General features: G+C 42.7%; 3 protein-coding genes across 6 annotated transcripts; 2 read left to right on the top strand and 1 right to left on the bottom strand.

The window, feature by feature from the left end:
* Positions 1–25,685: 25,685 nt before the first annotated feature.
* On the top strand, positions 25,686–30,426 carry LOC121613355. Its single transcript, XM_041946719.1, has 2 exons — positions 25,686–26,169; positions 27,325–30,426. The coding sequence occupies exons 1-2, from the start codon at positions 26,151–26,153 to the stop codon at positions 28,698–28,700; spliced, it is 1,395 nt and encodes a 464-aa protein (XP_041802653.1). The 5' UTR covers positions 25,686–26,150; the 3' UTR covers positions 28,701–30,426.
* Positions 30,427–36,475: 6,049 nt separating this feature from the next.
* On the top strand, positions 36,476–52,581 carry LOC121612481 (twist-related protein 2-like). Of its 3 annotated transcripts, none has more exons than XR_006007151.1 (2): positions 36,476–38,592; positions 39,779–40,329. XR_006007151.1 is itself a non-coding variant. In XM_041945383.1 (2 exons), the coding sequence occupies exon 1, from the start codon at positions 36,750–36,752 to the stop codon at positions 37,449–37,451; it is 702 nt and encodes a 233-aa protein (XP_041801317.1). In that variant the 5' UTR covers positions 36,476–36,749; the 3' UTR covers positions 37,452–37,468; positions 52,523–52,581. The 3 variants fall into 3 exon arrangements, 2 of the variants coding, with proteins under 2 accessions (XP_041801317.1, XP_041801316.1); XM_041945383.1 differs by lacking the exon at positions 39,779–40,329 and adding an exon at positions 52,523–52,581 and having other exon boundaries at positions 36,476–37,468; XM_041945382.1 differs by having other exon boundaries at positions 36,476–37,468.
* hdac7a (histone deacetylase 7a) lies at positions 42,262–101,165 on the bottom strand. 2 transcript variants are annotated; one of them, XM_041945380.1, is made up of 26 exons: positions 101,012–101,165; positions 85,269–85,337; positions 64,557–64,747; positions 64,294–64,384; positions 63,577–63,697; positions 63,245–63,345; positions 62,672–62,794; positions 62,391–62,500; positions 61,544–61,645; positions 61,045–61,216; positions 60,331–60,536; positions 58,674–58,877; positions 57,561–57,786; positions 56,935–57,068; positions 56,440–56,560; positions 55,898–55,947; positions 55,138–55,245; positions 53,708–53,763; positions 53,098–53,185; positions 52,787–52,906; positions 52,552–52,649; positions 47,262–47,380; positions 46,735–46,868; positions 46,132–46,213; positions 45,824–45,962; positions 42,262–45,684 (listed from the first exon to the last, which is right to left on the bottom strand). In XM_041945380.1, exons 1-26 carry the CDS (start codon positions 101,028–101,030, stop codon positions 45,642–45,644), a joined length of 3,027 nt encoding a protein of 1,008 aa, XP_041801314.1. In that variant the 5' UTR covers positions 101,031–101,165; the 3' UTR covers positions 42,262–45,641. The 2 variants fall into 2 exon arrangements, with proteins under 2 accessions (XP_041801314.1, XP_041801315.1); XM_041945381.1 differs by lacking the exons at positions 85,269–85,337; positions 101,012–101,165 and adding an exon at positions 73,078–73,142.
* Positions 101,166–134,666: the final 33,501 nt, after the last annotated feature.

The raw sequence follows: 134,666 nt of genomic DNA, 5'->3' as shown, positions 1-134,666 counted from the left end.
TTGACTCCAAATTAATCCCTAACATTGTTAGCTCAGCTTACCATGGCATTCTAATTTCGGACCACGCCCCTCTCTTAATGAAAATTAATTTCAATCTTTATGCACCCCATTACAACTGGAAACTTAACCCTTCTTTATATACTGACAAATCTTTTTATGACTATATATCAGCCAAAATTTCAGAGTTTTTGCTTATAAATGATAATGGTGCAGTCTCCGATTCAGTTCTTTGGGAGTCCTTTAAGGTTGTAATAAGAGGCCACGTCATCTCATATCAGTCATCAATTAAAAAAAACAGGCTCAGATCCATGTCTGATATCGAGACCAAGTTGGCTGCATTGGAAGATAGCTATCGAAACTCAAAATATGATGATACCTTGAATGCCATATTGAAATTAAAGTGTGAATACAACCACAGCCTTGATGAACAAGTTTTAAATTATATTTGCAAGCTCAAACAAAAACATTTTGAATTAGGCGATAAGGCTGATAAATTGCTTGCTAGACAGTTAAAGGGTGTGCAAGCTGATAGGGCAATATACAAGATTTCCTCCCCTTCTGGACAGTTGCTAACTGATCCCAAGATGATTAATGATAGATTTTTCGATCACTATACTCAGTTATACGCTTCTAAATGCACAGCTACTGATGAAGATATAGCTGATTTTTTAGATGCTTTGGATATACCAACTCTCAGTGAAACTGCCAGGCAGGACTTGGATATAGATTTCACCCTGGAAGAAATTAAATTTGCTATTTGTTCTTTTCCCAGTGGCAAGGCACGTGGCCATGACGGGTTCGGTGTAGAATTTTATAAATCCCACATAGATACGATCGCGCCTCTTATACTCCGTATGGTAAATTGCTCTGTGAAAGATGGAATATTCCCTAGCACTCTCTATGATGCACATATTTGCCTTCTTCTGAAAAAAAATAGGGACGACACTAATGTTGCATCATATCGTCCTTTAAGTTTATTAAACAGTGATCAAAAGATCATTGCAAAAGTCCTGACAAACCGTTTGAAGGAACATATTAGCACCTTAATCCACCCCGACCAAACTGGTTTCATTCCAGAAAGATTTTCCTTTTCTAACACTCGGCGTTTGTTAAATATAATGTATTCTACCAGGCCACCCAATTCTGCGGTTATTTCTTTGGATGCACAACAAGCTTTTGACCAAATTGAATGGAGATTCATGTTTGCTACTCTTATGAAATTTGGCTTTGGCGTAAAATTTATGTCCATGTTACGCATGCTCTATGCATCTCCGAAATGCTCTGTTTTGACCAATCAAATTAGCTCTCCCTCTATCACACTGTATCGTGGTACCAGACAAGGTTGCTGTCTTTCCCCGATGCTTTTCGCTTTGGCCCTTGAGCTGCTGGCTATTGCCATTCGGGTTAGCCCTCAAATTATTGGGATTAAGTGTGGCACAGCTGAGTGTACCATTGGCCTGTATGCTGATGACGTGGTCATGACACTGTCAGATTTAAGGACATCTCTTTCTCCCTTACTTGGTCTGATAAACAATTTCGGGCAGCTTTCTGGGTTTACTATTAATTGGGATAAAAGTTTGCTTATGCCCTTATCAGATGGTCTTGATTCCAGTTTTCTTAATAATTTACCATTCAAAATTTCTACTGATCATTTTACATATTTAGGGATCAATATAGCCAGAAACCCAAAACATCTTTTCAAGCTCAACTATTTGGAGTTGATAGGAAATCTCAAAATTCTGATAGATAAATGGAAACTTCTCCCTCTCTCCTTAATTGGGCGTGTTAATGTTATTTGGATGGTTGTACTCCCTAAATTCATCTATCTCTTTCAAAATCTGCCCATTTTTCTTAAGACTTCTTTTTTAAATTAATAGACTCTATTATTATTCCTTTCATTTGGGCCAACAAACCTTCGCGTATTTCCAAGTCACACTTACAGAAGTCTGCAGCCGATGGTGGCCTTGGGCTTCCTGTATTTCAACACTATTACTGGGCCTGTAATGCCAGAACATGGGTTTTTTGGACTCAAGTTTTATCGCCCACAGAACAGTATACTGCCCTCAGTTCAAGCTGCCCTGAAATTGAGTTGTGTCGAGCACTGTCACTTACAGGGGCCTCCTTGACGGCCATGTTATTCTCGAAATTAAATTTCACAGCTAAACAATGGAAAGGCAACTTTATGTTATATAATACCTTTCAAATACTACGACAAATTAAGAAGGTACTGGGTGTCTCGGAGATGTCCATCTATGCTCCCATCTGTCAGAACCCATCTTTTAAACCAGCTTTGATGGACTCTGTTTTCTCAATTTGGTCCAAGAAAGGATTGTCCACCATTAAGCATCTTTATATTAATAACTGCTTTGCCTCCTTTGCAGGCGAAGTACAATCTTCCTCCAAGTCACTTCTTCCGTTACCTTCAAATCAGGAATTTTGTCAGGCAGTCTCTGTCTCAATTTGACACTCTCCCAGATCAACACAACTTTTATGATTTACTCACCTGTACCGCTACTTCAAAACATTTAATAACTCGGTTTGTTGGTCTTTTTCATTTGGCAACTTCCTCTCTGCACATTAAGGAGGCTTGGATTAAAGATATTGGTGAGGAGATTTCTGATGGACTCTGGATGAAAGGGCTGGCTGGGATCAGGACATGCTCTATAAATGCTCGGCTGCAGCTTATTCAGTTTAAAGTGGTTCATCGGTTACACTTTTCTAAAACCAAACTGAATAGAATTTTTCCCACTGTTTCTGCTACTTGTGATAAATGTAAGATGGCTGATGGACTCTAGAACATCTTTTTTGGTCTTGTCCATCTTCTGGGATAACATCTCACTTGTACAGTGACATATACAACAGACAATTACTTCCTGACAGCCTGCTTGTGATACTAGGTCACTCCAATCACTCTATAACTCTTCCTCGAGCCTTGCAACAAGCCCTCATGTTTGGTATTGTCATAGCGAAAAGGGTTATTTTGAGAGAGTGAAAATCGGCGTCCCCTCCATGCTTTAAAATATGGTTAAATGACATGGTCTCCTGTTAATACCTTGAGGAGCTCAGATACACTCTCTCTGATATGCACTTTAAGTTCCTCAAGATCTGGAGACCATTTATTGAACACATCAAGAAGGAAAAATGTCTTCCGTCTAATTGATTGTAATAAATTGTAATTTGCCCTGCTGTTTCCCTATTTTCCTCTGTTTTTTTATTTTAATCCTGTTGTCTTTCTTTGCCCGGTCTTATGACCTTTGGCTGGTGTTGTGGACCTTATAGTTTGCTCTACTGTGTTACATGGACTTTCCGGCATTCTGTTTGGTTATATTAATATGCTTTACCCTGCCCTGGCATATGGACTATCTCTGGCCTTCAATCTATCCACGGACAGTTTTTCTTTCGTTATGGACTGACATGAGCACATATTCTTTCTCTGTTTGGCAGTATGTTTTGTTACACCTACAGGTGTCTTGTTGTTTTTGTTGTTGTTGTGTTCTGTATGTTTTTTTGGTCATTTAAATTGAAAATCATAAATAAAATTCTTTAAAAAAAAAAGAAGGAGAAGCACTTGGTAAAGTGTAAATTCAGCAACACCTGGGGTACATCCCATTTCTCAAAATTGCATCCTCTTTTCCTCACTTGCGTCTTTTCCTTGTGTCTTAGTCCCTCCCACCCTGGATCCATGAGAGGAAACCACGCAAGGAGAGAAGAAACGAGGAAACATGTTTTATGAGAATTGAGACCTTCTTTCATCTGAAGCGTCACGTGAAGCGACGTCTGTTTCTGATGATGCGACACAGCTGGATCTGCTGCGTTTACTGTTATATTCACAAGGTAGGACGCACTGATGTATCCGTCGATGTCGCCGCTCAGCGACTCAGTGAGTGGGTGGTGGAGTCTCAGTGAGCTGACTACAACAAGCACTACGACATGAACCAAAATTAAATCATGTCAGAAGATCAACCACCTGAGAATTACAAGTTGCCCGAACTGAGAGTAGACACGACGGAAAAGAGACTAAAAGTCTTTTTCCTGAAGTTTCCTGGCCCTGACGGGTTACTGTCCTGCAAAACTAGACCAAACCTTTGTCTCTGATGGACTCATGCAGTGAAAGCCATTAAGGTTGCTTCCAAAAAAGAAAAAGAAAACCAGTGGTTTACTCATCAAGCTAGTTGTGCCCCAGGAAATAGTTTATAGTATTCTGAGGCCGGACATTGTCTTATGGTCCATGAGTAAAAAGACTGTGTATTTTATTGAGTTAACAGTCCCTTGGGAAAATTCAGTGGAGGCAGCTTATGAAAGGAAGAAGACTAAGTATGCAGACTTAAAGACAGAATCTGAGCAGAGGGGATGGAAAACCAGGGTTTGTCCGGTTGAAGTGGTGTGTAGAGGTTTTGTTGCAGGGTCAGCTGTTTTGCTGTTGAGGGAGCTGGGAGTGCATGGGCAAAATTTAAGGAAGACAGTGAGAGAGATGTTTTATTGGTGCAGTTGGTGAGAGGCAGGGGTAGATGATGGTAGTGTGGCAATCGGCAGTTACATGTGGCATCTAGGCCTGTGGCCTGTGGTAGCATTGTAGCAGCTAACAATAGCTAAAGCGGTGGTAGTATGATAGTATCTTAGCAGTAAGTTAGCAGTTAACATTAACAGTATAGGTGAATCTAGCTTTATTGTCGTCTTCTGTTCCTCTTAGCAGGTAGTGGTTAGCACTTAACTTTAGCTAAATGGTAGCATCGGAACTGTATTGTCTTCTGCTGTTCTTCACATGGGGGCGGTTAGCATTAGCATTAGCAATAGTTAAATGGTAGCATCGGTACTGGCCACTACCTGGAGCGTCTCTGGGTCAGTTGAACGTGGCAGTGCTGTTTGGATTGTGTAGGAGCAGTGTGAACTGGCACTTGGGGGGGTGACTCTGGGACACGGCATGTATAGGGGAATATTAGGGCTTCAAGGTTCTTCACTGAGAATGAATCCTCTTTTTGAGCACAAATATCTTGTGTTTAAATTAACTAATCTGTCACTCCCACTTTCCTGGCTGCTGAGCAGAAATGAACAAAGACTCTGCCATCACGATGCACTCATATGCACGCAAAGCCTTAGAAAGCCAACTCGAGGTTTTGGATGACTTACTCACCTGCGACAACCCATACCTGATGAAGACACTGTAGATAGACGGCCCGGAAAGAAATCCAAAAAATCGTCCAGTGAAAGAGAGGACGAACAACCTGTCACAAACTCTGCATTAATGACAGTGATGGATAGAATCGAAAGAATGCAGGAGGAATCCCTTGAAACCACTGTCAAAGACAACACACAAACAATTAAAAGTGTTACCGACTCTCTGGAGTATCTGGGGAAGCAGGTGGAAGATGTGACTCTACACGTGGACTCCCTGCAGAGCCAAGTTGAAACACTTGAGAAAGAAAACGCGGAGCTCCGCGACAAATGCAGTAACCTGGAGGCTTACCAAAGAAGATGGAACCTCCGAGTGGCCGGGAACCCCAGGCGAACTGGAATGGATATCAAGACAATCATCATCGACATCCTCGGCCTGGTCTCCCCTGACATCGCTGAGCAGCTGCACTTTTCTGTGGACATCATCCACAGGCTCGGACCCCGCTCTGTGGACCGTCACTCCAGCCGCCGCATCATAGTGCAGTTCCTGTCGCACACCCACCGGGACAAAATCTGGAGAGATGCGCGAACCTCTCAGCTGCTGAAGGAGAGGAAAATCCAAATCTTCGAGGACCTGACCCAAGAGACTAAAGATGCCAGGAACAAGTTATGGCCGCTGGTGGAGCAGGCGAGGAAGGAGGGAAAGAAGGCCGGTTTCAGAGGTGCTCACGCCCTCATTGACGGTAAAAGGGTCACTGTGAATGACGTGAAAAATGACACACTCAGACAGTAGAAGACCCCCGTCTCCCTGTTTGCCTTATTCATTCTTATAATGAACATGTGTCACAATTTAATTTCTGAATTGAATTATCGCCTTAATTTGGTAATTAAGTGATTTAGTTTCTCCTTCAAATCTACCCTAACTCTCACAGTCCAGGTGACCTGGCTCTGGATCAAGAATGACTCTTTTTACAGGCAGAATATGTGGTAGAGGCCTGGTGCTCTTTTTGTTTTGCACTCATCCTGAGAGAGGTGTGTGAGTGCCCTGTTTTTAACTTTAAGATGAGAGGGTTCATGGGTTATTGCATTGTTTTTTTTGTATTTTATATTTGACGACTGCAGGAGACATAGAAATAAAGGCCCTAATTATCAAGATGAGAAACATGAAGGCTAATTTGAGATTTCTGATTTAACTGCTTAATTCTCTTATGTCTTTATCAGTGGTTTCACTTAACACCAGAGGCTTACGTGATAATCTAAAACGCAAAGCACTGTTCTTGTTTATCAAATAGCAAAAGTCAGATTTCTGTTTCCTACAAGAATCACACTCAACCATAGATGATACCAAATTTTGGAAAAATCAGTGGGGAAATGACTTATGGTTTTCACATGGCTCAGAAAGATCAGCAGAGGTCCGTTTCACAAAGCAGGTTTACTGAAAACTCCGAGTATGTTAACCCTGAAATGAGGGAAACTCTGAGTTTTCCGTTTCACATAGGAAGGTAAGTCAAACCAGAGAAAGAGGGGTAACTCAAGCCTGTTTCACAGACAGAGGTAAGTTAAACTCCGAGTCAGTTACCGCAGTAACAGACTCTATGAACCTAACCTGGTCGGGACCAGGTTTTACTCAAGGAACCTCGAGTTTCTCTGTGTCTCCGCCCTCTTTCAACCGCACACCGCATTCATTTCCTCATTCATTCATTCAGTCGGCAGACGAGTTTTTGCATAGTTCTGCCGTCTGTTATTAAAAAAAATAAAAAATATCAGTCAGTGAGAAGTCCATTAGGCACAGTAGGTGGTGACTTGTTTCGTTAACATGGCATGTTAACGTCTTTTGATCATGATCCCGTGGATGAAGGTGCAGCGATACTGCGCAGAGAATTAAATATTCGTCGGGAGGTAGAGGCCACCACCCGTTCTTCGTGCATCTGCCTCTTTCTGTTGGCTGAGTAAAAGTCTGTGTTAGTTTAAATATAGGCTTAATTATTTAACATAACATGATATAGATGAGAACACTTTTTTCATTTTTAAATTTTATTTCATTCGTTAGCAAAAAACAAAACATTATATGAACACAATATAACCAATTTTGCAATGAAAGGGAGCCACTTAATATTTACTTTACAATGTAAAACATGATCAAAATGAGGTAGCTACCTCCATGAGATCATGCAGAGGTCTTACCTGTTTGAACCATGTTTTTATATTTGAATTTAAGCTGCTGCCAAGTGCGCGTCTCCCCCGATTGCACCTAAATGAAATAAATTAATAGGCAACCATTCAAGCAGTTTTGCCCTGTAATATTATTGTGATTTCAAAGGACTACATTTATACTCCCGCATTGACCCGAGCAGCAATGTTCTCCCACGCCGTCTCCCTCTCCTTCGCAGCTGCAGCGGTGTTGGACTTCCGTCTAAAAACGTGTTCATATTCGCTGTATGAGCGCATTAAAATGTCTAATTCCAGTGGCGTGAAGTACGCAGCCTTCCGCTTCCCCGTTGCCATGGTGACTCCTTAAATCGGGGTTCCATTGATGCTGTCTTTTTAAAGTTGCGGTGCACGCGCTTAACTCGAGGTGAACCTACTCTGAGTTAATCAAACTAACTCAAATCTGCTGTTGTGGAATCGAAAACTCAGAGTTTCCTATCTCAGAGTAGATCAACTCAGAGTTCAGGGTTACACTCAGAGTTTGTTGAACCTGCTTTGTGAAACGAACCCCAGGAGTAACCACCCTGAAAAATACATTTGAAGGAGCTGTATTACATTCTGAGAATGACGCAAATGGTAGATTTCTTATACTAATCATTACATTTGATGACATTATAGTCCTTCTGGCCAATGTATATGGTTATAATACAAAAACTGATAATGACTTCCTGTTTGACACTCTGGGTTCACGGTTTACGTTCTGGTTATCTAAATATCCAAACTTGTTGTTTGTCGTTGGTGATGATTTTAATGTTATGGTAGACGACTCTGTAGATAGGTGGCCCCCCAAAAATAGAACAAATTCTCTTTCCAATGTCATCTTATTTATGCAAAAATTTCAACTTGTAGATATCTGGAGAAAAAAGAATCCAAATCCTATACGTGGGCCAATAAAACCGGTACCTGCAGATCACAAATCGACTACTGGTTAATCTCAAGCAGTCTGGATGAAAATAATATCCATGTCAACATTCTGACTACCCCGCTCAACTATTAATCTTCAAATTAACTTTTAACCTAATGCCAGTACCTGTAGGAATTCATACTGGAAACTCAACAACTCGGTCTTAAAACATAAAATAGTTACAGAAAAAATTCACTTTTTAATAAAATGTTGCTGGCAGAGGACACTGAATGAGAAATGTTTCCAAAAAAACTGGGAATTACTGAAGTTCGAGATAGCGAAATACTTAAGACAGTATGGATCCTCCCGAGCCAAACTAAGAAAGGAAGAAGAAACAAAAGTAGTTACCACTCAATGTATGCCTGACAGTCTAACTGAAAAACAAGAACTAATTGAGCAGCAGCTCAAGCTAGACAAAACAGAGTTAAAGCAGAAGGAGCTTATGTGAGATCCAGAAAGCAATGGCTGGAAGAAGGGGAGCAAAACACAGCATATTTTTTAAGGTTAGAAAAGTCACGCGGCAGAGCGAACTGCATTCAGAAACTTAGTATAGATGGAGCTGTCACAGATGATCCACAAAAGATATCCAACCACTGCTCAATGTTTTATAGGAACTTGTATGAATCACAATATGATGAAAATGCAACAAAATACTTCTTTGGACATCTCTCTCAGCTCAAATCTATTAACTTCGACCAAAGGGACCTCTGTGACAAACATGTAACCGTAGAAGAAGTCAGAGTGGCCATTCAGCAACTTAAATAAATCTCCTGGAACTGACGGTTTGACATCTGAATTTTACATAACATTTTATGACAAACTTACCCCCTTCCTCCATGCTGTATTCACCGAAAGTATCCATAACCAGACTCTTCCTCCGACCTTATATCAAGGGCTTTTAACACTTATTCCTAAACCTAATAAGGACTCACTCTGCATTGAAAACTGGAGACCAATCTGTCTCCTTAACAATGATTATAAGATCTTAGCTGGAATCTTTGCCAAAAGACTTAAAGTAGTACTGGATGACATTATTGATGAAACACAAACAGGATTCATGAAGGGCAGACACATATCAAACAACATAAGACTTGTTCTGGATCTTACTGATTATGCTGAATACTGCCCTGATGACAGTTTTATGTTATTTCTAGACTTTCACAAAGCGTTTGACACGATTGAACATAAATTCATGTTCCAGGCTCTACAGAGATTTGGCTTTGGTAAATACTTTTGTTCAGCAGTAGAAACCATGTATAAGAAAGCAAACTGCTCAATTAAAATGCACACAGGTACTTCTCCACGTTTTGATTTAGGTTGTGGAATCAGGCAGGGTTGTCCTGTGTCACCATATTTATTTCTGATATGTGCTCAGTTGCTCTCTGACTTTATTAAACAGAGCCCCATCAAAGGGATAACTATAGCAGACAGGGAAATCATCAACCAGCTGGCAGATGACACCTCCTTATTTTTAAAAAATGCCTCACCAATTTCAGTTGCTATTAACCGAATTTCAGTTTTTTCCAGAGCATCCGGACTTCACCTAAATCTCAGTAAGTGTGAACTGCTCCCACTTAAAAACTGCAAAGGTACATCTATCTGACAGGGCCCAGAGGCGCGAGGTTTCAGGACTCAAATGCAAGACTCAGACACAATCAGCGAAGTTACAAAATAAAGAAGTTATTTATTAACAAAAGGCGCTCAGGATAAATAACAACAGCACATACAACGTATGGCAACAAAGTACAAACAAAAGACGCTAAGGATAATTTAGAAGGTCAATTTCAAAACTCAAAAAGGGCTCAAATGGCAAGGATACAAAGTAACAAATTAATCAAATCTAGACTAGAAAAATACTTGTTCAACAATGATTTACTTACGAAAAAACACAAGGCAATAACAAGAAGACAAGGATCAAGGAATGCTGGATAAATCACGGCTTGGTACAAAGACTTGGCACGAGACAATCTGGCACAGGACAAAGGGTGTATATGCAAAGATATTAAAAAAAAACATCAGCGAACTCTGCTCCTTCTGTAAACAGGCTCCAGAGGATCTTCACCACCTCTTCTGGTCATGTCCCCACCTGCAGGTTTTTTGGTCAAATCTCACTACCTTCATCCGTCAGCATATTGACAAAAACTTTGCTATGGACTATCAAAATGTATTGTTTGGTTTCTTTTCAGTCCCACCCTCCCAAATAGACCGATATTACATAATTAATTTGATCTTATTTTTAGCTAAAGCTCATATTCACACCCGGAAATTCACCAACCAAATACCATGTACTTACCGTCTTGAAAGGGAAATCAAACAATACATTAATACAATTACTCAATCTGAAAACAAGAAAGCCATAAGGACTCTAGAATTACTTTCTTTGTTTCCGTGTTTCTAAACTGATTTTCTATTGGCCTGTAAAAGATATACTGTATATTCTGTTTTCTTTTCCTGCACTTGTTGACTTCATGTAACATTTATTTGAGACCACCTTATTTGTGCATGTAACCCTCTCACTCCCTAGTTTTTCTCTATTGTCAATGTGAACAACAAAAAACAAAAAACAAGTGTTATATTCACACCCCCACCGCCCCCCGCCCTCGATATATTTATATTTTTTACTTATATTTACATTATTAAAAAAGTCTCCAGCACTAGCAAATAAGTATGAAACACTTTTATTAACGCATTAATGAGTTCATTCTTGGCTGGACGCCTCTTCCAGGTGAACAGGTGGTCATTTTCTGACCTGAACTTCATCAGTCTCGCTGTGTCTTCTGTCCTGTTCAATGAGACAGACTTCAGAGCTGCCAGTGAAGAGAAACCTACGAGCCATGAAACACATTATTTCACTCAGATAACTCGCAGAACAAGTGACGAGAGGCCGATGTGTTAGTGTTAGAACAGGTTGTAGATAAAAGACTGCTGAGTGGAGACGAAACTGGAGACAGATGTTTTAATGTCTGACGCTGAACGCAGAAATCAGCTGCTGCGGGACTTTTATCCATCAGTAGAAATAACAGCGGTAAACCAAACTCTGTCTCCAGCTACGTCTCTCTCAGGTCTGGGAGGTCCCGTCACTTCTCCACATTTGACATGATTTCTCTGAATATCTGTAAAGAAATACGTTTTCCTGCCTGCCGGCCTGCGCACAGTGAGAGGCTGTTGCTACGCAACGTGCGTGTTTACTTTCAGAGCCGCTGCGCAGTGAGAGCGGTGACATGAGAGTAGGATCATTTTAGATCAGGAAAATATGTTTTAATCACTATTTTGTGTCACTTTATATTGAATGCTTTAGTAGTGAGCAGAGTTCTAAGCAGGTTCCTATCGTCCCTGTTTTTGTCCGTTTTTTTATTATTATTATTATTATTTATTTTATTGTCACACATGACACTCTACACAACACAACTCAGTTGACAGACTTCCGGGTAGGATGCACTGATGTATCCTCGCTCATAGCTCCTCCGAGGGCCCTCCTCGCTCCTCGACCCTCGCTCCTCAGAGACGCAATTTTCGCTTTGGGACGGCCGGCAATATGGCGGACCAGAAGTACTTCCGGTTCGAGCGAGGATCGAGGAGCGAGGAAAAGACAATTTTGAGAAATGAGATCCACCCTGTCAACTGAACGGTATGAAGACTCCGCCCCCACAGCTGTCACGTTTGAACGGGGTGGAGGAGAAAGTGCGCCAGTGTAAATATCCTGCAGTGAATGGCTGTAATTCAGACGACCCTAACTGAACGCTACGTTCTCCAAAGAGTGATAATACAAGAACATGAGGATCCCGCAGGTTTCAATCACGTTAGAGATGATGTTTAGTGAGCAGGAACGATAGGAACCTGCTCACTATTATCCCGCTTTGAACTCTGCTCACTACTAAAGCATTCAATATAAAGTGACACAAAATAGTGATTAAAACATATTTATTGATTTAAAATGAGCCTACTCGCGTCTGTCACCGCTCTCACTGCGCAGCGGCTCTGAAAGTAAAACACGTACGTTGCGTAGCAACCGCCTCTGGCTTTGCGCAGGCCGGCAGGCAGGAAAACGTATTTCTTTACAGATATTCAGAGAAATCATGTCAAATGTGGAGAAGTGACGGGACCTCCCAGGCACGAGAGAGACGTAGCTGGAGACAGAGTTTGGTTTACCGCTGTTATTTCTACTGATGGATAAAAGTCCGCAACAGCTGATTTCTGCGTTCAGCGTCAGACATTAAAAATCTGTCTCCAGTTTTGTCTCCACTCAGCAGTCTTTTATCTACAACCTGTTCTAACACTAACACATCAGCCTGTCGTCACTCGTTCTGCGTGTTATCTGAGTGAAATAATGTGTTTCGTGGCCTTCACTGACAGGTCTGAAATGTGTCTCATTGAACAGGACAGAAGACACAGCGAGGCTGATAAAGTTCAGGTCAGAAAATGACACCTGTTCACCTGGAAGAGACGTCCAGCCAAGAATGAACTCATTAATTCTCATGTGTGTTAATAAAAGTGTTTCATATTTATTTGCTAGTGCTGGAGACATTTTAACAATGTAAATATAAGTATAAAATGTAAATATATCGAGGGTGGGGGGCGGTGGGGGTGTGAATATAACGTTTTTTTTTCGTTTTTTTTCTTTATTAATGTTGTTCACATTGACAATAGAGAAAAACTAGGGAGTGAGAGGGTTACATGCACAAATAAGGTAGTCTCAAATAAATGTTGCATGAAGTCAACAAGTGCAGGAAAAGAAAACAGAATATACAGTATATCTTTTACAGGCCAATAGAAAATCAGTTTAGAAACACGGAAACAAAGAAAGTAATTCTAGAGTCCTTATGGCTTTCTTGTTTTCAGATTGAGTAATTGTATTAATGTAGTATTGAAAAGCTAGTGAATAATAAACATCACCTCCAGTACCAGACTGATTGGTCAGGCACAGGTAAGGGTCTCAATTTAATGGACAGGAGGCTGGCAACTTCAATTTAATGAACCACTTTATTTACACATTCAATAATACATCAAATAACCACAGGGCAATTTATCGAGCTGGACAGCACCGTCATATACCGTCACTCATAGCATGGGATGCAGGGCAATACACTACACTAGGCAGGACAAGATGCTTGTGGTTGCCAAGCAATTACTTGGCCACAACCTCCGAGACAGACAATCAGTGGCCCAACCAAAAAAAATCAAAATAACAAACTCACAGCAAACAATAATAATCATATGATCACACAAAAAGAATGAATGCCACTACAAACTCACACAAGGGACCTTTAAACAGGCTGTCTCTTTGTTGAGGAACAGGATTGCACATGCCCATAAATGTATTGCACTTCACCCGTAAAGCTTATTGCACATTGCCCATGACAGCATCACTCAGCTCAGATCAATAACCAAAATATAATATGAACTCCAGGAAGAATAAAAGAAAACCACTATAAAAAATGGCCCGTTGATAAAAAAAAACTCTTAAGGTGGGAAAAGAAAACAGTGACAGACAGTGTTGCACAGGACGACAGTTCTATAAAATAGACACAGAATTAGCCAATTGTATGGCAAATTATAAATTAAAAACATTTGTTTAAACAACGTAAAGCCAATATGCCGTACCTTTAAGAACGCATACTAGCAGCCAGACCAGCGGTGTGCGTGATGCTGCAGTGGCCACGAGTAAAATCACTCCAGGTTCACTCTGAGTTCTCCCTGAGCTGCTAGAATGTAACGGAAACTATAGGAAGACACAACTAAAATGAATTACATGAGCTTGAATTGCACTTAATAACTTCATTTATACAGCACAAGGGGAAAGTTAACCTACCAATCAAATTTTTGCGTGCTTACACGGCATCAACTGTGCTCTACAGCGCAGCGTCCGATCTCATCAGCTGAGCTGCGCTCTACAGCGCAGCATACAGCCTCTCCTCAAGCTTAGCTGTACAGAGATAGGATGCATTTATTATGTGGTTCTTTTACTTTAGTTGCCAAAGTACGTTATTCCTGTGATTATGTCGCCTACCGAAAGAAATGTTTGATCTTCCTCGCAGCACGTGTAACCACCGCGCTTCCTCCTACAGCAGCCAGGTCACAATGACAGAAAGGGGGAGCGCTCACTTCCGTTGCTCTATAAATAGCCTCCTCCCAATCATGCCATTTTCCCCATTACATCTTAACCCCCCATTTTGGAACGTCACCGTCCCGGTGACAAATTACAACCAAGGTCTAAATACATTTTGTGCTACTTGGTTGTTAATGGTGTTTGACAACTGCAAGTTTGACGCTGCAGTAGAGAGCATATGGCCTGCTGATCTTGGCAAGCGAAAGGGATTAGGATGTTGCCCTGCTGTACTTCTTTTAGGCCGAGTTGGTACTAGATTGGTTTCTACAACTTTCTCTGTGTCTAGGTTTCCATTAACGTTATTCTGTTCAATGTTTGCACCTTTTGATGTAGTGGCACCAATCAGTGTAGTAGCATTTGGGGGTGCACTAGCAGGAACAAGGTATGTTTGGGCGGGGGCCTGAACGTGCCGCTGCTCTGGGCTCATGGTGATTACGACCCCCTCTGAGTCGCTATCACTGTCATCTGTATTCAAACGTGGGTGCAAAACTGGGTCAGGTGTCAAGCCAGGGTCAGGTATTGGTTGATTTTGGGTCGCAGACATGTTAGTTGGAGCCGTTATCACTCTGAGCTCCGACCGGTTAAGTGTTTTTTCTGGGCCCGCGCCATCTCTGGGGCATATCCTGTAGACCCGGCCTTCTTCATCCATATTTTTCACAATCGTATACACGACAGAGTCCCAGGTGTCCTGGATTTTGTGACGTCCAGTGGGGTGACTTTTTCTGTACACAAGCGTTCCAGGTGCCAGGAGGGTCGCAGTTGGTTGGTGGTGTCTGTTCCTCCGCTCTGCTGCTTCCTGCAACTGCTTTTTGACACGTAGATAGACCGAGCTCAAGCGCTGTTGGTGTTCCTCCACCCAGTCTTGGGCTGACCTAGGCATAGGATCCCCAGGGGGCACTCCTAACAAGAAATCCACAGGCAACTGGGCTTTCTGACCAAACATGAGCTCATATGGCGAATAACCTGTGGACTGGTGTTCAGTGGTGTTATAGGCATACAGCACTTGGGGCAAGTAGTGTGGCCATTTTCTTTTTTTTTCTTGAGGAAGGGTGCGCAGCAAGTCATGCAATGTCCGGTTAAATCTTTCACATTGTCCATTGCCCTCTGGGTGGTATGGTGTAGTTCTACTTTTTTCAATGCCATACAGATGGCAAAGCCTTTGCAAGAGGTCCCCTTCAAAACTTTTCCCTTGATCGCTGTGAATGCGTTTGGGTACACCATAGATGTAGAACCACTTGTCTGTCAGCACTCGGGCCACAGTACTGGCTCGCTGATCTAATGTTGGGTACGCCTGGGAAAATTTGGAAAACACATCTGTGACCACAAGCACATTCTCTCTTCCATCACTAGCTTTGTCCAATGTGGTGAAATCAATGGCAAGGACTTCCAGTGGTTTGGAGGCTGTTAAAGTGCCTCTGAAGGTGCGGACTTTGGGTTGTACTGCTTTGGCCAGTGTGCAACGGCCACACTCTCGACAATATTTTTCAATGTCATTTCCCATAAATGGCCAGAAACACCTTTGCCTCACGAGACTGGTCGTGCGTTCAATGCCTTGATGGCCATGGTCATCATGAAGGTTTTTAAGGACCTCTGTCTGCAAGCACTGGGGCAACAACAGTTGAAACACAACATGTCCCTCTCCTGGTGTTTTTACTTGCCGATATAAGACACCATCCCTCGATTCTATCCTAGCCCACTGCTGTACCAGCTTCCTCACTCCTCTGCAATCATTCACCCTTTCCTGTTTGGTTGGCGGTTTTCCCCTTTGCCAATACTGCACAAATGCACCAATAACTGGGTCTGCGGCTTGTAAGATTTGTAGATCAGCAGTCGAACGTGCTGGGAGAGACGCCATTGCTTGGCAGGTGGCGACGACAGCTGGGGCGCCCTGGGACATGTATTTTGTTTGTTCCTGAACTTCAAGTGGCACCTTCAATCCAGGAAACGAGGAAGATGTGCTATGGGGGTGATCTTGTCGTGACAATGCATCTGCATTACGATTCATTGGCCCTGGGCGGTATTTGATTTCAAAATCAAAAACTGCCAACTCTGATACCCATCTCTGCTCCACTGCCCCCAATTTTGCAGATTGCAGGTAGCTGAGGGGGTTGTTATCAGTGAACACAAGGAATTTGTTTCCCAATAGGTACTCCCGAAATTTCTGGGTTACCGCCCACTTCAGTGCTAGAAATTCCAACTTTCTAGAGCTGTAGTTGGACATATTTCTTTCGGCGGGTCTGAGGCCCCTGCTTGCAAATGCAATGGGCCGGCGCTTTCCATCCTGATCCTGGGATAATACTGCTCCTAGCCCAGCATGACTAGCATCTATTTCTAGAACAAAAGGTTTAGTGAAATCTGCATAACCTAGAACTGGTGCACTCACAAGTAACTTTTTGAGTGTTTGAAATGCCTTCTCACACTCCTCACTCCAGCCGTCACCTATGACATTTTTCCCTTGGGTTTTACGTTTCTTTTTTGTGCCCCCCATTTCAGCCACCAGCTGGTGAAGCGGGGCTGCATGCTTTGCAAATCCCTCAACAAAGCGGCGATAGTAGGAGGCAAACCCCAGGAAAGATTGTAGCTGAGTGCAAGTTGTAGGTCGTGCCCATTCAGCCACAGCACTGATCTTTGAAGGGTCAGTGGCAACACCAGATGCTGAGATTACATGACCCAGATAGCTGACCTCAGACTGAAAGAAGTGGCATTTTTGTAGCTTCAATTTCAAGTTATGTTGTTTAAGGCGATTCAGTACCAAGTCAAGACGTTGAAGGTGCTGGTCGAAAGATGATGAAAAAACGACAATATCATCCAAATACAACAATAAGGATTGAAAGCTTTGATCTCCAAAGATCCGCTCCATCAGCCTTTGGAAAGTGCTGGGTGCATTATATAGCCCAAAGGGCATTCGGTTGAACTCAAAGAGTCCAAAAGGGGTACAAAAAGCAGTTTTTGCTTTGTCGTTTTCTGCCACAGGTACTTGATTGTAGCCACTTGCAAGATCCAATGTGGAAAACCACTGGGCACCTGTGAGAGCATCCAGGGACTCTTCGATCCGAGGCAGTGGATAAGCATCTTTCCTTGTTTTGGCATTGAGCAATCTGTAATCCACGCACAATCTGATCTCCCCAGTTTTTTTAAAAACAACCACAATTGGGGAGGAGTACGGGCTACAGCTTGGACGCACGACACCCCTGTCCAAAAGTTCTTGAATGTGAGCTTTAACCTGCTCATACTGTGATGGCGGGAGCCTGCGATAACGTTGCCGCACTGGGACGGTATCCGTTAAAGGAATTTCATGCTCCACTAGGGTGGTACACCCTAGGTCACCTTCTCCCTGACTGAAAACTGCAGTATGCTTTTGCAAAAGTTCCATTCCCTTCTGATGTTGCTCAGGAGAGAGATTAGGCCATGACAAGTTCGAAAAGTCAACAGACAGGGGGCTCTCTGCGGTCACTGTGCGGACGACTGCTACAGTGTTATGATCTTCCATTTCCTCAGTAAAAACTGGGTCTCCTGTTTGCAAGGGGTCGACCACATGCAATTCTCCCAGCTGCGTGTGAGGTTGTAGCCAGGCATCCTCAGTGCCCACATTTACAACCGGGATTTCCACACTGCCCTGGTGGACCGAAAGGAGGGCTGAAGACACCAGAACACCAGGTGGGAGAGGGTTTCCTGTGGACAGAGGCTCAAGAAGCACTGAAGGAAGTGTAGTGTTGGCAGCAGAGGGACAGGTGGTGTGAATCCACTTCAAGGAACCGGCGGGAACACGGACAGCTCGGCCATGAATCTTGGCTTTACCCAAGTACCCCTGAGTATTCAAGGCCTCAATGCGTTGACACAAGAAAAGGGTCTTCCTCCACTCCTTGCCAGCTGCTTGGAGAACAGGTAAGTCGAAAAGGTCAGCGCCAAACTGTTCAAAAAGTGAGTGATAACAACGACCAATGATGTTCATCCTTACAAGACCAGGGACTGGCAGCTGCTGTTGGTGCATGGGCTCAACTGGAGGGTCCTCCACAACCAACACACCCATTCTGGTGAGGGTTATACCCAAAACAGTCACATCGAGCTCCATATACCCTTTGTAGGGAATTTTTAGTCCATTAGCAGCTTTAAGACACAGCCAGTTGCATTTTTTTAGTAACCCGGCACCCTGGGACTTGAAATGTTTCTCAAAGAAACTTTCGCGGATTGTGGTGACCATTGACCCAGTATCCAAAAGACAAGGTACTATCACGCCCCCCATGCTGATTTCTGCAACCGGGCACTTTCCAACAAGTCGGGAAGCATCCTCCATTTGGTCTTCTGATGAGCCTGCTGAACCCTTTTCTGGCGCCTGGCTCTCTGCACCAGAGGGGCCTAGTTTTCCGACGGCTGATAATCGAGGCCCCCTCCCATCACCTGGCTGTGCACCCCCGCTTCAGAGATAGTCCCTACAGGAGTCCTGGAAGTGGTTAAGTGTACCCTACAAAACCTGGCAATGTGACCTGCCCTGTTGCAGCGATGGCAAATTGGTTTGCCGTCTGGTTGGAAGCGAAAATGCTTAGCTGAGTTAAACGATGCATTACTTCGGCTTGGCTGTGGTGGCTGATTAGTGACATGTTTCATAATCGCATCTAGTTGGGCTTGTTGTTTTCGAAGGCACTCTTTTATCTCTGAAATCTCGTCATTGGACCTTGCAGTGACTGCGTTTGTGTTAGCCTCAACGCTATCAGCTACCTGGGAGTATGAATCACAAGAGTAGGCCCGAGGCTTACTTCGACCACCCTGTCTAACCGCATCTGTCCACCTAATAGCGATAGCCCGCAGATCAACAAAAGACATATCTGTTGTTTCAGTTACACGTTGTTTTAACTCTCTACGCAACATGTCATCACGTACATGCTCGATGAATTGATCACGCAATAGCACATCAGAGTTGGGAATACCACTTGGAGTTTTACGAATTGCAATGTCCATTAGGGACTTAAGAGCGTGGGAGTACTCACGTAAAGACTCTCCATCATGCTGAGTACGCTGAAAGAACTGTAACTGTGCAGCAACATAGGACTGTGAGCAGCTGTAATTTTCTAGCAAGATAGCAAAAATCTTTTCTGGGGTGTCTCTGTTAATGCTTGGATGAAAATTGACCTCAGACTTAGCAGCTGCATCTAAGTGATCGGTGACAAACAACAATTGTTCAGCTAAGGGCATTTGTCGAACCCCCAAACATCTGCGTACTTCCTCCACCCACTGTTCAACTGTTAACAGATCAACTGACATTTTACCAGTGAACTTTGGACATTTACGTTCTTTAGGTACATAGATGTAACGAGTATTGATGGCTTCATCTACTGGACTATTGACCGAGGTCACATTAGAAGTGGCCGTGGAAGGCCCTGACACTGAGTTCAGTGTTTGGGATTGTTCTCGCAGCTGCTCTCTCAACTGTTCATTGCTTGCCTTTAGCTGCTGCAGCTGCTCCATTAGGGCCTGTAGATCCTCCATGATCCTGATGCGAAGTCTCTGGTCCAAAAGAGGTAGTGATCTGGATCTCGTCGGTTCCCTCGTTGCTGGAGACCTGTCACTGTTTCTTTTCCCACTCTACTACTCAACAGGGCCACCAAAAAAAAAAAAAATTATATATATATATAAATAATTTAAAAATGAAGTTCCAGCCACCGACCCTGCTCACAGCGCCAAATATGTAGTATTGAAAAGCTAGTGAATAATAAACATCACCTCCAGTACCAGACTGATTGGTCAGGCACAGGTAAGGGTCTCAATTTAATGGACAGGAGGCTGGCAACTTCAATTTAATGAACCACTTTATTTACACATTCAATAATACATCAAATAACCACAGGGCAATTTATCGAGCTGGACAGCACCGTCATATACCGTCACTCATAGCATGGGATGCAGGGCAATACACTACACTAGGCAGGACAAGATGCTTGTGGTTGCCAAGCAATTACTTGGCCACAACCTCCGAGACAGACAATCAGTGGCCCAACCAAAAAAAATCAAAATAACAAACTCACAGCAAACAATAATAATCATATGATCACACAAAAAGAATGAATGCCACTACAAACTCACACAAGGGACCTTTAAACAGGCTGTCTCTTTGTTGAGGAACAGGATTGCACATGCCCATAAATGTATTGCACTTCACCCGTAAAGCTTATTGCACATTGCCCATGACAGCATCACTCAGCTCAGATCAATTACCAAAATATAATATGAACTCCAGGAAGAATAAAAGAAAACCACTATAAAAAATGGCCCGTTGATAAAAAAAAAAACTCTTAAGGTGGGAAAAGAAAACAGTGACAGACAGTGTTGCACAGGACGACAGTTCTATAAAATAGACACAGAATTAGCCAATTGTATGGCAAATTATAAATTAAAAACATTTGTTTAAACAACGTAAAGCCAATATGCCGTACCTTTAAGAACGCATACTAGCAGCCAGACCAGCGGTGTGCGTGATGCTGCAGTGGCCACGAGTAAAATCACTCCAGGTTCACTCTGAGTTCTCCCTGAGCTGCTAGAATGTAACGGAAACTATAGGAAGACACAACTAAAATGAATTACATGAGCTTGAATTGCACTTAATAACTTCATTGATACAGCACAAGGGGAAAGTTAACCTACCAATCAACTTTTTGCGTGCTTACACGGCATCAACTGTGCTCTACAGCGCAGCGTCCGATCTCATCAGCTGAGCTGCGCTCTACAGCGCAGCATACAGCCTCTCCTCAAGCTTAGCTGTACAGAGATAGGATGCATTTATTATGTGGTTCTTTTACTTTAGTTGCCAAAGTACGTTATTCCTGTGATTATGTCGCCTACCGAAAGAAATGTTTGATCTTCCTCGCAGCACGTGTAACCACCGCGCTTCCTCCTACAGCAGCCAGGTCACAATGACAGAAAGGGGGAGCGCTCACTTCCGTTGCTCTATAAATAGCCTCCTCCCAATCATGCCATTTTCCCCATTACATTAATGTATTGTTTGATTTCCCTTTCAAGACGGTAAGTACATGGTATTTGGTTGGTGAATTTCCGATTGTGAATATGAGCTTTAGCTAAAAATAAGATCAAATTAATTATGTAATATCGGTCTGTTTGGGAGGGTGGGACTGAAAAGAAACCAAACAATACATTTTGATAGTCCATAGCAAAGTTTTTGTCAATATGCTGACGGATGAAGGTAGTGAGATTTGACCAAAAAATCTGCAGGTGGGGACATGACCAGAAGAGGTGGTGAAGATCCTCTGGAGCCTGTTTACAGAAGGAGCAGAGTTCGCTGATGTTTTTTTTTTTTATATATCTTTGCATATATAAATTGGAAGGGTAGATTCGGTGAATGAGTTTGAGGGATACTTCTTTGGTTTTATTTGTGATTAAATATTTGCAAGGGAGAGACCATATGTTTTTCCAAATCAGATTTGTGAATGTATTGTCCCAGTATGATACGGCATTGGGAATACTGACAATGCCTTTTTGGAACAGTGCCCGTATGGTTCGATTGTTGTTCTTTTTCACTAAAAAGCAGATTCGACCGACTTCTGTCTGCACAGGCTCCAGAGGTAGTGGGTCAGTTTCAGGCAGCGCAACACTTTTGAACAGCATAATTGCACCAGAGGGTACTGCATCAAATACTATTGCGTATTCTTTCGGAGGGATGGGAAATGTATATTTATTTAAGAATTCTGGGTATGATAACAATGTGCCATCTGGTCTGAGGAGCTGACTGACTAAAATTATGCCATGGGTGAACCAGTTTTCTATGAAAAGTGATCTGTGTTTGTATAGTATGTCCCTATTGTTCCAAATGTAGTATCTATGGGGGGAGAAGTTATGTTTATAAATCAGAGACCAAGAAAGAAGTATCTGTTTATGAAAGTTGGCTAATCTTATGGGAAGTTTGTCAATATTGTAAGAGCAGAGTAACAAAAAATTAAGCCCGCCCACTTTGGAAAATAATGAAGTTCCAGATTGCCGTTGGGTTTCTAATGAATTGTCTGATCCAGTTGATTTTGAACGTGTTATTTAAGGTGGAGATTCAAGAAAGTTAAATCCTCCCTTTTTATGAGAATTTATTAAGGCTGATTTTTTGATATAATGGATTTTGTTTTTCCACACAAAGTTATAAAGAATTTTGTCTACAGCTGCAATGGTCTGTTTGTTTACATCTAAAGACATTGCTGTGTATGTTAGCCGAGATAAGCCCTCTGCTTTAGCTAAGAGAATTCTGCCCTGGAGGGACAGATCTCTCTGGAGCCAGGAGTTGAATTTTTTCTGTGTCTTTTCTATGATATGGTTAAAGTTCATCAGGCACCTGGTGCTTGCGTTTTTGTTGATGGTGATTCCCAGATAAATGACAGACTCTTTTACAGGTATGTCAGATAGATGTACCTTTGCAGTTTTTGAGTGGGAGCAGTTCACACTTACTGAGATTTAGGTGAAGTCCGGATGCTCTGGAAAAAACTGAAATTCGGTTAATAGCAACTGAAATTGGTGAGGCATTTTTTAAAAATAAGGAGGTGTCATCTGCCAGTTGGCTGATGATGATTTCCCTGTCTGCTATAGTTATCCCTTTGATGGGGCTCTGTTTAATAAAGTCAGAGAGCAACTGAGCACATATCAGAAATAAATATGGTGACACAGGACAACCCTGCCTGATTCCACAACCTAAATCAAAACATGGAGAAGTACCTGTGTGCATTTTAATTGAGCAGTTTGCTTTCTTATACATGGTTTCTACTGCTGAACAAACGTATTTACCAAAGCCAAATCTCTGTAGAGCCTGGAACATGAATTTATGTTCAATCGTGTCAAACGCTTTGTGAAAGTCTAGAAATAACATAAAGCTGTCATCAGGGCAGTATTCAGCATAATCAGTAAGATCCAGAACAAGTCTTATGTTGTTTGATATGTGTCTGCCCTTCATGAATCCTGTTTGTGTTTCATCAATAATGTCATCCAGTACTACTTTAAGTCTTTTGGCAAAGATTCCAGCTAAGATCTAATAATCATTGTTAAGGAGACAGATTGGTCTCCAGTTGTCAATGCAGAGTGAGTCCTTATTAGGTTTAGGAATAAGTGTTAAAAGCCCTTGATATAAGGTCGGAGGAAGAGTCTGGTTATGGATACTTTCGGTGAATACAGCATGGAGGAAGGGGGTGTGAATATAACGGTAACTGCAGCAGCTCCAGCTGTGTCACGTCATCAGAAAACAGACGTCGCTTCACGTGACGCTTCAGAGGAAAGGACGTCTCAATTCTCATAAAACATGTTTCCTCGTTTCTTCTCTCCTTGCGTGGTTTCCTTGCATCCTCTCATGCATCCCTGGTGGGAGGGACTAAGACGCAAGGAAAGGACGCAAGTGAGGAAAACGAGGATGCAATTTTGAGAAATGGGATCCACCCACAGACTTCGGGTAGGATGCACTCATGGGGTGGATCTCATTTCTCAAAATCGTCGTTTCCTCGCTCCTCGCTCCTCAGAGCCGCAATTTGTGCTTTGGGATGGCCGGCAAGATGGCGAACCAGAAGTACTTCCGGTTCGAGCGAGGATCGAGGAGCGAGGAAACAACAATTTTGAGAAATGAGATCCACCCTGTGGGTAGTAGGCAACCAGGAAGTTGTAGTAGTAACCAGGAAGTAGTAGTAGGTAACCAGGAAGTGGATCTGGTGTTAGAAACCTGTTCAAAGTGAACCTAATGGACTTATCTAAAGTCTGTGTGGCTGAGCCTCAACTCCACACTGTGACTCTACTGCTGAACTATTGTTTGAAAAATACAGCATGGTGGACATTTCCAGAGCTTCTGGCCAGTCGAAACATTAGGAGGACACTGGTAGTTGACAGTGAAGTTACTCCGTTTACTGCAGGTGTTTTACATGCAGACCTGGTATGAATTTTTTCAGGTTATATCTTCTCTTCAGTCATCTAGAATAATAATACAGCATCCGACCTCAGGAATTCTTTGGTCAGCCAAAGCTGTCAGGACATTTTTTGTTTAAAGTCCCCACCCACTTAACAATGTGTTTAGCTCATAGTTTCTTCACTTGGTCATTTGACCTTCACAGTGCAGAGTCTGACAGTCAAAGGCTGTTTTCACATTCATCTGCTGAAGGGACAAAGTTCTTCTGTTCGTGCGAATGTTTAGTGTGAATTTGTGGCATCACAACTAGTTTGAAATATTAGAATATTAAATATAGATGATAATCGTAATGAAATAATAAGGCAAGTGACAGTGATAATGACAATACATCTGTTACTTCTTGTACTAAATATAACTGTAGTTATCACCTCATTGAGCAGCTGGCTCTCTTTATTCAGGAACAGATACACTGTTTGTAGAAAAAAAAAGCAATTTAACTGTTAATGTACATATACTACACCCAGCCAAGACTTCGAGAATCATCTTAAACTCACAACTTCTTATGTTGAATTGTGCATTAGTCAACTTCACTGATTGTTGTGGTAATGAGTAACTAACACCTGTGCTGAAGCTTCCTTTAGATCACAGAGGTTTATTTTTTTCAGTGATACATAAATGTTAGAATTAATATTGTGAAACAAAAGCAAAAATCACCTTTTTCAAATTTCAATAATTCAATGCTGAACATTTCATACATTTTGAATGTGCCCACAGAGAGGCCATCCACACATCCAAGATCCAAGAACAACTCAGTCAACACATAAAATATCAAACAAAAGTAATGACAGCTCTCTACTAGAGTAATACAGACTTTTATGGATCAACTTGTATAACTGAGCCATAAACCCATGAACACAGCCCACGGTGGGAACAGGAAGCTAGAAACCTCCTCACAGCTGCCCTTACTGCTACCCTCCTGTTAATTGGGAAACGCTGGAAGATACTGGGAAATGTTTAGAAAGACTGGGCCTCTTCACAAACAAGGTAAAGGGATGAGCTGGCACTGGCTGAAGGAAAACACTGGTTTAAATACTCTGGGGTAGGCTGAGCAATGGGAAAACAGGGGAAACAAATGAGGGACAGGTGAAACAAATCAACAATTACAAATAGCACAGGAAGTAAAGAAAAAGATGACACATGAGGAAAATATAAAACAGGAAATAACAAAACTAACACCCAAATCTGTGACACCATAATTCATGGCGTTGTGTGTTCATCTACAAAGTTTTTTTTGTTTGTTTTTGTTTTTGCTTCTGTAGTGATCCCAAATCCCTGTTATGGTTTTACTGTAAAGTTCAGCTGCTGGATGCTGCTTACTGGAAGTTATGTGTTCTGGGACAGCCCAGTACCTGATCAACAGACTCAGAACTTGATCGTCAACATTCCTCACATGGGCCAGCAGACATTTACTGTAAGTATCGCAAGTGCAAAGCTGCCTGGCACCGTCAGCCCCAACATGCTTTATCTTTCTGCCTCTTTCGAGTCCCAGTTTAGGAATTTTAGTAGATCCTGGCAGTTTCTTATGAATAGGTTAAAATGACTTATTTCCTGATACTAAGTACTTTCCTAAGTGAACTGTTTTAGTACAATGAGTTAGCTGGTTCTTCCTCTTTGCGGACAGTTGAAACCTATGAAACTGCAAAGTTACAGCAGTGTTTCATGACTGACTGACTGTTGCCTTTGCTGATCAGAGCTGAGGAATGTTCCTGTTACACAAGGCTGAAGTTCCAGTTTTGCATCGGAAAACATCGTGGAAAACAGCGTCGAGTGAGGGCATTTCTTTGGATTTGACCACACTTGAATAGTATCGCAGAATTTCAAAGAGCTGCAGGCGGAACATCTCAGAGGAAAAGGAGCTGAAGACGAACTTTTGCTGAGCTGCTTCACAAACAATGGAGCGATGTGACGCTGGTGAGCTTCTTTTACGTCTCAACACGCTGCTGGAATTTGGGTCTCTGGAAAATTTGTGAATCTATGCTTTAAACTGCTTCTAAGAACAGTCAGGTGCAGTTTTTACCTTCTGTATACATTCCTCCTGTTCATATTTGTCATTTAGAGACCCCCCCCCCTCCTCGTGAGCGTGATGGGGACAAACTCCACCATCCTCATTCTGTGCACAGACATATTCCACAGTTTATCTGGAGTTAATGTGAGGCTTCAGCAGTCTGAGATAATCAGTTCCAGTGAGTTTATTCCAAAGTTACACTCTTTTCATTTCAAATGTGCTGTTTGTGTTACTGTCCCTCCACTGAGACACATCATGGATACACTGTCCAGTCAAAATATCAAGAGGAACCTTGGTTCTAAAGGCTCTGCAGCTTTCAAAGTTTCTGACTTCAGTCTTCTAATTCAGGCGGCTCAAGCCTCCTCTCAGCTGTGGCTGAACTTTAGATGCATTTCTTTCAGCGGAGCGCCTCCTGTTCCTGAGGACAACTCCAGGGTCAACAGGTGAACTAAAGACACACATTTATGATGTCAGTAACCACCTGATGCTCACTTTAAATTGTTGCAAATAAAACAGTCAATCCTCCAGTACTGCTCTTTATCTTAGATCTCAGATTTGCTGTTGATCCAGTGTTTAAAAGGCGTGTTTTCTGGGTAAAGCAGCAGCAGATGAAGGGACTAATTTCCCAGTGTAACACTTAACACAGTATTGATGGTGGTCACAGTCCCCGTTTCTCTGAATGGAAAGAAGTCATGTTTTCATCCACATTGCTTCAGCCTTGATGAAATCATTTGATTGTTACAGACATATCACACTACCTCCCTGGGCTGCCCTTGGGAAGCTTTGTGTGTGTTCTTACACACTCACAGGTGGGACAAAGTCATTGTTTGTGGGTCACAAGTCTCAAATGTTGTAAATGAAATCCCAAATCAGGTACAAAGTCAAGTCCATGTCCTAAATATGGTGTGTTGAGTACTCAACAGACGAATATACAGCCTGCAAGTGTTTTGTGAGTTAGTCAAAGCTGAGTCCATGCCTCTGATGGTGCTGTACAGGATGGATGGTACACACTGTGACCTGTCAGTCCTCCATACTAATAATGAGAATCCATTTGTCTTCAGGGTTGGCTTCAGTCCTTTCCATCTTCTGTGTTGGACTGGTGTTTGGAGCTCCGGGTGGCCTCCTGCTGGGAGCGACAGCAGTTGTTGTGCTTCAGTCCCTGGAGCTTCTGGCTGACGACAGGCTGCTCATGGACAAGCTGGAAAAACACATTAGGCACAATTACTATTGTGTAGGAAGTAATAATCAAATGCATGGAATTCAAATGTCCATCTTTGCTGAGATGTTTGGTGTTTTTTCCTCAACCGTGTCATTAGCTGTGGGTATCTATATTGGATTATCAACATATTCACTGGTGATTAAAAAATCTGGTGAGGCAGTGATGAGGAAGGCCCTGGCTGTCGCTGGGCCAGTGTGTCTCATGGCTGTCACTGCAACTGGATACATTCTGGGTGGAGCTTTAGAAGGTTTTCTATCCATTACCCTAAATTTCAGTATTTTGCAGCGTTTTTTTATTTCAGTAGTAGTTGTATGGACATTTACAGTCTTTGCTGAGTTCTGGTTTAAGACACATGCTTATCATTTTTATTTTTTTCATTTAATTTTCCACTGGGCAAAGTCTTTATTTGTTATGTTTTTAATAGGTTTTTTGTTTAAAACGAGGTTAATTCTTGTAGTTGTTTTGACCCCTCTGATTATAGCTGTAAAAGAACTTAAAAAATCACATTCCCTCATATTAACCACTGTAACTGTGCCATTGATGTTGAACATATATGATGTATATAACTCTTCAGGGCAGCTAATTGTTTCCTTACATTCACCAACATCCACGAACACAAACAGTGCTGCATTAGAGGGCATTTTTGTTGGAGTTTTCATTTCTCTGCTGTTGTCAGTTACTGTGGGAGTGTCATTATTTGTGTCTTGGCAAAGGGGTGGTGCAGGTAAAATGTGTGCTGCTGCTGCAGGTTCTGCTACAGCAGTTTTAGGTGCCATAAAGTTGGCTCTCCCTGTGCTGGGTCCTGGTCCCACTATAGGAGCTCTGATGGGGGTGGCAGGGGCAGCAGGGGTATCTCTTTCTGCAGCAGAGGCAGCAACAGACCAGTATGGACAAACGGGAGACCACTGTGGATTTGGAGGAAGGTTGGGGGTGACAGTGGGGGCAGCTGTTGGAGCTTTTGTATCCTCATGTGGCCACATTGGGCTGTCAGGGATGTTCATGGGTCTGTGTGCAGCTACAGTTCCTGCTGCTGCCTTTTTAAAAGTGTTTTTATATTCCACATCATTGAAGCTGTTTGGGTGTTTATGGATGTGCACGTATATAGTTATAGCCCTTATAATATATACTCACACTGATTGGTTGTTTCCTGTTCTATACCTGTTTTGTCTTGCTAATTTATATGTGGTGTTTTATCTGTGCTTTCTGTCTGATGAATAGACAGACAGGAAATATTTTATGTGACACTTTTGCTTACAGTACAAAAAAACAAAAAACAGCAACCGCACACTCACAACTCTGTACAATCATCAATTTATTTCTGCAAGCTTTCAGTCTGTGACCTTCTTCAGGCATGCACACTGAGTGAATGTGGCTGTAGATAAAGGATTCTGGCCATCCCTTCACTTGATTGCATAACGCCAGACACCTGTGTTGACATGGCTGAGGCTACAAGGATATCATGGGGATTGTAGTCCAGCTTAGAGACTTGTAGTCCTACATCAGATACAGCCTTAGACACAGGGTCTACTGAAACCAAGAAACATAAATACATCATTTCATCAATATATCAATACATCAGTACCTTAAAATAATTTACAAGGGTAAATTGTAACAACACAATAGAAAGAAGCGACAATTTTTATGCAAACATCATTACTTACAGTGCAAAACAAAGAAAACATAAGTGTGCCTATGTTTGCATATGTGCAGGAGCTATTTCTTTGTCACTTAGCATCTCACTAGGTCAGCTGGGGTTTGCATAAACCAGAACTTGCAGGGCTTTATCTGGACCTGATCACGCTGCCAAAAGGAGCACAGGTTCTGCGTTATACAGAGTTAGACCTTTCCATAATCAACCTTACTGGCTAAGCATGTGTACACATACAAGAAAGTTGACTCTGTTTTTTCATAGACATGACAGCTGAGAACAAGGACAAAAAAAGCTGAACAGGTAAAGAACAGACGACTACTATGTAGACAAACATGTGTATATATTTAAATATATATTAATAAAAAAGCACCAGTGTCCAACAACATAAATAAAATATCTATATACAATCAAGTGTTTCTCTAAGTTGGAAAAAATGCAATTGGTAGAAATAAACATTGAATGGATATACTGTACATGGAGTTCGATGATTGTACAGTACATGCATGTCTATATACAGCGAGCAGGACATATATAGAGAGTGACAGTGCATGAAGATATGTGCATGTTGAAAACAGAGCATTTTAAACTATAAGAATACCATCCGCAGTGGAAGTGATAGTTTGGTGTTAGAGGGTTATTGACTCTGTATGACTGATTTAACTGTTCACCAGAGTGGTGGACTGTGGGAACAAACTGTTCTTGTGTGGGGGTGTTTTGGCCTACAGAGCTCTGCAGCACCTCCCAGAGGAGAGAAGCTGGAACAGGTTGCATCCAGGATATGATGGGTCTGTAGTGATGTTTCCTGCCTGTTTCCTGACTTTGGACATGCAGCTTGGTACCAATGATTTTCTCCACAGTAACTAGCGAGTGCAGCATTGCGGCTGCCATCAACAGTACCAGCTTGTGATATAAGTAATATAGGAAAACCATGTCTGCGGTAGGTTTAAGTTAAACTTCACATATGATGACCTTGAGTTGCGTTTAAGTGATTTCAACTAGACACGTTGACTGGGTTTAGAGTAAACGGCAGGTGCATATTTAACCCGTCCTCTGAGGACACAGCAATGGGCTTTAAGCGATGTGATTCTTTTTATGATGACACAGACTGAAATCCATCCTAAACCTTATACTGCAGCTAAGTTAATGACAGAGCCACAGCCCCATGGTCTACACGAATATGTGTACATATAAATTAAGTATTGTTCACAGAGGGCAACTTTTGATTTTAGAGCTTTTACTTTATTTCAACTGAACGCAAAATGTTCTTGTTCTGAATAAAGAACCTCAAAGACATTTCTGTGTCCTGTAATTTCACCATGCTACATTTTAACAGTTGCAGGAACAGTTCAAAGCTCTCTGCTGTACTTTGGCAGTGCGTGACCACTCCACCAACTAGCAACTTACTTAAAGTGGCAGCAGACACATTTTTTGCTTTAACATATGAGCAAATATTGATTGTTTAACATAATGAGGATAAATCAATGACACCATCTACATTTAGATTGGTTTCCTATCAGATGTTGCTTTCACTGTGCGATTCTGTCTGCTGCCTGGTACGATCTCTGGAAAATGAATACTGACTGGTGATCCAGTCCTCCTGGCACTGGTTCTATCTGCTTTCATGTCTCCGTTATGAATTAAATGTTGAATGAACTCATGCTTTTTTTCCCAATGCTTTCCTCTACTCCCCCTCCACCCTGGTGCCAACCCCTGCTGTATTTTGCACGAAGCAATGCTCAAACTATGTTATTACTCCATACAAAATTATGACAGTTTCACTTTACCTCTTCAGTCAACTTTATTTCCAAAGTGGTGTTGATCGTTTCTTCATGGAAACTTGGAGACAAATGAAGTGTATCCTGTGCTTTCGGTGGTCATACTGCTTGGAAACACTAGGGGGGTTGAAAAGTCTGTTTTCACTTTCATAGAATACTCTGCTGCACCTTTGATGGACAACTTTTTAAAAAATGGTTTAGATCAGTGCATCAGTTGTCTTTTTAATTTCTCTCAGGCTTATTCTTTGTCAAAACCTGGTGCCCACCTCGCCCTCAGACATACAAACAACCAAGACAATCAAAGCTAAAGAAAGACATAAAAAACACACCAAAACACAACACAAAGTCCCAGGCTGAGAGGCAGGCAGACCAGCAGTCCTCATGCCAGAAGCCTCTCTTCTGATGCAGACACATTGCTTTCATTTCTCCTTCAGCAATCAGATGTAGCACACCTGGGCAGAGCACGAGAGGACAGGAGCGGAAAAGGGACACACAGCCTTGACACTACATTACCCATAATGCATCAGCCATCACATAGCTCCACCTGGAGACACAAAAAGCTTATTTCACATGTGCCGTTGTGCTGCCCGAGATCTGTAAACACACTTTAATGTGTAAAAATTGATGGAGTTCCCTTTCAAGCAATATTAATCCACCGTACATGTGTAAATATAAAAACTTTAAAGATTATTCAACAACTAGGATAGCTATGGAAGAGGTCTTCCTCTCAGACTTTCTCACACCTTCAATCACAAACTGCTGTCTTCAGCCCAGTAAGCACTTCCTGTTATGTGTTGTTAAGTATAAATGGACTGATGCTACACATTTATATTCTGTGTGTATTACATGGTGGTGTGATGGTTTCATTGATGCAGTTAATAAAAATCATTTTGATAACAGTTTTTAAGGTTACATGTTTAGTCATATCATAATATCAAACAATCCTCAGTGAGCTTCTTTAGTTTAGCTCACTATGTCTTTTACAGCCTGAAGTTTTCGTTGTGCACAACTGAAATTGAACAATTGAAAGTGTTGAAGTGTTTAGTGTTTTTGACTGACAGTTGCCGTTGATGATCATAGCTGAGAAATGTTCCTTCTACTGAATGAAGTTCCAGTTTTGTGTTGGGGCCATATACAAAATTATTCTGCAGACAATGAACAGACCTGACACTGGTGAGCTTCTTTCCATCTTAACATGCTGCTGAGATTTGAGCTGAGAGGTCTCTGCCCTAAAGGAAAAGTCCAGTTTATTTCAGCTTTGCATATTCCCATAAATGTGGCAATTATGGCTCTGCAGGCTGAGCTAATTTTGCCCAGACGATGAAAAGAGGACTCACGTAATAAACACGTTTTTTACAAGATTAATTTCAAATGCTCATCTCTGAGCTTGACTGAAACATGAAGCAACAAAGCACTTACATGGAGTCATGTCCCTGTTCACCTGGTGAAACTAAGGTCAGTGTTCACTCTCCTTTTAGCTCTGATTTGGTTGCTACCAACTCATAGCAAAATATGACCTCTACATTCAAAATGCCGCAGGTCCACTCTTTGTGACTAACCTTAGCTGCTGTTCAGTACTCCTCTAGTAGCGCGTGGTTTAGAGCTTTTTCTCTGAAAACAGCTGCCTCCTGTACCTGCTAATGGAGTTGATGAGAGCAGTGAGAGTGAACCAAAACTGTGAAGTAAAACCAAAACAATGAACCCAAAGAAGCCAAAATACTGTGTGGAGCCGAGGAGAACTGCAGATCATTCTCTGGGTTGCTCAACATTTTGAACTATTGCCTGTTGTGCTAGCTATGTAATCATTGCTGTATGTAAAGCAGGATAGGACAAAACAGTTGGAAAATGTCAACTGGCCATCAAATACCAAAGTGAAAACAAAAATCATCAATCTTAAAAGTGAAACAAATATACATTATAACAATACATTTTCCCCATGAGAAAAAAGTTGTGTATACTGAGAACCAACACTGTCGAATCCGAACCCTGCAACAAATACTAACTTTGTGAACTCTGTGCATTTAAAGTAAACAATCTACCATTGTTCAAATGGATCACAATCAATGCTGTTATATGGAAAATGAGTTTCACTCATATAAACATTTCACCTGACAACCTGTAGTCGACTTGTTTATTAATGGATCCTCTTTTTTATGTGTCTATAAGTGCATGCCACAATGTAAACCCATGAATTTTCAAGGAAGCGTGTGTGCCATGTGTGTTTATATATAAGGTCCACATGTGATAACAGTCTCCCATTTCTCTTGGTGGAAATATTTATGCTAAGTCCTCATCTAAGCATGCAGTTCAAACAGACAGGGTCCGGTGTTCTTTCCTCTTTTTCCACACGCAGTCAGCCCCCGGGGGGCCTTCCCATACAACGTGAAGCATTGTGATCGTGGCGTGCCGCTCACTTCTCCCCCGCCCCAATATACGTGTGTTTATACCAAGGCCTGATATCCATTTTCCATCACTCACTCCTGTAGCTCGGAGGTATTTATTTTCAGCATGCAAGGAGTGGTTTCAAGGGAACTGCGATGTGTAAATACTTGTGATCCACCACAGGTGTCCCATCGCCCACAGAGAGGATGCATAGTGATGATGTTTAAAAACAAGAAGATGAAAAGATGAAGTCACAAGAGACTAATTTCCACAACCACTCGATGGACTGGATGAGAACAGGATTATTACTTTAACTCAGGCTTTCTGATGTTGTTTGAGTCATTCAGCACCAGACTGGTTGTGTTAATATTAATGTGATCATTGTGTGACTGCATGCCTAGTTTTGTCATTTAAAGCAGAGAAAGTGTTTAAACCTAGTATTTTCCAAAACGATTTCAGCTGCACTGCATAATATGTTTCATATTATTTATTGATCAAATAACGATGTGAATTGTGACATTTGTTGCTGTGCTTTGTTTTTAGTCACTTTTTTTGAAAACTGAACTGAAAAGGAAAGTGAATACTGGACTGTATTCATCAGGCCAGAGATATGATTCCAAATCAATGCTTGTTTTGCTCTGTGGTTACTCCATCGCTTGCTAACATGTTCACCATAAGCAAGCTTTGCAAGAGGCAAAACAAGAAGAAGCAAGAGGACACCAAGCTGGTGTTGAATGCATTTCTGTCCTAAATAAAACATCTGCAAGTCAAATCTTGAGAAGACTTGACTTGACTTTAAATCCTGCATTGTTTGTTACATCCATATTTACAGTGGCTAACAGTCTTCCTCCTTGTGTTTGCTGGTGCATTATATGTTTCTCAGCAGTTTGCTGGCAAATATCGATCAGAGAAATAGCATGAAACCTGCAGTAATGTGTTTTGAAACAGGCAAACACTTTTAAAAGCATTGCTCCATAGTGCTACTAGAAGTCAAAAACTCCACAGGGAGCTTTTAAGTATACACTTGAATCCCTGTGGGGAAATTCATACTGTGCATTTTACACATCCTAACTGTTAAGAAGCAGTGGGCAGCCCCAGCATAAAACCCAGGCACCAACTTGCCGCCAATATAAGTGTGTATGTGCACGCATGGATTTTAATTAATTTTTTTTACATCTATTTTATAACATTATTTATCAACACTATTATTTTATTTATCTATTTACTTTTTATGTATCCCTCCTCCTCCTCTGCTTAGGCATATATGAATATACATTACATGCACTAACACAACACACTTTCATTCATGCACACAAACATGTACCAAACTCCAACTAACAAAAACAAAAACAGAAAAAATCAGCATCACATTCAAAATCAAAATGTTTGTTTGATGTGCTATGAGTTAATGTGTGTACATTTTGTCACACCTATGTCTGTCTAATTTCTTACCTGTTTGTACTGGTTAACATATAGCTTGTACTATATGTTATGTTCATTTCCCTGACCTGCCCAGGTCACCTTCACTGTATTATACACACACCTGGGCACTGGTTGGAGGCTTGTCCCACTGGTTTCTATATAGACTATAGATGAAGAAGAAGTAGGACCCTCAAAAAGATCCAGCAACTTTTTAGACCTGGGGCTTACACAGTGTATAACACACATAATAGTGTAAACATTGCTGTAACCACAAAAACATACATCATCATGGAAAAGGTTGGTACCTTTTCCATGATGGTGTATGTTTTTGTGGTCTGCGGTCCGCGGTCAGACAATAGAGGTTTCTCTATTTGTTGTGGATGTGAGCCATCTTTGAGTTGACTCAGAGACTTTGCGACTTTCCAGTTCTGTGTCCTGACCGTGCCTGTACAAATCCATTTTCACTCCAGTGTTTTCCTCAGAGGGAAGCATCCCGTCTCTGAAATGCAAAACTCCAACAATAGACTACTCTCTGGTGGGGGCGTGGCTGTAGGCCATGCTGGAGGCTCATCCAGGAGCAAAGTCCATGTTGGACCTGGACCGAGACTTGTTCTAGATGTAGCTCTGCTTGAAAGCAACAAAATGTCCCACAGGCCTCCCCCGATTCACAGAACTCACTGTTTCCTTAATGCTGTGATTAGACCTCAGTGCTGCAGAGCTGACTGAATGCCAGCTCTTTCCTCCCTCCAGGTTTGTGCTTAGAAACTACAGCCAAGTCACCGGCAGTGAAATAAAACACACTGTCTCTGTTGTTTCACAAACAAGAAGAACATTAAAAGACGTGTTCATTCTTTTAGTTTTTTCAATAATTTATTCAAGGGATCTTGATTTTGTACAGTCAGAGAACACCAAAAGTGGTTTTTGTTTTGGTTATTTGCCAAATGAAGAAGTCTAGTTTGACTGGTAAAAGGATATGCTATTGAACTTCCATATTTGTGTTCATTTACCTTTTTTAAGTAATGTATACTGTAATTTCTATGATTATCTCCAGCTTCATCCTCCAACGATGGCAGACCTACCACGGCTGCAACAATGTATATTTTTTTACCCCACAAAAAGTTCCTAACCATTACTCCATCTGTCTGGAATGTTATGAGTTTAAAAAATCATCACATTTCACTATTTATAAAGCAGACGGAGCTACAATGTGGCAGAAAAATGTTGATGAACTTTGTCCAACTTTCAAACCAGAAATGAAAACATTTGTGGAGCTTCTTTTACATTTTTTTTTCTTTTTCTCTGGACTATATTGAAAGCAACCGATGATGGTGCTGAGTTGTGGAGAGGGGAGGCGGGGGGTGCAGAGAACCAGGCAGCGAGAGGGGGGATGGTAGCGACTTGCTGTAGAGGAAATCTGGAACCTATAAACTTGGGCAACTTCTATGACAAGAACCAAACGTCACAACGGTTCGGTTTGGTTGGCTGTACGACACACCTTTGTCTCCGCCTAGTCCCTTTGATCGGACCAATCGCTTAAGACTCATTCTTCCTGTTGTTTTGAGCTCAGCTGTCCAGAAAAAGTCCTGCGGACCAATAAGTGAGCTAGATGGGTGGGCAGCTGAAAGTTTCATGGTTCCCTCCCTTTAAAAAGTCAGATTCAGGTTGCTGTTGTTTCACATGCAGCTACAGGAGGAGGACATGAGAGCAGTCCGGTTTGCCAACGCAGTGCACACTCACAGAGTGTGGGAAGAGATCATTGGCGGGTTTCCACATATGTTGATGAAGAAGCACTGTGGCCATCCAAAACTGAGTGCTGATTACTAACCCGCTGTGGCCGGGCATGTTTGGATGTGACAAAGTGTAAAGCTGATTTTTGGAGAAGAGGAACAACGCAGCAGAAGGCCGGAGAAACACGTAACAGAGGGAGTTCCTGAAGACGAACAGAAGAGAGGAAGACTGTATGTAAAAAGCCACGGGGGAGTGGAGAGAGGCAGACTGAAGGAAAGGGAGAAGCACTGGAGATATTCAGAGGAGTGAATGATAGAGAGTCACATAAAGGAGAGAGGAGACAGAAGAAAAACGTGGCCAAGCATGAGAGAGGAGGAGCAGTCTAATGATGACCACCCTGAGGGAGGGGTGGTTTCCAGCGAGGAGAACACGGGACGACCACCTTCTAACGCCTGTCCCGTCGTTGTAGCAACGCCGCGGGTCACCGGGCATAAACGGCAGACGTGCTCGCATACGGAGGATCAGGTTACCGTGGTTACCCCAACCACATCAGCAGACGATGGCAAGGTCAAGTCAGGGGATGGCATCCAGATCTACACCCCGACTGGACCCAAAAGACTCAAGAAGAGTCCCCAACATCGGCCAGCTTCCTCGAGCCCATCCCTTTCTCCTGTCCCCGGTCCCAGTCCTGGAGGCCTCTCAGCCCTGGAGGACCCGCACGGCCAGCGGGTGATCGCCAACATCCGGGAGCGCCAAAGGACACAATCTCTGAACGAAGCCTTCGCCTCATTGCGTAAGATAATCCCAACGCTCCCCTCTGACAAACTGAGCAAGATCCAGACCCTTAAACTGGCGTCGCGCTACATTGACTTTCTGTACCAGGTTCTGCAGAGCGATGACATAGACACTAAGCTGGCTGGATGTAATTACCTGGCCCACGAGAGACTGAGCTACGCCTTCTCTGTCTGGAGGATGGAGGGGGCCTGGTCGACCATGTCTGCTGGACACTAGCCCCACCTGACCGCAAGGTTTGTGTTTTGCCTGTCGCCGTAAAACGTATGATCAATTCCTCATGACAGGGAAATATTCTTACTTGAGTCAGAGGCCTGAGAGATGAACTGTGTCTGCTCACCAGTGGACTCGCACTATTTAACGCCTCAACTTAGATCATCTGTTTCCCTCAGTGATGATGGAAAGACTGCGAGGAGAAGGCTTTATATGAGCATTTGAACAGAGCTGAATTTAAATCCAAATGTGATTCTCTTGCTTTGCTTGCCAAAAGCAGCTATAACTGCTCATGAGTGGCAACGGTAGTGAAAGGTATCACAGCGGGGACATTGTGCTCAGCGTAAGATTCCTAGACGTTTTGCACACTGTCTATATTGATCACGATGGAGGACAGGACAGGTGGGACAAAAACAGACCGACATCATTCAGTTTTCATTTATTCATCAACCTGAAGGTGAGGGATGCCCCGTCCTAAATGTTGCCCCCATGTGACAGCATGGTTCATTCTGCTGGAGCCCTCTGACCCATCGGCTTTCTCTGGTTTGATCCTCATCATCACCCTTGATTTTATCACCGTAACTGCCATCAGTACCATCATCATCATCATTAATATTGTCATTATACATACTTTAAGCCACATTTGAACTTCATTTCATATTTTGATTTAACTTTATTTCTAGAGAATGCAGATGAGGGATAAGATGAAAGTCAGAGCTGGAAAGACAAAAATGGATGTTTCAAGAGAGATCGGCCCTTTGACTTTTCCGTACCCTTTCAGTTCCTACTTTTTCCAAGACTCTGACATATTATGAATCCCTGACCACCTCTGAACCCAAGCAATGGTGGAAAAAGTAGCCGTGGGCAGCCGTCGTCCTGACTTAAGTTTCTCCTCTTTATACCCAAACCAAGCCCCTTTGTTTCTTCGAGTGCCAAAAAAACTCTCCTCTTGAAATTCTTTCCTCTCATTCTGGCTGAAATTTGCTTGCGTTGCACGAAACCGTGATGCAGCTACAGCGAACTGACGAGGAGGCGTAATGAAAACAAACGGTCTCTAAAAGCCATGAATCATGTGTGTCACCATCAAAGGGGAGGCTGATGTGGCTCCCTGCTGGGCTCCCATAAACCACTGGAAGTGATGGAGGAGGTGAGAGCTGATTTATACACACACAGATGTACACACATGTATAGGACTAGTTGTGCACATGGATCCATGCACAGAAACACACACACCTCCCCCACGTCTTGGACTTTAAAAAGATCCTGAGTGCCATTTTCTTTAAAAGTCAACATCCATAATTACCAAATTATATACATGCAATGATGCAACAAAGAGTCACTTTTGTGTTATTATACCACTGATTTTTGTCTCGCATGAGAAGTAAAGTGAAGCAAATGAACATCACCTGCAAGGTTTAGCTTTTATTTCATACCAACAACTAAACTCCAAATAGATGGGGTTCAACGCGCGATTTGTATTTGATATATATCCATGACAAACAACTTCTTCCCTCATTGCCACTGTGCATGAAGCCCAGCAGCCTATCATTAGGGTGTCCCAGGGAGGTAGCTTATGTTTCCAGCTCCTGTGAAGACTTATGAAGTCTTTTACTGAGCCTCACAGTCAGCACAGTGTGGTCTCAGAGGGCTAACCTTCACTGACATGCTAGAAGACACTTGACATTTTAAAAGAATTCAGTTTGGGGCCAAAAGAGAAAAGCTGCCCCTTTGCATTTTGTGTATAAAATCAGAGTGGCTGGCCTCGAGATTTAGGGAGATGACTTTTGAGTGCACGTTCATTTCATACGGCATTCATCTAATTACTGAGACATTTTGACGGCTACTTATTAGTATCAATCTTCTGTGCACCATAAATTGAAATTTGGCAACAACAGTGACCCAAAGCGCATTTGCTAATCCCCATATATGTCAATACTAACCTTACTTTAATGCCGATGCATCCCTTTGTTTTATCTCATTTACATTAAGCTTTATTCTGACTTGGCATATTGATGCCAGGATGACATGAATTAAAAATGTGACATTTGTTTCTATGTTATCTTTTCATTGATTAGATATATGAAGAAAATTGAGTTTTGCCCTCCTCTTGCGGCACCTGGATATGAAATAACATCTTGCTGGTGGACAGTGTCCCACTGCTGTCATTGCAGTTTGGGAGCAGTTTGTCCCCCCAAAAAACAAAAACCAATATGAGTATGAATAGAATTTGGTCCAACATCCAATGATGAGTGCGTTAAAATGTGACCCCTCCAAGCTCTTAAATTAATGTAAGTGGTTACTATAGTAACATGTCTGCCTTTTTGTCTCTCCAGCTGCTGAATAAAGTGACTGTGATCTTCCTTGTACATCTCTGCTCCATGCTACCATTTCTGCGATTCTATTCACGTGGACTTTGATGCAAACGGAACTCTTTAGGTACCTCACTTTTGGAGAAAAGGACTATTTAAGATTATTAAAAGGCATCTTTATCAGGATACAGACACGGGGATATGGGGAAAGAAGACTTTCCTCTGAACCAACTAAACCAACAGAGCTGTCATTTATCAAGAAGAAACTGACAATACAGGTCGGGCTGGATCAGTACTTGTGTTCAGTTTTTGTGTTTCATACAATTTTTCCTGCAGTTAAAGCGAGACTTCAAACCGGGACAGTGATTATTGTGTTTGTCTGCTTTCCACCAGTTTACTGACAGAGTGAGGCTCTGGTTTTTTGTAGGACCATTTACTTGAAGTATATGTGGTGCTTTATAAAAATGACTAACACAGCATGTTTTGTGATATAAACAACAACAACAAGCAGAAAATAATGATGCAGAGTTGGATGTAGTGATACATGTAGCACATGTATCATTATTTGTCTGAAAAGTAAAACTATCATCAAACTATTCACGAGGTTCTTGTTGTTTTGGTAAAAGTGGGTGATGAACGGTGCAGAGATTTATACTGGCACCACACCCTCTTTGTCTCCTGTCTCTCTTGTTAAACTGTCTCTCTTGTTTCACTTCCTCCTTACCCCGGTCTTTTTTTTTTTTTAATGAGGTCTGTGTGCCTTTGCCTGGTCAGTCAGGAACAGTTAATTCCTCCAGAAAGAACACGTTAATGTGCAATTAAGGGCTCTGGGAGTATTTATAGCCTGTTTGGACCTAAATTCTAAGTTGCAGCTTGATCTTTTCAATTACGCTACAGTGGCCTGCTGGTTTACTGTTGCATATCCTGAGACTTTAGCAAGAGTTTAATTACAAAGCTTTCACACGAGGTATGAGGAGCACTGAAACAGGAACATTGATACAGTTTGGTATAACTACGTTGATCATGATGTCAAAGGATGAAACTTGCACTTTAATATAAACATAAATCAGCTGATAGTCACACAGCTATTATGAGCCCTCGTGCATGGGAACAACAATATGCTCTTCACGCTGCTAACAAAGCTCCGGACAGGATAAGACGTAAGTGACAGATTCTAATCTTCTGTGGATTTACAGAAAAATACCCACATTATAATATTAATATGGTGTAAAAATAATTACCTTTACAATCAATGCTTCGCTGTAACTTTCCATTGATTTTAACCAGTGCTATCTTTTTCCCTTCCTCTAAAACACTGCAGCATGTTTTGAAACATGGTTTACATAAGTGTGTATAAGTGAGTTTTCAGTAAATGGGTGAAAACATGCAAAAACACTCGGCAAACTATGGTAGTTAAAAGCTCTGCCTACACACACGCAGACACACACACACACACACACACAGGTGTTTCTAGCTGTTCTGATTGGACCTCTGCTCAGGTGAAGCTGGGCAGACTTGGAATGGTAATGACATGATGTCACCAAGCTGTGCAAATTAGAAAGAAAAAGGAGTGAGTCGACTAAATTAACAGGCGCAGCAAGGCTGACAGCAGAGTGAGGTCCAACAGTCCTGAGGAGAGGTCGGACCAAGCACAATGAGTGAGCCACGACTCTGCTGGTACTTATTTAAAAAAGTCACAGAATCTTGATGGTCTAAGAGTCACTGTCAAGCACACCAGGTTTGTATCAGGTTTAGTAGCCCAGCTGTTTTATTAGGAAGGGTGCTTAATAATGATCTGTGCTGAGGTGTTGTTGTATGGCCCAAAGTTTGCATGAAAAAATATCCTTAACCGACATGCCAAGAAAATATCGCTAGTGTACAGTAAGTTTTTCCTGCCTCTTTGCCAGCAAACCTCTGTCAAAGCTCAGTTTTATCTTAGATGAGTTGGACAAAGTTAAATGACATCTCATTGATAAAGTGCAGTCTCAGCTCACAGACCTGAAACGTTTGCTTGTTCAGTGGATCCAGGTTGTTAGCAGGTGACTGATGGCAGCTGTCACTCAGACGGCACTCACAAATATTTCTAGGTGGTTTGTGGCTGCCATGTCAGTGGTACTGTTAAAAATAATATCAAATCTTATTCAAAGCTCAAGCTAACATGCCTTCCTGGGTAGGAATACACAAACGTTTGAAAGACTTTGCAGCAGGTAAGTTTGACTGGATTCTGAACAGCACTAACATGAAAATTTACTCGCTTAAGTCCCTCCTGGCAATTCATCTCTCTTTTTCAAATATTTGCTGTCATTTGACTGTTGTACTGCTACTGCATTTTTACAAAATAACAACAATAAACACAGCACATAACAAATAAGAAATTTCCTTCTTCCACTAAGCTGTTCCTCTTAATAATTTATCAATTAATTGACAATACTGTATTCACTTATACACGTTATATACAAACACCAGCTTTTACAATATGGTGTTTGGACAAAAAGGCAAGACAAAAATGGAAATGATTTCTTTTTTAATCAAGAGAAAAAGACAATAATAACAGTACAAAATAGACATCTTTCTATACATACACATGGTAGGAAATGTGAAGGAGAAATAACACATAGGTAAATAATAAAGAATAGCATGAAACAAAGATTTCAATGTCATGTTTATAGATACAGAGTTACTGTAAGTCCAGTTAGTTAAGAGTTACCAATACACATACTACTGAATGCATCAAGGCACATGTGTGTCATGTGTATTTTGGTCTTGGAGGTTCTATTTACAGTGTCTTTCTTTAAGAGGAAGGTACAAATGACATCAATAATAAAGGGAATTAAGAGTTGAGGCAATACTGGCCTCTACATAAGACAAAAAACCAAACAAACACTGGGACTATAATACAGGAGAGGTCATTTACAGTATTTGACGGACAAACACGCACACACACGCTAACCCTTACAAATGCATGACAGAAGTCTACATATGTACTAGTGCACATGCAGTCACACACTCTCACAGTCACACGTACAGCATACACTCATTGACACATTGGACAACATTTACTTCATAGAAACATGCCTCTGCTGGGCATGCTGTATAAGAGAGACACAGCATATTGTTTAAATGCCATCACTTACTGTTAAGAATACTATGAACAACACCATTTCAGTTGCACCCATGACAGAACACCACTCCTCCATGCAACATTTTCTGAATAATTCATACTGGGACGGAGCAGTAGTGCAACAGCAGTGGGACTTCTGCACTTTGGGTTTCCGCTGTCCTCTTGTTTAATATAAAAGCTCTGAGGCCTTCTGTTGGGCAGACGATGCCCAGGGTCTGACTAAAGCAAACTCAACACTGAAAGTTTCCTGCCGGGTTGCTAAACTGAAAAAACTTTCTTCGGCCAGTCGAATTAACTTGCTGTGCAGATTGTTTTAATCTCAATGTGGATTCTACAAAAGCTGCATTTACACACATACACCAAGTCAAGTCTCCCCATATCAAATCTTTGCTTACAAGAGCTGAAAATCTGATTGTGCTGCTTTAAATCCAATCATGGATGTGAAGAGCTCAAAGGAGAGCTCAGGAAAGCAACAATTTTCAGGCAAGGCCACGTTGGGAGCAGCTAACCACTCAAATATGAATTTCATTAGTCTCAGTTTCATTGGACAGCTTTCGTGTTGACAGTTTACCTCAAATTGTGTTAAATCTAGTCATCTAGACTATCTGCAGCTCTACTCTAAAAATATTAGTATTGGTCATCAAAAGCCTACACCAGGCATGTCCAAACTATTCCATAAAGGGCCGTGTGGCTGCAGGTTTTCGTTCCAACCAAGGAGGAGCACACCAGCTTAATTAGCTGAGCTCAGTCTTCAGCTGATAACTCAGTGATCCCTTGATGTTGATTGGTTGGCCTGGTGTGCTCCTCCTTGGTTGGAACGAAAACCTGCAGCCACACGGCCCTTTATGGAATAGTTTGGACATGCCTGGCCTACACAGATCAAACCTAGTGTGCATGAAAAACGCACATCAACTAGCTTTATATTGCTACACCTCCGAACTAAGAAACACGATCTTGTTATTTTTACTGTTGGAATGCAGAGCCCTTACATGCCAGTGCAGCAGGGCAGTCAGGAAATCCTTTAAACGAATGAGCAACATGACCTCTACTTCAAACGCCCGACTAGATGATGTTTAGCGTGGCATTGTCTACTCTGATTGTAACACGTCAAGAGCTGCTACCAAGCACAGTTGCAGAGAAGAGTCTCATACGGAAAAAAAACAACTCACGTTCACAAAACACAACACATTAGTTTCCTTAATTAGCCTGGGATAAAGCCTGGAACTCCAAAACTGATTTGTTTTCGAAAACAGCAAGCCAGGCCACTTCAACAGTTTACAAAAGTCTGCATATGTGATGTTCACCTAAATCCACAGGTTCAAATGTTTTTAAAAAGTAGAGTCGCTGTAAGAGCAGTATCCATACTGGTCCCTTGTGTTGCCAAGTGCAGGCTATCTTAAGGCAGTTTTCTTTGGGTCATGTCCATTAAGTGCATTAACATTATTGCTACTGTAGAACAATACAATGGTCCTCAGTGGTGCCATGGTGGAATGACTGTTCCTTTAGTCTCAAATATAAACAATAATATACAGTATTCAATACTAGTGGTACATCAATAGTTCATCATTGCTTTGTACATGTGTGTGCAGGTATGTATGTGTGTATGCGTGTGCATCTAAGACACTGAACAGCAGTGAAAACTCATCCTGCTCTTAAAATCTTGCCTACTTTTCAGATTAACTTCATAGGAAATACGACAGTATTTCGGCCAATACAATGTCCTTAGAGTGAGTCAGCGACTTCATAAGACATGGTGAGTGGGAAAAGCATAGCAAACACCAGTTCATCCAAATCTTCAAAAAACTATTAAATAACCTACAGAGAGAAGCTGTTTTTTTCCCAGAGCTTTGGAATTTCTTATGGTTCACATTATGGAATGAACAGTGCAATAAAACAAGGACATTTGCCTCTTCTTTGTTTCTACAAAACCACAGTTGTCCGTTTTGTGTCTTCATTTTCTCTCTTTCCCTCGAGTTCTTTGCTGTCTTCTTTTAGTGGTTAAACTGCATGTAATGACATTGTTAAAAAGGACAATCTCCGTCTTTTTTTTCCATATTCTTTCTTTGTGATGTGGCCACGTCGTTTTGTTGATATTTTGCATCTTATCCATCAGGTGAATGCGTATATGCTTTCACTTGATGTCACAGGTTCATTCTTCCATCCGTCGTCCATTTTGCGTCCTGTTTGGTCGGCTTTGCTTCAACTCCGACGTGGGAAGCAAAGTTGAAGAAGAGATAAGAATTTATAATCCAAAGTTTCCTTCTGAAACCTGATGTTGGTCCTTATGTTAAGGCAAAGTTAAGGCAACAAAACAGCTGCTGGTACATAGTGCTTCAAGAAGAATCAGAGCTGGACTCTGCGTCTGAATTCTGTCTGTTCTTCTAAGGTTTGTGGTCACAGAGCTGTAGTTCTGGACCTCTGAACACACACACAAAATCCAATGTCAGTCAGGAGACATGAAAAGTCTATTCAGAATGATCTGGTATTGCTCTTTGGTGAGGTTTCAGAAGGTTTTCCCAGTTGCAGGCAGTGCTGCTGGCTTCAGCTGAGTGGTTACCAGTATTGAGGTGCTCATACGGCAGGTCTGTAGAGGTTCAGCATTGTGTGTCGGTGGATGTGCATGTGTGTGAATAAGGCAGATCGGTGGGGCTCAGTGGCATTAAAACACGTCCCCTTCATGGTCATGTGACAGCGCGGGAGATCCGAGGCTACAGGCGGAGCCAAACTCCTGAAAGTGAGTCCTGTAAGGTGATTGGTCGCATTCTTCTACATGGAGTCACTGTCGTGCTCCATTGGCTCGTCGGGGAGGCTGGAGGAGAGGGTGAAGAACAGATGTGAGTGGAGAGCTGGGAGAGTGCCAGCATGAAGCGTGAAAGCGTGTAATTTTGTCTTTGCTTGGCTGCACGACCATGTGTGTTTGTGTGTGTGTGTGAATGTGTGTGACGTACCTCTTGTTGGAAAGGACTCCCACAGAGAGTGAGGCCAGAGCATTGACAGCATCTGTTTCCTCACAGTCTCTTCTCTGAGCAGCCAGGTAGGACAGACCCACTGATCCACTGTAAGCCTTCACACTCTGCCAGTACTGACCTGCAACACACACACACACACACACACACACACACACAGGTTACTGTTTCTGTCGTCATGCAGACGCCACACTGATGTGAATTATATTCACATTTCAGCAGGATTAAATAAAGGTCAAAATAACCACAACAAAAAAATAATACTTGAATAAAGAGTTTGTGCTGCTCACTTTGTATCTGTATGACAGTCTGCAGGGAGTGGACTGCGTTAGCGTTGGGCTTCTGAAGTAAGACTTCTTCTGCAAGTGGGTCCTACAGGACAGACAGGCAGCCATGAAGACAATCAAATTACTTTTGGTCTGGCATCTTTTCAGTGGCTAAATACTGGGTAAATAAGTGACTGAAGAGATGTAGCAAAAAGTGTTCAGCATTATAATATCAGGAGCAACTTAATGCCTGTGGCAAAACAACAAAAAATACTTTTATCCCAATTTTCTGACAGTAAAATACAGCTACTTCCTGAGCTTGTAAACGGATGTGAATGTAAAAATGCTCATTTTGTACAAGAGGTTGTATTGCAATATGCTATGTGTTCCATAATTAAGTATGTCTGTGAACTACAACTTTGACTGTTTTCTTAATTTTTACTGAAGAAAAGCAATGAAGTAGAAGAATAACATAAATTTGGCCATTAAGTTTTCCTGATACTGTCCATTGTGCCTTTCAAAGCCCACTAATAACCCACAAATTTGATTTCCACTAAGCCTGGATGGTATTTTAGCTGTCTGTAAAGCAGACAGCTAAAAAGAACTCCATTACCCAGCTTGCCTTACCTGTATACCCAGGAGTGCACTGACACAGGCTTCAGATGCGTCACAGATAGCTGTGAGGTCATGACCTCCCTCAAGGGCCAAAACCAGACGACCTCCTGCTAGAGACATCAGCTGGCGAGTCAGGAAGCTGAAACCTGTGGTCGACAAACGCGCACAGAAATCTTAACATGTAACATGAACAATGAGAATAAAGGCAAGCTGCAATCACAAGACTACTTACAGTTTCTATCATTTCCAATATTCCATGAAAACATACATGTATTTTTACCTTGTGGGTCCTCCCACAGCAGCATGTTAACTACTAAACACTATAATCACTGTTACATCAGTAATGCAAGGATGTACAGTCCAAGGCACAACTGCTGCTCTTTGGTCAACGCTTGACAGGAGCTGTAATAATCTATTAATATCTCTAAGTACCCACAGGACCAAAAAGGAAGGTTCTTGCTGGCATCTGTTAAAACCCAGACCTTGAGGTAGAGACTGAGAGACAGACTGTGCACTCTGTGGCGCCGAACCATGCTTACATTTAGCGGAGACCTTGTACCCTCCCAGAGGAGCAGGGTTCCCCTCGGCAGCGTCGAACCCAGCCGACACCAGAACGACGTCCGGAGAGAACTCCTGGGCGATGGGCATCACCACAGACCTGCAAGGACACAATCACACAGGCAACGGTGACTTCAGGGGGCTGGGAGGAGACGTCTGTGTTGTTGCAGTTCCTGCTGGCTGCCAATAGAGGTTGATACAAGTCATATATTACGCCACACTATTTAAAGGAGAACTGCAGTGAGTTAATTTGTTTTTCCTTTTCACCACTACTTCCAGCGAAAAGCCTGCTGTGTTTTGTCACGTAGTGTCTGTTCTGTAGCAGGTTTGTCTCCTGGCTGTAACATGCACACACTGTTTTATCATACCACATTAAAGAGGTCAGAAACACACTGCTGCACAAACAAAATCCAACAATTGTGTGTTGTAGTTTGTTTTTTGTGCACATTTGAGCCTTAATTATATAGTCCAACTCGGGGAACTGAAGGAGAGGAAGCCAGTCATTTACTCAGAAGAAGGGAGATTTCCTATACAGGCCTTGACGATAACTCATGAAATCTGGACTGAGAGTCTGAAAATCAACACTATACCAGATTCTGCCCGTCCACACTCCAGGGAGGTTTAACACATAGCTCTGTCCAACTGTTCAAAAGCTGTAAAAGTGCACAAACTCTGCAGTCAACACTTGTCAACTTGCAGCAACTGCCACAAAACAATGCTTACTGCTGTAACACTTAAAAAAAAAAAGTACTGTTAACATTGTTGCACTGACAGCACCGCTGAGAAGAGCTGCTTTTTGACATTTAACAACTCATAAGGTGCTACAACAACAAAGATAAGTCACTGCTGACATGGCAACATAGAGTCGTGTTGGACAGGAGAGAAAAGAACAAGAGGAGAGTATACACATTAAAAGAGTCAAATCTGGACCTGATTGAAGCCCACTGACCAAACAATGATGTCGCACATTCACCGCCCGCTGATGTCCACATCTCAGTTGATTCAAAGGTTAATAAGTGGCTCCTAGACGGACCTGAACTTGGATTTATTCAATCAGTTTCTTCATGAAAACCGTCCCTAACAGTCAGTGAAATGTAGCCGCTTCAAATCAATTTTCCAAACTGGGCCGTCTCATGGAGATGACACATATTTATGATCAAATCTAAAAAAGTCATTAACATGACAAGTGAAACCGAGGCTTGGCTGATCCCAGACTCGGCAGCTCAAACGGAGCTAACAAAGGACTATTGTGTCTCTGCTGGAGAAGCTGCACAGCCTCCAGGAAGACAAGCCTGCCTGACAAAGTCATATTGTTTTGTCAGCTCTTCGAGCCGCTCCGTGTTGTGCGAGGACTTCAAACAGATGAAGAGTTCCTTAATGCTATTGTTGTTCGGAAGAGAGCAGCGCTGTCCCAAGGCAGAGAGAGGCTCAACGCTGTGGCGCGATGATGTCGGCCGAGTTCAAAGCCGGAGTGTGTGAGCCTGTTTCCCATTAGAGGCTTGTCACTCTCCTCACGTCATTGACAACACAGAGAAAAGAAGAAAAACAGTCCATCTGGGATCCATTTACCTTCATTATTCTGCCTGGGGACTTTGGAGACCTCCCCTCCCCTTCGCACACACACACACACACATCAACACACACAAACTCGAGCACACACGCACATATCCAAACACATACTGCTGTCATGACTGCACGCAGATGGACAACATGAGCTCATGGACAAAAATGAGGACACACAGAGATAAAACACACAAAACACATTCCAGCGTGAGCACATGCACGTAAACACACAACACAGCGGCATACACAACAACAACGCAGGTGAATTTACAGATGAGTGCAGACGCATGTAGCAGAACGAATCCTCCTACACCATCCTGCTGGTGGAGAAAACTAAACTTGATCATAGTCACGTAGATATGAGGCAGGGCACGCACACACGCTTCACTCATCCCCACACATGCACACACCTAACCGCAAAACCCTACCCCACCTCCTCTGTAGACCCATTAAAGCTGCCACGCTCCCCCCAGAGAGAGCAAGTACAGACAAACTCATGGAAATATGGAGGGAAGGAGGGAGGGCCGAGGAGCGGAGGGGACGCTTATTAAAGATCAATCAAGAGAGGAGAGGAAGAAGGAGAGTGTGTGTGTGGAGGGAAGGTGGGGGTGTGGGGGGGATGTCGGGGTGATGGAAAAGAAGGGGGTTGAGGGTGAAGGATAAGGTGCAAATATAATAAAGTTGCCCTCTGAAGTGGAAGCACTCACAACATATAACCCACAACATGCATCCCATTAAACCGTTTATACACTTCATTTCATTTGTTTTCCAAAAACCTTTCAACGTTTGCAAACTTTATTAATTACAAAGGGGATGCATGGTGTGTACGTGGTGGGTGGGAGATTGGGTGCCTCTTACATTTGAACTCTATAGATTGTTAAATGCCCAAAAAAGATAATGGGGACCTACAGGCTGATCAGAATAATTATTAGCAATTTCCGCAAGAAATTCCCTTTCAAAACAGCTCAAACTATTAGCAGCTCTTCCTTCTCAGTTAATGCACTTATTTACTGACAGCTCTGTTCTGGACAACAACATGCATTCAAGAGAATAGATTAAAAAGAAAGATCTACTTATTTTCACTGCACTGCGTGGGCGTCACATTGGTACATGAATTTAACTGTGTGTCTCCTTGCAGCTTGGTCTGCTGATGTTTTGGGTCTGTTCAGTTCACTGAGGCATTGTGGGTGATATTGGGCTTTACAATTGAACTGCAGTGGTGTCCTTGTGGTCTCAGTATAAGATGCTGACCATGTAATCATTCAAGTCCACCTTTGTTACATGTCATCCCCTCTCCTCCTGTCACACATCTCACTAACAGGCAAAACGTGACCCAAAAACAGACTAATGTCTAGTTCTTTCTCTATCATCCACATAAAGGCACAAATTCTGTTTTTCTATTTTTATTGCATTTGCAGAAATGTGAGTTTCTATAGCAGACACTTCCAGTTTCACCTGGAGTCTGTAATCACAACAATTGGTATTATTTTCTGTAACTGAGCTGAACTGGACAATGATGTGAAAAGTTTTGATGTGGTGAACTGTCACCATCTGGGGCTCCAGGCAGATTGAAACAAACAGAGATTTACTTAGAACTTCTATTAGGTCCAGATCTGAAGTCTGAGCCATACGATCGGCATTATGTAATAAAAATGATACTTTGAATCAGTTTTGTCGTTCCTGCTGAACTTCTGGACCCGTCTCTCTCGACTTCCCCTGGAACTGATGACTTTGGAGAATGGTTAATCTCATTAAACACTGTTCAAAACATTTTCTGTTTTACATTTAAAGAAAATGTTTTTCTGAATTTTACCATGATATTAAGGTCCGGAAGGTACAATCCTCTCTCTTTGACTACTCTACTTGGATAAAACACAAGCTCCAGAACGTCCAAAACTCTAGGGAGGTCGCTCACCATGAAAACAAAAGGCTGGAGCCAGCATTACCTCGTCCACTGCGCTCACAACTTCCTTCTGAAGTTAAGGAACAAACAGGGAGGGACAAATTTGAATTTAAATCATGAGCAGATGGATCTTCAAACATCAAATTTCACACAAAGCTGCATCAAATGCTTTACTCGAGATTCTTAGACACTGGATAAAACCAGACACTGGATTTCAGATAAATCCTGAATCTGGTTGTAAAACTGCTTTCCTCCGTCCAATGAGACTGTTGGGGATTTTGTCACCAGCCAAATAAACATTGCACTTTGCTATTGTAAACTGACCCCTACGGACGTAATTTAATCAAACCACCCGTGCTCAGCTTGTAAGTAAATTCTGAGTGTTGGAAAAATTGGACATGTCACTCCAATGCTGTTCTCCCTCAGAAACACTGGGTGCACAGCCCCCCCTCTGCTTTACATTATTCTCATAGGAATATCTGTCTTTCTGCTGCTGTGCTCCCCAGAAAGGTCAGAGGTCAGGGTCAGCTAGCTGGCAGGGAATCAGTGTTTGGCTCCAGAACACTGCAGAAAGTAGGACAGCCTTCCTTAGCATCATGCTCTCTGGCTTTTGACATCAATAACTCATCGAATAAGCAGTGCTGTGTTTGAATAATTCTCACCTTAGTACAAGTATTGGAGGTACAGAGTGATGACAGGAACTGAAAGCATGGAGGCAGAACATCGCTGAAGGTCATTTAATATTTTATCAGTGTGATCATGGTCTCTCACCTGATGGGTGTATGTGTGTGAGTAAGTGTTGTGTGCACACCCACAGTCCCCCCTCCCCACTCGTGTCTGCGACTTTGCCACTGTGCCTCTTTTCGAGTTAACCATGCGGTTGCCACAGTCTCTTAAGGGCCGGGTGCACCGCACAACCAAAAAAGCCCACACTGCTGAAACTTTATTGGTGGCAAAACACCGACCGATGACAATTACGCATCCCACGAGCAGGAAGTAATGGTCCGCAATCTGTCAAACACAAGACCTGGAGACCATTTACTGTAAAGCATCTGAAGTTATTGGAAACAGGGTGCGCCAGACACATGCTCTCCAAATGACGGGGATTATTAATTACGCAAGAAGTACGTCAGAGGCAATGTTTAACTGATCAGAGGCTCAGCTTAAGTGTGTTTGTTGTGGCTCAGTGTAAAGGAAATGAGAGAAGCTGTCTGATTAAAGCTCCACTGAAAATCCTTATCCTGATCAATTAAAAATTGAACACAGGTGGTGGCAAAACTATTGCGACAGTGAACTAACGTTTTGTCTTTCGCCTGTTCTACAACATTTTACATCCAAGGCAATCTGCTTTCAATATGTATTGGGCTAAAAAATCTAGTTTTGCTCACATTCTCCACACTTTGAATATTGTTATGCTCTATCCTGGAGCTGAAGTAACATTATAAATAACTGGCAGGATATGATAACATGAAAAAAAAACTCAAAAACAAGCCATGATTCAGCCACTCTGCATCATAGACACAACCCAGATTTCCATGTTTCCATTAATCTCCTGCGTCCACACAAACGTAGACAGGACTTCCCAAAAGAAGTTTTAAAAAGCTTAGTGTACGAGAGTCTCCACAACAGCACGGGAGCAGCACAACATACGAACAGCTGACAAATGAAAGAGCAACATCTGAAGCATTGAAGCTGTTCTGGAGGCTCCTGGTAGACACTGAATGTTGGGTTTTAATATGTTTCTGTCTCTTCTTGTCTCGTGAGTGTGTGTTGCAGGGTTTAAACACAGCAGCTGTTGGTCCTACCTGAATGCAGCGAGGTACTCTGCATCTCCCATGGGTGGGTCCAGTCCTCCTGTCCACGCCACATTCACATTGAAGCCCTGACCTGCTCCAGAACCGACCTAAACCCCAAAATACATTGTGTTGTATATCTGTCATGTGGTGCCAGGAGTCAGTAACAAATCTGCGGTTTATTAGGCACATCTATCTGGTGTCATGTATTTACAATGGGCTACAATGTTCATGGGATGTCACCCACCTCAGCTGGCGACCCACTGCCAGGGAAGAAGTTTCCATCGTCATAGCGATGAAGCGAGATGTAGAGAACGCTGGGGTCACTGTAGAACACTTCCTGGGTGCCGTTGCCATGGTGAACGTCCTAGCAACGGGATGAGGAAAGACAATAATGCACTAGAGAAATGCAACAGATACTCTTAATATGTCCAAGAGAAATGCTCTGATCAGTTGCAAGTGTGCATACAGTATTATGGGATTATCACAGTAGGTTTTCATCCATATAAACAACAGTGGGAACACCTGCATGAGGCCAGAGGCAACAAGCTGTCTTACCCAGTCAACAATGAGGATCTTGCTGACGCTGAGCTTGTGTTGGAGCTGCTTGGCGGCTATGGCCACAGAATTGAAGTAACAGAAGCCCCTGATAGACCCAGATAGAGAGGATGAAAGTTAAAAGACAGTTCTGAAGAAAGTGGAGACTGTGAATGTCTCTGTTAGGTCTTATTTGTGTGTGATGGACAGTCAGCAGTCTGTATCACTGACTTTTGTTTTGGCTGTGTGCGGTGTCTGTGGGCTTTTCAGAAATTCAGGTTTGTTTTCATGTTGCACTCGCCTGTTCTTGATAAGAGTGCCCGCTACTGTACATGTCTAAAATGTGAAATGGCAAACAGTACAGTAACTGTACATGTGCTCAGGATAAATGAGAGGAAGATGTGCAGTCCATGCATAAATAAAACAAACAAAAAAGAAAAACAGTATTAATCTTGTTTATTTTGTCCATTTGTCTTCTCTGTATCGCTTCATAAATATCCTTCGGAGAAGTTGCTGACAGTGTAGCAAGAACAGGAAAACTCACTGTGGTCAGACTGAACATGTGAATGACACACACACACGCAGACACACACATACATACACACACACACACCAAACCAAAGCCACTTACATTGGATTGGAGGGGTCTGCGTGATGCCCTGGTGGTCTGACCACAGCAAAGCCATTCTGTGCAGAAGAAGAAGAAGATGCTATTAGTCAGAGTGCTGTGAACAAACCACGTTCTCTCCATTTTACAGGCCTTTATAATGTACAGGAGTATACAGTTTGGCACAATCCACCTGCCAAAAATCCCAAACTGTCATTTAGAAACTGACTGACAGTCTCAGATACAAGATAAACACAAGATGACAATAGTTTCCCGGTTCGAGTCAGAAAGCAGGTTTCCATTATTATCACATTCTTCAATTATATAACTGCAGCTGAGTGTACAGATTATTTTGAGTTGACTCAGTATAAATCTTGGAGCCATGCGATACAAGTCGATGTGGATTTCAGAACGTCTCTCCTGTTTAAAAGACAGTGAAGTGAATTAGAGTCACTTTCCTCCAGAGAGTAAAAGTCAAGGAATAAAGCTCATTTCATGAGTACACAACATCAAATGTTTGAGCTCTGGCAATGTAAAGACAATGGAGGCACTGAAGGTACTTATTATGTTGTCTAAATTAGTACGTATAGTATACGTACATTCCCTATGATATGTATAGCTCAAAAACAGCAGCAGAGTGGTTGCACTGTGGTTGTAGTGTAGGGTCGGGGTGGTGTCTATCGCTGCTCAGTTGGTTATTGTTTTTCATTCTCCGTCTGCCTGTCTGCCTTGTTCTACACCATCTTTCTGTTTTGTTTTGTTTTGTTTTGCACTTGAACTGTCTGGACAGAAGCCGACTGCTATAAATACTTTTATGTCAATTTTATTTTTAAATATGACCGTTTAGAAAACAAACAAACAAAAACTTCATGTTTATCCCAGACTTTCAATCATTGTGAAGAGGAAAAGGAAGAAGATTGAGGCCATGATGTGACAGGAAAACACTTTCTGAAACTCAGTCATCTTTGAAGTGGTTAGTAGCCCTTTAAGGCAGGCTGCGGCGCGCTTCTTTGCCGGATGCATTTATAAACTGACGTGTCTTTCTGACCCTTGCAACAGAACACTGCAGGCGATGGATATAAACTCCACAATTACTTCAGCATAACTTTGAGCTCTCAAAGCGGCTTTTGGCCCATGACCCGTGGCCTGTAAAGCACGGACTCTGTGTTCATGGGTATAACCTTAAAACTGTCATTTTTATGTCTCAGCCAAAAAAACAGCTTTTCCCATCTTGTGACCTGATCTGCAGTCTGCAGTGCGACCTGCAGTCAGTCAATACAGGTTTGGAGTAGGTTTCCAATTGTGTTTGTCATCATGACATTGTTATGACATTCACTGAACTGTTCTGATAAGGGGACACTTCCTTATGTATTATTGCTTGCATATTTTTTTTGCGTTAATCGTCTGCAGAGGAGTTGACAGGATGACGTCTGGCTCCCATCTCCGTGTCTCACCTTCAGTTCTCCTTTGGCTACTCTGAAGGCCAACTCAACAACGCTGCCCGCTGCCATGCGTGATGCCGTAGAGGTGTGCGACTCATTCCAGGTGGTGTCATTATCAACCTGCAGAAACATGGTGGAGGCTACTGAATGACAGAATGATCAAATAACAACTTGTGTGGAAATGTTACGAATATCTGTTGCATGAAGCCTGATTGGATGGGAAATCCCTCTGGGACAGTAAAAGGAAAGTGAAGGCTCTCTCTGGGCATGGATGACCAAATGTTCAGCTGTGACTTAAGAGTAAAAATGTCAGTTTCACTCTAGCATTTCAAGGCCAGATCCATATTGCTGGTAATTTTCCTTTCCACTCTGCTTTAACTCCCCTCTGTTTGTTCACAAACTGGCATTGCTGTCCATCTGGCTCGGACAATGAAATCCGAGGCATTTCTTTTATCCCTGGTCTTGAACATGTTGTTCTCATTAGTCTGACTTGTCATGGTCCGACACGGACTGTCAGGCAAACGTTAGAGTTGGGCAAAGCCAGCTCTCTTTTCCTCTTTCATATCCTGACTTTCTTGTAATTTTCTCTCGCTTGACATTGTTGCTTTGCTTTGAAACAATATCGGCTTTCATCAAGGCAGTGATTGGCTTGTATCTCTTTCATTAAGAGCTTTGGAGACAGTATGCTAAAAAAAATAGAGCTGTGTGTGTGTGTGTGTGTGTGTGTGTGTGTGTGTGTGTGTGTGTGTGTGTGTGTGTGTGTTGCTCTTACCCCTACACCCCCACATGGTAACATCACAAACATCCTTTGAGAGAGGATCCCTGAGGAACCAAAACATAAAAAATGAGTGTATATTTATACATTCATTTAATTATATTTCAGCGTCTTAAACAAATCAACATGATTTTTTATGAGAGGACGGCTAATGAAAAGAAAAGCCGTCAGCTGACCTGGCACAATCCATTGATTCAAGAGCGTTCATGGCATGAGAACGATATTTATTATGAGGCCCTGTACCACCATCACATGTTTGTCATTTCTTTCTAACTTCATTAATGTAGATCAGGGACAAATATATGATCACAGTTTGTGTCAGAATTGTAAAACAAACTTTATAACATCACTTTGGTTGTTATGGAGAAGAAGTGGACATCTGGAAGACTGTTTGGTACTGATGGTCCTTATCATATTTAAGTCTTTCATGTTCACTATTAATCACTTGAAAGTCTTGCTTGTTGTGTTTTAGCGTAGTTTGAGCGGGACTTTAGAATGCAAATGTTCGAATTTATCGATCGATCTGAGGTGTAGCATACCGGCCAGTTTGCGGTTATCCAGTTTGAGTCTGTTGAGCGGGTTGGTGCCGTAGAGCAACACGTGGCGCTCTGTATGGACTGACTGCAGCTCCTCCAGAGTGGCTTTACGGCCTCGAATACTCTGTGGGAACAAAACATTTTCTTTACTTGGACGCTGTGAAAAGAGCCAGTACACCTCCGCTTTGTAGGACCAAGAACATGGCACTACATAAGGAACCATATCAGTGTGGATAATGTAGAATATGCAATGAATAACAATGTCAAAACAGACAGAAAAAAACAGATTCTGCTCCAGCAGAATCTCTTGTACCTGTAAACTCAACCTTTCTATTTTCTTTTCACATTTTTGTGGGTTGGATCAGGATGAAATCTAATTTAAATAGCATGTTTTAAAATTCAACTCAGTATGATGATATAAGACCAGTAAGAAGAATATACTGATACCAGACTAGACTAATCAGTGTGTGTGTGTGTGTGTGAGTGTGTGTGTAATACCTCACACTGTCCCCTCAGGCCTCTCTCCTGTAGTCGGGACCAGATGCTCTGTATCCTCCCAGCATGCTCTGGGTGACTGCTGTTGTCTCCGCATGTACACTGATGCTTCAGCATCTGAGAATCATACACCAGGCCTGCACGCACACACACAGACACACACATATTTGTAGCATGTGACACAAGGCTCCATTCAATTTCTCAGACTTAAGCTAGTTTTCACACCACTAGTTGAGACTTGTTTTGGACTAGCACCTACAGAGTTCTATAAGTCTTTATGTCCTTCTGATCACAGGGGCAATAGTGTTTTGATTGATGCATAACCTGAGTCAAAGAAGTCAAATCAGTAGTTCCTTTAAAACACTTAAAACTTTAAGCTTTAACTAAACATCAGTGTCAGTCAAGTTTTGGAAGTTTCCCTTTTGCTTATTTTTCTTTTCTCTCTTCTCATTTCCATTTCCTCTTCATGTTGGTTTGTTCATGAGGGGGACCTCCGGGGGACAGCTACTCAGTTTTGATTTTGCTTCACGGGGAACTGCTGAACCATGGGGGCAGCCTGTATTTGCATTAGCATTAGGTAAATGATTATAAATACCTATTTTAATACGGTATGAGCATGTCTGACTCACCAGTGGTGAAGCGTGGTTTGCTGCTGGTATCCTGTCCGGCCAGGCTCAGGGGTTTCTCAGGCAGAGTGAGAGAGGTGGAGGCTGGGGATGACTGCGTGCGTGACAGGGGGCGATGGACACCCAACCCACTACCAACCCCGACGCTGCCGCGCAGCATGGGCACTGCCAGGGTCTCCATCTGTCGATGCAACTGCTGCAGCTGTTTCTGCTGTTCCCATAGCAACGACTACAGAAAGAGAGGAGGTGATAGAGATGAAACATAGTCAAGTCACAGATATAATTCAAAGTAAATATCATAAACATAAAAGAAGACAAAATTAAGTGTGAGAGAGGAAAGTGAAGAACAGAAACTGTACAAAGGACAGAGTGTTATTCTAAAACATAGTGAATATCGGTGCTCATAACATTCAGTTACATTACTACGCATGTGGTATGCAGCTGTGCATCCCTCTAAAACTCAAAAAGTGATTTGTATTCAAGGCTGACATTAAGTGCTGGAAGTCACAGAACTTCCTCCATCTTAATGTCAATAACATCTGAGATTTGGCCCCTTTGATCCGACCTGTACCATCGAGAGCAGCCTGCTCTGTCATTTTCAAGTGTACTGCTTTGAATCTGGAAGGGATTTTTCACTCTGATCTCTTCCTCAAAAATTGCCAAAACCATTCAATCCTGTTTCCTACAGCTGACACTAAACATCATTGACACCTTTGTTTCTTCAACATTAAACTGATGTGAATTTTTGTTGTCGTGAAGCCAGCCTCCTGTCAGGATTTTCTAACAAAGCCTGACTCCCGACGATGTGGTTTGTCTGATCAGCGACTGACAGATTTTCTAAAACAGTAATAGCTCAGCTTACAGTCCATGCACTCTATCATCATATGTTGAAATAACCACTTTAATGTAATGAGTAGTTGTGAAACCACAAAACCAACTACAACCCTGCACAAGTGCAAGTGTTAGGACGCCATCTACAGGACTGTTGGATGAAGAACAGGTGTGTGGTTTTATTCCATCTACCTACCTGCTGTCTGTCTGTGCGTGTGTCTACGCATGTGTGTGTGTGTGTGTGTGTGTGTACCTCGTGTGTGAAAGTATGCTGTGTTTTCAAACCTGGTTGAGTATGAGTGCGTGTTGCAGGTTCATTTGGTCTTCCTGGCTCTTGGATGCTGTTGGCTCCGTCTCCCTCAGAGACTCCGCCCTCCCTCTGCTCTGATAGGTTGGCTCCGTGGGCGACGTCCCTCCGCCATCCTCCGAGTCCATATCCTCAGAGGGGATCTGATGCAGTCTGGGCTTCTCACTTGACTTTGACATCAGCTGCACATGCACATACACACACATTTAAGTTGGCAAAAATACACAAACAGACAAATATGTGTGTTTTCACTTAATTAATTTGCAAGGAGTTTCTCATGATGGCAAGAGACAGCAGACTCCAAAATGCAAACAAACAGAATAATGGACGAGTGCACACGGAAACGCTGCTGCTGTAGTGTTGATGTAGTCTGCCGGTGTTTTCCATCATCTGTTAACAGCCACCTGCCATGACTCTCTGAAATGTTGACTCAAACCTTTTACTTTAGAACTCCTGTCTCAGCTACCACAAGATAAACCTTCTCTGACCATGCTAAAGTGGATTTAACAGGTGAGGGGATTAAGACTGTAAATATGAGGTGCTGAGTGGGAAAACATAGCAGGTGCCTTGTGGAAATATGGAATTTCTGAAAGGCTCCAAAATCAACAAACTTGGCATCACAAAAATCAACACAAGCTGCATAAACTATCTCGTGAAGTTTGAGGCTGACGGACTGTGTGGACGGATGTGAATGTCCACATCCAAGACTGCAGCCTTGAGATATGCGTGTGTCACAATATTCTCTAGAAAGGCCTTCACATCGTAAGGTAATTTCATATTCAGCTGTTACCTTCTGAAAGACTTATATCAGCAAAGGAAGCCAAAGACAATGAATCCACTTCCATATTTGCCTCTTGTGTTTTCAAGAATGCAGCTTTAAGTCTGATCTAATCTGCAAACGTGACATAAGGCAACACAAATGTCATTAGAGCCTAAGTCAATTCATGTATAAATTCGCATACTTATACTTTCACAGACTTAATAGATTTGGAAATCAAGTGATTGTGAATCAAGACAAGAACAGACCAGACTTTAACACCTTTGCTAACACTTTCTTCAGACGGTTTGAGATCACTCTTCTGCCCTTCACACTGGAGGATGTTGGACATATGGGAATCCACAGGACAGCATCAATACCCAACCTGTGGAAAACATACTCCGTCTACCAGGACAACTCCATCCCTCAGAACCCAACCACTACCGACCGGTGGCACTCAATTCAATAGTCACGAAGCGCCTGGACAAAAGCACTCTGAACACCATCCTGCCAGCCATCACACCACAGCCGGACTTCCACCAGTTTGCTTGTAGTGCCAAAATCGCGAGGCAACACCACCAAATGATCCAGAAACTTTATCTTCTCAACACTGCGGGCCCCCACCTCCTGCTGTTAAACCCACCCTGCTGTCCTGCTCCCCCTGCTGCTTTACCATTACCATCTCCAACAAAACGTATCAGTGCCATACAAATCATCTGCCCCTCCACACCCAAACTCACAGACAAGAACGGTAGAGACATCAAACTCATAACAGCAAAAGATATTGATCGTCCCCTCAATCCTCTAGTACTAATCCATCACTGCTATCTATTTCTTTTTATGAATGCAGATGAGTGTGTGCCTTCACTGCTCCATACCTTGCCCAGGTGGGTCTGCTGCTTGAGCCTCTCCAGTAGTTGTGTGTTGTGCTGCTGTTGGAGTAGGTGCGTGTGAAGGGTCCGCGGGCTCTGGGGGAGGGGCTCTGAGCGTGTTCTGCTCAGGGGCTTGTGGGGCTGAGCGCCTCCAGGAGCCAGGTGGTCTAACTGCGTGGCAAACTGTAGCGGGACCTGGTCTAGACCTGGAACTGGGCAGAGAAAGAGAGACAAAGCAGTAGAGCAATACTTTCATGCAAGCACACAACACATAGCTACTACATAATCAGCCTTGCTCCTGCTGCCTTCTTTTCCTTTTATAATTTCATTTACTGAACTCGGAGTAAAAGAAGAGCACAGGTGGATGTGGATTAAATGAGTTATAAAATTTACAATTCATTTACAATTCTAAATACAATTTATAATTTAGTTTACTTGCAGATCCATCAAAGAAAAATATATTATTTCAAATGTAACCACTGGGTGGTGCTCTTACATTTCAAAATAAAAAGATCTTTGTGACAGCAGCGCTTTGTCCATTTTTACACATGCATCTAACCTAGACTGAGACGTAAATCAGTTACAGAACACTGATGTAAATAAATAATTCCTTATCAACGTTTTAACATCCTGAACAGCGGAGTTTTGGCCCTGTGTGTGTACATGCATGTACACACCATGTCTACAGTATGTGCTTCAGTGTGTGTGTGTGTGTCTCACCAGTGAGTAGTGGAGTGTGTACCAGTCCAGAGGACTCCAGGATGATGACAGGCAGGTGAGGATTCAGCTGCCCAGCCTGATCCTCTCTGCTCATGGGGAGGAAGACCGGCGAGCCCCCAGCCGTCACCACTGGCACCCGGCCGACTTTCAGAGAGGACAGCTCTCCTTCAGCCTGCACAGACAGTCAGTCAGCTTTATAGCTGCAGATACCTGACATTTGATCACAGCTCAATTTACATTATTTTAAGAGCACCGTGCTCCCTTTATTTGACGTTTGTTTGAAACAGGATTCTGGGGGCAGTAGATTTCATTCATTCACTAATTTTATAGAGATTTCCAGGTCATGGGATATTATGTGAGCTTTGGAAGTTAACTTTTACATTGTACAGTCACTGCATCTTATCATCATTTAGTCTGATACTGTGTCTTTAAAACTTGTTTGACGATGTAAGCATCTGTGAATAGAATGAGATTCCTTCAGAATCGGAGGACTGTTTACCCTGGCGTTGGCTGGTAGTCCCAGTGTGATGGTGGGCAGAGTGGAGGGACTCTGGATGGTGAAGTTAGCTAGAGTGCCATCTCTGAGAAGCAGCTTCTGGGCCTGAAAATGGCAAATAGTAAACATAATTATTGTTCAAAATACATTTACACACAATTACATATTACATATATTTGTTATGAGAGATGAAGGAAATTACATTTAACATGTAAGACCAGTGTTGATTATGTATCCCATAGTGCATCTGTGCTCTGCTATTGACACGTTTGTCTTTGTTATATTCTCTTAGCATTTTCTGCTGCAGTGACCAAATGCTGGTGTTTGCCAAACGTAAATCTACAGTAATCTAAACCAGCGTCGTCTAATTAAACCAAAGCGAGCGTTTTGCCCTGAGCTGTCTGGACTCATGAGTCAGACATCCACAGCAGGTGTGACAGAGGCTGACTTTCTATGATTAAATGAATTATGCATAAACAGCTGACAAACACTAAGTGCTCCCATACTCTCGTGTCGTTGCTTTAAACATGTCATTACTCAGCATCTCGGCACAGCCCATGCACATGAAACAACAACCCGTGCTTCCTTGTTGAAAAAAATGCTCATGTTTTGTTTAATCTCTGAGACAACAGAGCCTGTCTGAACGGCTGAAAAGGACAAAATCTTAAGTCTTTTACACTTTTCTCTTTATCTATCCAAATTCGTCATGGTCACTGATTTTGTGTAAAAACACTCCTTAGTTTCACTTCATCTTGAGCTGAGGTTGTTTGGTCAAATGACGTTGTCGTCCCTTTATTAATATTCTGAAATGACTTAGTGTGTGTGTGTGTGTGTGCTTGTCTTTGCTAACCTCGTGTGAGAGGCCGCCTGCAGATGGCAGTAGCCCGTTCTCATTGGGCAGACTGTCATTAGGAGAGCTGCAGCCAGAGACCGGAGTGCTGCTGCTGCTGGGGGACGAGTCTGATGAGAGACAGGGGGTGTGTCAGCTGACTATTATCACTGATAATATCAAGTGAAATCAATTACATTAGAAAGACTAAAAACAATGTGTGACTCACAGAAAATGTGGAACATTAAACAACAATACTGCATTGCCACTGTTATTTGCTTTGTGTGTGTGTGTGTGTGTACCCAGTGTGTCAGGTACTCGGTGTTTGACAGTAGCCGGGGCACTCTCTTTGCGGGTGAGCGGGCTCTTCCGGGTGTTAAGGTGTTTCTTCAGCTTGTGCTTCACCTTCAGATTGGGCTCAGACGCTGACAAATTAAAACAACATGGCGAATGTTACTTCATGTGATTATGTGCAAACAGTTTACTACACTCCTTTGCTGACTGCGAATACCACTGCAATGATTCACCCTATTTCCAGTTAATGGAATGTGACAAACCAACCACACTAAATCTGGGTTAAAGTGGGCAAAATGCATGACTGGCTGTGATTATGAAAGGAAAAGGTGTATTCAGAGTGATTCAAAGCATGATCACTGTAGCCTGAAGCAGTGAGTGGGACAAAGAGCTAAATTCATAAAGAGTCGAACAACCGTTCCTTCCTGACTCCACTGTGGAGAAAGAAGCCAGTGTTGAAAGATTCATATTTGAATGAATCTTTCACACCATAAGTTCATCTGTCACTTGACACTCTGTCACTGAGCGTTGAAGTGATGCTGCTTCAGAGTCAAAGTGTGACCGTGGATCAGGCGTTTTACCTGCTCTGCGGAGCGGCGTCCCTTCTGAGCACTCAGGAGAAGGCTGTGACGGAGACGAGACCAGAGGCTGGGAGGATAAACTAGGGTCTGGGCCCAGATTTCTGGGAAAACACAGCGCAAAAACACAAATAGACATACAACCATGAGGGCAAAAAAGTCACACCACATATAGTAGAAGTGTGTTTTAAATTCAGATTTATAACCCTCAAGGGTTATTTGAAGAATTACTATGAATTGTGTAGTTTTGTATAGTTAATATGTTTGTGATGCATATTTAGTGTTTTGATGCTTTTGTGCTGTATGTGTGTGTCTGTGTGCATATTTTGTGTCACCTGTAAGCTACAGGAGCTGCTGTCAGAGTGTTGGAGTTCGTTCTTTCCAGCGCCGCCTGTTTCTGCTTTTTAAGAATCACCTCCTGGAGTTTCTGTTTCACCAGGGAACTGGCCACCGCACCTGTCAATCAATAACACAAACAACCAATCAAAAATCATCATTAGGGGAGGAGCAAGGGCGTGTTCAAGCAACCCTTGTGGTATATTTGTGCAGGACATAATCAGTGACTAATAATGAAATATATGACAAAGAGCATCGGAACAATACTGTGGGCAGTTTCGGCACTTGCACACATTTGTGTGCAGGTCAGAGAGTATGAAAGTATGTTGACTGCTGTGGCTGTAAGTGTGCATGTGTGAGCAAATGTGTGCACACAGAGGTGACAGGAGGTGCTACGACTATTCAAGTCAATATTGACCCAGTGACTTTATGTGCCCAGACCCAAAGCTATATTTAACTCCGCTGTTGTAGCTCCGCTTGTCAGGTTATATTTAGCTCTCATTTAAAAGCAAACAGCTTCGAAGGGAGCTGGAGGGACACTGTTCAATAAAGATGAATAGGATCTCTAACGGAGCCTTTCCTCCGGCCACCATTAGCTCATAGCTGTTTTGAAAGACGTGCAAACAGCTTTATATAAAGCTCAGTGAGAAATAATTCACGAACCCCAAATGCAAACTGAGACTGGTAGTTGAGTGTGAGAGTGTGAGTGCACTCACTCTGTTGACTCTTGTCTTTGTGTTTCAGCTGCTGCAGCTCCTGTTGTTTCTCGTGGTGCTCCTGCTCTCGCCTCCTCTGCTCCATGTTAAACTTAACCCCCACCCACACACACATTAATATTACAGCAACATGTAAAAAGCAAATGGTCATACAAGGTTTGATCATTTCAAGGAGCCAGCCGAAGTGTTTATTTAAACAGTTAGCATCAGCTTTAATCTTGCATAAAGGAGATTAGCCTTCCTCTGTGTTTGATATCCTTTACCCGGATGTGCTGGTGCAGTTGTTGTTGGGAGAAGGAGGTGCGGGGCTGAGGGGAGAACGGGCTGAGGAGTAAAGGCGGGTGCAGCGGGGTGAGGAGCGCCGTGTCCGAACCAGGGCGCATCCCCCGCTCTCCCACCCGGAGGTCCATGGGAAACAAGGCCACGCACGACACCGGCACTGCCACAGAGGAATCTGGGAAAAGAGGGGGGTGGGGGGAAGGTAGAGGAGAGAGGCGTCAATTTGCTTCATCCCCACTAAGATCAGTTGATTTACACAATACTCTGAGGGGAAACCCTACCTGAACAACAATGAGCACATGGAAACAGAGGCTAAATGAACCAGTGTTTGGAGAAAACATGTGACCAGAATTATGGTTCACAGACATAACAGATACTTAGCTGTTGCAAAACTCACAGTAAAAACTTCTTCAAACATTTTGGGAGATTATATGCACCAAATTACACATAAACAGGCTGGACAAACAAAGCTAACTAAACATATTGCTGTGTTAATGCTGCAGATCAATTCTGGAACATTCAACACGTCAGATAAATGAACCGTCTGACACAGTAAACTTCCCTTCAGACATGACAGTTTGGTGTGTAAACTCTCTTTAAACGACATCAAAATAACCCTCAGTTGTAGCCTTGGAGTCAGTTGAGGTGAAAAAACACTTATTTAGCAACTACTGTAACCTTGACGATTAATTACATTTAGAAAAAACAGGCTACCAGCCACTGCTAGCTGTTAGCCATGTAACAGTCGCTGGTCTTTTCTGAGCTAGTCTGACAGAAAATGTGAATCTAAGTTTCTTTCATTATTTTTTTTATTCTATTTTATTTTTTGCAGCTAAAACATGAGATGAATGACTATTTACAACTGTTCTGAATGTACACTAAATGCACCGTCAAATTTGAGCACCTCATCATTCAAGGTTGGCAGATCCCATGAGTCCCAGCCACTGGCACACAGGCAAAGCCTCATGGGAGCTGTAGTTACGAAAGGCAAGGAAAGTTTTTGGTGAAATTATTAAATACTCTAAGTTTAACTAAAGCAGAACAATTTCGGCTGATTTGGCACAGAATATGTTTGCTGACTACAAGTCAACCGTACATTAAACTGATACAGGCAGTTTCTTAAGTGGTTTATCACACAGATGAAAGAGCTTGCGTGACGAGAAGTTTTGTATCCTAACTGAGAGAGTTTGGTTGGGTCAAAATAAAGAGTTGCACTGGCTCTCCAGTGACCACCCAAACAGATGTCCCATGCAGGTTAATGAATGAACCACAAACTGCTCCAGAGGGAATGCTTGAAAACTGCTGCTCAAAAGGCAAACAAAGGTTTTTCTTGCACAAAAAGAGATAAAAGAAATGGAGGTGGGTCAGTTTCACATGCACATAATGGATAGGACTGTTTATGTCTCTCTTAGCTAATATCTAAACTATTGCTAAACTATTGAAACGCACACACAGACCCAAAATAACAAGTCTTCCATCTTTCTGTTTTCTTTGAGTGTTACACATAAACTCACACTATCGCTCACTCTCTCCGTCTGTGTGTCTGTCTCTTGTCACACACACACACACACACACACACACACACACACACACACACACACACACACACACACAAACACACACAGACACACACACACAGACACACGAATTTCCATGCTCTTTGCATGCTGTTGGGGTTATTTGCATTGCATGGCTGAGTCAATGGGAAAGATTGCCTCATCCAGCGCTAAAAACAGGATCCAGGAAGGGAACAGCTTGGGAAAAGGCTGGGGGTGATTTCTGTCTATGAGACACAAACACGCACATATTTGCACACACACACACACACACACTCACTCACAGATGCACTTGCATATGCACACAAAAAAGCACACTGACTCCCACTCAAATACAGAAACACAGATGTAAACAGAGACACTCAAATGTGTGCTACCATACACTAACATGAACATAGTTGTGGATAATACTATAGCAAGTGACATACACTCAGCTGCAGATGTTCTGCATATACATTTATTCATAGACTTAAATAAACCTCAACACACAAACCTTCATAAAAAAACCTTCACAACAGATCCGCATGTGGCACACTCACACACAGCTGCACACACAAGACAGGCTTGAGCAAACACCTATTGCACAAACCTGCCTTGACGCTTAAGCCAAAACTTAAAACACACACAAACACACAAACACACACACACAAAGAAAGCCTTGAAATAACTTGGTGTGACATCATCTCCGTGCTGCTGCGCCTGGTGCTCACATGTCAGGCTGCAGTGTGTGAAGTAAATGTCACTCATAGAGAGGTTTGGCCTGATGCCAACAGCAGCACTGGAAATGGTCAAGGGGAATAGAAAATAATAGAAATACGGATGTGTCATTGGTGTTGTTTGTCTCTCTCTCTCTGTCTCTCTCTCTCTCTCTCTCTCACACACACACACACACACACAGTAAGCTTGAAGTACCCTGGTTTCATTAGCATTATGGTTTGGGTTAATGTGTGTGTTTGTGCTAGCAGTGTCAGTACTCCTCCTCCATATTAGGAGGTACAAACGCAGAGAGACAGTTTGAATGCCGACCGTTGCTGGAATAACAGAAATCCCTTGGCAAACACACACACACACACACACACACACACACACACACACACACACAGAGAGAGAGAGACAGAGAGATGTACACGTATTCTCTGACAGTAAGGAATAACAAGGCTATTATTCTGAGGAAAAGGAGAGGAGAACATGCTTATACAAGGAAACAAAGGCTGCTACAGTACATGCGCGCGCACACACACACACACACACACAGAGTCGGGAATACCAGTGTCTCTCTTTCCCTGCCTCCCATGGGTTATAAATAGCAAAACACACAGTGGTCCAACATTTACCTACACAGGGCTTTTTGTTTCTACAGGGAAACCACACACACAAACACACACACACCCACACACACACACACACACACACACACACACACAAAGTGATGTCACCCCCAGAAATAAATGTAAATGAAGGTGCTAGAAAAAGCAAAGGGATTGCGAAAAATGTCAAAGACAGAGAGAGTTGGCTGAAAGACATCATAACCACTCCTTCACTGTTTTATTATGACCATTATCACTTGGAAAATATCAGTTTTAAAAAATCCTCAGCATTGCAAAATGTTGCAAAACTCACTTGAAATTACATTGACATGGAATCACTTGGCAGTACGACTCACTTGATAAACTAAATTGTTGGCTTGATGTGATGAGTCTAAGAATTGGTTGATTTTCATGGGTGACAATATAAAGTGTCTTTTATTGACCTTTAAATGTCTGTCTGTCTGTCTGTATGCACAGTGATCACATTGTAGAGACATTTCTCTGTTTAGCTCAAGGGTCACACCTCAGGAGAGTGTATCATGTGTTACTAAGTATGTAAAGCATGCAAACAGGGGTGAAAACCCTGGAAAAGACGGGGCATAACGAAAAACTAAGGATGTCCGAAGCCCTTATTTCTCATCAGTGTATAGCACGCATCATCGTGGTTGAGTTTACGGTGGTTTGTTGTCATGATATTTGATTTTGTTTTATAAAAGTGGAAACAGACAACTTTTCAATGCCCCCAGCATTTCCAAGCAGTATTTCTGTTGGCGCTGCTGTCGCAAAGTCATTGATTGCTTTCATTTTCCTCAGAGCCCAGCAACTAGCAAACACACAGGACACACTGCACACCGAATTTCCATGAAGAAAAGATCAACAACACTTAAGAAATAAGAGGAAGGAAAGAAGCATGTTCACTGAAGAGGTAAAGTGAAACTGTCATTTTATACGGAGCGATTTTACAGTTTGAGTATCGCTTCACGCAAACAAGTAGCTACACCGGGGGTTAGTGTTGGGGTGGAGGGCAGAGTAGAAGTGAAAATAAAAGCGAAAGCGAGGCTGATAGTGGACCAATCTAAACTTCTATAGTCATAATATAGACTTCATCAAAGGCTGGTTCATGTCCGGTCTTTGGTGCAGCGTGTTGTGCCACTTCGGCAGCACATGAAACTGAATCCTTCACTTAGCCGCCCGGCTAGCCAATCATGTATCCACTGCATGATGTCTTTGAGAATTGTAAAATAACTGATAATAATACAGTTCCCATGTAGCCAACATGACTTTTAAGCCTAGAAACCGTGTAGCGGTTTGGACCTCTGCAACCACATTTAATCCCATTTAATCTTTCTCTCCAGATAATATGAGGTTCTAATGTTTTCAGTTCTCTTAAAGAATGATATTATGTTGCTGTTCATTACATCATGCGTGTCGAACTCGGAGAAGAATAACACATTTTGAGCCTGTGGTTGTGATTCTGTGTTGATTTTATCTAAATAGCACAGTTTTTCTGTGCAAACAGAGCTGGGAAGGCATGCACTAGAATAACACGCAAAGCATGAGCACACATGTAGACACATACATTTAGGCAGGTCCATGTGAGAGTGTGAGGTAACGTGATACGTGTGCCTTGAAAAAGCCTAAAATCGTCAGGACAGTCAAATAATTGGAAACACAAATGCAACGCTTTCACTCAGTCAGTGCTGACGCGAGGAGGATTTACAGCAGTGTAGTTTTCGTCCTGCTTCAGCTGAGAAGGAGCAGGACTTCACTGCACTTCAAACAATACGTATCGCTCCGGAGAAGCTCCAAACTTTTCCTCAACTGCTGCAAGCATTATTTTTGGATTTTCATCAACTGAATTCTAAAGTTGAAATATATTTTTGGTTAAGGTGAGTCGGGGCGCTGCATGAACCGCTGGAAATGCAGTCTTTGATTGAAAAAAGTCAAATTAAAACACTAAACACACAGAGATGAACTGTCTCAGTCGCCTTCATATATTTGTTTTAGCCTCACACTGACTATGTCCTTAAAGTTATTCTCATTGAATCCTTTTAAACATTTGCATTTCATCAGATGCATTTTTGATACTATTTAGGGCTCGCAATTTCCAGCAACAGCCAATCCATGAACCCATGAACGAGAGATTAACATGAAAGGATCGTCTTATGCACGATGACATAACGACAATGACAACAACCTGATCACGAGTTCAGTATTACAGTGTTATTGGAAGCTGTTGTTGATAGAAGTGTTGCCCACAGCTCAGCCCACAGCTGAGCGGAGAGACTGTACGAGAGCTGCTCAAGGTGTGTAATTTTGGATGGGCTTGTGTTATTAAAACGCGATCACGGTTACCAGCAGCAACCGCAGGTGTTGCCAAATCAACCAGGGCTGAAGTCTTAAGGATTACAGACGTATCCGAGAACAATGTTTTCATACCTGCATTGAATGATGACACAGAATCAATTGTTTACAGTACAGTGGGCTCCTCTTAAAACAATACTCGGTGAAACTAAACTGATACATTTACATTGTGTGTGTGTGTGTGTGTGTATGTGTGTGTGTGTGTCTGTGTGTCTGTGTGTGGGAATGTCAGTGTGTCATTATGGAAATCACCAACGACGCAGTACGATATGGCCTGTCTGGTTAGAGACGGTTGGGATTGTGCTGATTTATTTTAAAGATTAGGCAGATAAGGCTCCCGTACATACAGTATGATATACTTTGTGCATGTCTGTGTGTGTGTGTGTGTGTGTGTGTGTGTGTGTGTGTGTGTGTGTGTGAACATGTGTGTGACTGACAGAGAGCTATAGAGAGAGTCTATCCCACGGCCTGGCATTTAGATAATCCCTCCCCGCTGATTCCTCCCCTTTCTATTCTTTTATTCTGTACTTGTGTTCTGCTTAGTCAGGACTGGTTCTACAGGTAAGACAAGGATATACAAAGGTCTCTCTCTGTCTCTCTCTCTCTCTTTCTGTTTTCATCTACCCCTCTCTCCCTCCGTTCCCCTCTCACGGAGTAGACAGATGTTGACAGAGTGGAAGATAAGGAGAGAAACAGCCACATGGTGCGAGAGAACAGGGGCAATAAAAACAGAAACACAGGAAGATGAAAAGAAAGAAACTGAAAAAATGTGAGACTAAGAAGGAGGAGAGACGTCAAGAGACAAGAAAGGCCAGTTGGTCAGCAATCTTTGACAAGCTGTGGATAAGTCTAGTCACCCTCTGCACACTGAAGGGGAGCTGACAGCCAACATAGTGGCACTAGTGATACTGCACCGCTGTACAAAGTCGACAACCACCTGAGCAGACGCCACCACTTTGTGTCATATCACACGTCCAAATATAGCTGCGACGCCTTCTTTTGTTTTGACTGTATTGTGTGCATGAGCGTGGCTAAATCACACTGCAGCTTTTAGAGGCAACAGCTACCATCGGTCGATGAAGATGTCATTACCGCAGGGTATCTGTGGGATAAAGGAGGGAATATGGAGCAGGAGACAGAGAGTAAAGCTCATAGCAGAAGGACTGACAGGACGACCTGACACTGCTGAGGAAGCCGAGCGTTCTCCTCTGGACTCTTTCACTCCCTTCATCCCTTTCTCCTCAAGCCTGGAGTGGCATGCATCTGTGTTATTATAATGCCTACGTGTGTGTGCATGTGTTGAACAGGTTCTTTGCGTGGCGTAACCTGCAACAGCAAGCTGTCACTGCTTCTTATGTTTCTTCATGCCCCTGCAAAAACACACACGATGCACATGTGATTTGTTTCCTGCTTTGACTGCACATACTTGGAACACTCGGTGTGTGTGTGTGTGTGTGTGTCTGTGTGTGTGTGTGTGTGTGCGCGCACGCGCGTGTTTATGTGCACGTGCAGGAGTATTCGTTCCAGAGAATTACTGATCCAAGTTTACAGCATGTCTTGCAGCTCTTTGCCAAAGAAAACAGTTCCCATTTCATCTAGAGCAAACAAACGCAGGGTCAAAGCCGCAGGTTCAAGTCTGGCTTTTCTTAAGCAAGTGGAGACGGCTGATAATTTGCAAAAACAAAATTAACACACAGCAGCAGGATTCATTTGAAATGGTCAGCTCTTGGAGTCACTTTTTAACATGCACGGAAAGTGGTTTTAGCAAATAAGTTAATATTTATCTGGCAAATCAGAGCACTTATACTGAGGTCTTATATTTGTCTTAAAACAAAATCTGGTTTCCATTGCAACATGTCTTAGACTAATATCACAACTAACGATTATTTTCATTCGTGATATATTTGCTGATTATTTCTTGATTCATCATTTCCTTCAAGAAAACATCAGAAGCTAAAATATCACAGTTTCCCCGTTCCATCCAGCAATCCAGCAAATGTTTTGGAATATCTGCTCCATAAATCACTCATTATCATATCATATATCATCAAGTTTGCTGATGATTACTGTTCTCTTGATTGCTTAATCAATTGATTCAGGGCTAATTATTACCCTACTGGCACAAAATTTACATTTAAGACAATAGGCTACTAAAACAATTAACAGTACAGTTGTATATTGTCAAGATCTTACTATTCCTCACTTCCTGATTTACAAAAGCAAATGCTGAAATTTGTGCTGAAAGTGCATTTTCAACCTTCCTCTACATTGTTGACTCAAATACTGCCTCAAATACCTCAAATGCATCTGTTTTGACAGTTTAAGTAAAATCTGAAAAACATGATTTGTCAATGGTTTTCATTCAATTTGATATTGAACATTTTAAAATTGTGTTGTCCACTCTAAAAACATCTGTCTAGGAGTTCAACGGTCAGCAGCTTTTCCATAGGAGCAAACCTGTGGGACACTAACGAACCCAAAACAGCGGCGATAACTGTGCAACAACAGCCGCCGACGTCAGCGGCCTCCTGCAGCCCATCCCACAGTGCACGCTCTTCTTCACGTTAAAGGTGCATTTCAAGTCATCCTCTGGATTTACACGTTGCATTTGTGAGAGTGCGTGCAGGCATGTGAGACAGAAAGGACTGCAAGTGTGTGTGTGTGTGTGTGTGTGTGTGTGGGAAGGGTGACGGTAACAGAGGAAGGTTGATGTATAATGCAGCATGGGTCCAGTTTCCTAAGTCCTCACTGAGTTTCCATAAACATCCAGGGCCGCTGTCTCTTAGGTCAGCAAGCTCTTTCTCACACACACACACACAAACACACACAAAAACACACACACACACACACACACACACACACACACACACACACACACACAAACACACACAAAAACACACGCACACACACACACACACACAGAACATCTCTTGCATGGTGTTTCTGCTGTAAAAGCAAGTGTAGTAGCAATAGCAGCACAAGACGAGTATCAGAGAACGTGTGAGACGCACAGAGGAGAATTAATTACCACTAGAAGATCTCTCTCTTTCACTCTCTCTCTCTCTCTTTCGCGCAGCTCCGAGCTCAGCTGCTGAGGCTCGATCACCAGAGTTTGTCACACTCTCGAACACACCACAGCAGGCTTCTAGTGCGCAGTAAGATCCAAGGAGTTTGACACAACAGGTTTCGCCACTGATTCGCAAGATATGAAGAAGAAAGTGCACACGCACAGTACATGCAGACACATGGAGTGAATGATAAAGTCAAAAAGCACATACCCGTGTTTGTCGTGTAAATATCCGGCTATGTGAAAACCCCAGTAGCACTTCTGCCTCAGCCAGCTCACAGCAGGATCTATAATTAGACAGAGAGCTCCACTCCCCTCCAGTCATCTTTTACTGTCGGCCACATCCTCTTTTCTTTAACTCCTTCTCTTTCTTCTCCTCCCTCCCTCACTCTGTCTCTATTTTTTGACACCAAACTGTTGATTTCATCATTTCATTCACACAGAAGAAGCACCTTGCCTGGAAGCAAAGGGTATTTTTCAGGATATCTGCAGACTCCGGACAGAAGAGGCTTTTTAAAGAGTTCTTAAACTCCTTTTTAAATGCTGCCTGGAATCAAATTGAAGACAGACTGAATGCAAAGTTAAGAGACATAAAAATCTGTGTAAAACTATAAATGTGCAGACCAAGAAAAACGTTTGCAAGAAGTGAGTGAAGGGTGAAGCATTAAGATCTCTAATAACACCATAGGAAGCACTTAAAGGACACTGTTGAACAACAAGAACCCTTCAGCATCTCTTCCACTACAAATGTTCTAATTGCCACACTTTGGCCAGCGATGAACGTCAGCTCTTGCCACTGCAGGATCTTTACAATCCATCCCATAAACAACAGGGATTGTAACCATGGTAAAGGGGGCGGTCGGGCCGGCAGGAAGTTGAGTCTATAAAAACACAACAATGAGAGAACCAGGGTGGCTTCCTGTTTAAGAGCTGAGTTTAGACTCCCATTTCCTCCCCTCTCCTCCCCCTGCTGTTGTTGTGACGCTGCTGCCGCAGTGCCTTTGGGCCCTACGGGAGTTGTGTCCCACTGGGGCACATGCTCAAACAGTAAAACCAAAACGACCATTGGCTCCTCTGACACGGCCAGCCCTTTCTCACATACACTCCCAAATCACTGTTCCCGTTCCTCTCAATGTATGGCTTTAGTGAAAAGCTGAGGGCTTTGACATCCATTAACGACTCAGATTAATGACTAACAGTGGCCCTGAAGGCAACACACTAATGTTGCCACTGAACACACAATAACTCACAAACACACCCATTACTGGAACATGGAAAACTACTAAGTAAACTATTGACAATCCAGTTAAATTGTCTTTCATCTATTTCAGTTGCATGTGGGACTGGATCAGTTTGGGTTTATCCTGCTATCCAAGTATAATTTTGATAACATGGAGGAGCCTGTTGAGTTGTGAGTAGAACAACTTGTAATATGGAGAAATCGAGAACATTACCCCACATGACACTGAAATTAATGTATTCAAACAGTGTGAAAGGAAGAGTATGATACTTTGGGGAACTCACTTATTTGCTTTTTCTTTCTGAAGATCAATACCACTCTCGTGTCTGTATGCTGAATATGAAGCTAGAGACAGCAGATGTTTATGTTAGCTTAGCATAAAGAATGGAAACAAGTTATATCTCATTTAAGCCATACAAAGAGCAGAGTGTAATGACAAGTTGGACTACTTCTTGGCCAGGCGCAGTGACTTCCTGGAGTCTTGTTGTCCAACAAGCAACCAGGAGAACCCAGGAAGTTACTGCACCCGGCCAAAAAATAGTCACTTGATGCCCCATAAATCCAGAACTTGTGCCGTATTTGACACTTTGTTTTTTACCATTGAACAGAGCCAGCCTAGCTATGTGCCCCTGCTTCCAGTCTTTGTGCTAAGCTAAGCTAAGCATCTGTAGGAGGCTGGGTTTTTTTTTTTTTTTGTTGTTTGTTTCAAATGCATAGTAGGTTGCAGACACTGGGTATGTCTGTGGACGGTTAGAGAAATCTTCCCAGAGTGTGTCATTTCAGCTGACTGTTGGTGTTTTTGCAATGCTACATTATGCTGAATTTTGGGGAAGTGCAGTGGTGTGGTGTTTTTTGCAGAGGTCACCTGCAGATCAAACTGGCTGCAGAAATGTGACATCTTTCTTCCAGGACCTCCTCTTTGACATTTGACTTTCTGTAGGTGGTGCTGTTTGTTTTCTTTGTCTGCTCCACCACGGTTGGTGTTGCAGCTCATGATGATACCCAGTTCTTCCTCTATTTGTTCAAAACAGAGCTCTGGTCTTCTGGAATTGTAAAACTTCCTGCTAACCAAAGCATTTTCCCAGGAAAGACCAAAAAGACATCTATAGTTCAGAGGAGCCATTTTGAATAAATGAATATGAATATTATTGATATAGCTTGATTCACTGTTGTCTAACGACCAGTGCTTAGTGTAGTATAGAAGTGATTATTGCTCAAATAGAGTAAAAGGTGCAGGAGGTGAGGGTGTATTCACAAAAAAAAATCTACAGTTGCTAAATCAGCCTTGTGCAACACAGGATTTCTATGAATAGTCTGGTCCTGACAGTTTGGATCACATGCTCTTACTCTGGGAGCTCTCATCAAACCTCTTCCCCCTACAGATTGAAGCACCAAGCAGCATAGAATGCTTGGTCAGACTCTTCAGTAATTCCTAAATGAGGTGTTTGATGCATAAGAAGTTTGAGTAATTTAGTTTAGATTAGTCAGAAGTTTTTGTACTCAAATACTGTCAGTGAAATGATTGTGGTATCTGTACGTACTGAAAGCTCAGGTGTCACGTTCTGTGCTTTGTTATGTTTATTTCAATCTGCTTTATTCCATGAAAAGAATCCAGATAATATATCCAAACCTGGTTGAGAAGAAAGGGAATCATTAACTCATGTCATTATCAAATAAACGGTAAGTGTTTACAACACACTCCACCTATTTTCATTCCTCCTCGTCTCTCTTTCTCTGCCATTGAGGCTCTGGCTCGCTCTCCACCTCTTGCTCTCACTGACACACACACTCATTCCTCCTCCAGCTAATCTCCCTCTCTCACTTGCTCTTTCTATCTCCTATCTCTCATTCTCCCTCCTTCATCCTGAGGAATCCACAGCTGTCACTCCCATTCAAACCCCTTCGTCTTCCCCTAGCAGCTGGCCAGACTGTGGTTTGTGTGTGTGTGTGTGTGTGTGTGTGTGTGTGTGTGTGTGTAGGCCTGCCTGCCTACAACTGTCGCCAAACTATTTCTATATTTATGGTGTTGCTCTGTTGGTGCATACTTGAGTGTTCAAGTGTAAATGCTGGTGTGTGTAGCTGTCGACAAGTTTAAGACCTTCCCACTGCTATGTGCGTGCGTGCGTGTGTGTGTGTATTACGGGGATAGAAAGATGAGGATGACCCTCTTAAGTGAGAACATTTTGCTGGTGCTCATGTCTACAGAGGGTTAAGTGAGGACACCAGAGGCACCTAAATCATCCACGTGTCTCTGGTAGACCTCTGGCTCCAGGCCTCCATGGCAGCCTTCTTTGAAGGAGAGATGATTTTCTGTTCTCATCATGTACAGAAAAAACCCACACTCCTCGCACTCATCTGTCATGTTCAATATATAAGTGCTTCATTCACCAGGCGTTCTCCACACGTTAATGCTTTGATTGCTGTTACGTACTTTTCTCAGAATGCCTTTTGACAGCCGCCCCTACAGTGCCTGTTAACTTGTTCAATTCAGGTAAAAGTGGGCTAAATGTATTGACTACTTGAAGAATAACTTTTAATAACCACTATAAACAACATGCAACATGAGCACTGCTTTTTCAACAGCAACAGCTGCCATTGAAAAAACATCAGTCTACAGTCACGCTAGCGGCTTTGAGAGGATGTACTTGGTCACAGTAGTGCTTTGAACTAAATGCTAACATCAGCATGCTCATGTTTAGCAGGTACCCTGTTCTTCAACGCATTACTGTCTTCTAGGGCTACAATGAGGGCAGAAACTGGCCTTTTTACCTGGTTCGATTGCTTAATGTCAGATTCTGGAGAGACAGTCAACAGGCCCAAAATGACATTTAGCTTGTTGTTCACATCATTGTAAGGAACAAGAGAAATGCAGCTATTGAAATAAAATAGACACTAATTGTTTATTCACTCACTGGTGAGACGACAAAGAGGGCCATCTGGGGGGTTTGCAATTTGGGGTCATGGTAAACATCTGGACAAAATGAATGTTTGACACTCAGTGTAGCTTTCATAAAACTAGCTGCTCCGTCTTCTTCTCAAAGAGATTAATGAATGTCATGCAAGCTCATGAAAGAAGAACCTAAGTAATCAATTACACCCTGTTGCACTTCAGCTAAACAGGTGCCTTAGGATTCCACCAGGTCTGCATGCTAATAATACACACACTTACATAACAGACCCACAGACAGACACACACACACTACATAAACATTCCATGAGTCCCTGTCATCTTTGGCTTGGCTTTGTGTTGCAATTCGCCTGAAGCTGAAAACTTAAGAACAATTCATTCATTGCGCCCACACGCACACCCACACACACACACGCCTGTTGGTTAGAGAGGAGACGGCAGGTGTGCTGTCCGGTTTGACAAATGACAGTGAATCCTTTGTGCCGACATCAGAGGCAAAGCTAAGAGGATCTTACTGACATTCCCGCTATCTGCTGTGTGCTGTTCAACACAACACAACAGAAGCTTTGGTCAAAGTTCACACATACATCTCATTGTTCTCAGGTGTGATTCAGCCTTATTCATCAATGATCCTTCTTTTTCTGTTCTGAACACTGCTTGGAACAGCCCTCTGGCATAGACGAAAGTGATGCGTTTTGTTTCTGGTTTGTTTGGAATAAACAGAAGATGTGAGTAGTGATAACTGCCATGACTGAACAGGCGAGCACTATATCTGACTGATCTGAAGTGAGCTAATGGATCTTAACTTGCCTTGCATCATCTGATTTATCATGCATCATAGTGAGGTTGAGAAAGAAGTGTTTATGTTGCATAACAGCTTCATCATTGACAATCTTTCAACTTGACACTAAAGTTTTCTGAAAACCAAATTCCTTTTCGGCCACGCCTTCAATCAGCTGCTGATCTATGCAAACATCTTTATTGCACTCTGTGGGTGAATGATTTTCACCATCCACAGGGAGGTCAGAGGTCATGATCAGTGACAAACAGACGACCTGAGGCTGGAAGGCACTCTCTGCTTCGCCTGTGGACACTTCAGCAGTGAGATCATGGCGTCAACAGTATCTAATCATTTTGATGAATGTTTAAACATCTTTATTTCTTCAAGCTCTCTCTCTCATACTCACACACTCACACACAAACTCCTGCTCGCCTTAACATCAAACACATTCCCCACATTTCCCAACGCAGATAAAGCCACTCAACACAGCAGCTCACTCAAAGGGATCCCCCCCTTTATCTTTAATAACACACACACACACACACACACACACACACACACACACACATCACATGCAGTCAGTGCCAGTCCACTTTTATCATCGCAACCCACGCACACACACACACGTCACACTCACACTTCTTAACAAGCGAATGCTAATGCCACACAACTCTTTCTCAAATGTCTCACATCGTCTCACAAACACTGTGCAGTGCTGTGAGGGATTTTTTCTCAAATGCACTAACTGATCTTGTTGCTTATCAGTGGTGAAAACAGTGAGTCGTGAAAACAGTGGTGACTGACACACTGATAGCCCGTGGTAGTGGCGGAGTGATTGGTAGCTGGCTACAAAAGAACTGCCATCTGCAGCAAAGGCTTTTCTGCTGATAAGTATGAGAGCAGATATCTGCGAGTCCTGCTGAAGTCTGAGTCAACGCTGCAGGCGCGGGACGATTTGATTAAACTCCTGTTACAACACAGTTAATCGGATTTTGTCAGTTTCAGTCAGTTCAATAACTTGTTTTCACATGTAAAAAAAGAGCATTTAATGAATGCCATGGACTCAGTCCTGTCAGTAAAGACAAGGGTCTTCTCCCCCATCAAAGATCACCAGCACAGAAATACTGCACTAATCTTGACAGGTAGATAAATACACAACACATGTTTTTTCTTTGTTTTGAACAGATTCCAAGATGCAATGCTGGGCTGCATGTCCTCGAGCTGGCTGACAGCAACTAACATCGAAAAATAACTTTGGTTGCAAAGCATTAATGAGCTGAGGCGTGTGAGTGAAACGGGATTCGCTGACGAGACTCTGACATCTGTCTCGTCATCTTTCAATTTCTGCATCTTACTTTTTCATCTATGTTCTTCTCTTGGTAAAAGTTAACGTGTTCCAGGAAGGCAGCCTCATGAATATGCACAGTCACACTCGGCTGTCTGCACGGACAACAAAGGAGGAAGACATTAACATTCCTGCACATGCTCTGCACTCTGGTCAGGAATGAACACGCGTGCGCACGCACGCACGCACACACACACACACACACACACACACAGAAAAATCCATACACAGACGCAACCGTGGACAAACCTCGATATGTTGGTATTGAAACATGCATAGACAGGCGTCCCTTTTACAAGCACTTGAAGACAGGCACAGCTAAGAAGCAGAAATAACAAGTGGTGACACTAATTTTCAATGATTACTATTTGCTACACATTAGTTTGTAAAAGCCACTGAGACACTTAGCACTTTTTTTCAGCTACAGGTCGGTAAAGAGTTGACAGCTCGTGTTTGGCGCTGAAATTAATCAATTAGTCGATCGACAGAAAATTTAGCAGCAACTATTTGATCGTGGAATTGTCATTTTCTTCAGAAATGGGAAAAACTCCCTGGCTCCAGCTTCTCAAATGTGAATATTTGCTGGGTTTCTTTGTATATGATAGTAAACTGAATATGTTTGAGTTTTTGTCATCTCTGGAAAGTTATAATGGACATTTTTTATTATGTTCACTTTAAATAGAGCAAACTATTAATCTACAAAAGAATGAACAAACTAATAGAAAATGACACTAATTGTCACTTGTACACAAGGGGTTCTAGTGAGAAATGGCAGGTAGCAGCAGAAATAACAATAACCCAGACTACACAACTCCCCTAATTCTGCAAGTGGTGAGAGCTGACTGGTTTATAAAGAGTCTCAGACCACAAACAGCACAAATTATTCAGAGTATTTTAATTTTGGTAGACATTATTTAGACCTATGCCAATAGTCTAATATAAGATAAGTTATAGCAACTTTTGGCTGCATGACTACAGAATTTAATATGTAAAATTACTGATGAGTGATGGGAAACATGAAAGAAGACTCACAAGAAGACCCGCATGTGTAAAAGAGAGCCTGCTAGAAATCACTGCATGCATATCATTATGCTTCTAGTGCACCCCCCTTGTGATACTGGACATTCCACAGAGTACATGTGTGATTAGCACCGTTTACTGCACAGCATCTACAACTTCTCCCCAACCGTTCTCACTTCTGCTCGTTGCTCTTCCTCCACTTCAGCAGTTGTTGAAATTAGCCTGAGTCTGTAAACGTCACTGGAGACCATTCATTACACACACTCACAGTCAGATGTAAAGTCAGGAGTCCATCCAGATGGGAGGAGATCCTGTTACATGTGCGCCAACAACAGGCTATCTGATCCTAGGTCAGTGTCAGTCACCTCTGTGATCTGGAGTGAATGTGAGCTGTCCATTACTCTCTGCTGCGCTTCAGGTCAGACAACATCGACACACAGCGAGGAGTCTGGGTCGGAAAACTTCGGATGAGGGCTAGACCGATGCATGGGGCCTTTCATCACATATCACATATCAGACTGTCACATCGTCTATGAGCAAGATGATGAGCATTCATGACAGAGCCAAACATGTAACACAGAATGTCAAAGTTTCATTTAATAACCCTTTTAGATTAAAGAATAAATTGGACTTTAATTGAACAGATGTTTGTTTGTATAATCTTTTCACGAAGGCACCCAAAAATGTTCTTATCACTACTTTAGTAAAGTTTTGGTCAGAGGGCCTTAATGAGCTACGAAGCACTTGAAGTTTCTGTAGTTTAAAATATGGGCAGAAATATTCAGCATCAATGGTTTCAGTATGAATTACACGCATACAAGTTTTTTGATAGCTCACAAATCACCGAAGGCTGAAAAATGCTATTCAGATCCAAGGTTTTCTGGTCTGCAGCAGTGGGTGGGACTGAGGTGAAATAGGTTTTTTTTCCTCCCACATGCCACAGGAAAAAAATCCTTTGAAAAATAATTCCATGGACTTCAGTAAATTTCAATGGGATTAAGTGTGTTTACATGTATGTGCTTGTGTATATGAAAGAGAGAGAGAGAGAAAGAGAGAGCTGTCCAGAGGGGGATACAGACTGCAGCTGGAGACCAATAACAGACCAATTACCCAGCTGACCACAGCGAGGAGCCTTTAGCTCAAAGGTTAGTGCAACATGAATTGATTTGACACACTAATAAAACATTAAAGACAATGTTACCTCAGGCAGCACCACACTTACACACAGACAGTCTGTCCCATTTACACCAAACATGTTCAGGCTGATGAAAAGGACACACACACACACACACACACACACACACACACACACACACACACACACACACACAGTCCTATGAGGCCCCTTGGAGGGTATTATATGACATTACCCCTGACATATCAAGTGATTTCACGCACCTAGAGGCAGGACAATCGAGCCATTTGTTCAGCAGGTCAAAAATAGCCACCTCCTTCATTGCCGTCTACTATTACTACCATTACTACCAGGACTACTGTGTCTGCACGCGGCTTTAAGGGTCCCATAGCTCAAAATGACCATAATATATCTGCAGGGGTTAATATGGTTGTTGATCATTACAAATAAAGCAATCAGTTTTGGGGAGCAGCTGCTGGGATTTAATGACTTCATACTGTTCTGGAACAAAACGCGAAACACACTGGAAATTCAAGATGGAGAACAATTTAGTGCTGAATAAATAGTGCAGTAGCTGCAGCAGTATTACCACTCCAGTATGTTGTTTAGTGATATATTACCTCTGTACTCAATGAACTCTAAACCTGTTGATTAAATGTTAAAGTGAGGTCGGGTTACTCTGATGTATAAGGAAGTGAGAAAGATTAATGGCAAAAAACATTACATTAAACCACAGGAAAGACTAAACAGCTCATTCACACTCTCTAAGTACTGCATAGATGCCATTACAAAAACAAAGTAAATATACTTTCCTTAACACTTACACACTTTGTCTCAGTTTTTGGATTAATGTGTAAAAGAATGTACATTGGACATGAACCTAAAAACAAAAAAAAAAAAGAAAATGTAAAAATACAGTCAAAAGTTTTTTGTTGTATTTTGTTATAAAGAAGTTTAAATACATATATACATATGTAATCTAAACATTTAGTCATTAAATTATTAACATAAAATTAATCAGCAACTATTTTTTGAATAGATTTTTTTTATTGTTGTTTTAAGCAAAATTGTGAAAAATTCACTGGTTCTAGCTTTGAAAACGTGAGCATTCAGTATATAATCAACAGATTATTCTAGAATGAAAACAAGCATTAGTGGCAGCCCTGATGAAATGTGAGTAAAGTCTCCTCCCTTCCATCACTCCCACTGCATCTGCTGTAACTACCTCTTCATCAGCGCTGCCATTCAGCAAAAAGCAGTGACAAAAAGGAGCGATGTGCACAGAGCTCAGAAACCAGGACCAGGAAGAGGATACGTGAGCTCCACTGCAGCTTTTACAATCCTGCCTGTTGTTATCTGGCCCTGAAGTGTCTCCCTACTCTGTTTAGTGAACGAGAGAGGACCAAATCAAAGTGCACTGTATGTGTGCACACTGCATGAAAGATGTCCCATAGTCCTCTTTTTCTATGCACAGGAAGGAAATCTGCCTAGACACTGACGTAATTCATTCCAGGAATTTTATCAGATTATATTGTTTTTAATTTGTACTCATTTATGGGGCTACTGTACAGGTGGCTTGACTTGATTCCACATAACATTTGTTGATTCAAATAACAAATAGTGAAAGCAAAAGCTACTTTCTCAACCTATTAGAAGAACCTATTCACTTGCTATGAGGAAAACTAGACCTAAAACATTAACTTACATGTTCTCTGACATAGACAGTGGATAGAATACAAAGATAAAAGGCACACACCTGACCTCAGAATTAAATCCTTGATAATAACCAATTTATCAATCAAGAAATTAAAGGACCAGTATGTAGGATTTAGTGGCATCTAGTGGTGAGGTTGCAGATTGCAACAAACCCTCAAGACCCCTCACCTAAAGAGAACCTACTGTGGCTGCTAAAAAACACAAAAAATAAGGAAAGACCCCATGGCCAGTGTTTGGATTGTCCATTCTGGGCTACTGTAGAAACCAAATGCTCATTGTAGGATAACAAAAACACAACGATTCTTCTTTTCAGGTGATTATAGACTAATGAAAACATATTTCTAAATGTTAGATCAGATTCTACACACTGGACCTTTACGTAGATTAAATATTTCTGTGTCCATATGTGATGAGTTTTCATGGTATTATAACAGATTCATTAGTAGTGTGTAACTTGGTGCATATGACCTGTATGCAGGGTCTCTGCAGGTAAATAACATAGGAGATATCAAAGAGAAGCTCAACTTCAGGTGGACTCTGTTTTCACCTGTTGATTTCTTTTTTTGTGTGTGTATGAAATGAGTTTTAAGGTTGCCACAGACTAACCATGAAGGACATACTACAGTGCAAATGGGAAGTAATCCTGGGGGCCTGTAGGTCTATTGTAGCAGCCATGTGTAGTTTAAAGGCCTGTTTGAGCTCTACAGGCTTTTAAAATGGTGGTTTCACGTGTTATGCACATCTGGCACAGTGTTCTGCCACCTTAGACTGCTAACCAGTCTCTAACTTCAGAAATGCCAGGCATCATGGTATTCAACAGAGAGAAATGGTTTAATGTGAGGTTATGTGTGTGTATGTGTGTTAGAGAGAGAGAGAGAGAGACAAAGGAGAGAGAGCCAGTGTCAGTTGTGGACAACACACATGTAATCAGACCCTACAGCCATGGCCATGACCTCACCAGGTTTTTTTCCACAGACACACACACACGCACGCACACACACACACACAGCGGGTCCTTGGTTAGCATACAGTCAGTGGAGCCTGGCACAGCGAGAGCCAGCTCCCATTCAGAGAGTCATGCATTGTAATCCTACTCAGTGTGATCACACAGGCATGCCTCACAGAGGAGAATGCTAATCTAAACCAAAGGCAGGACACAAAGAAACAGGCGGGTGACCCGGTTCTGACGGGTGGAGCAGTGGCTTGAATACAGTTTGATCTCAGGTTTCCCACGTGAGTCAACACTAACCAAGTTCTGGCGATTTTTCTAAAGTTCCTGACACAGTGAGAGGAAGCAGAATGAAGAGAAATTTGCCATAAAGTCATATAACTGCAGCTAGAAACTTATGGTTATTATTAACACACCCATTACAGTCATTGATTTTTCTACAGTTGGGGTGCGATAAGCCTATAAGGGTTAGGTTCACATCCTGCATCGCACTAGCAGTCAGTGTTGACATTTTCATTGGCCTAACCATGACCACATTCACTATGAAAACGCAGCAATTATGTGACAAATGAAAAACAGTTGCAACTGAAAATTTGTAGGAAAATATTTGGAGGAAATAAATTTGGATAATTCCAGATGTTTGTTTCAATTGAGTCAAAGTGTCAAATTACTCCACAGCTGAAAAGAAATGACACAATTATGGAAGTGAAATTGAAAAAAGCGAAGTAAACCCTACAACTGTGCATAAAACTGGCACCACGGCAGATTTTTACAGACCTTTCAAGACTAATTAGAGCTCAGGACTGGATGACTTTTTTTAAAAAAAGGACTACAACTGGACATTTTTCACAGCGGTGGCCAAAGAAAACATCGACGCTCTTAGTCAAGTTAAATTTAACTTTCACGCATTTTCTTTCTGACACATAATAAACCGCACGTCTGCATGACCTGCAGCAATCCCACACATGAAAAACACGGCGGGCCGAGTGCGCTTTTCCAACTAGGCCAACACCTGCTCTGTGCTTTACTGCACTTCTCTGCGAATCGAGGGCTTAGATCATTCTGCGCTGGAAAAACTGCTGTCACCCAGGCTGTGTAGTGTGTGCACCCTGCAAAAGGACGGCGTAAAGAGGACGAGATGGAGTCCTGAGAGGGCGGGCGGCTTTTTTTCCACATGAAGGTTTCAGTGCTGACGGCTGTGACCTAACCTTGACAGGTTTAGGTAAAATATCATTGACTCGCAACACAACTCCTGATCACGTTACAGCTGTCGTTTAGAAAATTATCCCGAGAGGTTAAAAGTTCTACCTGCCACTGTGTGAAGTATGCTGTCCTGGCTGTCAGTCTTCACGATGTTAGCAGAGGTGCTGATTCCATCTGTGGAGACAAAGAGAACAATTCATGAGTGAAGTGCAGCAAGACGGTAAGAGTAAGACGTGATTCAAACAGGCCAAACTAGATAGTGGCAGCTCGTGTGCTCCAAACCCGATCAAAATGCTGCTTATGCGAGACTCTCCTTTCCACTGAGAATATGTCACCTGCGAACACACACATGAACTGCCCCGGAGACGCTGCTGCAATTCCCGCCGGCAGCCAACAGAGGCAGATAAAAGCCATACATGACTTAATGCTCCTTAAAGGTTTGCATTGGCAGACGGGGCCACCTGATGGGTGCGGCTGGGCACAGTCTGCTCCTGTGACGTAAGCCCCACCCATCATGTCTAATATTTGCCCCAGATCTGGATAGAAGGATCACATAGTGTGTGTGTGTGTGTGTGTGTGTGTGTGTGTGTGTGTGTGTGTGTGTCAGTGCTGCTTGGGCCAGCACAAATATAACACACACACACACACACACACACAGACACACTTAAAAAAAAAAAAAAAAAAAAAACATATGCCAACTACTTGCCAACTTTTTTAATGTGTCCTCATTTGTGTGTGTGTGTGTGTGTGTGTGTGTGGTGGACCTGTTGCTGCTGAGCTATATGATGCTGGTTAACATCTGCTCAGCGGCAAAAACCGAATTGGGGTCAAACACAAGACCAGGAGTGCACAATGTGTGATTACTATCTCAGAAGTGATTGATGAGAATTTCCAGGTTTGTAGCGCACAGACCTCAAACGGTTTCAACAAAACATTTCTCTGTTTAGGAAGAGAGCCACAGACGACGACCTCCCTGCAGAGATTTACGGCGAATTCACGGCACCCTGTGTTAGAGTGACTTTATCCCACTTCAGCACACTCTGATCTGTGGGCTTACTTCTACAAACCCCCTCTAGGAACACTGTGTCTGTGCTACATGAGGAGTTAACGGTGACTTTATGGTTGTTATAGACGCGTATGTATCAAAACAAGACGGCTACAATAAGTCAATGGAGACAGATTGTTCACAAGTACAGTATTCGTTAGTTGTAATGTAAAATAAGAGTTTTAGTCCTTCACGCGCGTCACTTTGGAGCGCTCGTGAGCAATTAAAACAGCGCAAAACACCTGCGCAGGTAGCACCAACGCGAGACTCGCTCGTTTGACGCGTAAAGCACAGTTAACGAAGTTGCAGCTGTTCCCGCATCAGACCCCGTGTCCCCCCGCGGCGTGTCCTACCGTGTGAGACAGGAGCCGTTCGCACCCAGCAGCCTCCTGAAGCGCTCCAGACACCTGAAGGTAATCCAGCCACACAAATCCCTGCGCATCCGAGAGAGCCAAAGCCCGACGGGAGGTGATGTTGTCAGGAGACAGAGCAGAGAAGGAGGAGGAAAAGAAAAGAGACTTATCGGAGGCAAGTCGCGGAGAAGAAAGTCCGGCCCCTGCAGTCCTGCCCCCTCCCCTCCGCTCTCCCGCTGACAGAAATAGCAAGCAAGGCGGGTCCCACCAAAAATAGCCTTGACTTCACACGGACCTTCAGGACTATTGTTTCCCCGCACTGCCTGACTCCTATTGGGCGCGCACCGCAGCCAATCGGCGCTTGGCTCCTTCTAACACGGTCAACAGTCCTAACTTTGCGGGGACTTGTGTCAATTAAAATAATGGCCCCTACACTGTGGCTCCATCTGCTGACAAAAACCTCCAAAGGTTCAAGTGCTGCTGTCCGGACAAGCAGGGTGATGTGATCCTGGGGGTCCTGAAAAGTCCCCTGAAGGTCCGCAGAAAAGTGTGTGAGAGAGAGTAATTAATGTTAATACTTTAAACATATATATTTTGTACTGAACTCTCCAAATCTTATCTTATCTTAAATATTTGTGTTGATATTTTCCATTAAAACATTTACATGAGTAAATGTTTCCATGAGCGACAGCTGGCCTGCTCAGTGTTTCACTCTGTGTGTTACTTCAGTCAGGGTGAAACAGCATTCAGACCATCATATGACCCTCGAAGATGAAGCACATGTTAGTCAGCTATCATGTACAGTGCTGACTCGCAGTGCTCTGGTCAGTGATAAATGGTCATGGACCAGTTGAGCTAGTGTCTAATGAAAGCTTAATGGCAGTAAACTAATTATTGTTTTGGTAGGGTGCACCTTGAAACTGTGTTTACTGTACAACAAAAGTTTCTGCATGAACCCATGTCTATAGGCTACAAACACTCTCAGGAAACAAAAAATCTGCTCTTCAAGCTAATTTAGTTTCCTTTCTTAAACGGTACAACAAAAAACACAATTTTTCTAAATATACAAAGAATTCACGCAACAATTGAGGGCTTTAACTAAACCAAAAACAACTGAACTGCAGAATGGATGCTTTTAACACACCCTGTTGCCCCTGCATATACTGTATTTATATACATATTAAAAATAATTACACTTGTTAAGTTTCGTGCAAAAGTCGTTTCATGAGAGCTTTAAAATTAGATTTTGGGACTCTTTCAAGGCATTTAACACCACTGCAATATTCATTTTAATCATATAAAACTTGCATGTTTCCATGTAATCAGATCAACACGTATAACGTTTCATTAGGAATCACCTCATAATACACTCCTCAGCGCTGCTTTCACGTCCTCACCAGCAGGCGAACAAGGCCTGTTGAAAGGGCCCGCATGAGCGAATGTTTGGAATAGCGTCTGTGGGCCTAATAACAATGTCATATATTGTTGAGCTGATGGTACAGGCAGCTTTACTTGCTACTGCACATTTCATTCACTGAAAGGCCCAAACCACAACGCAACAGAGTTGCAATCTATGAGATTCAAACTGTGACTAATTTGCTCATATGTTGTCGGATTAAAGATGATATCAGTTTGTAGTTATGGCTAATTCAAGTCTGTCAGGAAACAAACACACCACTGTACTGTAATATCGTTAGGGAGCTTTTCAAGCAGCAAAAAAAGACTTTTTTTTGCACCATTTTCTCAGCAGAACTGTTTTGAATGGTAGAAGAATATGTCATTTAAGGTAAACAATGCTTTTTATTGTGCCGTTGACCTGGAAAACCAGATCCAATCATGTTTGTGGATGTTTCTCCCGTACTGTCTGCAGGTCTGCTTGTTCCTGTTCAAGGGGTTGGCTTTGTGCAGTAAGTTATTCAAACTTAAAAAAAAAGTATTAAAATTGTATTTATTTTTCAATAGTAAAGTATTTTGTAAATTGAATCTAATTTACATCTATACAACAGTATCATAAAGGTTATTTTACAATTACACAACACTGCTGTAGCTGTAGATACATTCTGATAGAATATTAGAAACTAATTGTTTCATGTTACAGTTATAATAACACAGCTGTAACTGTGCCTGCAGCGAACCTCCTGTGATTGTTTGCACAGTGAATCACTCGTCAGATGCTGCCGGTAAATTTCTGTGGAAATCACAGAAGCTTTTCAGAGGAATACAGGCACGAGTTTAACATGCTGTACGTCACGCGTGCACATAAAAGCCCATCATCCGTGAGCGTTCTAAAGAGACCCGTCCTCCAAATGACTAAGAACCTTCATAGACTATACGTTAAGAGGAAGCTTTGAGGTAATATGGTTGAGGAGATTTGCCGACAGTTACTGTAAAGTCTGGGGATGTGGTGGTAAAGCAGCCTTCACCACATTTGAATGTTGACATAATTCTTAACAAGGTAGAGGCATTATACACGTATTGTTGAATTATTGTAATTCATTTGGTTATTTTTGATGTTTTTCTCCCTCTAACAATGACAGACTGGAGGTCGTCTAAGCTTGAACACTTTGTGCTTCACACCTGCTGTATTTTTTTAAGGGCAATGAAAGCAATTTATTCTCCAGGTCCAAATCTTCCCTTGCAAATGTCGGAGGGAGGAAGTGGAGAGTCCTGTCCGTCTCAGCCACGGTGTTACACATACACGCACACACACACCTGCAGTGCATTTGTTGCTGTGGCAGCTTGCACATGCGGGGCCGTCGCCTTGTGATTTTTACAGTCTTCCTCGAGTCAAGAGGCTGTTCGCTGCAGGCAGCCACTCACGCTGCGTCACATACGTTCTTCAAACATCATGTGAGGTGTGGTCAGCATGACAGAGACCTCAGGCCTTTCTCTGTTTCAGCACAAATTCTGTAACATCACAGAAATCAATAGACATCCTGCAACAACAAAAAAAAAAACTTTCATGAATGCAGATTTAAACTGTTCACAATTAGAAGGAATAAATAAATTTGAGATTAACAACTACCGGTACAGTAATAAGTCATGGCTGCTGTCTTACAAATAAGTCCCTATGGAATATCTCTATATTTTTTTTGTTTGAGGTCTTAGGTAGTTTTTTTGTCCACCTCTGTCTCTTCCCTGTTTTTCTTATTTTTTCTGAAATTACCTCTATCTGCATAGTACAGCTTCTGAGCCGTCTGAGACAGAAACTGACATTCATTATGAGTTTCACTAGCACATCTCAGTGTTTTTCCCCACTTTCAACCGTCCGTTTGTTTCCACAGAGCACTAGCATGCGTGCGTGTGTTTGTATGCGTTTTATCCTTTTTTCCGATTGCGGCGTCAGCCAGGTCAACAACTGATGCTTCAGATCAATACTGAAACCAAGAAGCGTACGTCTGTCTACTGCTGGTGGTGCTCCATTGTCCGCTCGCTCACCCTCGGGTGCCTCTGTGAACAGGGGGAACCCAGCAACGTTCCCAGAAACCCTCAGTGTGTGGGTGTACAGAGCTATATAACTATACAACTGTGTGTGTGTGTGTGTGTGTGTGTGTGTGTGTGTGTGTGATTGCATGTGTCTGTGTGCACTGACATCAAATGTGTGTGCAAGTGCCTATGTGTGTGTGTCTATGCTCATGTGTGTATGTGGTTAGTCCTTTCAATTACACAATCTACCATGCAGTCTGAATCACATCCGGTTTCGAGCTGAAAATAACAAAACCACAGGGTGACAGAAAAGCAGCACAGCAGGCAACCGCCCACAGGGAGAGAGGAATACACACACACACACACACACACACCTATATACACACACACTCACACAGTGCAGCACTGGTCAGTTAGTATTTTCCACAAACAACAACTTTTTTTTTTATCTAAAAAAAGCTTTCCTTTACACAGCCGATGCCTATTTGCTTGTTTTATCCCATGATTACTTTGATTTTAAATTAGCAAAATGCTTTTTAAATGATTGGAAAAGCCTCCATGTGGCGTATGCAGTGTACCAAGTATCTGCAGTATAAGATTATTTTAAAATGCATCTGTGAGTTACTGAAAAATCAAATATCTGCCCGTCCTTCAGTATCGAACACGTACGTCTCGCACTCCCGTCCAAAAATGTCGGAATCGATATCAGTGATCACTGATCGACATCACAAACATGATGAGTCAATGTAAATTACACTGAAATGACACAGTTAAAAGCTGCTACTGTGACGTATGTAGCTTTTCTGTCAGTACTACATGGAGCAGGATGTGGTCAGCTGCGTGCTACATACTTGCCTCCCACCTGCAGAGATGTGCTCCTGCTACAACACAACATCTAACACAAGAAGTGATCTTTCACAAAAGTGTGTGTGAAACTTGAGTGAAATCCTCACAGAATAATCATCAGAATGTACGAGGGAAAATCTTTTTTCTTAATTTTCCACATAAGCAGTATTTTTTCAAATGATACCCAGCCCCACCCGTGACACATATAGGCAAATATATTCATTCCTGATATCAACTTGAGATCATGAAGTCATACATGCAGCCATTACTCATCTGTCTGCTTCTTTCAGATTGTCTCTATTTCAGTACACTGCCCATCAAAGTAAGGCAGGTGGCTCCAACTTTCATTTCCAATCTGTGTCTGTCGTTTCAATTCTCCTTAGTGAATCTCTTTATCTAACATAATGAGGTAATGAAAAAAGGAAGCTGAACACAATTTGGGCTCATTTAGAGGAAATTTACAGTCAAATGAAACTTAGATATTCACATTAAAGTTCATTTATGATGCGTTCAAATACACGGCAGGCACAAGGAAATACACATTGTACCAATCACCCGCTCAGTAAGGGAAACTGTTGGGCTTTGTGAGTGTGAGAGTGTGTGCTGAGCCTTTCCTGTGAACATTAGTGTCTCTGATAGTTTATCTCCCATGTGCGGACAGTGTGTCGTTGTTAAAAAACACAGCACATGTGCTTGTGTAAACATGAATGAGCCTGTTTTACGTAACAGAGAAGGGTACGACCCTTATTTCCACTAATTATGAAACACAGTGGTCTCAGTAAGCTCTTTAACACAGTTAAAGTACAAGCATACAGTCACTGTCTGTAAAATGGGATTGGGAGGGGGGGGGGTTTAGAGAGAGGAAATGAGGGAGTGAAAGGAACAAGGGGCGAGGGGGAATGGGAGAAAGTCGGAAAAAGAGTAAGAGAGGTAGAATCAGGAAGAAAGATGGAGAAGAAGGGAGATAGGATGGGAGGCACAGAGTGAGAGGCTGAGGGAACTGTAATAATGTTTGGCCTCGGTCTGCCAGCGGGGTCCTTCCCCCTAAGAAGCCAGCAGGAATGCCAGGAATGCTGCATGAGAAGAAAAAGAAGGAAGGAGCGGAGGAGAGGGGGAGAAACAGAGATGATGATGTGAAAGGAAGAAAAGCCAAGAAGTAGAGGGAGAAGGAGGAGGGAGAGGAGCGGGGGAACCCAGAGCGAGGATAGAAAGAGGGAGACAGGAAGATGAAGGCAGACAGAAATATGAGTTGTTGGAGGGGGGGTAGGCACTGAGGAAAAGACTTATTATCTTTAGTGGGCTGAGTAAACACAAGAACAAAGAAGATGAAAATAATAAGGCTGGAAAATATTTGAGAGGAAAAACTTGGGCTCTGTTTGTGTGTTTCATCATTTTGGTGCATGCAGATATTCATGTATGCAAACATCCATGTGTTTGTGTGAGTGCACACACTTGTATATTCATGTGTGTGTGTGAGAGAGAGAGAAAGAGAGAGTATCAGGGTGTGGTCAGCTGCGCGCAGAAGGCGTCTAAATGCAGCTGGCTCGCCTTTCAAAGTTTCTCTTTGCCAGTAACCTCAGCGCCGGAAATGTCACACCTGCAGCGTTCAGCAGAAAATCTTCTCCCTCCGTGTGCTTTCGGTAAAAGCTGCTTCGGTCTTGAGGCGGTCAGTTGACAATCATGAGACACAGACAGACAGAGACTTCGCACATCAGCATGTGCACGCTCAAATCGTGTGTGACCGTCCTGCTTTTCATGGAGGCACACGGAGGCTTCAGGGTTATTTATGGCAGCGAATGTGCAGAATCGAAGAAAATTACACATTTGGCCTCCAGAGACTGAAGACATACTTCCAGAACTGGCCTGCAACACCAAACACACTAACTACCAATTGTCTTAGGACCAGAAACTGACTTTCTGGCATTCGTTTTACCATTTAAAACATTATTATGCCACAGGACTGTGTTTCAACTTAAACGAGTGGCAGTAATTGACATCTCTTCTTTTTCTATAACTTTACTGGAATTCACGCAACTTGGTGAGTTCAGTGTACATTTCAATTACATAGTGAATGCATGAAACTGTAGATTAGTTTATTTATAGTATATTTCAATGTAATTATTAGTAGTCAGACAAACAGACACACCAAACAGAAATGATTCACATTAACCCCACTGATTAACTTGTAGTCACATCCTTTAAATATAGCCCAGACTGGTTATTTTTGCTGCGCTGCTGTGTTCAAAACAGTTTGTTAACAAGTGAAACCAGTAGCAAACTGTGTATAGCACTTCTCAAATTAGATGAACTGGTCGTATTAGTGTTAATATTGGTTTTAATTGTAATGTAACTGTGTGCTACACCTCCCACCAGCAGACACATGCTCCTGCTACCTGCTAGCACAACATTTGACAGCGTAAGTGATGCCCGACAAACACGAAACTGTTCGCAAAATGAAGCTGCAATCCTGACAGAGAGACCATCAGAAGAACAGATGAAGCTTCACAGGATGCAAAGGCAGGAGGAGGGCAAGCTGAAACACCGAAAGTAGTAAAAACTGGCACCTGGTTACATTTGTCACCTTGTTTTAATTCTTACTCTATTCAATCTAAAATTTGCCACTTACAGAAAGTTTTGCTGAAGCAAATTCTTGCACACGTGTTTGAACAACAGCTACAGTTTGAGATCTTTATCTTCTTTTGTTCAATGGAGAGGATTTTGTAGAAAGAGCAAACGCAGCCTTTGTTAGCTCCGGTGAGATCAGATAAAATGAGCCTAATGAAGAAGAAAAGAGCCCGTGCTTTAGGATTAGTCTGACATGATACATGTCCGAGAAATATTTGTTTCACCAATATTTCTTCCAGTATCGATGCGGTCATTTGTGTGGGTTTTTCTTTAAGATAATGTTGATATATTTCAGTTTGTTTGATGGGGTTTTGTCACAATATCTGCCATTAAAGCCTGACACATTATCTGGCTGAATCAATAAATAAGCCAAGTACATGCATATGTCCAACATAATTATATTATATATTGTGCAACACATAAATGGAAACAAGGTACAATCACACATTCCCTTACAGACTGTAGACACACAAGCATCTACAAAATGTTTCCATGGTATGTGTGTGTCTGTGTGTGAGAGAGTCTGAAAAGAGAAGGCGCATCGAAAGCCTCGGTGACATGTGCTGTCCACAGAAACACAATGGATCGCTGACAGACATTTTCCACAACAGAGCAACGGTGCCCTCTATTGCAGCCATCACGACCCGGTGCAGAGAGGTGAAATAAAGAAGAAATGTGACCGTAAATGTTAAAAATAATCAGAATCGTCCAGGGAGAAAGTTCCTCAAGAGACAAATCCAAGTAACTGGCGCCACAGAGATCTCTGGGAGGTGTGATGCAAAGACGGAGATGAAGAAAAATGTAAAGATGGATGTTTGGACGTTTGATCTGGTTAAAAGTGAACCGAGGTCAGCAACAGCGCGAGCTGAGTGTACGAGGAGGGCCCGGGGATCCTTTACACCCATAAGGATGTTTGGAGTTAGGGCAAGTTGTTCAAAACACAGCCAGAAACCATAGCAACCACAGGAAAATCCCAGGGATATCAGCAGCGCGCACACACAAACACACACACATTCATACGCATGTGAACCCTCAAAACACAGAGTCAAATCAAATCAAGACTCACCCTACTGACACCCACCACTCTGAACAACAACAAGCCTGAGTAGCGTGAGTGTGTGTGTAGGAAAACACCCAGACAGGCCAAAAATAGCTTTACACTCTCGTTCCCCATCTCTCGCTTTCAATCCCTCGCTCTTTCTCTCTCTTTCTTTCTCTCTCTCTCTCGCTCGCTCGTGTCACTGTAAACCATCGGTAGGAAAAAAATAAGTTAATGTTCCCATACGGAAAATATCACCCACTTAAGAGCGCACTTGAATGTGAGAATATCAGGCTGAGTGTGTGATGGAGTGTATGGAGACTATTTAGGCATAACTGTTGCACAAGGGGAAACAGAAAGCTTCTCGCACGGGGGAAACATCAGTGGGCTGAAATTTGTGTGTTTGTCTGATACATCGAGACAATGAGGGAGGTCAAGCATTCCTTCACAATATCGCCGAAAACGATGAGATGTTGCTGAGTAAACGTAAAAGCTGGCATGCTTCAGCCTCATAGATCTTCATCGCTCCGTATTCTCCTGCATCTTGTTCACATTTCGAGGGTGCTGTCACACCCACACGCATTTTGCTACTTTGTCAAACTGTTTAGCTTCAGGATAGCCAATTACAAGTGGAGCAGGGCTTGTAAACAAAAGGCACAGGGACTCACAAGTAGCATGTTTACTGGACACTTTTAGCAACCTGTCATCCTGCAGGGTTAGAGACTTTTAAACAAATGTAATTGCAGTCTTTGTTAAATAAGCAAAGCATGTCGGCGTGGATTACGTCAGCCTGAGCTGTAAAGGATCATTCCGATTTATTATAAATTGGCCCTTTTTCTCCTTCATATCTTTTGGTCATGATAACTCTGCATTCACTCAAGTCATAGCTGAGATGTGGGAATGTGTCGACATCCCCGCAACAAAGTCTGATGGAGCGTCAAACCATCAGACAGGCTCTAAACAAGCCACTAGATTACCTAAAGCACTGTTTGGAGGTGTGACATAACTAAAGCAAGTACGCTTGGTCAAAGCTGAGCCGGGAAATCAGCCTGTAAGTTGTAACGGATGTTTGCAGAGCACAGTTTGGGTCACACATTTACTGTTCATTGTTTTCTCTGGAGGTTTGTTTACAACCTGTGCGATGATCTGACTGCTTGTGTTTCTTGTCCTGTCTGACTTCTTCTTAGCGATGTAGCTAATGTTGTTCAGTACATATTATTGTATTATTAAGGTTTGGTCACACTGGCATTTAAAACAGAAAAATCTTACAGCAAATTTATCACAATGGAAACGCTGCGATCAGTGGATTCTCGCTGGCTGAGCAGGCTCCATAGCTCTGAGAACTTTATTTTCCCTATTCAGTAACTTTTTATTGAATGAAATGCTGCACAATGGGAAAAAAATCCAAGGATTACTGAAGGAGATTATGTTGTTTTTGGTGTCATTTTTATGTTTGCGCTGATGAATCCTGCACAGGTTAATCGAATGAACAGCGTGTGCACTGGGACGCGGTATCTTTGGGTCTCAGAAAGGCTCGAACCAGAACTCCTCACAGCATGGTGTTCGCACCGACACGTGAAAAAGACGGTGGCTGTCGGATGTCTGCAGCTTTGAAACAACAAAACCAAAATCTTGTGTTTTGGGTTGTTTCCTGTTACCAGACACCATCGTTCTCTGTCCTGACAGACCACAGCGCAGGTTTCTCATACGAGCCTCATGTTTCCGCTGTCGTAGTGTAAATGTTTGGTGACACGTGAGTTTGGATGTTGTCGTTCTCACAGGGTCAAATGAAGGGGAAAACTAAAAGAAATCCTAGTGGCCTTAGATACCCCGTCAGAGGACCCCCTTTACCCGTTTTAACACATAAAGATGTGAGACTTTGTCCACCCTGTGTGGCTCCTCCACAGGTAGGCCGCGGATCAGACTCGGCCATAAAGAAGACACAAAGACAGCAGGGCAGGTCATAAAGCAGAGGGGCTTACACCAGAGGTTCAGGCAACTTTCAAACATAAACCCGAACCACATGCAACATCACTTTAGGATAATATAATTGCAGGATTTAATATCTCACATAAGGGATACAATTTTCAATACCACAACTGGATGGCAGTATTTTTCCAGGGTCCAGCACTCTGATATTAACGGTGAGCCTGAGCGTATTTGAAATAGAAGGGGGCTGTTTCGTAATGTTCACACTCTGTCTGTCTGGCTAAGATAAGATACAGTAAGACAAGCTTTATTGTCCCCGCAGGGAAATTTATCTTGGCCGTTGTAGCCCGCGCAGTGAGTGGATGAGAGCAGCAACAAACACCAGCACAGGACGGAAACATCACACACTGTAAAACACTTCATACACTCTCCGGTCAAGACACATCGGGCGCACCTTTCTTCTATCTGCCTCTGCCACGGATGATTGATGTAGGTGAAGCTTCTGTGTCGGGAACTCGTGTTTTCTCTGGTGTTTTCAGTGAAAGGCTACACCTCTCCTCTCCGCTGTGCCCTCTGTGGGAATTCAAGACACAGAGCGAGCGGGAGACAGAGAGACAGATGGGCTTTCCTCGCAGGATATCCTGTTCTAAGTAGAGCGGCTGGGCCCACTCTGACCTCCTCACCCCTCTTGACCCCTGACCCGCTCATAGTTTAGGCTCACATCTCTAGCGTTTCCTAATCGCCCAAATCTCTTCGTATTTCCCTCAGTCTTGCTCCGGCCTCTTTGCTTTCTCTCCTGCCTCGCTCCTCTGTCACACTCACAGGTGTCACTTTAATTTTCCCTCCTTCCTTTTCCTCTTCGTTCCTCTGTCGGCGCCCTCTCAATCTACTGCCAGCCTTCTTCTCCCTCCTCGTATCCTCTGTATTATGTTCTCCTTCTTAAAGCGTTCGCCCCATTAGCAGTAGCCTGTCAAGTCACAGCAGATGCTTTACTAAATGAATGACTCATTTGGGACATTCAGCCATTACTACAAAACCACAGGTAATACATGGAACAATTACCATTCCTTAACGTGCACACTTAGCCAGAACCCTATATGAACCCTATACTCTGAGCACTGAATTTAAGGACTAGTCATAAAGCCCAGTTCTTCTGAAAAAGAACAAATCTTTACTTATCTTGACTATCAAATCTCCAATCTATTAATTATTGAAGCAATTTTTATCAAATGAATGCAAATGCAAAATCCAAAGGTGAAAATTTGCTGCTTCTCCATGTCTTAACAATATAAATCAAATTTATTTGGATTTTGCACTTTTAGTCGGACAAAACAAAACATTTGATGAAATCATCTTGGGCTTTGAGGAACTGTGACTGGCATTTTTCACAATTTCCTGTTCTATAAATGAAATGCTGAGTCTAAAAAGTAATCGGCAGATAAAAGGATTATGAAAATAATCGTTAGTTGCAGCCATACTTTAATTGCAGTTGGACTGGACTGCTGACAGTCTTGAAATAAGGTGGATTACTCTAGCCATAACCCTCTCTGATGGTATTGGTAGTAAACAAATCTATACTGAGAACAACACAATTATCTCATCCCATAAGTTTTCATTTGTTTGAGAAAAATTAGTATATTGCTAATGACGTCTTGATTGGCCTATGCATTAACACACAGACTGTGTAGGCGCCCTGCTAGACCAGCCTGTCCTGAATGACTTGGTGGCCTTTTATTGCAACGTGGACTTTAAATTTATGTGAATGTATCTTCGCCTTCTTTGATCTATTTTCTCATCGCTGACTGTTCTTCCACCATTGAGGGGGATGAAAAAGCCTGGAAAAGACGTGCGTTTAGCAAAGCGTATATCCTCTTTCTTACTTTCCTCGCAGCCTTGTTCCTTCATGTTCTCTTTGACTATCAAAGTTCCCGCTTTTCAGGCTTCTTTTCTAAATCCCTCTGGTTTAAAGAATAATCCATCCACCATAATTCCACTTGTTTTTCTGAACATGGTGCAGTTCATGTGCGTCATGCACTGAAAATGAATACCCTTCTTATACTATCTTGGAACGAGTGAAAAAAAAAAATCTGTCAGTGAGCCTGAAATTGTCAGTTGGCAACATTTGCCTGCATGAAGTGCAATTTTTCTCTGTGCTTCTGGTGTGTTCTGCCATATTCTGCCTTGTTTCTGGATACTGAACATATCTTTAACAGCAAATTTTTCAAAGGAGCGATGATGTCACTGCTTTGGCAGTACAAACTTGAAAACCACACACAAGGAAACCACCACCACAATTACAAAAATCTTTAATTTGACTACAAACAGGAGTAAAGCTCTCGCTTAGACAAAAAATCTCGCCCTCAGACGCCCTGTTCTGTATCTCCCCTACTTTCTGTTTACGTCAGCATCCCTCCCCCTCTCTCTCACTCACACCCAGGCCTCCCACCCTGCAATATAACTGGAATCCATTAACTGATGAATGGCTGTTTGTGTTTTTTTAAGCTCAACAGCGCCACCCCCGGCCTGTGTGGCCAAAGAGGGTGATAACAAAACATTTGCTGTGATTAGAGGAATAATTAGCCAATCATCCTGTGACCTGCGAGCCAACCCTGAGGTCAGAGAGACACAGAGCGGGCTGCTTCCCAGGTGGTTTCCCATGAAAACCATCAGGCAGCAAAGATATAGTGGAGTCATTGTCTGCGGACAGGTGACACACACACACACACACACACACACAGAACACACGCATGTAACTTATATTGGAGTGTGCATGCATGTGTGTAAGCAAGGAGGATCCCAGCAGACCGAGAGCAGAGCTGGCCCAGAGAGCCTGCCTTGGAAATCAACACTTCCTGCTTCCTGTGGCAAGAGGAAGTGCTACCGTCGCTGTCCCCTTATCGCTGGATACACAGGCAGCGAGGAGGGAGGAAGGCAGGGGAAGAGAAGGAGATGGAGGGTGGTCAACCAGGCTGGACAAAGGGAGAGGACGACAGAGGCAGATACGGCTATGTCTGCCGGTTGTTGTTTTGTAAATTTTTTAATTCAACCTTTACCACCCCACCGTTACACACATTCACACCTGGAAACTGCAACCACAGTCTCACCTGCTGATGATAATGAGAACAGGCCAACCCTGCTTTTTCACCCTCCCCACACAAATATATTTCTATGGTCCGGGGGATTTTTGTTCCAGTCACAAGTTCGCCTCTCTAACCTTTAAGGCGCCACTGCCCTAACGGCCAAGAAAGCAGTAAACGATGAAAGAAGGAGGTTGATGATGAAGAGGAGAATGAGTACATTGTTCCTGCAGGCTTGTAGTGCTTTTGTGATGATGGTGTATACTAGTTACATCATCAGCTTATCGGTAGGGGTGTTTAAATGACAGAAATATACAGCATTCACTTGCATGGTGTTGCAGGCTATGTAGAAATACCTAAATCGTATTGGACACAAGAGATAGAAAGAAAATAAAAATGTGCAGCATGTTTCTGTCCAAAGACAAAAAGGCAATATGTTGTATGCATTTTGTACGTTGCAATGCCCAGTTGTTGTGAAGGAGCAACACAGAGACAATAAGAAAGACGGAGGAAGAGAGGGGGGAAAGAGATGTTTGGGATCAGGGTGGGGAAGCTTTCAGCACTTGGGATTCTCCCAGATGGACACAAGCCGCTCCCTCCCTTTATAAACAGCCTCTGGCTTCCACCTCTCCATCAATCTCTTCTTCTTTTCTTTAACGCCTGCTGTACGCAACTCAGCTCCCACTTTGCAGGGACCCTCCGCTCAAATTGACAGTTTCTGTCGGTTCCTCTTTCCCTCTGACAATTTCATCTGTCCCCCAGCACCAGCACCCCCCCCCCCAGTCCCTGCCATTTCCAAAGTCAACACACCACTAAATGCCGGGCTGACTCACTTCCACTGTGGGTGGTTCTGTTTCCAATTTTCTCACCACCTCAGCCACCCCACCACCTCCGAAGAAAAGAGAAAACTTTTGTCCAGAAAACAACAAAAAAAAAGTTGCCAACCAGACATGCAAACGACAGACATTTTTTCCAAGTTGCTTAGTGTTAAAGGGACAGAAGCGTGCATGTGGATGCTGAGAGGAGACATGGGGCAAAACCAAGCATGCTCCCCTCACTCCTTTTGTGGCTCTGAAATGGTTATAGTTGTTTTCCTTCCTTTCTTTCTCTTCGGGAGAGCGTGGGAGCGCCCTCAGAGTGCTGCATAGAAACCACGGGGCTCATAACAACAGGAGGAAGCCGGTAACTTGAGTAACTTGGGCCGGGTGGAGAGGGGGATAAGAGGAAGAAGTGGAACGGGGAGCGGAGAAAGGAGAAAGACAGCAAGGGACAGAGAAGCGTTTCACATTTTACATGTCTCCATATCTTGGAAAATATAAAATTTGAGCTCACGCAAAAAAAGAAAAAAAAAAACCACATTTACAAATGACCTGTTGCATGTGAGACCAGCATTTCCCACACACACTCACACACACAAAGTGGCATTTTCTCACACCGTCACCCCTCTGCAACCCCAAACACACTCAGCATGAAATTAGACAACGTTCCCAGTCAGAGCTCTGCCTTACCCGTCTGCAGTGTGAACATTCAGCATGAGGAGCGTGTCAGAAAGTCCCGTCAGTCATGTTCACGTACAGTCCAGTCCAGAGAGATCGAGAGCGCTGAGGACAACCAGGCTACACACACGCACACACACACACGCACACACACAAGCACAGTATCAGTTCCCTCTGTCCAAGTGTTGAGAAAGTGAGGGGCCGCAACAAAAGGCAACAGAGGGAGGGAGGGAGAGATCGAGGTAGAGAGAGAGAGAGAGAGAGAGAGAGATTAACCCCTCTGAACTGACTGGTGGACTCCCTCCCTCCCTCCCTCACACACACACACACACACACACACACACACACACACACACACACAGTTGGTTTGCCGTATCACTGACTTCTTGTGTTTTCTCTCAAGTGCCAAGAGGAGGAAGGGAGAGCAGAGGGAGACCGGAGAGAGTGTGTGTGTGTATTCATGGTCAGAGATGTGTGTAGTGTGTGTATGTGTGTGTGTGTGCGTGTGTGTGTGCGTGTGTATTTTAAGGTAGGAGGGACCAGCTGGCTCAAGTCCAGAGTCAGCCAGCCTGGTAGAAACAGACAATAGCAGGAAACACAATATCAGGAGGAGGCAAAATACCAGCACAAAAATAATTAACAGACAGTGAAAAACAATGACATCCACCGTGGAAAACACAGCCTGCAGCCTGCGCCAAACAATGATAGTGGAAACAACGAGCAGAAAAGGCTTTTTTTGTTGTTGTTGTTGTTACCGCAGGATATAAAAACCCCAAATCCAGGAAGATCTGAGGGTTCGTGGCGATGAATGTCAGAAATGTTGGTGTTATTTTTGCAAGTGCAAAAGCTTTGAGCTTTTTCGGCGTTCGTCACCATTTCAAAGTTTTTAGAAATCACTCTCACACTCACTCGTGCGCGATCACGAGCATGTGGACACACATTCCCCATGAAATCAGTCAGCCATGACTCCCACCCAAAATCTCCACCACCACCCACGCACACACACACACGCACATGCATTCCCCCGGCTGTAATCATATCTAGTGATAAGGGCAGCTTCCCCCAGCGGTCGCTGGCTCTCTGACTCTGACCGCAGTGACTTACAATGGCCCTGTATTCTGAGCCTGCTCTGATTACACACACAAGGAGCTGCATTACACCCTGCTAATTCAATTTCCTCCCCCCCGGGTCAACCTTTGTGTGTGTGTGTTTGTATGTGAGTGAGTGAGAGAGAGAAAGGGAGGGAGAGAGAGAGGATATAAGGAGGAACTGATTAAGCAGTTGTTGAAGGGAACAAGCTGCTTGCACAAAAACGGACTGTAAAAATCTGTTGGGGGTTGATAGAGTTGTTGATCAATACCGTAGCTGTTTGTCGAGGTCTTAAGATTTCTGGCTGATCGGCGCTGGAAGTAAATCTTCATCCACTGGAGTGCAAAAACATTGAAACTCAGCTGCTGAGTGGTTTAGCAGGTATAATGTCTACCATGCTCACGATCATACTTTAGCTTGTTAGCATGCTAACATTTGCTTATTAACCCCTTGACGCCTGAATAGTTTAGAATTATATAAAAAATTAATTATTTGTGTTTTTGCTTTCAAATTGAGCCTAAATTAAGAGAAGTTTGTAAATTTCTGTAGCACGTGTGTGTTGAATATGCACAAACCGGCATTAGAGGAATGCATGCACGATTTGGCTGCAATGTGGATGAAAGCGTTATGATGCGAATTCGCGACAATCAGCATTATGGGGTTAGCACTAAAGAGTGCCGCTAAGGTTGATGGGAACGGCATTAGTTTAGCAAGCGTTTGCATAAACCAAATTATTTGACAAATAAAGAATCTGACCTGTTGATGGTGCTAGATTAATGTGGGGCTAACTGAGGCGCCAACCACGCGCCCTGACCTCCTCCCTGTGAGCTTTTGCAGCTCTATAACATCAAGCCTCTTTTGCCAAGAGTCAAACGGCAACTTTCCTTTCAACTGTCTTTTAAACTTCAACATTATTTTGAGGCATTTGAACACACAACTGATTCTGTTGCTTTTCTTGAGAGGACAGGCTCACAAGAAAATGAAATGAAAGGAAAGGCTCCTCGATTCTACGCTGTTTCATCAACCGTTGGTGGTAGCCTGCTAAGAAATAATAAAGAATAAAGATAAAGAAGACTACACGCCAAATGACATGCACGTTGAACAAAGCAGGAAACGCGCCACAACTCTCAAGTCAAAGCTCCAGCTTTAGTCCAGCTTTTTTGGAAAAAAGATTAATTGAAGATGAATGTCAGTGCAGGTTGAAGCTTGACATGCGGTTTGAAACACTATTCATCTGTAAATGTCTCGTACAAACTGTGAGGCTACAGTCCACTGCTGTTAAAGCAGGGTGCATGTGCCAGGGATTGATTGTTGCCAAGAGTCTGTAAATACTACGATGACAGCTCTAAGACACAGTACAGATTTAACTGCAGAGCAGTGAAATGCTGTGTTTTTCTGTGTTTTTACTTAAATAGAAAAACACAGAGCGTTTACATTTAACACTACACTTATGGAGCATATTGAATAGCCATATGAGCCGGGAATGAAAATCATCCAACATCATCTATTTTATAACTTTGCAGTCCAGTTGTGAAAGCACTGAGCACTAATTAAAGCTGAACCTATTTTTCTCCTTTGGAGGTTTGGTGGTTTCTCTGTGGAGGTTTCTCTGATAGTCTCCACAGAAAATGATGTGTGATGGGTCAAAATCACTCAGATCAGGGAGGAGATGCAGAATGCAAAGCTGCATCAGTTTATATGATGAGAATCAGTTATTGGCCTGTTCCTCTCCCACGTTTCTTAAACTGGGGGTACGGTCACAAAATAGGTGGCAGGCCTGCTTCTGGCAGGTCCCACCAGATCACATGCTGGCTGTATGTAATCCTGGGTCCCACAGTAAGACACCAAAGATCCTGGGGATGAAATATTTTAATATGAACTGTTGCTTATTTTGAAGTAAGAGGTCATATCTGCAGGCTTTTCCAAAGATTCTGTTTAATGCTGCCTGATGAAGCGGCTGGCTCGCTGCAGGCTGTTTATCGGACTTGTTCAACACATCTGACTCTGATTTTGGCCAAATAAAACAATGCTGTGCATCCCTGGCCAATGCATGGCAAACATGAGAGTGTGTGTAAGTGCACGTGTGTGTGAGTATGGGTGTGTCTTTGTGCGTTAAGACAGAGCATGAAATACATGTAGAAGTGTATTACTGATGTTTCGGGGACATAAATCTGTTGTGGGGACGCGCCTTCCTCAAGTCCTCATAATGTAGATCATTAATTCAGGCTGAAGCCTTGGGTTAAGGTTAAGGTGAAAAATGATGGAGACATAACGGTGTGTGTGTGTGTGTGTGTGTGTGTGTGTGTGTGTGTCTGTGTGTGTGTGTGTCTGTGTGTGTGTGTGTGTGTGTCTCCAAAAAGCACAGAATGTGTTTGTCATTAAAATGACTGAATACAAGGGTGAGGTCCCTTTGGAGGGGTGGGTAGCTACATATCTGTACAGACACACATGCACGCACGCATGTACACGCACACACACGCGTGCACAGACACACACACACACATTTGCATTTTCAGCCAATATTACTTGGATTCCTCTTGTTGAGAGAGCTTGTGGTGACATCACTGGCAGGAATCAAACCAGCAACCCTTCTGCCCTCTGTGCCAGCTCAACAAACCACAGACCATTAAGCCCCGTCGAACCACACACACATAAACTGTCACACACCTTTCTGCCATTCCCTTTGACTAAACTCCTGTTCACACTCACCGTCTCTCCCGCTCACACACACACAAGGAAAGATGACTCCAGATGTGGGTGTGATGCTTGTACACAGTGATTAGTGTGTGAGTGCGCCGTGTTGTGTGTTTCCACCTCCCCTCCTCTGTTTTGGTTACCAGCCCCGTCTGCTCTGCCTCACTAATCAGTCCTGCTGTTGGGAAAAGAAACACATGATACAGAGGCCTGAGCACTGAGCAGTTCATATACAATGGACTGTCTTGTCAATCGCAGACTCACAACATACAGCGTTTTAGATTATCCACTTCTTCTTCAAGGAAGATTCATCATTCACTTATTTTTGGAGGAAATTCACAAGTCACAGAGGAGCTGCTGTTCAGGATACAGGTTGACAATAAAGATTTTAGTCTATCTAATCAGATGCAGTAGGAAACTTGTGTTCTCTCTCAGCAGGTAAAGACGCTCATGAAGAAGCCCAAACGTGACGAGCTCTCGGTCGGGCAATCACGTAGAGTTGCCGCTGCTGGAGAAAGCTGGGGGCTTACACATGCGTTTAGAAATGCTCTGGGAGAAAGATAAGAATTTGGCTCGCTGGTTCAAACCAAGAATTCAGCCAAGCTGAGGGCTTTATCTTTGACAGAAATGTCTCATTTCATCGAATGAAAGCATGTGAAGTCTCAAGTCTAAATTAGTATTTCTTAACAGGGTCTGAGACCCATACCCTTCTAGCACCCAAACACTAATCGCATGATTATAAAAGCACATGTGTGAGAGTGTGCATGCAAGCCAGGGCTGTGCAGGTGTGTATAGAACAAGGAACAAGCCTCTTTTAAGGAAAATATTGACTGAAAACTAAAAATACTGATTTGCTTTTTTTAGTTACACCTGAAAAACATGAAGATGAGGATACTTACTTTTCTCAGGCCTTTTCGTCCTCTTTGTCTCCATACCCCCCCCAACAACCTCTTGTGCTCAGTTAGGGCAAGCTGTGCGTAGCCTGTGAGGCGAATCATGTGGTGTGGCCAAGGGAGAGGGAAACAGGAAATAATGTCTGTAAGGTTGTTAGCAGCTAATGTGGCTAGCAGGCCAACAACAACACTCCACATTATTATAAATTATACCGCCTTTTATCAAACATTAACCTCTGTCACTGTCCTTACACTCACTGCAACCAAACACCAGCCCTTCTTATCTGCTGCTTCTATTATGCCGTTTTGTGAAGTTATGCAACTGGAATATGTACAAAGAACATTTCTTGAATGGGAAGTCTGTCCCTGGATCATTGAGCAGCTCGACTGAAAGGAGAGTGAATGACTCCAAATGAATGCTTATTTTGCTGTGTGTGTGTGTGTGTGTGTGATGCATAAATAAACATTATTTGCCACAATTATTGCCTCAAGACTACAGAGTGAGAGTCTTTCATGTCACTGCTTCGGTTTTACTTCACTGTTTTGGTTCAGTCTGCCTCATCAACCCCGTTTCAAGCAGCAAACAGCCAAAAAAAGGATTAATAAACAAGCTGGACACTAAAGTACGCTAAATTTAGCAGCTATTTAGGAGTTTGTGGAGACCAAAACAGGACTAAAGGAGCATGAATAGTGTGCTAACATTCAGCAGGTGGCCAGAAACACGACTCCAAACAGATGCTAATGTTGCTCCGTGTTTGTTGCATGTGTAACAGGCAAAGGTTTGCTGTCACATTCACCACACCGGCTTCATAAGGTGCTGATATGTCCATGTTGTGCTTTCGGCAGCCCCAAAGTGAGCAAAAAAAAAAAAAAAAAAATCTATTAATGCAGCTTTCAGAGTGTTCAAGTTGCACACCTGTCGCCTGGTGCGCCCACTGCTGGCACTGTCACCTGAGAGACCTGGGACTCAGTCCATCGATCAAATGAACGTTTGGGAACTTCCTCCACAAGCCGCTGCAATGAAACCCAGATGTAGACAGTGTGGTCCTGTTATGTAAACCGAAAAATCAAGATTTTCCTTTAAAGGTGTCAGTCAACACAGACAGCCACTGCATGAGCGAAAAAATGAAAGTAAACTGATCTACCTGAGTAAACTTAACGAAAGGAAAGGAAAGGAAAGGAAAGGAAAGGAAAGGAAAGGAAAGGAAAGGAAAGGAAAGGAAGGACAAAGAGGAGGAGGGGAAGGAGGAGGAAGGAGGGGATAAGATGGGGTCCAGACCCCTGATCCCAGCAGCTGCTGCTGTTTTGTAGGTCAGCATTACATCAGTAGGTTTATGGAAAAGGCTGGGAATCACTTCTCTACTTGACCTACTTAAAGAATGTTAGTGTTAGATGACATGCAATACTCCCCGGCTTCTCGGTGCTCACTCACTCACTTCCTACCCGACACGCAGCAACACACATTGTTTTGTCATCTTGTTTTATTAGCAGTTGCTGAAAGGCTGCATAATCTGGGGAGCAGGGCCTTAGAATGCCTCGCCTCTCAGGCTTTGGCCCGGCGAGTTGTTTTGAATTTCTGACCCTTTTTCATCAGTTTTATGTCCACACATTTATTGTGGTATTATTTGTTAAAGCAGCGTTTGCCAGCCGAGCTCTTGGTGGAACTTTTGGCAGATCTGCACAGGTCATTATTGTTGTTACTGGTTGAGAATGAACTGGAATGTCAGGAATATAACCATTCATAAAAATAGCATTTCACCAGCTTATTTTTCTTCTTTAACAAAGTGCCAGGCAGCATGATAACTCAGCCCACGTTTCTCACTTCTTATCAAAGATGCAACAGAGCGGGTTGAACCCGCTGTGTCACAGCTCGTCAAAGCCGCGGTCCATTTGACATGCCAGCTGTCTTCTTGGAGAGAATTATGGTTACAGCTTCTGACAAAAACCAGCATCAAACTCAAAGGAGTCAGGAAAGTTTTACTGAATAAAACTGAAATGGGTTTCTCAAGAATTTATAGGTCTGTTTGAATTTATAGCGTCCATATGGTGGGGGATTTTAGGTGAGTGGCTGTGGTGAGGGCTGTGTGTGTGCATGTGTGTGTGATGCAGAGGTTAAGTGGTGTGGTTCTGGCCTCTCAGGCGGTAGCCCTCCAACACGGGTCATGGTTTTTCTTCACTGCAAGTGAACCACACGGGGCACACACACACTCACACATGCTCTGGACCTATAGCACAAATGAGGTCATCAGCAATGTAGAGCTGTAGACAGTAAATGTTTAACCGACAGTGTGAATTATGAAGCAGAGGATGTGTCCAAATCACCCATGGGTGCTGTCGCTGTGGCAACAAAGCTGCCATACACCCCTTCACACGCATTTTAATGAGGCGCATCCACTGTTTACATCTTGATCTAGATTCAAATGTGCCGTACAACAAGGACAGTATGCGATCTTTTAAAGCAGAGCAGCATCACTACTCGTGTACCAGCTGCATAGCAGATGACGATCTGATGACCGGTCTGATAAAAACAGATATGAATCAGCCCCTAACAAACGAGCATCACGAGGAGCGCACAGCCTGCACAAACAGTCATATTTCAGTGTGTTTAACAGCTTGTTGTTGCTTGAATGTAAATAAAGCCCGGTTTCATCCAAACATCAGTGTGTACACGATGCTGCCAGTGATGTATACAAGCTTCATGGAGGGAGTGAAGACAGTTCATTCTGTCAACTGTTTATAGCAGCCACGGAGTCAGAAAGCAGTGATGGAAATTAATGAATGAACACAAAAACTCTGCTCAGAAGAGAACTAAAGTGGATGGAATGAACTCATTTACTTCCTGGAGGAAGCTGGTCTTTTTTTATATATATCACATATAAGTAATAGAAAATAAAAATCACCATGCCGTCACTAACCACCTATTTCAGACACCTAACAGCTGACTGGTATTTATAAACCAGAGTGTCAACCAGCCTGAAATCCCCTTCATGAGAAATGAACATTAAAGTGTGTAATTTATGGTCTGCTGTGAGTTAGCATGTGTGAATACAGACATCTGGATACGACGTGCACATTTGATAGAGTCTATTAAAATGACAGAGTCATTTAGCAGCTCTGACAGCACCTGTGGGGGAATTACACAGAGACAGAAAATTATGCAACGACCCTCTGAGCCTTGAAGTCGATTTCTGGTAGTTTTCACTACCAGAACAGAGAGGAACGAACCGAAGGTTTTGGTCATTTTTACCAGCTGGAATCAGAGGCGGTGAAGACACGCTGGAGAGGAAGCCTAGAGACGTGCACTTGGTGGTGATGGCATGTTTGGATTTGAGGTCTCAGTGCTTTTAACACTCAGCACTTTAGAACGGATTGTGTGGACCAGGAGTAGGTGCTGAAAGGCACTCCAGTGATTTAGTGTTGCACCTCCATAAAGGAGAGGTGTCTGCATTTACACCTGGAGTTAATACAGCGCCCCTTATCTTGAGTATAACCACACTGGATTGGATCTCAGTATGCAAATTATGTCTGCAGAGCTGGTGGACTCGTCGCATCCCAGGGTCCCCTGAGAGTCTCCCAGAGCAAAAGTGTGTGTGGCGGCCACACTGGAAAGCAGGATGAGTGTGCAGACGTAGCGAGGGCGGAGACACGAGAATGGTTAAATATGTGGTTAACAGAGTGTGTTTTCTCACTGTGTCATTCGAAGTGTTGCACTTGTTTGTCTACAAGATAAGTGGCAGAAGTATTTGGGAACAAATGCAAAAAGAAAGCTTGAGAGAGAAGAAATTGTGGCGTAAAGTGGGTGTGATCCAAAGTGGGAAAGGTGTGGGAGGGAGGGGGTTTCCAAAGCTGTTCGGCCATCCAGCAAGCTAACTGAGTTCACTGGCGCCTTCAGATCCTGGGCTGTCGTGGCTGCGAATGGCGGACTGTTACTAAATGCTCAAACTGGCGAGAACTGAATGAAACGACTACTTTATGTTCTGTTGTTAAGCCAAAAAAACAAATTTAGCGGAGAAAAGAAAGCAAAATGGAAAGGAGAGCTGGAAACAAGAGGTTTCCTGTGTCCATGTATCTTAATTTGAAAACATATCTACTTTATCAGACTGAAATGAACTCTGTCCAAACCACAGCTGTCTTTACAGAGACATAATATCCCTGTTATATATTTAGCTATTATTTGCACACAGCCAGCTCTCCACTTGACATTCATGGCGAGGCCAGATGGGGCTGATAGATTTGTGATATCCGACCGGCGAGGATGTGGAGATGGATGGACGGAGGAAGGAGGTGAAGAGGCAACACAATGGGGCTGGGAGAAAGGGAGGACGGAGGCTCTCTCAGGGGGAAACTGGAGGGGAATTTTTCTTCCACCTCTCCATCTCCCATCCTCTTATTCACATCTGACCCACCTCCTTCATTCAGAACCTAGCTTTTCCTATCTCTAACCCTCTCTGTCTCTCTCTCTCTCACACACACACACACTCATTTATAAACACACAGATGAGGTTTTGTCTGGAGGAGGCAGCAGTGTGAGTAAGAGCAACAGCTGCAGGGATTACAGACAAGGGAGGGAAAGGGAAGGGGGTGTGTTTGTGTTTGTGCATGTGGGCGGGTGTGCAGGGGCTGAGAGAGTGAAAATGTTGTAAAGCGAGGTGTGTGTGTGTGTGTGTGTGTGTAGACTAAGAGAAGAGTTGTGGGTGAGAAAGACATACGTGTTAAGTGCCGGAAAGAGAAAGCAACAAACATGTCTGTGCATTCAAGTGTGTTTCTTGCATGTTGTGCGTGCGCAGATTCAAAATGGAGATAACCTCTGCATCAGCGCCGAGAACTCTAGACATGCAGACCTATATATACCAAGTGTCTATATGTTGGTTTGTCTCAGTGGTGGGCTTGTGGGTTAAAGGCAGTGGGTGGGAGGTGCGTGTGTGCATTTGCATGTGTGTGATCACATACTGTGTTGTTGGAAACACCTGTTACTTCACTGAGCCAGAAGTCAACAGTGTCACATGTGTAAAGATGTAATCAGCTCTCGTCTGCAGCGGCTCACTTCTCTGCAGGAGTTTATGTTTTCTTTGGTTTGTCAGCAGAATGTCTGAGAGACTTGTGAGTAATTTGGACTGAGAACAGAAGGGATTTTGCCAAAAATCACATGATTAGACATCTGGATCTGGGATTTCTGCCATTCGATGATTATCTGTTTTCAATCACACTGTATCTAAAGAATGAATGGAGATAACGGCTTGATTGCAAATCATATAGGAAGGAGGTTTGCATGATTAATAAATCTGATGGTGAGAGGAAGAAAGTCTTCTGGTGTAACTGCAAGCTGGAGAACAGCGTGCGTGGTACCCTCTCATACACATCATATCCTATGATTGTTTATTTTGCTGTTGTGTGAGCCAAAATGTGATCTCCTGTACATTGTTAAGATTCAGTAGATTAACTAGATATCCTGGAGCATATTGATGCTGTTGTCCCAGTCATGAACTTTCAGGACGGAGCTTCACCTGCTGATCAGCTTTTGTGTGCATGTGTAAAAATTGTGTGCACGTATCTGAATGTGTGAATTTGTAAAAAAAAAAAAAAAAGTGCAATAAAGTTTTGCAGCTGTAGAAATATTTTGTGGATGTGGCATTAGAATTTGTCCAGGAATATTTGGAACAGTTGTAATTTCCCACAGTCCAAAGCGATGCATTCAGCTTGTTTCATTCAATTAATCGTCAAAAAACAAAGAAATACATTTATTATCATGTAGAGCAAAGAAAAGCATCAAATTCACATTTGAGAAGTGGTAAGCAGTAAATGCTTGTGCTTGAAAAAAAGACTATAAGTATTAATTCTAAAAATAGTTGCTGATTGATTTTCTTTGATTAATCCTTGCAGCTCAGATCAGATTATGTTTGTTGTTGGGCACTTACAGCAGATGATTTACACTGTTTCCATGACTTTAAACTTTCTTTGATCCACCTCTTCATAGAGTAGTTGACCATCATCATCTCATCTTTCCCAGCAATCACCGCTGCTATTCATAGAGCTGCATTCATTCACAGCCGGGAGCTGCCGGCACAACCGGCCACTCTGCAGCTGTACTGGGGCAGGAGGAGGTTCGAGCTTGCTCTGAGAACCTCCCTGCCATGACACAGACACATACCAGTGGGTGACAAATCAAAGAAAAAGTGGCTTATGAGGCGTCGTTCAACCACCAGCCAACAGGAACAGCTTCAGTCCTCGTTGACAGCCAGCAGGAGCGGGACCTGCAGCCCAAATGTGGGTCCTGGCCTGTGGTTTGAGAAAATATAATGTTCTGAAGAAACACTGGGGAAACTGAAGGTATTATTTTAAGAGCATCTGCTGAATGTAAACAGAGTAAAAATGAGAGTCCAGTCCCATGCAAGAGTTTGCCTGAGGTACGAATGAAGCAAAGAGTTTTATTCCTGCTCTTGGGGACACACGTACACACACACACACACACACAGTGCTGCAGACAAGCAACCATGCAACACACACAAGAACAAGACCATACACCAGTGTGCAAACCAGCAAACAGACTGGTGGGGAAAATGTGCAATAACACAAACATGCAGAGAATAAGCTTCAGTCAATGTACACAGTTTATTTAGACACAAACACACACATTTTTCCTGTGTGTCAGACTGTCATTACGTGGTGCTCTGGGACTATTTAGCTGAGGGAACAGCTCAGTGAGGGAGTCGTCAAAACAGGAAGTGTTTTATGTAGCTGAAACATTCCATTTTTAACTCTCACACAGGCTAGCTAAAATAAATAACACACTCAGCACCCGACTTGGGAGGTGACAGGCTGGTGTGTGTGTGTGTGTGTGTGTGTGTGTGTGCTTAATGTGCCTTTATGTGTGTTCTTGCCGTGTTGCGTTTGCTTGGGTCTTTTCGCTTGCAAGCGTCCATTTGTGTGCGGCAGTCTGCTGTGCACATGCATGCTTGCAGGGGTTTGTGTGTGTGTGTGTGTGTGTGTGTGTGTGTGTGTGTGTGTGTATATGTGCTCACATTTGCACGCATACCAGCCCTCCCCTCGGGGACTGCAGAGGCCTCAGAGTCTCGTGAAGTCATTTCCTCTTTGATGGGGCACCTTGACTCTGTGGCTGCACACGCACAGAATTGCAGTCCTCTAGACCAGGACTCATTGTTGAATCCACATAGTTTTAGACCAGTATAGATCAATGGAGCCCAAAGTCAACTCTGGTCCATGATGGATGTGATGCAGTAAGATCCATAAAAAACTGATTGTAGAATTGATTGATACTGGACCGCCTCTCTGAAAGGCTGTAACCTGAGCTGCTCCTGAGGTTTATTTAAACATATCACAAGATATCCGTAATCAGTAATTAAAACCCAAACATCTGTCCAGCAGTACTTCTGACCAACTGAGTATCTGAGGTGACGAGCCGCTTTTAAAAACACATTAACCTCAGACCAGGTCGGAGGCCAGAGACCTCGTCCTGACCTGCAATAAAGCAACTCCAAGAATGCACTCCTCTGTTGTTTTGAGGATTAAAGGGTGTACTCAGTTACAGACGATGAAAACAGCTAAACAAATAACTCACTGAATGGACAAACTGTAGTACACATTATTGATTATATTGATCTTGAAATCATAGATTGGTGTCATTGCGTTAAAAATTAGGTTATCTAACCAAACGGGTGAACATTTTTACAGCAGGAGACAGACAGACAGGACAGCATGAACAACACCAGGACCTTAAAACTGAGGCAGCTTCAAGGAATTCAGCCAATTCACCAATTTTATGATTAACACCTGTGTTTTTCCTCCAGCGACTTATCAGAAAAGCTTCCGTGAAGAAGGTCTCGCTGTGCGACAGCTCTCGGTGGAGAAGCTTCCCCACCTCATGGCTTTCTTCCTGCAGAAGCCTGGAGTCATCAAGGAGACTCAGTTCACCTGGGCGACAAGCCTGACGTCGTTACATGTGGCGGTCAGCCAGGTTTGATTAGATTTTATAGTATTTGCAACATGATTTATTTTGGCTTTTGGTGTATTTTCTCATAAACTTAGGTTAAAAACAAAAATTTCAAAATAATAACTGATGTGTGGTCTCCCTTCCTTCTTGGTCATACCTTGAGTCAGCCTGTGATACACTGAATGTCATTTCATTTCTGTTTTCATTAGTAAAAGGCAGTCTGGTGGATTCCAGTGTTTGGTAAATGTTTGCTGCATTAGAGAAACTTTGGGAAATACTTTCTTTCCTATAGAGAATGGTATCGATTGTCTCATCGAACTGATTCTTTCCTTGTCTTCTCTGGACTTTTTTCAGATGAGTGTTTCAACATGGCTGTCTGACATTTGGTGCACTCAGTTGCCACTTTGACATGTGACTGTTGTATATTCCACATATCACAGTGTAAAAAAACAAGCATATTTTACGTACTTGCATTATTTTTAATAAGGATGTTTTCATAAGTACAGCACAATAAAATGTCTTTAACAATGCAGCCATTTATTACTCACAGTGTGCTTATTCTGCTCTTATGATACAAAGCTGTTAGCCTGTTAGCTCTGTGTCTTCAGTCTATGTGTTTTGATTCTGTGTTCTCCTGGTTTCTGGTTCCAATCACTGCTGCAGCCTTCACACAACAACTTTGTATATCAAACAGAATCCAAACTATGTTTTGAATATGAATTTCTCCTGCAAACACTTGTGAATGCACGGTGCAGCATCCTGTTAAAAGACTTGTGTGTGTGTGTGTGTGTGAACCCTAGCGCCGGTGTTGTTGTGCAATGCAACAGTCTGTACATTTGTTTATGTGTGTATGTGTGCATGTTTCCAATTAGTCACAGGGACAGCAGCCTGCTAAGTCCCAACCACACCCAAGTGACCGGCTGAGTGAAGAAAGCTGTGGTCAGTGCTGACGTGGACATAAAGCTGCTTCCAGGCAAAATACTATAGAAAAGTGCGCAAGAGCAGTCGTCATCTCACACTCAATGCTATATTTTGGCCATTTGCAGCCACAGTCCTTGGTTTAAGGTATTGAGTCGTGTGTTGTTCGTCTTAAAAGTAAAGTTATGCTCCTGTGGTCTGCGCGTTTAAATGGCAGTTATCCCTGAGCTTTCAATGCATCAAACCTCCCCCCTTAGTTCACCACATATCTCCGCTCTGCATCATACCAATATCTGCTGATGGCACCAGAAGAGCGGCTGCCAACCACACACATCCCCTTTTTGTTTCCAGCTAAATTTCTGTTCGCAGTACTTACACATCTGCCCCCGCAATTAAGAGCAGCGATTGTTGGTCAAGGCAAGATGCAACAGGAAATTACCACTTTAATACTAATGCTTCATCTTTCACTTCCACAATGATTCGTCCATTTAGATTCAACTGCGACGATAAAGAAAAACCCCACTGCAGTTATTACCACTCTTCTTATGCAACACATACTAGTATTCCGAAAATGTAGTATTCCACTTCCAGTAAGTTCAGGGACAGTCATGGTCAAAACAATCACAATAAATGGCCACTTACTTTGAATCCCCATTTTTAACACAGGATTTTTGTTGAGAAAACCTGAGATTACCTTGAAGACATCACTACAACGTTAAAGGGAGGCTTTCTTGTGGTTGTTTTTTTTTCTTTTTTTTTTGGAAATGTCTGTTTTTACAGGCAGAGTAGTACTCCTCATGAGAAGTAAACTGACTTTTCTATGTAAAATCTGTGGAATGACCCTTTAATAATAAAGTTTCTGGATTTTTATGATGGTTTTCAAAATAAAAGCTCCAAAAACGAGCCCAAAAGCATCATGCATCCTGCATGACCCTCGTCCTATGCTTGTTCCTGTTCAGCAAATACCAAATAACATGAAGACATGGTGTAAAGAGGGTTAAAATCAGGGGATAAGATAAAGGTTAAGATTGCATTTGTTAATTTTCATGATGAATAATTACAAATGTTCAGTGTTTACTTGCAGGATTTTGACCAACACTGAAGCTCTCCTCTGAAAGCCAGAGTACAAACATTCTTTCTAGGTGTGTTGACAGCTTCGTGGCAGCGCAAGCTTCATACTCAATCATTGGTTGGAAAACTCACAACACGGCCTTTAAGTGAAGAATAAATGATCAAAGGTCAAGGTTTTGCAGGGAGGAAGCTCCATCACATCAGTGACAGCTCTGGGCGAAGGCCAGTATCAGCAAAGCGAGACATTATAAAGACTTCCGCAGGCTAGCTGCAGTAAAAATGTGGGTGAGTAAAACAATTTACTCGCCCACCATCCCCCTTGATGCAATGTGAGCAGGTCGCCCACCCTGCACAGGAACAATTTCCATGAATGCAGCAGCAGCAGCAGCAGTAGTAGTAGTAGATTGCCGTAGCAGACAGCATGTTAAACACAGGTCAAACCAACAAGTCAGAGCGGAGGAGGTTTTTTTCCTATCCCAGAATTCCTCTCAACCCACACACACATCCTACAGTGACAGCCGTAGAGTTCAGCTGAAAGAAAAGCACGAGGGAAAGTGCAGGAGAGGTTTTGAAAGGGATGACAGAGATTAATCCTCCCTGAGGAGTTTACACACAGCAGCAGAAGCAGAAAAGTAGAAAGAAGAGGAGGAGGAGACTGGGAGTGATTTGTTTAATCTGTTAAAAAAAAAAGTTTTGTATCAAGTAATTATGTGATTTTTGGTGCTAATTGCTCCGAGAAATTACAGTGATTTTAAAAATGGCGAACGAGTGCTGTGGTGCTTCTCTATTGTGTCTAAAACAAGACCTAAATTGTTGTTTTCACATGCTCTGCGGAATGGAAAGAGAGGAATAGAAACAAACAAACAAAGAAATAAATGAGTGATGATCCCTCCCGTCCCGTCCCGTCCCAGCTCTGAGAGAGCGGGACCCTCGGGAGGCACTCACCAATTTTTAATTCCATTTCCCAAAAAAGACTTTCCTATTTTTACCCCGCGCCGCGATGATCCCCAGAGGGAAAGCACCCGCTCCGGGCCGTTTGGTTTTCCCGCAGATATGTCGTCCCTCAAGAAAACCCAAAATAAACATGCAGAAAACCACGAGGATAAATTTGGCTGGTTGTGCGGAAAAGCTTGAAGTCTCCGTGATTGCGCTCTCACATACTTCTGAAGAAAAAAAAGGAGGCAGATAGCTGAGAGGCAGCGAGTCGGAGATGAGGGGAACAAACGCAGGAATGGAGAAAGCTGGGAACAGATGGAACTGGATGGCATAAAAAGGGGCTGATGGGGGGGAACGCGAAGGTTCCTGTCAAAAGTTTGCGACATGAGTCGACGACATGAATGCTGGAAAAGTACACTTAGGACTGCAGCATGAAAATGATCCATGCACCATATCACGCTGAAACATGTCCCGAGCATCACATTAAAACAGGTTGTGACATAAGAAGAACAAGAAACTGTTGGACTATACGATGACACAGAAAGCCCCCCCTACCAAAGCTAAAAAATGCATCTTCATTATGTCAAAACATGACAGCTTACCTCTTGTCATTGGAAGATTTCTATCACCCGTTTCTGGAAAACAGAAGAAAAAATGGAAGCGCTCAGAGTCAACTAAAAATAGGCCCTCCTGCGGTGTATTTCTGAATTCCTGTTTATATGACCTCTGATCCGCTGCATATCTGCCTTGGCAGGAAATCAAACTCATGCTTTGCCGCAATGACACACATTCCAGCCGGTTAGGTCAGGAGGAAGAGCACGGGCTGAATTTGCGATTCGAAATGTAGATTCAACCATAGAAACAAACAAACAGAAAAAAGAACCCCTCTGGAAACTGAATTTAGATGCTGTGAGAGTTTGAGGATGGAAGCACTCTGCAGAAGAAAAGAGAAAATAATGCGTTCTGCATTTAGTAAGTAAAAAAAGATGTTTACTGTATGGTATGAATCCCTTCATCTGTCAGCTCCACCCAAAACTTGAACTTCTCTTCCCTGACAAGCGAGCGTGATGTAGCTGCATGCCAGACGACTCAGACTGTGGTCTGAGGGATGAAGTGCTGCACTTTGAAATGGTTCTCCTGTTTACACAAACTTTTTAATATCAAGAGCGTGTAAATGCTCAATAAGACAAAGCTGATAAGATGTGGATGAGGACGGTTTGGCTTTGGGGAAATGCAAATGAGAATATTTATCGTCGTCTTCAGTCAAACGATAGCTCTAATCTCTTGTGTTTTCGGTGAACTGTATGGGAGTCACTCAGCTCGAGTGACTCGACGGTGTCACATGACAACGTGGTCGTTATCTTGTAGAGACATCACCAGTGTCGAGCAGGGAGGATCAGATAAACACTCTGCTGATCACTGTGAAAGCTGCTCGGACTGTTTCTCACCGCTCCTGCTGCTGTTTTTATGACTGGACCAAAGCTAGAAGTGTGAGAAAAATCAACCTGAAAAGCTTGAAAATATGATGCTCACATCACTAACGATGTGTTTTTGCATGGCTAGGTAGCTTCATGTCGGCCTTGAATAGCTTTATGGTTGAACAACTTCTGCATATCTTAGTTTAAGGCAGAATTTGTCAGTTTGCAAACGCAACATTCAAAGTTTGCCCCTCCCCCCGGCTCAACCAGCAGCGATCCAGCACCTGGTTGATACGTTTTTATAGAGCCCTTGCCCTCACGCCCTGTGCGCTGTGATTGGCTGAGGGCAACACACCCATTGCCCAAAAGCTGACCCGCAGAAACGCCCCGAACACCGCAGGCACGAAAATACAGGCCGAGGGCAGAGTCTGCAAATAAATATACCGCCACACACTTCTAATGGGTCATAAATGATGATTGAGAGGGATTATTTTTATCAGTCTATGTATTGTTTTATTGTTTTGTCAGCTCAACATGAGGTTGCCAGGCAACCACCTGTTGAGCTCTATGCGTCAGACTCAGGTGTTCTCAGAGTTCTTGCCTCATGTCAGACAGAGCTGTCATCTTGCTTCAACTCAGCGGAGTGGGTGGATTCAAAGGTCTGGACCCAGGCACTCCGAGCGCTAGTGATACCATGAATACACCCACGAGTTACCGTGATGGTTAACTGTGGAGCGACGGACGGGCAGATCGACCTACGTGCCATCCATTGAGCCGTGCCACTGGTTTGGTTAATAAATGTATCTGCACACATTCAGGACAGGATCTGTCCTCAGCAGCAGATACAAACGCGGTCCTAGCATATTTATAGTGTGCAGAGAGCATTTTGATGTGACCCCACTTTTACAATGAAGACTGCAGTTTCTGGGTGAGGGATAATGTTTCAATCCTGCAGGTTCATTGTATGACCAACAGAACTGAACAGAAAGATGATGCTCATTCGAGTTTGTGTCCATATTGTGCGGCCTCCTGCATGTGAACGTGAGCGTTTCTCCCACTGGCTCCGCCCACACATTTCACCTCGTCCAATAGCCTTTATGCTGGGATGACATCACTTATCTAAAAATCTGTTTTCAAGGCACTAGGAAAGTTTCGTAAATATAAATCCCCCATGGATTATATAGAGTAATAACTGACTGTTAATGGTTTTACAGTTTTTTTTTATAACAGCGTTCTACAGGAAAAATGCTTATTGGGCCAGAGGGCTTTGTCTCTTTTCCAGTATTGCAGGTGACCACTGGGGCGAATACGCTGAGCAGCAGCACCGTATTCTGCTCTCTTAATACTTCTATGCTTTCAGTCATTTCAGCTTCCTGGACAAATCATGATTTCTCCATCAGTTTGGTACGGCAGACTGCAACCAATAAGAGTTGGCTACCGTTGCTATGGAGGAGAAGCACAACAGAGACTTTTTCATCCAAGAAACAGACACCTTCGACGCGGAGTTACGTCACATTATGGGGAAAATGAATTGGAATTTTACTTCAGGAACCCAGGGGGCTAAAATACCTCCTCCTACACCATCACGCCATCGCACCATCACTCGACGCTGTGCCATTTGTTCTCTTCCAGTGGGTCTTCACCATCAGTCTCAATTAGTGGTCTTCAGACACCTGTCATGACATGACTCTCTCCACCTCTCCTGTACAGCCTGTGAGTGAACAGACCTGTTGTTCATCATTCCCACACGAACGTCTCCACCTGCCGCTGCTGTGTGTCTTTTAGCCCTGCCATAGTTTTGCTTCTGAGTTTGTTTGGCCTATTCCTCAAGTGTCAGATTTATTTAAACCTCTTTTTGGTTTCATCGTTATTTGAGGAGGAGGAGGAGGAGGAGAAAGAGGAGGAGGAGGAGGCGCAGAGGAGTGTCTGGGGTTTGGTCGCGGTCCCTTGTGGTAATATTTAATAACAAACATTAAAAATACCACAGAAATCCTTCACCACATTCCCACGCTCCGACTCACCAGAACACACACACACACACACACACACACACACACACACACACACATGTTCACATAAGTGCGACCGCACACACATACGTGCCCTGTATACATTCCGATGAGACCGTCTATCTGTCTCACTTGCACGGATACAGCACACACACAAACACGAAGATGCGTTTATTCGCGCTGACGTGCAAAAATAAAAACACTTGTAGGGTCACGCAAGCGTTCACAGACACAGAGAGGCACACCCACTCACACACACACCCACTCACACACACTCACATGCATTTGCATCTGTGACAAATCAGAAAACGTATACAACATAAATGTGTGTGTGACATCTATAGTGAGAAGCTTCACAATAGGAACGCTCAGTGAAACTGTCAAACAGAGCTACACAAACAGCCAAAACATAAACCATTCAACACACTGGCTAATGTCAGAATGCACAGACCCATAAACACACATAAACACACGGAGGACAGGAGCAGGGACGGAGGAGTGGTGACGGAGGGCTGTCCCAGAGAGGCAAACCAAATCCACTTTTTTTTTAAAATGATGTCTTTGAAGAGGAAAGGTGTGTGTGTGTGCGTGTGTGTGTATGTGAGGGTTTTGGGTTCAGCACTCCGTTCCCTCGCTCCTCTTGGTTTTCAAGATCATAACTCCATCGATGATTATCACCTATTAAAGTACTATTTACTGTTATTATTACACTAGAGAGAGAGAGAGAGAGAGAGAGAGAGAGTGTGTGTGTGTGTGTGTGTGTGTGTTCGTCATGTCGCCAGTGGCTTTCTGACCTCGTCTCGAGGTTTGGCGATCCCTGCCAGAGATTCCTTTCCATCCCTCCCTCCCCTCCATGTTTCACATGTGCGTCAGCAATGTTACCGCAACCTCTCTCATCCTCCCTCTCTGTAACCCCATGATCCTCCTTGTTTTAAACACCCCACCCTCCTGTTTTCACCCGACACCTCCTCAGTCTCTCCGTCTCTCTTTTCCTCTTATTCTTTTTTTGTCCTCCCTGCCCTCTTCCCTGGATCCTCTTCATCCCTCCGTTCTCTCCTCCTTTTCGACCTTTTCTTTCCTTCCTTCCTTCCTTCCTTGTGTCATTTTCTTCCTCTTCTTCTCTTGCAGCAGAACCATTTACTCCCCTTTTCAGTTCCAAAAAAAGTCAGCTGAGTCAAAATACAGCCTGTCGCCCACCTCCGAACTTTCAGTTTCATATTCATAACAATTAGCTGAAGCTGTCATTCAGAGTAAGAAGAGAAGGAGTTCAGGAGTGGAGCAGTTCTCTCTTTTCATGGCTTGGTTCATTCTCACTGCTCTCAACAACCCCACCTCCAGACACAGCAGCCAGTGCTTTGCATGGTGCTGAGCTCCAAGCAACACACAGAAAAAATGAGCGACTTGCTGGAGAGGCTAGTGGCGTATCCGATGGCCAAAGAGACGAGTCGGTAGAGATCAAAAGCCGAGCTAAAAGAGAGCTAATCTTGCACTTGCGTTTGCCAGATGGCCGCAAGCGTGACTCCAAAAGGCTTCGTGGCTGCAGGAGCCACGAGCTGGCCGCTGTTTGCTGACACCTTCACTACAATCCACTTCATGAGGTGCTGATACGTCAGCGTTGTGTTTGCAGATTGTTCAGCAACACCAAAAAAAAGTAATGCAGCTGTGAGGTGAAACTTTAAAAGGGTATATTTAAATGTTGTATGTTGTTTTAGTTCACCACACCTGCAGAGGCGTGCACACTCTTTAATGGCTCTCTTCCTTCAAAGAGCTGACATACCACCGCTCACCTGCCTGAGAGGCTTGTTTTGCACGCTGAGTATCTGCTGTATGAATCCTGAATTACATACAGTGTGCAGGAACCTAGAAGCTCGTTTTTGTATTCACTGGCTGCCCCCTTACTTGAAATTAACACAATTTATTGGCAACACCACTTTTCTTATTGTGGTAGAAAGAGAAAATGAAAAACTGAAAGCAGCAGATAACAACTGTGATCAGGCTGTCATACAGACATTTAAAGAGATGCTGATCTTGACTAACACGTACAGAAAAGAAGTGAAGGTCCTGCGTGGAGCTCTGCATGTGTGTGACGGAGGGCGGTCGCTGTATGTCACGCCGTGTTACATTTACTGTGCAAAGATGGCAGGCGATGTGAGCACGGGCCCGATTAACTGTGAGAAACAGGAGACGCAAATATAAATGTAATACCGAAGACTCAACTCCTCCATTTGTCTGCCGCCACAGCTGTGGATGTCGGACCGTTGGCTGGAGAAACAGGAATCTTATTCACTGAAACACTCCTCCTCTGCTGGGAAAAGCTGCACAGCGCTGGGAAATGGTGATGTGAAAATGAGACAAGTAAGAAATACTGGAGGTGACTCCCTTCTGGGGTTGGACAATCCTACATAATTCTACACAAATGTGTATCAATCCGCTGCTGAAAATAGTTCCCATCAAATTTACTGTTGTTTGAGTGATGTTGGCTAAAAGCTACAGTGGCCAGTTGTTAAAGAAAACTACTGAGCCTTTTTAAAAGTATACATTTGGGACTTTTATTTTTTAAAGACATAGACAGAGGAGGGAAGGCAGAAAGTACTGAGAGATGGACTAACACATTGGTCTTGGTGTCTTCATGGGAAACAATCAGAAAAATATAGAATAACTCCAGCCTTTTCCTTTGACTAATAACTTAAGTAATATTTCAGAGTTCAGTGGGATGTTTTAGTGTCTCATTAGGGTTGCAGAGGATTTCAATGCAGACAAAAACAGAGACTCTGGAGGAAATGCTGCGGTTTGGTATGAAGACGGTAAAATTCAAAGATCCTGAATCCACAATAATATATCACCAACAACACTGGAATTGGCAAGCAAAAATCAACACGCTCCGCTCTCTTGTGCAAAGGGAAAACAACTTATACAGTTGGACACAGTTGAAGTCACATTTGTCACGTCTTTTAAAATGATTCCAGCGGCCCGAGCTGGATTTCCACTTTAGCAGAGTCCTGATTTGTTGCGGTGTTAGGACATACTCTAACATCACTGTCAGAGCTGTCCCCCGTCCCTGCATGCAGTAATTATGCACGAATGTGACTAGAAACACGTCAGATGCCCGGCTTTTCTGTCCCATCCATGACTGCAACTCTCTTTATATGAGCCGTGAAAGCCAGTGAGATAATAGTCAATCAAGCAGCTGCAGCGCGAGCCATTAGCATCTGGTTGGCGGCCGGAGGAGAACTTAATATGGGAGAAGCAGTTATTATGAAAACCACAATGAGTGCAATATAGTTGAAGTGTTGATGGCTGCTTTTCTAGTTTATTTCAAGCCTGAGAAGTCGGCTATCCAACCATGAAGAGCTTTTCATTAACAAAAACAAAGTAAAGTGCTCCATAAATTGAGAGTAGCCAAAATACTCAGTAAGTACAAACATATTAGCTTTTTAAAAACTCCATTAGCCAATCAGTGATGTTCTCCACTAACTAAAACTCTTCTTCTATCTTCCATTCTTCTTCTCTCCATCCACTGTTCTCTGACCAGCCCTCAGCATGTGAGGCGTCTCCTGCAGGGTCACATGGAGGAATCTGTCCCGATGTTAAGATGATTCTCATCACAGAAAGGCCAGGCACCCTGTCATCCTCCTGCTGACCAGCCCTGGGTCAGGCGTTAATCATGCAATGGTCTGCAAATAACTCTCAGGCGTTTGTTTCATCCTGCTTGGAGGGCTGGCCGGGTGGGGTTTGTCATAACACGTGAAAATTAGGAAAGTGTCACATTCGTCTGCAAAGAGAGGTCTGAAATGATTATTACACTTTCACATGTCCAAGCTTTCCGGCCCGTGTTGAGTTATTCTATGTTATGTCCCATCTATCTTGTACACCCCCTCTCTTTCCTTTCATCATGCGGCAGCTCGCCGTCCGATCATCGATCATCAGGAGGAGAGTGAATGCAACGTCCATTACAAACAAAGAATGTCACTTTGTTTTTGAGACTCTAACAACAGTCCGGCGCTGCTTGCTCTGCAAAAAGCTACGACTTTTCAAAATTGAAAAATGGCAGAAATTAAAATTGGTGTGTTTTGGGTGAGATCTACAGGAAAATTCAGACTGCAGGTTGTCAATCACAGAAACCTCGAATTTCAAGAAAGAGGTTGATGAGAAAAAAACAAAATCGCCAACAACTCACCTCAATGACGTGTTGAGCAGAAAGTAATGGATGTTTATGTGAAAAGAAACAAACTGTTTTGTTTAAACCTCAAATATTCAACAAGCTGTGGAGGAAAGCTTCCCCAGACGAGTCTGTAAAAACACATGTGAGCTAAACACAGTTTAACAGTTTACTCTCACTCAGATTCTTTCTGCTGATGGAGGCCAGAAGTGGTTAAAGTATCCAGTATTTCGCAAGAAAAAATGCTAAAATGTGAGAAAAAGCAGACAATACCCATCACTTTCTGCCAAATACGCGTATTGTGTATGAGTATTATTGAGCAACTTTGTCATCAGGAATGACTAACTTGTCTTCACACATTTCACTGGTTATATTTACATCCACATGCAGTTTAAAGCAGAAATACATGACAAAGAAAGAATCTGCTCAAAAATTTGACCTTGACTCTGAAGAAGCCATGAAATAGGTGAATAGGTGTAGTGTGTCCTTTCTTAAGGTGTTCTTATACTCAGTCAGTGACATATTGTACGTCTCTATCAGCTGTTCATGCCTGCAGCAACCTCTTAGCGCCCTCTACTGACCAAACCCGTGTGTGCACCACATTCAAACACTGAAACACACTGAGAGCATAAATGTATACTCGCTACATTTATGATTCAAAACAAATGCAGCTCCTGAGGGTCTGTGATGAATACAAATAAACTGAAGATGCATTTATGCATTTCATGTGTGATTTGTCTCTTTACCTTAATTTCTTTAAGAAAAAAAATCTCATTTTTAAACTTTTTACAGTTTTTTTATTGGAACTGCTTTCTACTAAACAAATAGTTCAATAAAAGTTTTATAGCATGTTCTGTGGATTACTAAGTAGAATGGGGACGTTCTTTTTGGAAAAAGTTTTTGCTGTTTTACAACCCTGAATTCAAAAAAGTTGTGACACTGTCAAACAGAATGCAGCCATTTGCAAACAAACTGTATGAAGTCCTTTCTTCAATCATGTGTTCACAAAGTGGTAAACCTCCCTCCATCCTCGCTTGTGAACGACTGAGCCTTTCCAGGATGCCCCTTTTATACCCAATCATGATACTATCACCTGTTACCAATCAACCTGTTTACCTGTGGAATGATCCAAACAGGTGTTTTTGGAGCGTTCCACATCTTTCCCAGTCTTTTGTTGCTCCTGTCCCAACTTGTTTGAAACGTGTTGCTGCATCAGATTGAGAATAAGCAGATATTTACAAAAATCTGTGAAGCTGATGAGGTCAGACATTAAATACACTGCTCAAAAAAATAAAGGGAACACTTAAACAACACAATGTATCTCCAAGTCAATCACAAAAATGGAATAGACAACAGGTGGAAATTATAGGCAATTAGCAAGACACCCCCAATCAATAAAGGAGTGGTTCTACAGGTGGTGACCCCAGACCACTTCTCAGTTCCTATGCTTTCTGGCTGATGTTTTGGTCACTTTTGAATGCTGGCGGTGCTTTCACTGTAGTGGTAGCTTGAGACAGAGTCTACAACCCACACAAGTGGCTCAGGTAGTGCAGCTCATCCAGGATGGCACATCAATGCGAGCTGTGCTTACAGCCCAACACCATGCAGGACGTTTGGCATTTGCCAGAGAACACCAAGATTGGCAAATTCGCCACTGGCGCCCTGTGCTCACCAGAGGTAGCCTGACTGCCATTAGGTACCGAGATGAGATCCTCAGACCCCCTGTGAGACCTTATGCTGATGCGGTTGGCCCTGGGTTCCTCCTAATGCAAGACAATGCTAGAGCTCATGTGGCTGGAGTGTGTCAGCAGCTGCAAGATGAAGGCATTGATGGAGGAGGAGGAGCATGCCCAGGCGTTGTAGGGAGGTCATACAGGCACGTCGAGGCCACACACACTACTGAGCCTCATTTTGACTTGTTTTAAGGTCATAACATCAAAGTTGGATTAGCCTGTAGTGGGCTTTTTCACTTTAATTTTGAGTGTGACTCCAAATCCAGACCTCCATGGATTAATACATTTGATTTCCATTGATAAAGTTTGTGTGATTTTGTTGTCAGCACATTTAACTATGTAAAGACCAAAGTATTTAAAAAGAATATTTCATTCATTCAGATCCAGAATGTTATTTTAGTGTTCCCTTTATTTTTTTGGAGCAGTGTATATTCTTTGTACTGTTTTATGTCAAATATATATAATGTGTAATATATAATATGTCAAAGGATTAGCAAACTATCCCATTCTGTTTTGTTTTGCACAGCTCCCAACTTTCTAGAGCCTGGGTTGTAAATGTATTCCTTCAATGCTGCAAAGGGAAGTCTTGGCACCTGTTCTAAATTGCATACTTCTTTTTTACTTAAAATTTTGCACTATGGACTGTGATGGCTGTATGAGCAAGAGTGTCAAAGTTTCAACATGACGAAGTGACATCTCCCCACTGCATGCACACTGCATACTTTGTAAGGGCAGCGGCAGTATGAACTAAAAGGAAAGTATGTACAATACAACTGAGAGATAAAGTGTGTTTTCATCATTTGGATGAACTGACCGATAAAAAACACGAGAGAATAAAACAAACAGGAACATGAAGGATGTTTTGCATCATTATGTACAGCTGTTTTATTTGTGATTTCCCCAAAACATTATTATATAACAGTATTTTACTACATACAATGCATGTAATCAAAGTACAATGGATCAACTTCAAAGACAGGAAGAGCAAAAAGAAGAGGGCAACACAAAAAAACAGGCGGTGATTTTGACCACATAGAGAGACATTGGTTAAGGTACTGTATGCATGTATAACACTATCTCTTTTATATACTATATAGGGCTATTGATGGTGCCATCAACAGCGACGCCATGGCAGCTGTATATGTTGAAAAGACGTTTCTGCTAGAAGCACTGAGGTCTGGTGAGTTTAACTGCATGGCGGTGTGCATGTATGAAGGTAAAGGTACTTATCTTGGGACACGTTTGTTTGTCAACATGTTTCTTCTTTTATCTAATGATGAGAATAATTCATGCTATGGTACGTCTGCTGAGCATTCCCAAGAAACAAGCTTAAAGTAAGTGAAATCAAACAAAACCAAGACGATTCTTTAGACTCTGTTGCATCAGCACAACAAGTGAGTATTTTACTTGAAAAACACTCATCTAAATCATTTCTTTTAACCCGGCAGGCTTTAGCAACTGTCACTGAAAAATAAGCTGAGGGGAATAACTACTGAATGAAACAAAGAACGACCAGCAGAAAAACACTGACGTAGCACATTCTAGTCAGGACGTGCACCTCCCATGAGCAAGCTACCGTTGACTCAAAACAACTGCAGAAACTAACAAACGTGTGGATATGAAGAGAGGGAAAAACAGCCACTGAAACTGGATGAAACTGTCTTGACATTAGCAATACAAAGAAAGATCGTCCTGTATTCTGGTTTTAAACCCCTGATATTGTCCCAAAATAAGGCTGTGGGTTCTAGGCACACCAAGGTACAACTGAGCTTAGCAACATGTGCATTTGTTTTTTTTCTTTTTAAAGACATGACATTTTCTGTATGTACTGGATGAATTAATATTCAGTTCATTTCTAAGCACCTGGCTAGCCCAGGTCTTACTATAGAGATTAGAAAGAAGAAAAACAAAGATGACGACAACAAATCGTTTTTAGACGTCACACGTTTTGCAGAGCATTTAGAGACAAAAACACAAGTGCATCATTGGCAAAAACTGCTGGTGAGGGAGAGAGAGTGCACACAAGGGTGCATCGTGTGTGTGTGTGTGTGTTTATGTGTGTGTGATGCGTTCAGTGTTTGTCATTTTCAGTCCGTCAGTATGGGTGTGTGTTCGCCTGTGAGCGCTGTTGTTTAAGTGCGTGTGTGTATGAGCAAGCGCATATTTAAAGAGGTAGCAGAGAAATGCAATCAGAGCGACAATCTGTCTCGAGTAACAGCCCTCCATCTGTCACGACAGTAGAAGAGCCCACTTCTTATCTACCTGCTCGCCTCAGGTCCGAACACAGGCGACCAGATTTCAGTACCAGCCACAGACCTTAACTGTCGCCGCTCCAAAATGAGATCGACTCAAACATCTGCCGAAAAACAGCGTCAGTGTTCAGTCTGTTGATTTTCATTTCACTATTCAGGATACATTTAAGTGTAAACATTTAATCAACAAATAAGCTTCCTAATATCTGTTTCAATGGCTTTTTCAGTCAGTAGACAAATTGGGTGCCACTCTTTCCGAGCGGAACTCAAACTCTATTACAATTTCATCCTTTTCCCCAAAAGGCCATGAAACAGATAACATGCTGATGCAATGCTGCATCACTAAATATCGAATACTTGTACTGAATAAAACCAATCTGTGAATTTCCACATCTGCCCAGAGCTTTCCATCAATAGCAGCTGGTGGTAAAAAATGAAACTTACAAGAGGGTTAACTTAAGCATGCTGTGAGCTGAGACGTGATTCATTAGTCGATATAATACAAGAGTGATAGCTGAAGGCTTGGTGTGTCATTCACAGCATCTCTTTTGAAGGCCTGGTTTCCTGAAAGCGGAGTGAAAGCAGCAAAGTAAACGAAGGACCAGAGTTGGGAGAGAGTTAGAAGAAGGCAGAGTGCCGCGGTCGGGCTGGAGCAGGTGTGTGTGAGATTTGGCTGGTGAGTAGAAAAAAGAACAAAAAACACACCATTCGTACCTAGAATATCTGAAACAGGATCCCAATGTTACAAACCCTAATGAGATAGTGGAGGAAAGCTACGGCGAGAGACAAAACACACAGGAAACCCAAAGTGAAGCATACTGAGGGACGCCAATGTGTCGGGCTTTAAGTTCAGGCCACTACTTTTTACATGTTAGGACAGAGCGGTGATCAGTCTGACTACCACTCCCCTTAGCTGAGTCAGCATGAATCAACCCCGGGAGCTGCATCCCTGGTCTCTGAACAGCTGTGTGAATCTGAAGCCTTTTTGACTGTGAATCCAGCACTCTGAAGTCTATCTGATGAAAACCAAACAAAACAAAGAAGAGAACAACTGGCACCTCTGTGGAGTCCCATCAGACAAACACAACAGATAAGTCTTCAGGCGACATTTTACCGCACCGACGCCTGTTAGCTCTGCGGCATCATTGCTGGTTTCATGCTACATTCACATAGCAGACTTTCACGCTCCATTTCAATTTGCTGATCATATCTGACGTTTGTGGATCATCTCTATTCTCATGCTTAATAATCTGAAGCGAGCTGTCAGTTTTTGGCTTTATTTTCCTTCATTAAAAAAACGTTTTAATCTGCGCACTTCTCCTCTTGTCTAAGTGTGCTATGATTCCAGTTTTGCTTTGTCATTTTGTCCGGTCTTGTATTGACTGGAGCGACGCTTATTCGGTTTCTCGCTGAGAATTAGCCAAGAAAAACGGTACCACTGTCATATCTGTATGTGAAATATGAAGCTTCAGTCAGGAGGCGGTTTTATTAACTCAGCATAATAATACTGGATTCAGGGAGTTCGTTTATTTAATCCAACAAAATCTGTTGTTTTTTGTAAAAGCTTTTAATTTTTTAACCTTTGGACAGAGCCGGGCAAACGGCTTCACCTGCCTCCACTCTTTATGCTAAGCTAAGCTAACCATCTCATAGCTATAGCTTCATATCTAACACACAGTCTGGCTTCATCACTCGTCTAATTAATTTTCTCTTTATAAACTAGGTTTATAAACTTGGTTTTGAAAAGTGCTGTGTAGACAGACAAAACACCGTCCTTTCACTAATTCTCTCCCTGATTATACAAGCGACGCAGATTCTCAGCTGAGGGAACACGTTGAACTTCCTGATCCGTCCGTTCGTGACTTCACTGAACGAAAGCGTGTGATTCCAGCAGTGAACTGTTTGCATTACGTTTGTGGCTTTTTGCCACTTGAACCTGCACACATCCAGCCGGTGATGCAGGAAATCTTTGCTTTCTCTGTCTGCTTCAGGTGATATTAACACACAGCAGATCATCCATGCAGGAAAAGAAAGAAGGCACAGAAGCTACAGACCTCCTTAGATGATGCTTTTATGTTTGGTCCTGATTTGCTGCCAGGTCCAGTTTTCACTGTATTGCAGATTATAGAACACCAATTAGAAGATTGTTTAGTTTATTGTTATGGCCAGAAACTGAAGTGATTCCACGTATCTATCATGGGACAGTGTCAGGCCCAATTGCAGTTCCTCAGTATAATGCTTAAATAAGCTGTATCCAGTTTAATTAAGAGCTCTACAATGTACAGTTGTCATGTTTAAAATAAACTTGAGGCACTGAGCGTGCACTGATGGTAAAATACAGACTACATATTAACTTACTAATTGACATGATTTGCGATTTCCTGTTTCTCCTGACTTAAGCAGGCGGCATGTGATCGGTCCACTCAAGTGGTGCGCCAGACCACCGTCATGATAATCATTATCTCTGACTGGGGTTTTTTAGGTTTGCTAATGCAAAGAAAGCCTGCTTATGGAAATTGAACAAATCAGATTTAGCTTTTCACTGCTCAAAATAATTACAAACCATCAGATCTGTGTCACATATGAAAGGGCACTTTCAGCAGCTATGTGAACGAAGCCTTACTTCCATGCGATATTTTTGTTTTCCACACATTTCCACACATTTCCAGGTGATGCTAAAGAGGCCTCTGATTTACTGACTCAGATTTTTCGGCTTGTATTGAGATTTGAGGTAAAAATCATCCAGCATTTGAAAAGAGAAACGAGATAAAAGGGAATATATTGTACACAAAAACCCTTCTAAATTAGTGTTAAAATAAGAATGGATGCTTTATCATGAACACAATCATGCTGCGACAAACACACACACACACACACTGTATGTGCAGAAGGGAGAGGTAGTATGTTTGGTTAAACGCAGCGCCAAAGCTTAGCGGCATGTCATCTGTTTGTAGAGACAACAAAGACAGAAAACATAGAATGAGGCAGAGATGAGGATCGAGTGAGTAAAGCAGGAAACAGAGAGCTGACAGTTAACATGTCGAAACATTGGGATCCACTCATATACTGACTGGTCTACTGGCAAGAGGATTCTACTGGACAACCTTCTTCTTTATACAACTGGCAACTAGTTTACTGTATGTGTGACGTAAAAACACTGCAGAGGTTGCTGAGGAGAGAGTTGTTTGTGTGTCTGTGTGAGTTTATGTTTGGTTCCATTAAAGGCTATTGTGAAAAGTCATCCTGTAAATCATTGAGGTATCTGTTAAATGTTTTCAGCTGAGTGAGGTTTCTGTAAGTAAGGCTACTGAGGTGGAGCTGCTGACCTGGGTTGAGTGAATGAGGGGTTGAGAGGGGAGAGACTGCGGCCTTGTTCGGGTTCACTGCAGCGCTAATGGCGCCTCACTATCGGCTGCAACGCTCATGTTTACCATTGGCGTGCAAATTGTAAGCCAGGATCTGTCTTGCATGCGTAATGTTCTCATGAATGACTCAAAATGTAACCATTACGAATGGAAATTAAATCATCCACGCAGGAACACCAACGTAATGTCGAAGAGCAGCATAGCAAAGGTAGATTAAATAACTGGTGTTTCGCTCTCAGAACCCGTTAGACTGAGCAGGCTCTCGCCCCGTCACCCTGTCCTGCATTCCTTTTGAAACCGATGAAGTAGATGTTGATGCTGTATGTAAAAAGTCCACTGTTAAAAATCTGAATTTTAAAATCTGCGATGTGATACACAGAGTAGTGAGAAAGGTTATGCCACGCTTTGGGTTTAGGAGGCGACATTTCATCAGTCACTGCCTGTACAGCAGGTCACTACATCTGCCTGCGGCTATTCTCATTTCAACAATACTTTTATCTCCTAACATCATCTATACAGATTCTACACAGTTTTCTGGAGGTCCAATCCAAACGTTCTCTGGGTCAAACGGGACAAAGGAGCCGTTTCTGCATTGTCTTTTCACAGTAAAGTGACACGTCCGATTCCACAGCAGCCGCTCCACTAAATCTGTGATTCCCATCAGCCCTTGGTGCACCACAGTTGTCCGAAAGCAGAGCCTGACTGGCTGCTGAGTTAAAGCTATGCTGTAATTGGCTATTGCAGAAGAAGAGGTGGTTAGATGGTTGGGTGATGAATGAGGAGGCACGCCCATGCTGATGCTGCGACTGTTGGCCATTGGCTAAATCCTGTGTCAGTCAGTTGAGGCAGTGTTAGTTCATGATCACTTGATTCTGTTTGACATCCTGCTTCTGGAAAAGCAGATGCAGCTTCTTCGTCTTCTTCTTTTTTTTTTAAACAGAGCTGGGGACTGCCTTTCCATTGACAACAAAAGGGTTTTACTCCACTGTGTTCCCTCCCCTCAGGTTACAGCTCCAGGTGAGACGTAGCTGCACTGAAGTCATTTTTTTATCTACTCCTATTTATATAAATAGGAAGGAGAATGAGTGTCAGTGTCCCTTCCCCTGTCCAGACAAGAAAGTGAAGCCACATCGTTGGTTAAAGAGGGCTATTCTGTATTCACTCACTTGAAATCAAGTGAGTGAATACAGCTTAGCAAACAAGAGAACTGGAGTTTGTTGATTTGCACTTGGAAAAGGCTCCAGGAGTCCACCACGCTCATCTCTGCTTCATTAAAACGACGACCCAGCGCAGCAAGCCAAGCGCTAGCTAGATAGCAAACTCTGACACGCATTGAAACTGACAATCTTGAAAAGAACAAAAGAAAAAAAAATTTCAACAAAATGAAAATATTATGGATATACTGTATAATTGTCAAAAGCTTATCGATAGACTTTAGGAGAGAGAAAGAGAAAAGATGTACATCCATAAGCTTGGAATGGACAGAGAGGACACTTCCTGGTGGGACTGAGTTGTTGGGTGCCTTTAAAGGGCTGCCGTATAGTTGTAAAGTATAGATAGTGCGTGAGACTCAGCCGGTTGGGAATGCTCAACACAGGCACCACTGGGAATGTTCAGTCACATGAAGCCTTTGCAATTATAACACATCAAATTTGCGAGTCCCATCTTTGCATTTAAAAGAGCATCATCCAAAACGGGGTTGGACCAATGCCGGCCCTTTATTACAGACTTTATTGGCCACGTAATTGGTTTCCTGGTGTTCTTTCAGGTATGTTAAAATCAGAATTTTGTTGTTAAAAAATTGGTAACATTAGAATTTGTTGTATATTTCGCTGCCAAAATTCTCAATTAAAAACATCAGCTTTCAAAAAATCCACACTGGTCCAACCCAGATCTGACAGTCTTGTTCAGTGCAACCTGAAACAACTCAGTAACTTGACCAGGATTGCCACCTCTGTCCATTCTATTTGAATACAACGTAAGAGTCCATCTCCTAATTGCATATAGTGCTGTATCTCCAGAGCATCTTGCCATCAACAACTGAATTCTCTTAGTATTTTGCCTACATTAATGTCTAACTATGTACAGACTTAGCAAGTGGTATTTACAAAGTTTGTCCACAAGGGGGTGATCCAGGCCTGCATGAGGGGTGAGCAATGACTGTGTCGACAGAAACGTGACATGATATGTAGTGATGTTGAAAAGTAACATCCTAAACCTCGCTTATGTGGCTGGTGTTGAAATGATATAAATGTGACAAAAAGGTATGAGGCTTGAATTTATATGTAATATAAAAAAGTTATTTCTCATGTTTCATCACTCTGCCCCACTGTCAAGAGCATCTGAATGATTTCATTCCAAAAACACTGTAGGCTATATATCATTTAACTACTGTACATTGCTACCATCTGTAGAATATTCACTTTGCCCTGAAAAAACAAACCAAACTAAACTTAAGGCTGATATTAACCACTCAGTGTTTTAACACAGATGGCTCTGTATTTTAAAACATAGCCATTTAATGGGTATGTTGGCTTTAGCCATGATCTTTAATGAATTGTATAATCGTGCAAACCATTTCAAAAGAGGAGTTTTTAACAAAACTAATAAGCTTAGGAATGAAAATCTTGTAGTATTTGAAAAAGTTTCACTTTTAGCTTACTTATACTGTTATTTAGTATGATTAGAAATCACAGTGATGCCTTGAGCTTCAAACACAATCTCTGTCTTATGATTGTAAGCTTACGCCACACACACCATAAACACCGAGTACACAATATCAGACAAACTTTTCCCTGAGGCAACAGCCGGTAGTTGGTTTCTGTCCAACTATCTAGCTCTAACTGTCTTAGCAGCAATCTAACCAGCCGAACAAATATTTTTGGATAATCACTATCCACGAAACATGACGTTGTGTTTGCGTATGTCAGTCTACAAACTTCACAGGTCCAAAAGTGACAAAAAACCAACAGAGAAGTGCTTCCCTGCACTAAACCCCCACGTCAGAGCCTGTACACACACCCCCTTGTGGTCCATCAATATTCTCATATTCTGTACACACATCACAAAAATAGGAGTCCCCCCACACGTCTGTGATTTCTCATGTGTGCACATTTCTCTTTTGAAATATGACACATATACACACAACTGAGGAGGGGCCTTCAAATCCTCTACATTATACA

This window comes from Chelmon rostratus, chromosome 10 (assembly GCF_017976325.1).
Source record: "Chelmon rostratus isolate fCheRos1 chromosome 10, fCheRos1.pri, whole genome shotgun sequence".
Classification (NCBI taxonomy): domain Eukaryota; kingdom Metazoa; phylum Chordata; class Actinopteri; order Chaetodontiformes; family Chaetodontidae; genus Chelmon; species Chelmon rostratus.
Note: the sequence above shows the minus strand (reverse complement) of the source record. Positions and strands in the feature narration are given on the sequence as shown.

Excerpts from the sequence above, each read along its gene's own strand:
- LOC121612481 (XM_041945383.1), top strand. The coding sequence starts at position 36,750 with ATGATAGAGAGTCACATAAAGGAGAGAGGAGACAGAAGAAAAACGTGG.
- hdac7a (XM_041945380.1), bottom strand. Across the intron at positions 63,698-64,293 it reads CAAAGACAAGAGTCAACAGA|GTGCGGTGGCCAGTTCCCTG; the intron begins GTGAGTGCACTC and ends ATTGATTGACAG. Across the intron at positions 61,217-61,543 it reads GACTACCAGCCAACGCCAGG|GCTGAAGGAGAGCTGTCCTC; the intron begins GTAAACAGTCCT and ends CTGTCTGTGCAG.